The sequence below is a fragment of the Pistacia vera genome, unplaced genomic scaffold (genome assembly GCF_008641045.1).
Source record: "Pistacia vera cultivar Batoury unplaced genomic scaffold, PisVer_v2 Contig732, whole genome shotgun sequence".
NCBI lineage: Eukaryota > Viridiplantae > Streptophyta > Magnoliopsida > Sapindales > Anacardiaceae > Pistacia > Pistacia vera.
In genome coordinates, this window is record NW_022196593.1 from 13,229 (window position 1) to 141,428 (window position 128,200).

The 128,200-nt window shown below is 34.7% G+C and overlaps 6 protein-coding genes, 3 long non-coding RNA genes and 1 pseudogene across 10 annotated transcripts; 7 read left to right on the top strand and 3 right to left on the bottom strand.

Annotated features, from left to right (window-relative positions):
• Positions 1-10,407: 10,407 nt before the first annotated feature.
• LOC116115144 (probable LRR receptor-like serine/threonine-protein kinase At1g53430) lies at positions 10,408-17,575 on the top strand. The gene is made up of 22 exons (XM_031401300.1): positions 10,408-10,543; positions 12,652-12,817; positions 13,095-13,166; positions 13,382-13,453; positions 13,644-13,715; positions 13,797-13,868; positions 13,973-14,044; positions 14,128-14,199; positions 14,310-14,381; positions 14,501-14,572; positions 14,676-14,747; positions 14,913-14,984; positions 15,082-15,147; positions 15,236-15,295; positions 15,413-15,451; positions 15,573-15,622; positions 15,746-16,113; positions 16,237-16,435; positions 16,519-16,659; positions 16,803-16,921; positions 17,039-17,249; positions 17,334-17,575. Exons 1-22 carry the CDS (start codon positions 10,429-10,431, stop codon positions 17,573-17,575), a joined length of 2,496 nt encoding a protein of 831 aa, XP_031257160.1. The 5' UTR covers positions 10,408-10,428.
• Positions 17,576-17,679: 104 nt separating this feature from the next.
• Positions 17,680-18,317, top strand: LOC116115137 (probable LRR receptor-like serine/threonine-protein kinase At1g53430). Its single transcript, XM_031401290.1, has 2 exons — positions 17,680-17,823; positions 17,934-18,317. The coding sequence occupies exons 1-2, from the start codon at positions 17,680-17,682 to the stop codon at positions 18,315-18,317; spliced, it is 528 nt and encodes a 175-aa protein (XP_031257150.1).
• Positions 18,318-40,106: 21,789 nt separating this feature from the next.
• Positions 40,107-43,966, bottom strand: LOC116115130 (annotated as a pseudogene).
• Positions 43,967-46,327: 2,361 nt separating this feature from the next.
• LOC116115149 lies at positions 46,328-53,395 on the bottom strand. The gene is made up of 10 exons (XM_031401305.1): positions 53,269-53,395; positions 52,070-52,531; positions 51,684-51,800; positions 50,972-51,054; positions 50,048-50,505; positions 49,231-49,409; positions 48,555-48,640; positions 47,690-47,823; positions 46,876-47,181; positions 46,328-46,689 (listed from the first exon to the last, which is right to left on the bottom strand). The coding sequence occupies exons 2-10, from the start codon at positions 52,505-52,507 to the stop codon at positions 46,514-46,516; spliced, it is 1,977 nt and encodes a 658-aa protein (XP_031257165.1). The 5' UTR covers positions 52,508-52,531; positions 53,269-53,395; the 3' UTR covers positions 46,328-46,513.
• A 1,475-nt stretch (positions 53,396-54,870) lies between these two features.
• On the top strand, positions 54,871-58,701 carry LOC116115163. Its single transcript, XM_031401326.1, has 5 exons — positions 54,871-55,244; positions 56,067-56,978; positions 57,427-57,627; positions 58,220-58,415; positions 58,499-58,701. The coding sequence occupies exons 1-5, from the start codon at positions 55,176-55,178 to the stop codon at positions 58,699-58,701; spliced, it is 1,581 nt and encodes a 526-aa protein (XP_031257186.1). The 5' UTR covers positions 54,871-55,175.
• Positions 58,702-58,891: 190 nt separating this feature from the next.
• Positions 58,892-63,016, top strand: LOC116115142. Its single transcript, XM_031401296.1, has 5 exons — positions 58,892-59,189; positions 60,012-60,923; positions 61,372-61,572; positions 62,165-62,360; positions 62,444-63,016. The coding sequence occupies exons 1-5, from the start codon at positions 59,121-59,123 to the stop codon at positions 62,644-62,646; spliced, it is 1,581 nt and encodes a 526-aa protein (XP_031257156.1). The 5' UTR covers positions 58,892-59,120; the 3' UTR covers positions 62,647-63,016.
• A 4,034-nt stretch (positions 63,017-67,050) lies between these two features.
• On the bottom strand, positions 67,051-70,778 carry LOC116115184 (BES1/BZR1 homolog protein 4-like). Of its 2 annotated transcripts, XM_031401345.1 has the most exons (3): positions 70,108-70,778; positions 67,527-68,281; positions 67,051-67,448 (listed from the first exon to the last, which is right to left on the bottom strand). In XM_031401345.1, the coding sequence occupies exons 1-3, from the start codon at positions 70,321-70,323 to the stop codon at positions 67,445-67,447; spliced, it is 975 nt and encodes a 324-aa protein (XP_031257205.1). In that variant the 5' UTR covers positions 70,324-70,778; the 3' UTR covers positions 67,051-67,444. The 2 variants fall into 2 exon arrangements, with proteins under 2 accessions (XP_031257205.1, XP_031257204.1); XM_031401344.1 differs by having other exon boundaries at positions 67,051-68,281; positions 70,108-70,777.
• Positions 70,779-79,795: 9,017 nt separating this feature from the next.
• On the top strand, positions 79,796-80,477 carry LOC116115198. Its single transcript, XR_004125633.1, has 2 exons — positions 79,796-79,971; positions 80,111-80,477. It is a non-coding gene; the product is annotated as an uncharacterized LOC116115198 (long non-coding RNA).
• A 1,098-nt stretch (positions 80,478-81,575) lies between these two features.
• Positions 81,576-82,523, top strand: LOC116115194. The gene is made up of 2 exons (XR_004125632.1): positions 81,576-81,825; positions 82,123-82,523. It is a non-coding gene; the product is annotated as an uncharacterized LOC116115194 (long non-coding RNA).
• A 32,819-nt stretch (positions 82,524-115,342) lies between these two features.
• On the top strand, positions 115,343-115,966 carry LOC116115127. The gene is made up of 2 exons (XR_004125626.1): positions 115,343-115,504; positions 115,644-115,966. It is a non-coding gene; the product is annotated as an uncharacterized LOC116115127 (long non-coding RNA).
• The last annotated feature ends 12,234 nt before the right edge of the window (positions 115,967-128,200 follow it).

Genomic DNA, 128,200 nt, shown 5'->3' on the forward strand with positions numbered 1-128,200 from the left:
GTTTTCTAGTGGCCTTGGTCGACTATGATTGGACTAAATGGAGTGGCTCAAACTGAAGGTATGGGCTCATTTTCATGGGCCTTAGAATAGAGCTCCAGTACTTGCAAAATGAGCAACAAAGCGTTTTAGCCTTTGACAATGGATTAACAAAGTGTTTGTTCATATGTGCCCTCCTACACTTAGGTTAGCATTATTAATAAATGCATTGTTTACATTCTTAAAAGAATGAGAGTATGTTTTGTCTTGTCAATATTCATTTCGTAATCTTATTAAAATAAGGATGACCTTTGGGGTGTGTGCACTCTTTCTATTTATATTCGTAGAATGCAATATGAAAGGTATCGTTATTGAGTTGTAACCTTTAATGATATTTTTCCTAATTAGGATAGGACCGTTGCTTAGTACTTTCCACTTTCCATGCATAAATAATCATTTATGTTAATTTTTTTTTGTTTCAAATTTAATGTAAACTTATCCGAAAGAGACACTTGTCATTTCAGGGTTTAAGTTGAGAATCCCCATAACATATATAAATAAGAATTGCAGGAGACTGATAATCAAGGCACAATATGAAAGGTATCTTTATTGAGTTGTAACCTTCAATGATATTTTTCCTAATTAGGATAGGACCGTTGCTTAGTACTTTCCACTTTCCATGCATAAATAATCATTTATGTTAATTTTTTTTTTTTCAAATTTAATGTAAACTTACCCGAAAGAGACACCTGTCATTTCAGGGTTTAAGTTGAGAATCCCCATAACATATATAAATAAGAATTGCAGGAGACTGATAATCAAGGCATATATATTCGTAGAATGCAATATGAAAGGTACATATATCGTTATTGAGTTGTAACCTTCGATGATATTTTTCCTAATTAGGATAGGACCGTTGCTTAGTACTTTCCACTTTCCATGCATAAATAATCATTTATGTTAATTTTTTTTTTCAAATTTAATGTAAACTTATCCGAAAGAGATACCTGTCATTTTAGGGTTTAAGTTGAGAATCCCCATAACATATATAAATAAGAATTGCAGGAGACTGGTAATCAAGGCATAATATGAAAGGTATCTTTATTGAGTTGTAACCTTCAATGATATTTTTCCTAATTAGGATAGGACCGTTGCTTAGTACTTTCCACTTTCCATGCATAAATAATCATTTATGTTAATTTTTTTTTTTNAAAACCCCCGGGATTAAAAGATTATTGGGCAATCTGATTTTTATACCTATTTTACCCTTAATTAAATACCATTTCAGACTCAATTGCCTTAAAATGTCTACGAAATAACAATTACCCTACCCTCCTACATTTGAGAAATTAGCTAAAACACCCTAGCCATAAAAAAGTTTAAAAGTTAACAAAATACCCCCAGCCACCTAAGACCACCACAGGCCATTACTCACCACCACCAGCCGCCAGTAGGGGTGTTCGGTTCCGGGTACCCTGCACTTTTTGAAGGAACCGGAACCGACAGTTCTGATTCCTAAGTACCTAGAACCAGAACCTGTAACAACGGTTCCGGTTCCGGTTCTAGGTACTCTGTAAAATTCAAGACCCCCCAAAAGTTTTTAAAATAGCAAAAAAACCCTTAAAAACTTACAAATACCCCCCCACCTGGCGCTTGTTAACAAAAATAAAATTACAAATTATAAATTCAAAATTACAAACTCCTTTACTTTGCAAAGGTACATTCTCAAAAGTCAAACCAACTTACTTTAAATGTTATGAAATATAAATATAAATGTATTCACATTACTTTTTCTACAAAGTTTTTATTAACCCCCCTAATCTTTAATTTTATTTTATATTAGTCTCGGTTCCTGGTTCCTGGTTTGGTTCCGATTCCTAACTATAGGAACCAAAACCGGAACCGCACAGTAACGGTTCCAAAAATTTGGAACCGGAACCTACCCATTGACGACTGGTTCTGGGTAGAAACCAGAACCAAACCCAGGGTACCCGTCGATTCCAGTTCCAACCGGTTCTTTTGAACACCCCTAGCCGCCAGTGTCAGTCACCCGGTGGGATCTGACCGGTCGTGCATTAATAAAGCCAAATTCATGGCCAAAACGACCTGATTTGGTCGTTTCTATGGTTGTTTCACGGCCAAAGATCTGGTCGTGAAATGGCCACATCTTTGGCCATGAAATGTCATGGATTTGTGACCCATGGCCGGAAATGGCTTTGCCAGAGCACTTACAGTCATATACGGCCAGTCGTGCGTCATTCCATCGACTGTCAGCAGCAGTCGATAGTGGTGGCTGGTTGTCGGCAGTGGCTTAGGGTGAGTGGGCATGATTTTGCTACAAATTAAAGTTTTATATGACTGGGGTGTTTTAACAAAATTTCAAATGGGGGTTAAAAGACATTATTCAAAAAATAATAATAAAAAATAATATTATATTAATATATAAAAATGAGGGCAATTCAATAATCTATATAACATGCTCACCCATTTATTCTTTCAACCAAACATATTATTCACCAATTTATTCTAACAAATTAAACACATTTTGTAAACATTTCCAAATAATCTTCAAGGTGATCCATCTTTCCGTTAATATAACATTCCATTATAATAAAACATTGAATGATCCAAATGCCCCTATAGTAATTACGTTTGGTTATATAGGTGGTAATCTGATTACCACTATTTTCTTAGGTATTTGAGATTATTTAGTAATCTAATTTTTGTTACAATTTTACCCCTTATTAATAAAATTTTAAGACAATAATGCCTTTATTTTTATTTTAATTTACATGAACCTACCATTACAGTTTTACCCCTAATGAATTAAGTTTTGCATAGTAATGTCCTTGTATTTAAAACAAATTACAAGCCACCCAAGAGTACCACCACCCGCCAACCACCACCGTCGGCCAACGTGGTTGGAATGACGCATAACCTATTGAATCTAGCCCATCGTGCGCCAATACGGCCATAAACAACAAGATCTATTGGCCTGTTGTTGACAGCCAGAATCTGGCTATCAACGGCCAGATTCTACCATAGATCTTGCCAGATCAACGCATGACCGGCCAGATTTGGCTGATCATGCGCCGTTCCAGAGACTGTTGGCTGCCGTTTGGCAATTGTGGCAAATGGTCGACTGTCCTCTTGGATGGCTGGGGTGCTTTAGATAATTTTCAAACTTTAATTGTGAGAGTGTTTAGCTAAATTAACAAATATAGGAGGTTAAAAAATAATCTAATATGATAATAATATTAAAATAGGAGGACAATTTAATAATCTATATAACATACCTGCTAATTTATTTCTCCCAACTAAATATATAAATATAAAATACCCACCAATTTATTACAACCTAACTAAACACATTTCCCTAAACATTCCCAATAATCTTCAAGGTAATCTATTTTTCAATTAATATAACATTCCTAATAATATAATATTCCTTGAATCAAATGCGCTTAGATTTCTTATGTAGAACTAACAAAGCCAGCTAGTAACATTATTAAACTTTCATAGAGTTGAATCCAAGATGAAATAAATTCCACTGGTTTAATAATTTCATCACAATGTTGATCTTATCTATTATTACAAATTAAATTTTTTTGTACTTATTCAAAAGGATGGTGACAAATTTAAAAAACCAATCTAAAATGTAGAAGTAGAATTTTAATATATAATGTTTAAGATGATTGTGGTGATGTGGCTTATGACTTGCCATGGTGGAGTAAACTCGTTTATAAAGAGGTCAAAGAGAGTTTATGCGACACCGTTTTGTGATAAAGATCAGATTTTTTGATAAGAACCAGCTCCTCATTTCGCGTCCTTTGATCCGTGTCTTTTGAACCCACCTTATTCTCTTCGTACAACTCATAGAAGCATGGGTATGAAGAAGATTTTAGGCTGTGGTTCATCTCAAGGCTGTGGGGAAATCCATACAGGTGGAGGCTGATCTTAGAAGTAACTCTTGTGTATAAATCAACCTTGTTGGTTGTGGAGAAAAGATAAGTGTTCATAGAGGAGCCTAGGGGTTTCTATTTGGGCGACCCCCCCCCCCCCCCCCCCCCCCCCCCCCCCCCCCCCCCCCCCCCCCGGATTAAAAGATTACTGGGCAATCTGATTTTTATACCAATTTTGCCCTTAATTAAATACCATTTTGGACACAATTATCTTAAAATGTCTACCAAATAACAATTACCCTGCCCCCCTACATTTGAGAAATTAGCTAAAACACCCTAACCATAAAAAAGTTTAAAAGTTAACAAAATACCCCTAACCACCTAAGACCACCACAGGCCATTACTCACCACCACCAGCCGCTAGTGTTAGTCGTCATAATGGCACACAATGGGTGGGATCTGGCCAGTCGTGCACCGATAAAGCCAAATTCATGGCTAAAACAGTCTGATTTGGTCGTTTCTATGGTCGTTTCACAGTTAAAGATCTGGTCATGAAATGGCTACATCTTTGGCCATAAAATGGCTATAGATTTGGCCATGAAACGTCATGGATTTGTGATCCATGGCCGGAAATGGCTTTGCTAGAGCACTTCCAGCCATATACGGCCAGTCGTGCGTCATTCCATCGACTGTCAGCGGCAATCGGCAGTGGCTTAAGGTGGGTGGGCGTGATTTTGCTACGAATTAAAGTTTTATATGGCTGAGGTGTTTTAGCAAAATTTCAAATGGCGGTTAAAAGAAATTATTCAAAAAATAATAATAAAAAATAATATTATATTAATATTTAAAAAGGAGGGCAATTTAGTAATCTATATAACATACTCACTCATTTATTATTTCAACCAAACATATTATTCACCAATTTATTCTAACCAACTAAACACATTTTCTAAATATTTCAAATAATCTTTAAGGTGATCATCTTTCCGTTAATATAACATCCCCTTATAATAAAATATTGAATGATCTAAATGCCCTTATAGTAATTATGTTTGATTATATAGGTGGTAATATGATTATCACTATTTTCTTAGGTATTTTGAGATTACTTAGTAATCTAATTTTTGTTATAGTTTTACCCCTTATTAATAAAATTTTAAGACAGTAATGCCTTTATTTTGATTTTAATTTACATGAACCTACATTACAATTTTACCCCTAATGAATTAAGTTTTGCAAAGCAATGTCCTTGTATTTAAAACAAATTACAAGCCACCCAAGTGTACCACCACCCGCCAACCACCATCGTCGGCCAACGTGGCCGGAATGATGCACAACCTGCTGAATCTAGCCCATCGTGCACCAATACGACCAGAAACGACTAGATCTATCAGCCTGTTGTTAATGGCCAGAATCTGGCTATCAATGGCCAGATCCTTACCATAGATCTGGCCAGATCAACACATGACTGGCCAGATTTGGCTGATCATGCGCCGTTCCAGAGACTGTTGGCTGCCGTTTGGCAATTGTGGCAAATGGTCGACTGTCCTCTTGGATGGCTGGGGTGCTTTAGATAATTTTCAAACTTTAATTGTGAGAGTGTTTAGCTAAATTAACAAATATAGGAGGTTAAAAAATAATCTAATATGATAATAATATTAAAATAGGAGGACAATTTAATAATCTATATAACATACCTGCTAATTTATTTCTCCCAACTAAATATATAAATATAAAATACCCACCAATTTATTACAACCTAACTAAACACATTTCCCTAAACATTCCCAATAATCTTCAAGGTAATCTATTTTTCAATTAATATAACATTCCTAATAATATAATATTCCTTGAATCAAATGCGCTTAGATTTCTTATGTAGAACTAACAAAGCCAGCTAGTAACATTATTAAACTTTCATAGAGTTGAATCCAAGATGAAATAAATTCCACTGGTTTAATAATTTCATCACAATGTTGATCTTATCTATTTTTACAAATTAAAATTTTTTGTACTTATTCAAAAGGATGGTGGCAAATTTAAAAAAACCAATCTAAAATGTAGAAGTAGAATTTTAATATATAATGTTTAAGATGATTGTGGTGATGTGGCTTATAACTTGCAACGGTGGAGTAAACTCTTTTATAAAGAGGTCAAAGAGAGTTTAGGCGACACCGTTTTGTGAAAAAGATCAGATTTGTTGATAAGAACCAACTCCTCATTTCATGTCCTTTGATCCATGTCTTTTGCAACCACCTTATTCCGTACACCTCAATAGAAGCATGGGTATGAGGAAGATTCTAGGCTGTGGTTCATCTCAAGGTTGTGGGGAAATCCAATATAAGTGGAGGTTGATCTTAAAAGTGACTCTTGTGTATAAATCAATCTTGTGAGCTGTGAAGAAAAGATAGAGCGCTCATAGAGGAGCCTAAGGGTTTCTATTTGGGTATATTCTTTCCTTGTTTTCTTCTTTGTGTTGAAATTCTCTATACATCTTAGTATTGTGATTAATGATATTCTATTTTAAGCTTTGGAGAGTGGATGTAGGCTACAAAGCCGAACCACTATAAATCTGCTGTATCTCTTACCTTTTGCTTTTTCTTTTGATTTATATGCTTTGAGTGATTTGAGTTAGAGTATTCTGATTTTCAGATCTGATTTGTCATTTTGAATCTATTATTAAGTCATTTGTGATAATTCTATAAATCCTAGAATCTTAACCATGACAGTCCATTAAACCGTGTGACATTTTATACCAGACAGTAGTAAACCGTGTTTCTTTCCTTGTTTTGTTTTTATCGTACATTTGTACATTTATTCTTCCCAGCCAGCCACCGGCCAACCAGGCATGAAATCAAGAAGAACCGACTGATTATGACTTCAAGTTAGAGAAATTAATGGTTTTGATAAATCTGACTTCAATTATCAATATCATTTGTTTTTGTATGTGCTTCATATTTATTTAATATTTTTTTATAAACTAAATATTTCTAATTTCTGAATTATTGAAGGATAATAATATAATAAAAGGGGTTTAGTGAGAAAAAGACAACTTTTATTCATCTCAGTTGAAAATTAAAATTGGTCCAAGAAGATACCCATATACAAGTTTTCATCAACTAATACAATTTAATATTCACAAATTATTAAACAAATCCAAAAGTTAAATAAATATTCTTTAATATGGTAAAGCCACCCTAAATTTTCTCTTTAGAACTTTCAATATCCAACGTCGGAATTCCATGACGAAACTTTCCATTACGTAAAATGATTGTGAGCTGATTGATTCTTACTTTTTCCAACATATAAATAATTAATTAATACTTTAATTGTAGCAATTTTTCAAATAAATTGTAATTGGTCTACGGCCTTATTCCATATATTATATAATAGAAATGTAGATAATGTTAATTATTTTGACAAGTCATTATAATAATTACCGGATTAAATCAATTGTAATTTGTAAGATTGTGGTCAACTTCAAAACAATAATGCTTCTTTGAAAATAATTAATTCGGTGAGGCTATATTATATATTATTAAGTAATATATTATATAATAATAAAATTAAATGCATGCACATGGCATCGATTAAATCGGGTGACAGTGAGATTGAATGAAGAATAAAGGAAAGTCAGGAATATTTTGAGAAAATAAAGTCAGCGTTATCCCATAATACCAAGTACTAATAACTTTACAATCAGGAAATTATATTATGGGAGTTATTCATATACCTTTGGCGGATCGTTTGGTCCTACCACATCCAAAGTTTACAAAAATTATTCAAAAGCCCCTTATAATTTATTAATTAAAAATAACATTGTCTTATAGAGTTTTTAATAATTATAGGAAATTTTTAATGGTTTTATAAAATCTTGGGCGTGTTTTAGATTAAACGATCTTAAAAAGTGTGTATAAAATAAACTTAAAAATTGATATAGAAAATTGCATTGAAAAGAACTAAAATGTAAAGTTTAACAATAAAGATGTCAACCACGACTCGGTGGTTGAGTGGTTAGATAATGACTCTTATATGTATTACTCAAGAAGTCTTGAGTTCGAGTCACCATAATTCTTAATAGGAATTACTGAACTCGCCTCGGTTGCTATTAGGGATAATCACTGAAAGGTATACTAGGTCGTTAACTTCATAGTCTTGGGGGATTAGTCGAGATGGACATAAACTGGTTCGGATACCTTGATTACACAAAAAGAAAACCTGATAAATAGGCCAAATAAAATAATTTATAGGAGATGAACTTGAAATTTTAATAAGTAAAATCTTAAATTTTTTGTACGAGATAGAGAATTATCGTTCACGGGTAGTAGTTGTTCTTATTTTGAATTCAATTCACTTAACACATTTGGTGAAGGCATATGCCCTTTCTTGGAAACTCAATTATTAATACAAAATTGACCATTCGGTAAGACGAAAGGCAAAAATATCTTCTTATTATATTTTAGATACTATAGGGATAAATTACATAGACACCCTGAGAATTACAAAATAACTTTACCCCCACAATATGAAAAATAATATACAAACTTCCCCTCCACAAAGAATCTTAAGGAATTGGATGCATTGAAGATTTTATGCCCAGTTTCCTGACAGTCAAATTTGTGCCACGCATCCCTAAGGTATATCAAAGCCTAACAGCCAGGATCTTCTCACGTATCGTCCCATTAGTGCTTGCCTTTCCTCACAAGGTGATTACTATCATAAGCATATGTTTAGCTACAATTAACATGGCTCGATTTGTCACAAACATAGAAATTACTGACTCAGATTCAGGGGGGATTATGCATGCAAACAACCCCGTAACACCCACTCCTAATCAGTGTTAGACAAACAAAGTATAAAAGAGGCCTATAGCCTCCGTTTCAAAGGATGACAATTCCAGTTTATTAGTAGAGTTCAAGGAAAAATGCACATCGACATATTTTAGAGTGTTTCAAGAGAATAGCTCGTGAGAGTTGAATGCCTTCCATTTAGCTCACAATTTTTCCTTTGTAACCTCATTCAACCCTGTAAACGTCCTTAACAATAATATAATAGTGGATGTAGGCTTGGTCTTTATACGACTTAATCACTATAAAATCCCTCTTGTTCTTTACTTTATTATGTTATTTTTATTGACCTTGTTGGTTACTAGTAGCTACGGCCTACGCTACGCCTACGCATACAACTTACTTGGTCCCTTCTGATGTCAATTGGGTATCTCTGATTGGTACGATTTTTCACAGCAATACTAGGATACTTAGAAATAGAATTAATTGTATAAATTTTGAGTTATGGGAGATTGTGAAATCTCAAACGCTACCAATATAAAAACCCTTTAACCTCATAATAATAGATATTTAATAATATTTTAAATCGTTGAGACGTTTGAAATTTATTGATCTTTCAAGTCGTTAGATAAAATTAATCTTTAGAAATTAAAAAAACCTAAGATAACCTAAAAATGGATTGGGGAAGACATCATTAAGAATGATATATTACTGTTATCTCTTATTGATTAATCTAACTTTCATTTTACTTTATTTTTTCTCACGTTTATTATTATTTAAATCCAATAGCAAATTCGTGAAAGTAGTATAGTAAATATTAAATATTCTAAATATTAGAAAAATTAATAGAAATTTTCTATAATGATCACCCCAGATTTTATGTCACTAAAGATATTGTGTAATTTTATTTTAATTATCATAGATTTCAATTATGGGAAGATTATTATGGATATAAAATGTAAAAGGAATATGATTAAAGAAATATTAAATGTTTTAGATTTTTTTGTCGTATTAATTAAATTTGAAATATAATTTTTTATTATCCGGCCACCCCTTAATCACAATCCAAGTAATTAGAGAGGAGGTATAACAGTTTTGTCAAACTGGAGGGGTTTAAAATTTATTGTAAACCTTAGGGGAGGTCTATAGAATTTTACCCATGAAATAATAAATTTCCGTAAAACACTTGGCGGCTGACGTGGTAATCCATCTTGGCGGCTCAAGGCTGTCTAAATTTCGTCAATCTCAATGTGATCGTCTTGTCCAATTGCAATTCATCCCCCTCACACCTTTTCAGTGTTTTCCCACACTGTTTTGCTTTTGTTTTTCTGAAAACACTTTCAATTTTCCTGACGCTGACCCCTTCTCCCTTCCATGCAACGTATTAATTAGTATCATTATTAATAATACAGTCAAGAATCAACCCCCATCCGCCCATCTTTCTCTGTCTCAGCTTGCTTTTGAAGAGCAGTTTTCCTGTTTTTGTTTTTTGTTTTCTTATTTCTTCTTTAAATTTAATATTTGCTGACAAGTTTGAAGTTGCGGTTTGACCACATGCAAAAAACCAAAACGATAAGAGCAAAAACGAGCCTTGGTTTCCTGTTATCTTCAAATTCCTTCTTCTTTCTTTCAACCACTCCACTCTCTTTGTATTAGAAGTGTCGTTTCTGTCTCCAAATTGCTTGTCATTTTGCTGTTTGGCTTGAGGGAAATTTGGCCGAAACGAAGAAGGGAGAGGAGATAAGTTTTGTTGCAGAACGAAAATGAGGTTTGGTCTTTCAATGACCAAGGCTGTTTCTGTTTTTGTTTTTGGATTTTTGGTTCTCAACTGCTGTGTGAACTTTGGATCACACGCTCAGCTTTTGCCTGACGAAGAAGGTAAATTTCACTACAATGAACTCACTTTAACAGTTAATAGTTCTTAGTATCTGGGAAAACATTAAGTTTTGTTTTTGTTATTGTTTCTGTTTACTTGAACCTGCTTGTGAAAGAGCGTTTTCTGTTTGGTTGCCTATGATAAGAAAACAGAACTAAATTGTAGTCTTATGTTTTTATTTTGTGTATAAATTTGTAAAGGGGATTCGGAGTTACTGATTTTAGTTTCTGGGTATATCTTTTGTGAGTGTTTTTGTTCTGTTTACTTGGACATGTTTGTGGAAGAGCGTTTTCTGTTTGGTTACCGGGAATTTTAAGGGAAATTGAAGAAATTTGTAGTCTTATGTTTTTATTTGTATAAATTTGTTAATGGGATTAGAAAGTTACTGATTTTAGTTTCTGGGTATGATTTCAGTGAGTGCTTTTGTCCTGTTTTTGACATTTGTTGTGAGAATTCTTCTGTTTGGTTGGAAAGAATCTTAAGGAAGTTTATTAAAACGAAAGATTGAAGCTTTTGAATTTTTGTTATCATAGGTGGACCTAGAAATAATCTCTTTCTCTGTCAGTAATTTACTATGATTGATTGTTTGATGTTTGGTTGGCGAGAAAATGTAAGCCATTTGAGAATTTTTCTTATTCTGGGAAAACAAGTCGTGTGAGAAAACAATTTGAATATTTCTGTTCAATGTTTTCTTTCTCTTTGGTTTCTTCGTATGCTTTTTGTGATTGATTTTAGTTTCTGGGTATGTTCTTCAGTAGGTGTTTTTGTTCTGTTTTTGACAATTGCTGTGGGAATTATTCTGTTTGGCTGGCAAGAAACTAAGAAATGAAGAAAAAGAAAAAAAAAAAAAAAAATGGTTGAAGCTTTGACTTACTTTCTTTCTTTTTTCTAAATTCCACCTAGGAAAGAATCTCTTTCTCTCTCAATATTTCATTTACTAGGATTATTATTGTTCATGGTCAAATCTCTCTCCTATTTGCTTTCTATTTATTTATTTTTCTTGTTGTTTGTTTGGTTCTCGAGAAAATGTGGGGATCGGAGAATTTCACTTTTCTGGGAAAATAATTAGTGTAAGAAGCCATTTTGAATATTTTACTTAAAATTTTCTTTTCTTTCTCTATAAATAGTAACTAGTTTTTTTGTGTTTTATTTATTTATTTATTTTGAACTTTGAATCAATAATGCGGACCATCACTATAATGGTCCCTTTAAATAAATATTCCTATAAAAAAAAAAACCCACCAAATATTTTATTAAAAAGTAGATATAAAAGTAATTCCATTGTTTGAAAACTCTCTGATTGTCTCAATTATTGTTCTAAACAAAATTAATTGCTTTTCCATGTGATTGCGTGTAAAATTGTCATTTTTGTGAGCATTATTTGTATGATGATAAAAGAAGGAAAACTTAGCTATCAAAGAGATGAAATATTTAACTAATTTTGGCTTTGTTCCTTCATGAAATATTTAATTCTGTGTTGGTTCACATGGGGAAATTTGGTAACAGTGTATGTCCGAGACATTAATTTGATTCTGTGAAATGCATTAACTATCCAAGAATTTTGATTTCCCACAACACAAACAAAACTTGTTCTCTGTTTTTCTTGCCAGTTGGATTATGATTTGTTTCTGTAATTGTAAGACTGTGACATTTATTGAATTTCGACGAAGCTCTGATTAATTCCTGGAAATGTTCATGACCCATTTGAGATTACTGTTTCTGCTTTTTACTCTGATTAGCAAATTTACTGTGTCTCTCCAAGTTATGGAGCAAGTTGCCTCGCTGCCATTTCTTGACACAGTTTTTTAGTTGGCAAAAGCAGAAAAAAGTATGTAGTACCCAAACCTGGGAAAAGTTTTTTAAACATTAGAGGCTGGAATTAATTAAGCTTGATTGAGACACAAAGGGCAAGAATGATTTTGTTGATCTTCAAACTTATTTATTGACACTTTTTGACCATTTGTATTATCTTTGACGTGGTCAAATATTGAAACTGATAGCTTTAGCATTTCTGTTTTGATTTACTCTTGATTCAATTTAGTATCAATGCTGATAAACCAGTAATTTTTTTTTTTTACTAAATACCTAATCTCTGATTTGTCTGTAACAGTGAGTGCTCTCCAAGCAATTTTCTCAAAACTGCAGGTTAAAAATATTCGAGCGAACTCAACTTCTTGCACTGACCATGAATGGACTGATTACGATGGTTCAAATGGAAGCAATATCACTTGTGATTGCACCCAGAACAACAATACTGTTTGTCATGTCACTATCATGTATGACCTTGTTCCCTTTAACCATTTTCCATATATTTGAAATTTATGTTATAGCGTTTACTTAGCAAGTAATGGGAGCTGATATTATAATATCCAAATTATACCATCCATTTTGTTTGGTCACAAATATCAATTTTTTTGATCAATATGTTCTTGATTACCAAGTGTTGTGGCATATTATATGAATTCTAATGCTTTTGACGTTCACTGTTAAATTCTGACTTGTTCTGTTTGTACTTTCTACTTATATGTTTTCTTATTATTTTTGTTGTGATAGCTTTCTTAAGGGCCTAAATTTAGCTGGAGTTTTTCCAGAAGAATTTGCAAATCTCACTCTTCTGAGACAAATGTAAGTGGATGTTTCTTTTTTCTGCATTAGGATATTATTCTGTTAATGCCTCTGGGACATGATTTTAAAGAATCGATGCCTTTCTTTTTATTTCCAAAACAATATGTAGTCCTCTCAAATGGTACAACTTTAACTATCATTGTGTAATATTGACACTCTTTATGAAATGGCTCTCTAAGATTGAGCACTAAGTGATGTTGGTTTTGTCTAAACAGCGATCTTGCCCGCAACTATATCAATGGAACAATCCCTGCAAGATTGGCTCAGCTCCAAAATCTTACCATTTTGTAAGTTGCTCCAGACTCGTACCCACTTCAATTTAGTTCTCATCTGTTTTTTTTTAATCCGGGTTTCAGAAATTCCTTATATTTTCTTGCTGTGACTTTGAGGGCTTTTTTCAATTTTGTTATTCATTTAGTTATTGACAATTTAGATAACTCATTGGTGGCTGATTCATAACTCTTACGTAAATTACAGGTCTGTTCTAGGAAACCGTGTTGGCGGTTTACTTCCCCAGGAAATTGGTGATTTTTCTTCACTGGAGGAGCTGTAAGTTATTCATTAGAGTCTATTTTTAAATGAAGAAAGAATTAATTAAAACATCAATGACAATTTAGATTCATTTTCCAGGGTCTTGGAAGCTAATGAATTTGAAGGACCTATTCCTGAGAGCCTTGGAAACGTGAGGAGCTTAAGGAGAATGTAAGGCTTCTGTCCATATTTTCCAATATATTCTTTTTCTGAAGAATCAGGCAACTGCCGTTTTTGGTTCTGTTCAAATTTTAACCCATTGTTTACTTTTACAGTCTTTTTTCTTCAAACAATTTTGCGGGATCAATACCAGAATCATTTGGCAACCTGACAAACTTACAAGATTTGTAAGTGATTTAAGGAGACACAAATATATGAAATTCTAGTGGTCTGAATTCACAAATTTCTGATAAAAAAGTTGTGCTTGCAGTCGGGTAGATGGAAATAACTTGACAGGGAAGATACCTGATTTCATTGGGAATTGGACTAATATGACCAAACTGTGAGTTTTTAACTGCATTCCATAATACACCAATAGTTTTCTTCTTTAAGAAACTAAATTGCAATTGTTTAGAAGTTGTAGTTATCTCAGTTGTCTTAAATCTTTTGCAGTGAGATGCAGGGAACCTCCATGGAGGGACCTATTCCTTCCTCTATATCACGGTTGACGAAGTTAACAGAACTGTAAGCACTTGGTCCTGCATAATACTGACTACATTATTCAGATTAGCAAATTGTTGTAAATAGAGAATCCTTTAATGATTGAGCCGTTGACAATTTTCAATGCTTATATGCATTTTCAGGAGGATTTCTGATTTGAAAGGATCAAGTTCGCCTATCCCCAATTTGCAGAATATGACTGAAATGGAAAGATTGTGAGTTGACATTGACTTAATTTACTGCAATATAACATTCAATGTGGCTCATTTTTTTATTGCATTAACTTGTCAACAAATTGACTCTATTTCTATGACTCAGGGTACTGAGGAATTGCTTGCTTAATGGTACAATCCCACAATATCTTGGGGATATGACAGCTTTAAAACTTCTGTAAGTTGCTAATCTTTTTTGTGGTGATGGATCAACTTATATAAGAAACTGCACCTTCTTTTTGGGATAGGAAACAGTATATAAGAAAATGCGTTACAGTTGATAGATTTGTTTGAAGAAAATTTAACTAATTTATAATTGCATGGTCCTATTTTATTATTGTAGAGACTTGAGCTCCAACCAGTTGACTGGTGAAATTCCTGGAACACTTCAGAGTTTGGCTGCCATAGATTTTGTGTAAGTCAATAAGAACATATAGTGATCCCTTGTCTATAAGCACTTTCATATATAGTCGCTAACTTACCAGTGGTTTGCATACTTTTCTTTTTCTTAGTTTCCTCGGCAACAACTCATTGACTGGAGCAGTTCCCGGTTGGATACTAAATGGTGACAAGAAATGGTAAGTTTGCCATATTTTTTCTCGCTGATGTGAGACTTAGCTGTCAATTACATTTTGAATAATTTTTATCGATTCTGTGGCATTGCAGGGATTTATCTTATAACAATTTTTCGGAGCCATTTACAGCTAGTTGCACACAGAGCAAAGTGTAAGCAACTTTTCTATATCAGTTACTTATATGTGCAAATCTGCTTTTTTTTAGTTATTATAATTAATTCTGTAGTTTCTTCTATTGTATCTAAATCTTTCTTGTATCACTTAACAGGAATGTAATCTCCAGTCTTCCATCCTCTGTGAGCAACTCGTAAGCTTTTTCCTTATTCTTTTTTAATTTTTTTGTTATCAGTAAGGTTGTAATTTTCTTTCTTGTTTCTATTGAAACAAAAACATAAATGATTAACTCAAAATAAATTTTCAACTGGTAGAAATTCTTGGTGCTTGACGAAGGACCTTCCCTGCCCCGAAAAAGCCACACGTAAGTATAATTACATGTCAGTTTGTTCTTTCATGAATTGCAATATAACCATCTGATATAACCATCTAGACCCCCAACAGAAGCATTTCTTAACACCTTTTTCTTCTTTTGATGTACCTGCAGACTATTCCTTGTTCATTAATTGTGGAGGAAGTCTCTTGAGTTCTGGGGGCGACAGTTATGAAGAGGACCTCAGCACAGAAGGCCAATCATTCTTTTCTTCGGTAGGCAGAAAATGGGCTTATAGCAGTACTGGGGTTTTTACAGGCAATGAAAGTATTAGTTACTTGGCATCAAGCCCAAGCCGTCTGAATGTGAGTGGTGAAGAATACTACAAAACTGCACGCCTATCACCGCAATCACTTAGGTATTATGGCCTGTGCATGCGACAAGGCAGTTACAATGTGAAACTGCACTTTGCTGAAATTATGTTTACGAATGATCAGACATTCAGCAGCCTCGGAAGGCGAATATTTGATGTTTCAATTCAGGTAAAGGAAAAGCGAATATTTGACGTTTCCTACTTGTTAAAGATTTCTTCAGTTTTTGAGAAGAGGAAGAATGTCCACTTTCAGTTAAGCTTGCAAAGTTCTAATAATCACAATTTGGCATAGGGGGAGGTAGTTTTAAGTGACTTTAATATTATGGAGGAAGCTGGAGGCGCTGGTATTGGCATCACCAAGGAATATAAAAATGTCACAGTAAGAGGCAGCACTTTGGATATCCATTTATACTGGGCAGGGAAAGGAACTGCTGCCCTTCCGGCTAGAGGTGTCTATGGACCTCTTATATCTGGTATCACTGTGACACCAAGTAAGTTTTTCTCCTATATAAGGATTTCCCCCTTTTCTTTCTGCCAACTTGTCCTGTAACTTCTTTTTAATTTCTTCTTGTAGACTTCGAAGTTGACACTGGGGGTTTATCAGTCGGAGCCATTGTTGGCATCGTAATTGCTTCATGTGTAGTTCTCATACTGGTGGTGTTGGTTATACTATGGAAGATGGGTTACTTGTGGGCAAAAGACCTTGAAGACAAAGGTAATGTTGATAATTCAAAACTATGTTTGGAGTAGTAAAATATTTTTGCTTCATTCTTACATTAATATGCCTGTGCATTATGCACAGCAAAGCTACTGTTTTCTCCTATGGTTGGCTAAGTTTTATCTCTGTTCTTGTTGCAGAACTCCGTGCTCTTGATCTTCAAACTGGTTTTTTCACTCTAAGACAACTTAAATCTGCTACCCATAATTTTGACCCTGAAAATAAGATTGGTGAAGGAGGATTTGGGCCTGTTTACAAGGTAACGATGGTTCTTATATTAAAACTATCAAGTTTACTCATACTTCGTAAGACAGTGGCAAGTGCTAGGGAAATGCCATGTTTTCAGTATTCTGAAACTTTATTCTTTCGATTCTAGGGTACATTGGCGGATGGTGCTGTAATTGCTGTGAAGCAGCTCTCCTCCAAATCAAAGCAAGGAAATCGTGAATTTGTGACTGAGATAGGCATGATATCTGCTCTACAGCACCCAAACCTTGTGAAGCTTTACGGCTGTTGTATTGAAGGAAAAGAGTTATTGCTAATATACGAGTACCTGGAAAACAATAGTCTTGCTCGTGCACTTTTCGGTAATTGGACCACTGATATTTAATGGACTTATATAATTTCTAGAATTAACTGTGACTGAATTCTTGTATTTTCTCCTATTTTAGGTAAACCAGAACAACTGCTCAACTTGAACTGGGAAACAAGAATGAAGATATGCATAGGTATTGCAAGGGGATTAGCTTATCTTCACGAGGAATCAAGGTTGAAAATTGTTCACAGAGACATAAAGGCAACCAATGTGCTGCTTGACAAAGATCTAAACGCTAAGATATCTGACTTCGGTTTAGCTAAGCTTGATGAAGAAGAGAACACCCATATTAGCACACGTATAGCTGGAACAATGTAAGTCTTCTGTTTCTCTCTAAATTTAGATGCTCCTGTAAGTCTTCATTGGCCAGTGGAACGGTTTTAAGCTTATGTTTTGATCTCTGTTTCTTCTGCAGAGGGTACATGGCACCAGAATATGCAATGAGGGGTTATTTGACTGATAAAGCAGATGTGTACAGCTTTGGGGTTGTTGCTTTGGAGATTGTCAGTGGGAAGAGCAACACTAATTATAGGCCAAAGGAGGAGTTCGTTTATCTTCTCGATTGGGTAATCTATATTAACTGCATCCATCACTTCCAGACATTTTGTGAAGTTACATTTGCAGTTCTTGCTTTGACATTGTGACTGACATTTTTTCTTTTCTTTTCTTATTGCAGGCATTGGTTCTGCAAGAGCAAGGAAACCTTCTTGAACTTGTGGATCCAACTCTTGGTACAAAGTTCTCCAAAAAAGAGGCAATGACCATGCTTAACATTGCTCTTTTATGCACCAACTCATCTCCCACTCTCAGGCCACCCATGTCTTCTGTAGTTAGTATGCTAGAAGGCAAAAGTGCAGTCCAGGCACCGATTATTAAGCGCAAGACTGACAGCCAGGATGCGAGGTTCAAAGCATTTGAGATACTATCACAGGACAGCCAAACCCGCGTCACAACCTTCTCTCATGATAGTCGCGAAGGACCTTGGGCAGATTCCTCGACTTCTGTCCAAACCACGGACGTGTCTGTACAGGATTCTTCATCAAGAAAGCTTCTTGAGTAATCTTTAATGGTCATTGAAAATTTGAGACCTGATGCTTTGAAATTCTTTTATATAAAATTGTAAAGAAGGGTAAGTTGAATGCATTTATGTAGCTCGTATTATGAGTTTTATTAATTTATTGGCATGTATTCTTCGTACAAGATTGTCAGAACAGTTTTCTATTCGAATTTTGAAAATAGTAGAAGCACTATGGCTTTCTTTGTTATAAGTCATTACGATGTTTCTGTCAGAGTTTGATAATGGAGAGGCAAGAGAGACGATCTAAAAGCTTTTGTATATTTTTTGAGATCATGGTTATTAGTATCCTATAATATCTTATACGTATTATATATGATACGATTCGATACAGGTCGTCAACAATACGTATCAGAGAGTGTATCATAAACTTTTTGATACATTGATATGTATCCTACGATACGATACATATTCGTTCATATCTTTAAAAATATCAATACAAATCGATATAATTTTATTAATTTGGGCGAAAGGCCCAAAAAAATTTCTGGTTGGAACCGGGTCACCCAACCTGGTTGATTAAAACCTGTCTAAATTTACTCATTTTGCATGGAGAAAGTGAAGAGGAACATGTATTGTCCATTTTGCATGATAATAATAATATAAGTGAAGATATATATATTGACATTGATCTTGGAAATGATATGAATGATTGAGAGAAAATAACATAGATTTTTAATTTTGTGATTAATTTTGATTATGTAATATTATAATTTAAGACCAATAATACCACAAAATTCTTTAATTAATCTTGGTGATAATATTAATTTTTAGAAAATTTTGATTATTTTATTAATTTTTTTTGAAAAAATGCGTATCATATAATACGATACGATACATGATATATGATTCAAAAAATTAGATTTTTGATACATAATATGATACGCGATTTGACAATTGAGATATCTCATATATATACATGTTTAAATCCATCTATACAATAAGAAATGAACATGTAAGGAAGGAAAATATTACACAATATATATACATGTTTACATCCATCTATGCAATAAGAAATGAACATGTAAGGAAGGAAAATATTACACAATAAAGTCATAATCTCAACCATAAGGAAAAGGAATAAATTACAATATACATGTTTCATTTAGAACCAAATAATATCTCCATTGATGGTTGAATCTCTTTGTTCCATATCAACAGTTTCCTCAGATATTTGAACACTCAAAAAGTATTTATCATTATAGTTTCAAATTTATCTGCCAACATCCTCCTTGTCTTAAAGGAATTTTGCTATAATAACCCAGTATCAAGGGATGGCACACCTGATAACAAAAGATCAGGTTTTATTTAAAAAGCAGAAACCAAATCTAACATGAACACGTTTTAATCATATTATTAAATATTAGACTGTTAACTCTTGTATAATCTATAGCAATTATATATGCCCTTTAACAAAAAATAAATTGACATTTTGAGAATTAAAATTAGTAATATAACTTAAATGAATATTTATTTAAAAAAATGGACTACAAATATTGGAAGGGTAACATTGGACCTAATACTAGATTTATAGACAAACTGGGCTTGCTCCAAACTGGACTGATCCATTTATTAGTATATTTGCTTTCAGGTCCATAATGCGAGGACTTTTTATAACCCAGCAGCCAAGACCAAAATTGTGGTGCTCTACTTCGGTGTGTGTGCGCAATATATAATCAAACCACACCCTTTACATGGTTTACTTCACCGGGCTTTAGAGTTAACGACTTTTTCCCACCCAAAAAATGCCTTAATGACACTTTTCCACCCGTAAAAGTTTTAACACACCACATTCCCACGCAAAACACAAACTTTGTTGATAATTTCCTTTAAATACAGTAATATTGATCGCAAAGACAAAAATAACCCCACCAAATTTCAATCCTTAATCACCAACCACCACAAATCAAACTTTCATGCACGATTTCGGTTGACTCTGACCACCACAATCTGACCTTCTACCACCAAACGAATCACTAGTCATCCCTCTTCAATAGCCCTAACAATTTAGACCGTGATAGTTCTCCAATCGTCGACGACCGTGGTTTAGTTCTTTTGTTGAATGGTTGATGTCTGATGAACAANCGAGGTTCAAAGCATTTGAGATACTATCACAGGACAGCCAAACCCGCGTCACAACCTTCTCTCATGATAGTCGCGAAGGACCTTGGGCAGATTCCTCGACTTCTGTCCAAACCACGGACGTGTCTGTACAGGATTCTTCATCAAGAAAGCTTCTTGAGTAATCTTTAATGGTCATTGAAAATTTGAGACCTGATGCTTTGAAATTCTTTTATATAAAATTGTAAAGAAGGGTAAGTTGAATGCATTTATGTAGCTCGTATTATGAGTTTTATTAATTTATTGGCATGTATTCTTCGTACAAGATTGTCAGAACAGTTTTCTATTCGAATTTTGAAAATAGTAGAAGCACTATGGCTTTCTTTGTTATAAGTCATTACGATGTTTCTGTCAGAGTTTGATAATGGAGAGGCAAGAGAGACGATCTAAAAGCTTTTGTATATTTTTTGAGATCATGGTTATTAGTATCCTATAATATCTTATACGTATTATATATGATACGATTCGATACAGGTCGTCAACAATACGTATCAGAGAGTGTATCATAAACTTTTTGATACATTGATATGTATCCTACGATACGATACATATTCGTTCATATCTTTAAAAATATCAATACAAATCGATATAATTTTATTAATTTGGGCGAAAGGCCCAAAAAAATTTCTGGTTGGAACCGGGTCACCCAACCTGGTTGATTAAAACCTGTCTAAATTTACTCATTTTGCATGGAGAAAGTGAAGAGGAACATGTATTGTCCATTTTGCATGATAATAATAATATAAGTGAAGATATATATATTGACATTGATCTTGGAAATGATATGAATGATTGAGAGAAAATAACATAGATTTTTAATTTTGTGATTAATTTTGATTATGTAATATTATAATTTAAGACCAATAATACCACAAAATTCTTTAATTAATCTTGGTGATAATATTAATTTTTAGAAAATTTTGATTATTTTATTAATTTTTTTTGAAAAAATGCGTATCATATAATACGATACGATACATGATATATGATTCAAAAAATTAGATTTTTGATACATAATATGATACGCGATTTGACAATTGAGATATCTCATATATATACATGTTTAAATCCATCTATACAATAAGAAATGAACATGTAAGGAAGGAAAATATTACACAATATATATACATGTTTACATCCATCTATGCAATAAGAAATGAACATGTAAGGAAGGAAAATATTACACAATAAAGTCATAATCTCAACCATAAGGAAAAGGAATAAATTACAATATACATATTTCATTTAGAACCAAATCATATCTCCACTGATGGTTGAATCTCTTTGTTCCATATCAACAGTTTCCTCAGATATTTGAACACTCAAAAAGTATTTATCATTATAGTTTCAAATTTATCTGCCAACATCCTCCTTGTCTTAAAGGAATTTTGCTATAATAACCCAGTATCAAGGGATGGCACACCTGATAACAAAAGATCAGGTTTTATTTAAAAAGCAGAAACCAAATCTAACATGAACACGTTTTAATCATATTATTAAATATTAGACTGTTAACTCTTGTATAATCTATAGCAATTATATATGCCCTTTAACAAAAAATAAATTGACATTTTGAGAATTAAAATTAGTAATATAACTTAAATGAATATTTATTTAAAAAAATGGACTACAAATATTGGAAGGGTAACATTGGACCTAATACTAGATTTATAGACAAACTGGGCTTGCTCCAAACTGGACTGATCCATTTATTAGTATATTTGCTTTCAGGTCCATAATGCGAGGACTTTTTATAACCCAGCAGCCAAGACCAAAATTGTGGTGCTCTACTTCGGTGTGTGTGCGCAATATATAATCAAACCACACCCTTTACATGGTTTACTTCACCGGGCTTTAGAGTTAACGACTTTTTCCCACCCAAAAAATGCCTTAATGACACTTTTCCACCCGTAAAAGTTTTAACACACCACATTCCCACGCAAAACACAAACTTTGTTGATAATTTCCTTTAAATACAGTAATATTGATCGCAAAGACAAAAATAACCCCACCAAATTTCAATCCTTAATCACCAACCACCACAAATCAAACTTTCATGCACGATTTCGGTTGACTCTGACCACCACAATCTGACCTTCTACCACCAAACGAATCACTAGTCATCCCTCTTCAATAGCCCTAACAATTTAGACCGTGATAGTTCTCCAATCGTCGACGACCGTGGTTTAGTTCTTTTGTTGAATGGTTGACGTCCGATGAACAATGAGCAACCAAGGTCTAGGATGATGGGGCTTTTAGAGAGGTGTGGCTGATACTACAGGTGGCTTTAGGTGGAATTTTTGGCAACCAAATTGGCTGGAATCTAGCCTAGAAGCTCAACGGTCATACGAACAAAAAACCAATGGTGGCCGGCGATTGGTGTGCTTGGTGTGGTGGTAAAGTGAGGGGTTTTTGTGAGTGAAGGATGGGGGAAGCTAAGGGTGGAGTCTGCGCTGATCAACGACGTTGGAATCGTGTCGAACCGCCTGAACTGACCTAAACCGGTGGTTAGGGTTTGGGAACGTATCTGGCCAAAATGGAATATGACCCTTCTGCCTTCACTTTTAATTGCCTTTTGACCATTCTACCCTTCTTCATAATAAAAATTACTAATAGGTTTTTGTTTTGGGTGAGAAAGTGATAATTTAGAAGTTAAAGGTGAGAAAGTGTCATTAAGCTATTTTTTTTGGGCAGAAAAAGTCGTTAACTCCCAGGCTCTAGGCTCTATGTCTATGTCACAGGAACAAATGTTGAACTGCGTGTCACACTGCAGCTTATCTTGAAAAGTTGTTGCCTGGTCACATCTTAACCAATTACAACCGTTTGATAAGAAACAAAATATCTCATTGGTTAATGCCCCCAAAGTAATGATAGTAATCTGAAATTTCCAATCCTTTCGCATTCCAAGAAAAATTCAGTCCCTAAATGTCACCCATTTCCCTCCCTATAAATTTCCCAGTTACAACATTTTCTTGTAAAGTGCCACACTCTAGTCCTGACTGCATCCATTAGCCCAAGTCACATTTCTGCATTTTCTTGCCATGGATCAAGCTGAGATATGTGAGATTCATCATGTTGTCTCTGGTGAAGAAAGTTTGAATTGCAGAAATAATGTGAACTCACTTGTGCTATATGATGTGCTAAAAAGTTTTCTGCTAAAATATGCCATGGATGGAGCTGACAAGGTGTTTAAGGATCAAAAGTTAAGAAAAACTAACTCTCCTGGAAATGTCCTGGAGAAGGGATCAAATTTACCTGACAATTATCAGGCTTTCCCTGTTGAATATGCAAGGAATAGGAAAAGAAACCAAGTTAATCATAGTTTGCAGGAAAAAGAAAGAGTAGTATGCACTAACTTGGATAACAAGGTTCTTGAATCAAGAAAAGATCGATTGTATGGTACCAATTCAAGGTATAACAGTTACATCGATGAGTCAGAGATGGTAAATTCTCCTTCAGGGATTTGCATTGGATTTTCTTTGAGCATTCTTGCTTTCCTTGCAGTCTTTCTAATAAAATTTGTCGGATTTCAAGTTAATCTATTTGTTAGTTTCATCACATTTCCAATTTGCTTGTCATACTTTTCATTCATGTTCTTGTTGTTTCCATTTCAAACTATAAGGCATGTATTTTGTGCTTGAAGGTGAGAGTGGAGTTCCTGTCTGCAAATGGTAAGGTCACAGCTAGCTCAAGCAATCCATGTATGCTGCAGTTTAAAAGCCAACCTATTCATTTTTTCCAAACCATTTTGAAGAGTGCTCCTCTTATTGCCGGTTTCCAATCCGAATCCCAGATCCTGAACATAAAAATGAATGAATTCAGGGAAGGAATTGAACCTACAGCACGCTTGAAGGTGATTCTCAAACAGCGAGCAGAATACAAATCCGGTGCTGGTATACCTGAAATATATGCAGCATCACTAGCTGTAGAGTCCCGGCTCCCTCAATTGAAAAGGATCATTTGGTATTGGAGGAGAACCATTTTTGTATGGGCCAGTTTTATGATGTTTTTGGCAGAGTTGGTGATTGTTTTAGTCTTTTGCAGAACCATGATTATACCTAGAGGAAGGACTAAAATTGTCCATGATAAAAAGGGCTCTCCTTTAAGCACTATCTCATGGTACAAAAGCGGCTGAAGCGATGGCTTTTGGAAGAATTTTGCGAAGAAAAATAACAACGGCAATGAATAATGTCTAACTGCAATAATAAGCTGAATATGTACCGACTGATTTTATATTATTTATGAGGAAAATGTTGACATAAATTAGAAATGCTGCATATCTCAATGAGTTCACAATCTAATTTGCTGATCTTGCAAATCCAACTCCTCCATTTTCAAGCTCTTGTACTGTGGTCTTGTACATTTCATCTAAAATAACAAATGGAAAGAAAAAGAAAACAAGGACTCATCATATGTTGCAACGATTGTTTTTGTATATATGTTAATTTGAATTATAAAATGGATGAAAGTGTTTACTTTTAAAGCTTGATATGCCTTCCTGTTCCAATTCCTAGCTTTGTATTCCATGGCTTTCTTTATCCCCTTTTGTAGAAGGATTGATGAGGGAAAGGCTGCATGAACAATCCCAGCTGCAGCAGCAGCTTTTCCATTGTATCTTTTCCTGAGGACAATCGGTCGGTTTGAAAACATTGTTGGAGATATAAATTTGATTTTACAAGTTTTATAAAAAGCGTTTAAATTTAGAGCATGACTGCATTCATACTCCGAAAAATACCCTGTAAGTACTGCTTCTTGGAAGGTTGACACGGGCAATTTTGAATGCAGAACAGCCATATTTCCTGGTGTCAATGACATTCCCAAATCAACCTATAATAAACAAAAAAACCTGGTAATGTTCAGGTTGTGATTGATAACAAATTTCAATACATTAATGGTCAATCTGTGGAGGAATGGAATGATTTACCTCGTTCATGAAGATGTAACCATGAGCCTGTAGTCATGAGCAAGTGAAAATACATATCCTGCTCCTACTGCATGACCACTGCAACATATGCAATTGTTATATAAACTATAATCTAAAGGTTGATGTTTGCAAAAAAAGTTTCGGATATCTTCGATGATATATATAGGATTATGTTGGTGATTTTGCCTGGGAAACTTACGTTATAATTGCTAGTGTTGGGATACAAAAAGTCAATAACTTGTTGACAAGCCTTTGAAACAGTAGTAAATATTCCTGCCACGGCTCCAAAGGTATCAGCATAAATTAGCCCACCAACACGAAGACAGAATAACTACTTTAAAGGCCACACTTACAATTGTTCCTTGTCTATCACATTCTTTTAGTTAGTTGACATCCATACCTTTTGAAAAGAATTTCCACTGATTTCACAAGGCAAATCAATTCATGTTTCATATAAAACTGAGAAGTCCAAACTGTTACCTGGTTGGTAGTAATCAAAGCAAGCACACACATCTCCAGCTACCTGCATTTAAATCGAATCGAATTAGATATTACTTAAGGCTCAATATCTGATTGTTACAATCAGTAAAATATTCGAAAAACACATACACTTGGAAATAGTATTTACAGGATCAGGATCTTATGCAGTATAAATAAAGTGGAATATCAGAAGCTGGTGTTTAAATACCTGATCAAGCATTTTGTCAATCATTCGTATAGCCTCTGGAGTTAACCTACTCAAATTTTAGAATGCACCAGGCAAACCAAGAGTGTCAAAGAAAGAAAACAGTTGAAATATTAAAAAGGGTAGTAGTTTATATATGTTTTGAAGTCACCTGCGTTGAAACTCTCCAGTAAAATTGAGTACATAAACACCTCCTTCAAGCCCGCTTAGCTCACAAAAATCAGCTGGGTTTAACTGGCGGAGTGTGAGTGGTGTCTGGTTCCACATGGGGGTTTGCTCTTCCATTTTGTTTATGCAATTTGGATTACAGGATCTTAAAGAAAGGATTCTCTTGCAATTGGAATACAGTTCACTTGCATTTATATTATATATTAACCATAATATCCAATGTTGTAATGGCGTTTAGATTGTATCATGTGAGTCCATTCAAGCAATGACAAATGCAAAAACATTGTAAATTGTATAAGGGATTCTTTATATTTATTTCAAATCAAAGTACTGAAACAATAACATTTGTTCGGTGGTGATTCATGGAGAAATCAGTTAACAACCATCAATGATAGGGTTTGGGATAGGATCTGTTTATATGAGGAACAGAGACCTCCAAGAACAAGAGATAGAAATATTAGTTGACCACAATTCTTTATTCCTCCCCATAATCTAGATTTAGGTTATTATATAGTCTTACACTTGATTTTACTGACTCCCAAAATGACTCTAATTATAAAGGGATAATAAGTCCTAAAAGGACTCTAATTATAAAGAAATAATAAGATAATCATAATTCTATCATAATAAGATAATAATATAATTATAAAAGATAATAATAAAAGACTTAACACACTTATCCTAATTCTAAAATAATCCTAACATTGCCTTCCCCTTCGCCTCAACCTTGTCATCAAGGTTGCAAGGTAAGACACCATCAACAGCAGTTATCTTGGTTCATCTTCGTGCTCATCATCATCCTCCTCCATCAGCAGGAGAAAGAACTTGGTCGTGCAGCGATGCCCAGGGTGAAAGCGCTCATCGCAATTATAGCACAAACCTTTGTTGCGTCGTTCTTGCATTTGTGTTGCTGTGAGTCGCTTAACAGGCAAGGAATCCGATTTGTTTGGAGTAGGCAAAAGGGCCTGCTGCACTGAAGGAACATTAGAAGTTGATTTACTAGGATCGCAAGATACAGGGTCGACAGAATGCAAGTATAGGTGTAGATCCTGCAGCTTGTCCTCCTGTAAGCGGGCAAGACTCATGGCATAGTTGAGGGTGTGAGGCTGAAAGGACTGCAACTCCCTTCGGATTTCTGGTTTGAGCCTTAATACAAAGCAACTTAGAAGGAACGTACCTGGAAGGCCAGAAACTTGATTAGAGAGTTCCTCAAATTATGTTTGATAAGCGACTACAAAACCTATTTGAGTAAGTTTTGCCAACTGCCCTTGGTAATCTACAAATTTCGAAGGCCCAAAATGAACATCTAAATCCTGTAGGAAAGAATGCCAAGAACGGATCTGCCCATTGGAATGCATCCAACGATAACAGGAGAGAGCTGGCCCATCCATGTGAAAGGAAGAGATCGTCAATCGTTGCTCAGTAGAGATATTATGGTAATCAAAGAATTGCTCGGCTTTAAACCTCCATCCACGCGGATCCGTGCCATCAAAACGAGGGACTTCTAAACGGAAAGACTAGGGAAAAAAACTCCCAGAAGTCGATCCACCTCACCTAGTCAAATCTGAAGATGATTCACCGGAATGTTGGTTTGGTTGTTGGTTTTGCTGGCAGGTTTGATCGAACTTGTTGTTTATATTTGAAATCTGCAAAGTAACATCTTGAAAACCAACTGTCAAAACTTCCAATTTCTCTGTTAAAAAAGTGAGAGTCTCTACCTGGGTAGATTGTAGGGCCATAATTTTAGCAAGTTGCTCATCCAAAAGACGCAAGCGAGTGCCTTCAGGCATAACTAGGAAACGAGAGCATCAATGATAGGGTTTGGGATAAGATCTGTTTATATGAGGAACATAGACCTCCAAGAACAAGAGATAGAAATATTAGTTGACCAAAATTCTTTATTCCCCCCCACAATCTAGATTTAGGCTATTATATAGCCTTACACTTGACTTTACTGACTCCCAAAATGACTCTAATTATAAAGAGATAATAAGATAATCCTAATTCTATCATAATAAGATAATAATATAATTATAAAAGATAATAATAAAAGACTTAACACACTTATCCTAATTCTAAAATAATCCTAACAATCAATCGGATGCCTGTCTTTTGTATTATTATTATTTTTTAAAGAATTTTTTCCTTTTATTTTCTTGTTAAATTTACAAAGGAAATTCTACAAATGTAAAGATAATCCCGGTAGCACTGGAGCAAAAAAATTCCAAAAGATTCTATATGTATTTATTAATTTGACTTTTTATATTAATTCATCTAATAATATTTTAACACATTACTTTATATGAAAGATTATATATAGACTTTTTGTAAATGTAGTATTATTTAATATATAAAAACCACGAGATTCGATATTGTAATGGCTTTTAAATTGGATCATGTGAGTTGATTCAAGCAACGACAACTGCAAAAACATTTTTGCCGTGTAAAATAAAGTTATTCAAGAACAAATTTTTGGCAGTGAGCAGTAGGATTCTCTTGAAGAAATCAGTCAACTTATCCTTATTTATACAAATTCACGACACTAACTCAGTAACATTAAGATACTGCTTTATATTGGATATTACAAGAAGTCTGCATAAGTGCATATTTAATGCCTGCCTTATATGTTTATAATAATTTTTCCTTTTATATATTTATTTTGAATCACGGAACTGTACAAATATAAACCTAAAAAGAATCCCCGTAGCCAATGATGGAGTCAGAATTTTGTCTCAAGTAATACTTCTCTTTTGAATAGATGAAGAATTTAGTCATGAGAGAAAAAAAAAAAAAAAATTAATTTTGAAATTATAAAGTATGTGTTGTAATTAGCCATCCACCGCCTTTAAATTTGAGGTGGTGAATGGGGGAGGTGGTGTTGGCTATATAAACCCTCCCTCCCCTTCATTTTTACTATAACAATTAACGAAGAAAGTGTAGAAGTATTACAGCCTCCTCTAATTCTACTCTCTTAAGTTTCTATCATTCTTAGTCTATTATACTTGCACCTTTAAAATTACATTGCATTATCAGTACGAAGAGCTTAACAAGTGTAACATTGCACCTCTATTGAAAGCAAGTACCTCGATTTTATATGTGTTCTTTAATCTTTGTTTCTGCCTTTATGGTTGGATTCATTCTTTATTATTAAATTCCATCTCCATGGCTAAATTTATTCATTATTGTTAAATTTCACCTTTATGATTGGATCTACTTATTATTGTTAAATTCCGCCTTTATGGTCGAATCTATTTATTATTATCAAATTCTATCTTTATGGTCGAATCTACATATTATTGTTAAATTCTGCCTTTATGGTCGGATCTATTTATTATTGTTAAACTCCGTCTCTATGGTTAAACCTATTTATTATTGTGAATACCACCTTCATTGACGAATCTATTTATGCTTGTTGAATACAACTTTTATGGTTGGATCTGCTTTTATTATATTTTCCATCTTATATACGATAAATGGACTTGAAGTTCCATAAATAAATATCGTTTTAGAACTTGAAGTTCTAAATACTGATTACAAACACGAAGTTTGTGAAAGGATGACTCAATGGATACCACATTGAAACTTTAAATGAAAGGATGGAGAGTTTCTATGCATCACTACTAATATTTCAAGCCAGAAGCTTGTACTGGAGAAACTCCCTGCTTTCTTATCAAGGTTATATTACACGTTCCTGAAGAATATTGAAGTCTATGCAGTTATAAACCAGAAATTTATTGATCCTGAACTTTTTAAAATTTGGCATGATCGTCTTAGTCACCCAGGATCTACTATGATGATAGAAAACTCACATGGGCACCCATTAAAGAACTTGAAGATTATGTCACCTAATAAGAGTGCTTGTATTGCTTGCTCACAAGGGAAATAGGCACTTAAGCCATCCATCACTAAAGTTGGCCTAGAAGCTCCATCATTTTTACAGAGGATTCATGGGGACATATGTGGACCTATTCATCCACCAAGTGGACCTTTTCACTAATTTATGATACTGATTGACGCATCAACATGATGGTCACATGTTTGTCTACTATCATTATTAGATTACGGGCACACTTTACAGATTACCCAATTAAAAGCAATTCATCTAGACAATGCTGGTGAGTTTACCTCAAAGACATTTGATGATTATTGTACAACAATGGGAATTGATGTTGAACACCCAATACCACATGTACATACCTAGAATGGTATGATGGAATCATTTATAAAGCGTATCCAATTAATTGCAAGAACTTTGCTATTACGTATGCAATTACCGACTTCTGTCTAGGCTCATGTTGTTTTACATGTTGCGGCGTTAATTCACCTAAGACCCACTGCATATCATCAATACTTCTAATACAGCTTGTATTTGGACATCAACCTAATATATCCCATTTAAGAACTTTTGGTTGTGCTTGCAAGTTCCAATTACACCCCTTCAATGCACCAAAATGTTCCTGATTGGCGATCTGTTTATTGCACGTTTTGCGGATTGTCATTTTGATGAGACAACATCCTCATCTTTAGGAAAAAAGGTAAAGCCTCATGAAGTAAGGCTTGAACTTTCCTGGAAAGTGAATTCTATGTCTCATTTAGATCCTTGCACATTTCAATCTGAAATTGAAGTGCAAAGAATAACATATTTGCAAAATATTGCCAACCAAATGCCTGATGCATTTACAGATGCAGCAAAAATAATGAGATCATATATTCCTACTATCAATACACCAGCAAAGATTGATGTTACCAATGAACAATCCATGCGGGCATCAATTGATTCATCTGTTACACGCTAGAAGTGTGGTAAGACTGTTGTAGCCAAGGATATTGTTCCTAGGAAACGAAAGGCATAGAATCAAATATGTGTCGATATTGAAAATACTGAAATAATTGACAATTCCACATTTTCTAAACTAACTTTAGAAGAGTTAACAGTCCCTGAAAGGACACAAGCCCCTAAAGAGGAAGAAATCCTTGAAGGAATACAAGAACATAGAAATGAAGAAATTTCTATAAACTATGCTCACTCTAGAGAAATGTGGAATCATGAGACAACTATTATCGATAACATATTCTCATACGCAGTAGCTACTGAAATTATGAATGATGAGTTTGAGCCACGTTTTGTTGATGAATGTCGACAAAGACATGATTGACCAAAATGGGAAGAGACAATTCAAGCATAATTAACCTCCCTAACAAAACGTAATGTATTTGGACTTGTAGTCCAAGCACCTGAAAACGTGAAACCCGTAGGATACAAATGGCTATTCTCAAGGAAACGAAATGAGAAAATTGAGATTGCTAGGTATAAGGCCAGACTAGTGGCTCAAGGCTTCCTGTAGAGACTCGGAATTGACTTTGAAGTGACGTATTCACCAGTGATGGATGTCATCACATTTCGATACTTGATTAGTTTATCAATCTCAAAAGGACTTGATGCGGGCCTCATGGATGTTGTCACTACGTATTTGTATGGGACACTAGATACTGATATCTATATAAAAATCCTTGAAGGATTCAAAGTGCCAGAAGTAAATAAAAGGAACATGTATTTCAATAAAATTGCAAAGTTTGTTATATGAGTTGAAACAATCAGGAAGAATGTGGTATAATCGTCTCAGTGAATATCTGATGAAGGAATGATACATCAACGATCTTGCATGCCCGTGTGTCTTTATAAAAATGTCAAAATCAGGATTTGCAATTGTGGCAGTATATGTCGATTACATGAACTTAATAGGGACTCTAAAGAGCTCACAAAGCTGTTAAGTACTTAAAAAAAGAATTTGAAATGAAGGATCTGAAGAAAACAAAGTATTGTCTCGGTCTGCAGATCAAGCATTGTTCAAATGGAGTTTTGCTCCATCAATCAAATTATACTAAAAGGATCCCTAAACAATTTTATATGGATAAATCTCACCCTTTAAGTACCCCGATGGTAGTTCGGTCTCTTGATACTAAAAAGATCCATTCCGTCCTAAAGAAGACGATGAAAAGATATTTGGTCCTGAATTATTGTATCTAAATGCAATAGGTGCATTATTATATTTGGCACAATGTACGAGACTAGACATAGCATTTGCAGTGAGTCTATTGGCAAGATTTAGCTTTGCACCAACTCACCAACATTGGAATGAGATCAAACATATCTTTCATTACCTCAATAGAACAAAAGATTTAAGATTATTTTATCCAAGGAAATCTATTAATGATCCTAAATTAGTTGGCTATACAGATGTTGGGTACAATTTTGATCCTCAAAAAGCCCGCTCGCAGACGGGATATGTTTTTAACTCATAATGGTATTACAATATCATGGCGCTCTACAAAACAGACATTGGTTGCTACTTCCTCCAGCTACTCTGAGATTCTTGCGCTTCATGAAGCCAACCGAGAATGTGTATGGTTAAGATCTGTCATTCATCATATCGAAAGTACATGCAAATTGTCACGTACCTTAGATGCTCCCACAATTATAAATGAAAACAATGCGGCATGTATTGCCCAAGTCAGAGGAGGATATATCAAAGGAGACAGAACCAAGAATATTTCACTGAAGTTCTTTTACACTCACGAACACTAGCAAAATCGAGAGATTGATGTTAAACAAATACGCTCTAGTGATAATTTGACAGATTTATTCACTAAGGCCTTACCAACATCAACATTCGAAAAGTTTAGTGTATAACATCGGTATGCGGCGGCTCAATAAGTTACAAAATTAATTCTACCAATATGAAGGGAAGCATTGATCTGGACGAGGGCATGTTCCCCTTGCCCACAACAACCCAACCACCACCCCCTCCTGTTCATTTTTACTATGACAATTAATGGAGAAAGTGTAGAAGTATTACAGGCCCCTCTAATTCTACTCTCTTAAATATTTATCATTCTTAGTCTATTATACTTACACCTTTAAAATTACATCAGTATGGTGGTTGTTTCTTTTTATGTATTCTATATTCAATCAAAGGAGAGAAAATAAAAAGAATAAAAAAAAAGCTTAAAATATATTGGAGGTTGAAAAAAAAAATGAAAACATGAAAAAATGGGTGGCACAAAGACAGGCTTAACAACTTTTATAGAAGAAAGGGGGGTTTTGTCACAAATACAAAGTAAAGGGGATTAACAGAATTTTCTAAGGCCAGTGCTTAGTGGCTTTGTCCCTGCCCATAACCCTAGAAAAACAATCCCAAAAGATTCTACCAGTTGAAAATTCTGCCTACATGTTACTTACTTACTTTTCAAGCTGTTTTTGATTATGAGACAGTTTTGATGAGTCCAGACTCCAGAATAAATATGATTTATTATTATTATTGCCGCGGGTGAGGTAATTACAGGGTTTACCCAAAAAAAATCAATCCAGGTCATGTGTTAAGTTCCATTAGTTATCTCCATCTACCAAGTTTTATAAGCTTATAATCAAAACTTGATCCTTAGGTTGTTCAAATTTTAGCTTAATTTACATCCCTAGAAATTATTTGATTTACTTATTCTATATAGATAGAACATTAAACTTGGAATATTTATAATTTTTTTTTTCTGTAAATAAAAAAAAAAAACCCAAAAGTACTAATATACAAAATACAATTTTACTTACCCCAAAAACTGAATATAAAAAATTAAAATTAAAAAATTAAAACAAGCCATATAGATCATATATATTATGAGTCATTTATATACAAAAGAATAGTTGTAAACTATTAAACTAAGATTAATTTTTAATCTTTTTTTTTTTTGTATTTTCAATGTCCTCAAAATTAAATCTATGTTCTCATTATGAAATAATCTACTGAGAATATGTGTTGAATTAGTCTTTGTTGTTACTGTACATAGCTGGTTGTTTCTAGTTAACAGGAGTTGATTGATTAGTTTATTGTTTAGTCTTTAGTAACCTAGTCTATAGGAATGCTTACCTAGCATTTAGCTTTTACTAGGTGGTTCCTAATTTTTGGCTATTAGCCGTTGTTTTTAGCTCTATATAAAGAGCATCAATCTTGTCTTTCATAAGTAAGGAGAGAGCAATAAGAGTTCTAGTTTTTCTTAGTTTTTTGTCTTCTTCATTTCTCTATATTTAATTATTCTATCTTTTGTAACAGTGATATTAGAGTGTGTAAAAACAAAAAAGTGAAGTTGAGACTTGAGAGTGCCAATAAAAAATAGAGTCGTGACATAGAGTGATATAACATCAGTCTATTTCACCTATTTCTTTTTAGCAACAATTGTCGAAGTGAACAATGACATTTGAAACTTTTGTGTAACTAGTCATTCCATGTTTCGATGGCCATTATAACTATTGAAGCATGCTGATAGAGAACTTCTTGAGGTCCAAAGAATATTGGTAGGTGGTTGGTTCTGAAGAAGCAAAATCAGTAGACGGTATGACATTGATGGAGAGGACAAAGTTGGAAGCACTTAAGCTAAAGGATTTGAGGCAAAGAATTATCTTTTCCAAGCTATTGATCGCTCAACCTTGGAAACAATTATTTGCAAAGAAACTTCCAAGCAGATTTGGGATTCCATGAAGAATAAGTACCAAGGATTGACAAGGGCAAAGAGACATTAGCTTCAAGCACTTTGTTCAGAGTTCGAAATGCTTCGAATGAAATCTGGAAAATCTGTGATAGATTATTTTTCAAGAACGATGGCAATCGTCAATAAGATGTGAATCCATGGCGACAAGACAGAGGATGTCACCGTTGTTGAGAAGATTCTTCAATTCATGACACCAAATTTCAATTTTGTTGTCTATTCTATAGAAGAATCCAAGGATATTGAAGAGCTTTCAATTGATGAATTACAAGGTTCGTTGCAAGTTCATGAGCAAAAAATTAACCAGCAAGAGAAAGAAAAGCAAGCATTAAAGGTCTTAGTTGACAACCATTTTTCAACACCAAATAGAGGAAGAGGTAGAAGCAGAGGAAATAAGGATCGTGCAAATTTTCAACAACACCAATACCAAGATAATATATTTCATGATTCCAAAGGAGGAGGAAGAGGTAGAAGACGAGGAGGCCACCACTCAACTACTTGTAAACCAAAGTCAACAGACAAGTCCTATGTTGAGTGTTACAGATGCCCAGATATGGCCATTATAAGCCAGAATGTCGCACTAATTTTTCTAAAGGACATGGGGGGAAATCTAATTTCACAGAAACAGAAGAAGAGGTATCTTTGTTGATGGTTTGCCATGCAAATAAGGAGATAAACAAGAACTTTTGGTATTTAGACCTGGGCTACAATAACCACATGTGTGGAGACAAATCTGCATTCTCTGCTTTGGATGTATCTTTCCGAGATGATATGAAATTTGGAAACAATTCTAAAGTTTCTGTAATGGGAAAATGAAAGGTAGCGATCCAAACCAAGAGAAGTGATATTCAAACTATCTCTAATGTCTTGTTCATTCTAGATTTGAAAACAAACTTGTTGAGTATTGGTCAATTCAAGAGAAGGGATATGACATTTCTATCAAAGATGGAGTATGTCTAATTCAAGATGCAAAATTGGGCTTAATTGCTCAAGTCAATATGATGGCAAATCGGATGTTTCCGCTTTATCTCCAAAACACTATCCATTCATGCTTCTCAACAAAATTGAATGATGCAGCACGGCTATGGCACTTTCGCTATGGTCACCTAAATTTTGGTGGATTGAAGACTTACAGTAGAAAAATATGGTGACTAGTATTCCTCAAATCATAGCTCCCTCTGAAGTTTGTGAAGAATGTGTTGTTAGCAAAAAACATCACAATCAATTTCCACAAGGAAAATCATGGAGAGCGAAGAAGGCATTGGAGTTTGTTCATTCCAACATTTGTGGGCCAATAACTCCATCTTCCAATGGAGGCAAAAGATACATAATCACCTTCATTGATGATTATAGTCGGAAAAATTGGGTCTATTTTTTGCAGAAAAAATTTGAAGCATTTATAGCCTTTAAAAGTCATAAAACGCTTGTTGAGAAAGAGGTTGGCAACTTAATAAAAGTTCCTCGCATGGATCATGGTGGAGAATATAACTCACATGATTTTGCAAATTTTTGTGAGACAGATGGCATCAAGAGGCAACTTACAGCAGCTTATACGCCTCAACAAAATGGTGTTTGTGAGAGGAAGAATCGCATTATCTTGAATATGGTGCGAAGCCTTTTGACTAGAAGCAAGATTCTAAAGAATTTCTGGCCCGAAGCAGATTATTGAAGCACTCATATTTTGAATATAATCTTACTCTTGCTGTTCAAAATAACCTTATTAAGTTTGGAGTGGACCAAGACCAACAGTTGACCATTTCAGAATTTTTGGGTGTGTTGCGTATGCCCATATTCCAGACCAAAAGAGGAAAAAGCTTGATGACAAGGGAGAAAATACATTTTTCTTGATGTTAGTGATTAATCAAAAGCTTATAAGCTTTACAATCCTAGCAACAAGAAAATTTTAATAAGTTGTGATGTTGTTTTTAATGAAGATCAGACCTAGTCATTGAACGAGAACAGTGTTATACAACATATTCCAACGTACTTTGATGGTGATGAGAAAATGCATTAGTCTATGGAGAATGTGCAGCAACCAACAACCACTCAAAATGCTCTAGTTGATTCTCAAAACCCTCCAACAGGTGCGACAAACGGTTGTCAATTAGGAAAACAATCAAATACACCAACCAGCACACGTGCTCAATGTAATAGAAAAAGTCCAACATGGATGGAGGATTATGAAGTAACTGGAATTGATCAATCTACTAACCCAATTACATATTTTGCTCTATTTTCTGATTGTGATCCTACCACTTATGAAACAATTGTCAAAGAATCAAAATGCCAAAAGGCTATGAATGATGAGATTTCAACCATTGAAAGAAATAACACTTGGGATTTGACTGATCTTGCAAAAGGGCACAAGACAATTGGTGTCAAGTGGGTTTTACAAAACAAAATTGAAGGAGAATCGCCAAATTGACAAATACAAAGGGCCGTTAGTAGCTAAAGGCTATAAACAAGAGTTTGACATTAACTGCAAAGAAATATTTGCTCTAGTTGCAAGGCACGATACAATTAGATTGTTGATCGCTTTGGTAGCACATAACTCATGGACCTATCTTCTAGTTGCATGTACATGGTGATTTGGAATAACATGTATTTATCGATCAACCTTCTAGTCATGTTAAGATTGGAGGTGAGAATAAGGTGTATAAACTAAAAAAGACACTATATAGACTAAAACAAGCACCGAAAGCTTGGTATAGTCGTATAGATGCTTATTTTTCTAATGAGGGATTTAAGAAATGTCCATATAAACATACACTTTTTACAAAAAATGGTGATGGAGGAAAGATATTTGTTGTGTGCCTATATGTGGATGATCTTATTTACGCTGGAAATGATAGTTCCATGATTGAAGATTTTAAACAGTCTATGATGGTTGAATTTGAAATTACTGATCCTAGATTAATGCATTATTTTTTGGATATAGAAGTTAAACAATCTGCTACTGGAATTTTTATTTCTCAAAAGAAGTATGTGTGAGAAATTTTAGATAGGTTTCAAATGAAGAACTGCAATTTTGTTAACACACCAACTGAAGTGGGTTTGAAGCTCATCAAAGATTCGGAAGGAAGGAGGGTTGACAACTGGAATGTTCACATAGTCTTTAGTTTTTACTAAGGGGTTCCTAATTTTTAACTATTAGCCGTTGTTTTTGGCTCTATATAAAGAGCATCAATCATGTCTTTCATAAGTAAGTAGAGAGCAATAAGAGTTCTAGTTCTTCGTATAGGTTTTTTGTCTTTTTCATTCCTTTATATTTAATTATTCTATCTTTTGTAACAACATCTTTGTTTTTACAATTTCAAAATTCCATTTCCAAAATTCAGTAACAAATTAAGAGCATATTTCCTTGATGACATAATTCATACAAAACACCCTTTGTATAAAAAATGGTAAATGTTATGCTCTCCACTGTTATCTTTATAAATGACAAGGGTTATGCTTATCAAGATTTTGTATTATAACAAACATACTGGAGAAAATAAAATATTTGTTAAACTTTATTACTTTAATTATAATTAAGATATTAGTGAAAACTAAACTGATTTTCATCCAAATAAATTAGTAAGTATTAATTAAATGAGAGGGATGTAGAATAAAAGAAAATACTATGAAAATAAATTTATATTGCAATAATGTCTGCAATGTTACCGTCAAACAATAAATAACCAAATTTTTAAAGGAATAGTTATGTTTAAATTGACATCCTTTGAATAACATTAAAAACAACAAAGTAATGGATCCTTTAATTTAGTTTCAATAAAATTACATGTAAACTAGATATAGGATGTGACTAGAGTTATAGTTTTCATTCTCGTATAATTTCAATACCCACATAAATCTACGATAAGTTATTATTTATAACTTCTAGATCTCGTTGAATGTAAAATAAAGGTATTTTGTTATCACGTAGTTTATACATGTTTTGACAGAATATTGAACGATGAAATATTAATACATGTTTTAACTTTGAATTACAATACATGAACAAGGAAAGTAAAGCATGAAATAAGATTGATAAGAATTAACTCCAAATACAAATTCTTAGTTTTTTTTTTTTTTTTTTTTTTTTAATGACCTTAATTATTTTTTCAAGAACAATAGGGGTAAAACAGTATATCTATCACCTTTAGTGGCAAAATTCATTAATTTTTGTATTAGATAGAATATCTACCCTTTAATAAATTTAATTTAATTTAACATTATATCATCTAGGGGGTTCAAAAAAATGCAAAAACCGAACCGAACCGGTAACCGAACCGTAACCGAACCGAAAAACGGTTAACCGAAAAAACGGTTCGGTTACGGTTCGAAAAATTCAAAAAACCGAATTTCGGTTCGGTTAACGGTTCGGGAAAAATACAAAGCGGTTAACCGAAACGGTTTTTTGAACGGTTTTACAAAATATATATATTAAAAAAATAATTTATATATTAATAAAAAAAATATATATTTATATATATATTAAATAAAAATAAAAATAATAATATTTTTAATGTATCGTTAGTAGTAGTCAATGAATATATATGAATGTCTAATTTTTATTTGGATATGTATTATTATTTACAATTTAATTTAAGAAAAATAAAAAAAAAATAAGTTTATAAAAAAAAGGGAAAACCGGTTCGGTTTCGGTTCGGGAATTTTCCCGAACCGAAAAATCGGTTCGGTTCAAAAAAGCGGTTAACCGGTCGGTTAACCGCTTTTGAACACCCCTAATATCATCAAACTTATTATTTAGAATAAATGATCCCTAATTAAACAAAAATGATTGTTGGATAACCAATTTTCAGTTTTTCACTATACCATGCATCGGGCATCACTTATAGTTTATCACCTCATTAAAAAGTAAAACTCTGTCAATAAGCCTTCTCAGAATTATAGGTGATAAAATTTTTGAGGAAATAAAAACCATAATATGATTATTGTTAATTACCTATATCTACTTCATACAAGTATACAACTTTGTAAAGTTTATAATATTAAATGGTTTCAGTGTTTTCCAGAAATATGATGTTAGTAAATTTATTAATATGGTTTAACTTTATTTTGTTATATTCTAATCTTATAGGAAAAGCAATAATGAAATTGATAGATTGCTCAATTATCACACAGCTTCAAAAAGAAAATTTGGAGCTTAGCCAAATTCATTTAATGATCATATGAATTTAAATAAACACCGCCAAGTAAGAATACAGAGGACACATTTTATGGATTAATAAAGGTGAGGGAGGATACAGAGAACACTATGGATCATAATATTATGTGCATATTATATGTAGTAGTTGTTTGTTAATGAGCCTATGACTATTACACTTTTTATGTGGGTGACAGAAAAAAAAAAAAAAAAAAAGAATCAAAATTCGATGCCACTATTTATCTGGACGGAGCAAGAAGGTCGGCCAACACGTGAAAGAGGAGCATCACTCTCATCACTATCCCTGAGCTTCCAACATTTCCATTCCATTTAGACCTACCAATCTGCTCGAAGGAATAGATACAAGAAAATGAGTATGAATTATAATTCTAACTAGCAGAAATTCAGGTTCAGAAAAGGCATATTGTCATCATGTCTGACTTACCGAAATTGAGGCAAATGCAGAGAGTGTGTCATGCATGTGTAGCCATAGATAAGGTTCAGTTCCTCCTTCAAGGAATGAATAAGTTCTGCTCGCAACCCAGGATTGCTTCCACCAAACGTGGGGCATAAACTGTTCAGGGAATGAAATAAGTAAATAAAATGCCATCACAGAGTATCGTATAGATGGAAGAGCAAAAGGTTCAAACTGAAGAGAATGAATAAATGAATATTACTACCAATGAAGCAAAAAACCACAGACATGATATCAATGCTTAGCAAGTCATGTACAACAATGAAAATACCACAGATTTTGATAATGTGGGAAACTAAAATGACCCAGATCGATAGGTTTTGGAGCTTTTTTTTTCTTACTGATGGGAAAGAGGCAAGGTTTTGCAGCATTTTTTTTTTCCCTCCCCCTTTCAAAGAAAACAGGCAGGGTTTTGCAGCTTGAGAACAACTTGCTATTTAACCATGAAGCAAAATCATGACAAGGATGGATTGCTAATTTGTTCTACAAACATCAACTATGCAAAATTGAATAATTAATTGGAAAATCACATTTTCATCACATAACTAAAAATGCATACCTGAACTGGATAGTTGGCCGCACCATAAGACCAGACCTCTGCCAAGCCAAAGCTTGTGCAAGACCCAACGTAATCGACTTGTCAGGCCACTGGACCATTGGTGTGATACGTGTTCCCCACTTATTCTGATAGCATATTAGAAAGGTAATAGTTTAGTTTCCAAAAAGCAAGGGCACCAAAAAGTTGATAAATTTACAACTACAATTCAATTTTGAAAATCAAGGACACCTAATTAAATATTATTTTGGCCACTGTATTTCATAATTTAAAATCTAACCTTGCACGAGAAGCTAAATCTCATTTCTCCAGGAAATTGACCCTGTGCTTGGAGAAGGCCTCCACAAAGTGGTAGAAAAGCACTAGTCGTTAGACCCTCGCCGGATACATAAGTTAACTGTCCATTAGGAAACTGCAAATCCACAAACGACTGCATGGAGAGAGAAGAAAATTAGAATCTTCCCTTCAGAATACAGAAATAATAATAATAATAATAATTCCAGCAGCAATTCATCACGTTTCAAATGAACCAGTTACTTCATCTGTTCTATTATAGGATTACTAAAATGTGCAGTGCCCTTCAAATAGAGATCAATAGTCAAAACGATGAGAGCTCGTTCATTCACACAACAAATCTCAATAGCATTAAAAAGCACAAACCATTGTTGGTCCTGCAATAACAAAGCAGAAAAAGAGATATCTCCTTTTTTTAATTTCATTTTTCATTCCTCATTTTATTAAAAGGCTGGATTCGACATCAAACCCAACCTAGATGCTCCAGGACTTCTAACAATACCAAGAAGGTACTCAACTAGTCTCATCATCATTTTGCAAATAAAAGTTCTGTGTATCATCAGGAAACGAGGTTGAAGTTGCTGACACCTTATTTGGAGGATTTTCAAGTCACTTGTATGAAATCAAGCTGAGGTAAAGCAATTCAGATATTATCAAGACTAAAAAAGCACTATGAAGTAAAATACAAAAAGCACCACTGAACAAATGAAAATGAAATCTCCAAACAAAAGCATTTGCCAATTTAATAGAAATTTTGGAGGGAACAAAGGGTGTCCAAATGATTGAAACTGTTGGTGATCCTGCTTTCCTATCATGCCAATCAACTTCTGTCAATGTAGATAAGAACAACTAAACAAGCAAATGATGACCGGTTAATCATATTACTAGGGCAATCGTATTCCTATCAAGCAAGAAAAAGATTTAGTTCTTAGCAACAAAAACTCAATGTTGGTAAATTAATAGTGAACATATCAATTACAATATTTACATCAGACAGAGGACATGAACTTACACAAGCAAAAGGATTTAGACAGAACATGGACATCAACAGCCACCTTCTATGCTTTGACCACACAGCTGGACAAAGAGAATGCATTCCATTCTGAAAAGCAAAAAAAATTAAAACATAAGACAATCTAGATATAACACAGTAGAAACATCTAGGTAAAAGGCCATGGAAACCCAGTTGCATTAGCATCATAAAGTAATGAAAACAAATTGCCAGTATGACTATTAGATAAGGGAAGGAAAAAGGTAACACAACCAATTATTGTCAATGGCACTAGAAGCCAATATATTAATATTAAAGCAACTAGAAAATACTCTCATGATTTATAAAAACAAATGTATCACCATGTCCAAATTCTCAAATACAATTTTAAGGGAAAGAAAAGTTATGCATTAGAATCTCTACACAGATAACCAACATCAGAAAATAAAATCACCCTAATCACTATCCTAATTTGTTTTGCTACCAAGCAGCATTGATTTTGGTGGCTGTGTGAAATTTTTTAAATAATTTTAGGTCATTAGGACAATGAATCTAAAAGCTTTAGCATTGTCATGACTCTCACCACTAATTACAATTTTACAATGCTCTCCAAATAGATCACTAAAAAATAGCATACCTTCCTGTCATATCCATACCAAAGCAAGTGTTGCTTTGACAAATGAACAGGCAAAAGAAGCGTTGAATCACGAACAAAGAGTACTGGTCCAAGCTGAACAAGGAAAAGAGATGAATTGTCGTTCCCTGATGTGGAACTGTCATTTGATGCCTCTATTCTCCATAAATCTCCCCTTGCAACGAGAGAACTTTCCAAGCCGTGTGTTTGACTGTCATAAGTTGACGAAATATTTATGATCCCCTGTATTACAGAGAACATCTTCCTTTATTAGGTCCGCCATTTATAACAGTAAATTTCATACTTAACGCTAAACTTGTTAATGAAACACTTGTTTGTAACCAATGATTATTACACAAGAATTATGCAAGAACCACAAACAGCTGAATAAGTACAAAGCTAGCGATTTTCCTTTATGAAACCCAAGATAGTTATAATGATAGTGAAAAAGGCAATAGAGAATCTGCCCGGGAAGCGAAGAAGCTCCACAAACAAATCCATTGATTCCATTATCTAATGCAATAGCTTCTTAGTGAGGGACTCTTATCCACCCTAGACGCCTACACACTTTGCAAAAGTACTTATTCCTATTCCATAACAAACATAATGAATACCAGTATATCTAACAAGCACTGATATACAACCACGGTTCATGTAGGTCTAGCTAGTTTAGTCAGTTGGATCTCTTGGGGATATATAAGACCTTGGTGGATTTGGTTTAACAAAACGGTCTAGCAAGATGAAATAACACAAGTACATATCAAAAGCATATCAACTACATACACATAATCCAATACAATAAAAAAACTCACCCTATAAATCTCCCTAATATTACCTAAATTGGCTTCAGATAAACAACTACCTGTGGCCTACCGAGATGCGCGGCTGACCGCAAATCAAGCCCACCCATTTCTTCATCCAAATCATTACCACCATCATTCTCAACAGCCCCAACACCCCTCAATCTCTCTCTTTCTCTTTCTCTAACACCAAAACTCTCCCCAACACTCAACCCCACATCATTTCTCTTCAAACCACTATCAATCCCATTCAACTCCAGTCTAATCCCACTCTCTTCATGCTTAAAAGGCACAGGCAACTGTCTGTAAAATTGATGAACCAATCCATTCAAACAGGCCCCGAAGTCAGCCCCAGCCTGCCCAATCCTGTTACCAATATCAAAAATCGCCGAAACGCCGTTAATCTCGGGTTTGCCGACCGAAATAGCGAAATCCCTTTTGGTGGAACTCGCAATCGGGAACTCTAAATCGAAATGTTTCGATTTTGTCGGGTTTGGCCACGAAAACGACGGCGGATTCGTCATGTGAGATTGAATTAGACCAGTGAAACCTTGAGCCAACCGGTCCGCCAGGTCTTGACCGTGGCGCTGGACCTCCTCCCATGCTTCAAACGACCTCTCTACTGACATTGAACCGATAATTTTGAGATTTACAGCTCTTTCATTTGAATTTAGAAATCAGGGTTTGAAATTTTGTAAACTAACTGCAGCTGAACAATCAATAAATTGAAAATTCAATTCTGTGCGAATCAGAAAAGGGGTAGAAAAGATTTATATATAAGCGGTGAAACTAGGGTTTTTTTATTAAGAAAGTGTGAGAAAATCAGATAGAAATTTTTGAGGTAAGTAGAAAATTGGTTAGAAAAGAAGACAATTTTTTTTTACTTGAGAAAGAATGTCTGAAATGCACAGGGTGCGTACAGCGCACACAGATTCAATTAGTGCCACGTTGATGATGGCATTGCGTGTGGATGAGGATGGAGATTTTATTGACTAAAAATTATATATATATATATATATATTTTTTTTTTTTTTTTCTCTAAAAAGCAAAAAAGAGGCATTTATTAATTAATATAAAGATATTAATTTTCAGGGAATGGGTGAGTTACACGTGGTCGATAATTTTGGTCAACTTATTCAATAAAATTAATACAACATGTAAGTCCAAAACTACATGATTCCTAAAAGTTTCAAAAAAAGGTAATAAATTATTTTTAATAGTAAGACTAAAACGTGACATTCACGAACATATAAAAATAATAAAATATTTTTATGATGTTGAGTTTTGGTACTCTTAGCTCTACATGAATTGACTTTGGAACCAATTTTTGCTCATCATAAATAATTGATGAGAGAAGATAATATTAATTTTTCTTCTAATTTTATCATTTAAGTTAAATCCATATCTATATAGTGTAAAATTTTATGGGTTAGATTACAATAACTTTATTATTGATGTCAAACTCTAATATCAGTTAGAGGACGCGAGTTTTGTAGTTTATATAGTACAAAGGCAATCTCAAAAACCCAAAGGCACATTTTTATGACAAAATCGTGTGGTCTTATCAGCAGTCCAGTTTCTGGACTTAAAGTAAATAATATCTTTAAGAATCTACTCATCATGTGACTGGATACAGCATAATAACATTTATAATTTTTTTAACTTATTATTTATATCGGATTACTAATAGATGTAAGGTAAATTGATGAATTATTGTGTAATATTACTCCATTGCTACCATTGAATGTTCTTATTAAATATCGAAAAAGATGTCAAAGGGTCGCAAGAAAGGGTATTGTTACCATGTACTATAATATAACCCAAGCTTAAACTAATGAGAAATAAAGATTAAGTAATGAATTATGTTTAAAAATTAGTGAAATGTATTGAAACAAATGAGACAGCCGAATTAGATATGAAAGAGTATTATCTTGGTATTGTTTGGATCTGATTGTAAGTAATGTTGTTGAAGAAAGCAACAAAATGTTGTGGGAATAGGGAAGAAAGGGATTGATGTCAATTGTTTTACAGATAAATGGTCCCTCAGTTATATATTTTCCCATATGGGATTCTTCTAGAATTACATCCAAACAAAACCTGGGGAAGTGAACACTAGATTATGAAAACAACTTGTGAACCTAACTCCTCCTTAATAATTTTGGATGGATTTATCAAAATATTAGTAATTTACCTTATTCATTCATTTCCTTTTCTTCTCATTCCACTTCATTTTCTTTAAATTTAACGTTCAAATAAATACATAGTTCTTATTTAAGGGTTTATCTTTTTTGTCCATGTAAAATAGTTAAATCTCAAACGCTACAACGATTTTTAGAAAGTGTTAAAAACATCCCGGATCAATGAAACTGTAATGTAAAATAGTTAAATCTCAAACGCTACAACGATTTTAAAAAGTATTAAAAACATCCTGAATCAATGAAACTGTAATATTTATAAGGGGCTCCTTTTTTGATCTAATACCTTTCGAGATCGTTAAAACTAGCTATCTCTTAGGAGTGAATAAACTAACCCGTAACTGAATTATGCATTCAATAAACTTATACAATTCCAAATAATCAAAGTTGATGGGAAATCTTGTAGATGCATTAAAATTGTATGATCCTCACACGATTTGACACAATAATATTAGAGATGTTGTAATATCAATCTGATATCATGACCCAGATTAAACCAGCTCTGATTTTAACACCGATATAATAAAATTATCTCAACAATTTAGGCTCTTTTATCAAATCAATTCTCAATTTACAAGGTTTGATGGTGCCACGGTGTGTTTCAATGGAAAATTTTGTAAGGAAGCAAGGGTTAGTTAATAAAAGAGAATTGATTTATTTATAATTTGAAGTAAGGCTGATGGCATTATGGATGTGCGTTTGCAAGAACATGAACAAATCTCTATCATTTGCCTTCTCTAAATATGCGTATACCTTCACAACATAATTCAACTTTTGTCCATACATATGGCTAGCACATGAAGCTTTGTAAGTAAGCAACTGCAAATCACCTGTTGCAGAATACCAGAGAGATGATGTAAGTAAAGAACATGCTGAAAGAAGAAAAGGGGGAAAAGTTGTCAATTAAACTCAAAAGCTCAATAACTTATTAAGGTGCTGATATTAAGACTGATTTGATAATAAACACCAGGAAATTTAAGATAAATGTTGTACCGTAGTGACGTAGCAAAAGTTACCTGCAGCGATTTCTGATGTAAGCATGTTCTGGCTGAAGTGACGGCACAACCACCATTTGCAGCGGAACATCCAAGCTTTTCCTGATTTACCCTTAGTCAATATATCTGGAACCCTACTATAACGAACTGAGAAGCTTTGCTTTTTCCCCCCTTCATTCGCATCAGGACATACTGACATTCGATCCTCATCATACTGAGAAAGCTTAAGGAAGCATGAAGCAAACTCTCTCCATATATTGCTATCTGCATATGTAGCATCTAAGTGCAAAGCTATCATTTCCAAAAGTGATTCCACAGAGTAGTTCCCTGAAAAATATAAATTGAAAGGAAACATTTTACCTTTGCTGTTACATTAATTTTATGTTTGGGAATAGCACTTGCTTACTAATTATGCATAAATACGATGAAATTAAGAGAAAAAAAAAATCAGTCATGATCCAAACAGATTTGGAAAGGAAAAAACAATAATAGAAGATGAATACTTGTACACATGATTAATTTGAATGCATCGTGATGCAACTTTAAACATAATGCCAAAGAGATTTTGTTAGATTGAATGGTCATATTAGATGACATAACCTTTGTACATTGGATATTTCAATCCAAACTTGATTTTTAGTCTACCACTGCAGTTGATTGATTAGATAAAATTCAAGAGTGACAGGGTGGAAGGATATTTAGTAGCCATTGTATACCTTAAGAGCTACAACTGAAAGGCAACATAATTACTAGTAAAGAGTGTATACTTCAAACGATGAATTATGATTTGAAATCTAAACCTATGCAAGGCAAGATAAAGTCTCTAGATACCTACCAGTTTGATGCATCCTGATAAGTCTTGCCAATGAGTGACTACATGTTGGATCCTTCCTCAAGATATCCTCAAAACAGGTTGAAAGCATGATATAGTTGTTACGATCGAAACACTCCAAAATACTAGCCCTCAATCTGCACAAAGTATATGTAAGTGCATTTTTCCAGTTATAACAAGACCTTCCGCTCCCAGATACAGGAGTAAAAGAAAACATAAACTTGGAAACATTATGCAGAGACACGATTATTTAACAAATCTGGAACAAATATGTAAAAAGGAACAACAATCTTGGATAACTTGGTATCTTTCAGGTTAAAATTCCACCAATACCCCGCAAACAAATTTTTAGTTGGCATGAAAAACTGTTCACAACCATGCTGAGTCTTTTCTAAGAATGCAGTAACTCGTCTTCAGAAGAACTCAGTTTGTTCTTAGCTTTTATTAACATATGATCAATGAAAATTTGATATCCAACTTTTTCAGGAAAGCAGAAAAACACATCTTCCAAAAATAATAACATTTTGTTATAAGAAAATATCAGTCATCATCTTATTGGCGATAAAACATAAACAATGAAACTTTTGAAGAACTAAGGTCCAATTCCTGTAATATATAAGGCAACCTAACATTTTTATACAGAATGAAAGACGAACAATTGGATGTTCTAAGAACAAAGTAGAAGACAAATGACTTGATTACTAAATAACAAAGCTATTCTATGGTTGGCAAACTTGAGGGAGCCTTAATGTGGCATCCCATCAGCATGAATTTTTAATTTCCATTCATCCAATATACATACAAATTTTCTGTTTCCCCTCGTCCTTGGGGGCATGTAACAGCAAAAAAACTTAGCCATGAAATGTACCTAACAGGAAGTGCTGTCGGTGAATTACTACAGAACTTTTCAAGCTCAATCAAGGCCTCATCAACATGCCCTCCAATCAGCAACAACTGAAACAAAATAGAATTAAGTTAACACAGCATACAGTTTTGAATGCTACAGAAATAAAAGAATTCACTGAAATCAGTTGATGATAAGTTCCTGATATCATTTCATTCAGTGCGTCAAAGCATTATCTTAGAAAAAATAATCTGGATATGTTCCAAACCCTGGACATTCTTTTTGCATGAAAAGCAACAGTCGAGGCTCAAATCTCTTCTACTCTTGAGCTTGGCAGCCTGAGAGATTTACCATCACCAGATAATAACCCCCCAATAATACTACACCACAAATTATAAAGATCAAATTTAATAGAAAGAATTGCCCCTAATTAATATCATTTCTATGCTTATCTTCTTCATCTCAATTAAAAACCAAGTACTTTTGTTACCACACAATCCTAAGTCTTGAAACTCACCTTAAGGTTAAAAAAGTTAATATTTATCTTTAAAAAAATATAAGGTACCTAATTTACTTCTTAGACTCTATTTCTAAGAAATAACTGCTTTAACAGGTTTATAATCCTTTAAAATTGTACAATATAGTAAATTTATGACTTCAATTCTGCAAAGTTTAAACAGGGATTTCATGGCCAATTTACCTGTATGAGAGGAAGTAAGGCGGCTGATACTGCAGGTGTTGAGTAAAGAGCAAACCGCAGGTACTTAATTGCATTCTTGTAGTCATCATTAAGCAATTTTCTATACTTTCTGATGGCAATCTCATAATCCTCACTGGAGTTCGGTAATCGTACAGGCAATAACCATGAATCTAAACCCTCTTCAGCACAACAAACATGAGCAAAAAGCACCAGTTAGTACTTATTGGAAAGCTTATCATACTTTCTGAGGTTTAAAATGCCTTATCAACTTCAGAAGAAAAAGGAAAGCTTCTATTAATTGCATGGATGTGCCTGAAGACATAAAATGACTAAAAGATACAATGCATACAGGATGATAATCACAATATAGACTCCAATTAGATACTTGCGCATATCAAGTAACCATCATTTTGATGTTGCCAAGATTGTGAAATAATTGACAGTCTGATAATATACTAAGTCAAACGATGAGATAAAGTTTCATCAGCAAATAATCATCAAAAGAAATTATTCTGGATGATGCCTAATCATGTTTTTTGCGTATAACTTACCATGAAATGTCAATCAATACTAGTTGAAATGTTATATTATTACTCCCCTGATCCCACCAATTCTCTCTAGCTACACTACCTTAATAAGCAGGCATTATGATTACTTCAGTACCTTCAGACTCTGCCACATTATTCTAAGTAATGGCCAGAATACAACAGTGTATATGCATTATCAGTTAAACCGGAAATCTGATATGTCAAACAAAGTCAACACCAAATAGATTTGCTAGAAAATGAAAAAAACATGAAGATAGTTTGTAACTCACCAAGAGCAACAAAAACTGAAACATAGTTCACAGGAACAGCATCTTTCATCGGGGAAGAGTCTTCAGTTTCAGTAGAGTTGATAAAAAATGCTTGTGGCTGAATGGGTTGTGAGAGATTTCCTCTCTGCAAACTAACATTGTCCTCTACAGGAACCTCTCTGTGCACCTCACTATCATTCTCCAGAGACATTTTTTTACCAATCATGACAGAGGTTTCTGAATCACATCTGAAGTGAGTATCAGCCTTGTAACTATAAACTGTATCTGGAGCTCCCGAGTTTTCAACTTCGTGGTTTAATCTTGATCCTGAAAAATCAGGTTGTCCAGGGGAATGCATCTGATCAGAATCATCCCATTGCATATCTCTAGGGATACTGGAATACCAGCGTTGACAGAATGTCAATGCCATGACCATGTTTGCCATTGGTTGGCTTCCAAATTCCCGCTCTTGCATGAGGCTGAGAAAAGAAATACGAGAATGTAATTAGATATAGCCCTTCATATGCTATCATGCACACAAATAAAATGTGTCAAAATATGCACTAAAAACACAAAGAATGGGGAAAGATAATTTTCCCAACCAACATAGTGATTTTAATAACTGAAATTCTATAACATAGTTAAACAGAAGCTATGATGTATATATACAGAGGTTATGAAATCATCAAGGAAGATCACTCAAAAACCATGTACTTTAATCTTTAACACTATAAAAAATTTAAGACCTTGCTGACAAGATATCACCAAATAATAAGATTGAAACTAGGACTTTTTACTTTCAGAATATAAAGAAAACCTTGTGCAACATTCTACAACAAATGAACACATAGATAGTATAAGAATTCCCCAAGAATGGCTTGTTATATCATCCCAATTGTTTCTAGATCCTGGAATTTTCTGTCCAGAGGAAAGTTCAAACCATACCCCATAGAAGCCTGATGTGCTTCATCAACATCACCTCGTGTAAGACAGAAAAGGATGAACTCCAAATGAACCACAAATTTATCCTGTTTACCAAGTTAATATAAAATAATAAAGTAAGGTCAGTGCATATATGAATATCTCACGAACAGAACCCTCCTAGCACTTTCTAAGGTTTTAAGTCGAGAAGAAAAAAATTATACCAGCTTTGGAATTAGTTGACTATGCATATTCTCTATGTAATTAATTTGATAATGTACATTGATATAGCAAAACAATTAGTTAAAACGATGCCATGTATTCAAAGATATTACAGGGTATACATGTATGTGCAATAAGATGATAGTGTTAGTAAAAAAATCCACTTCCCTTCTCTTCATTTTTGTTAAATTAGACTTTCTTCCTTCTTTCATAATTTTTTATTTTGCAAAAGGTAACTAACATTCGAAACAAAACCAAAAAGAACAGAAGCATTAGTATGCAAGTTACTTCACAAATAGATGAAAGCTAGAGCACAGAGTGATTCCAATAAATAGACATTGCAACAAAAACAGTCCATAATTTAACTACATCTGCTATATATAAAAAAATTTAAAAGGAAAAGAAAAAAAAAAAAAATTTGAAGATGAATCACCAAACACTATAATCAGGATTAACCAACTTATGCTTCATAAACTAAATATGTCCTATTCAAGAAAATTTGTAAAAAATATACCTCCAATGGTGAATCTTTAGCGGAGGCGATTCTTTTCATCCAAATGTCATAGACATTCTTGATCCTTATTGGGTTTATGCGTTCACTTTCAACATGATTAAACAGCTCCATTGAAACCTGAAATTATATTATTACATGTATTAACAAATTTTTATATCCAGAATCCAAATATAAAGGAAAAAGTTTAACAGCCACAGAATAATGTTTTCGCAAAAAGTGGCTTAACAAAACCTCAAAGTATCAAATTATGAAGACAATCCAAAGATATATTTTGTGCAAAGTTGAATTGCATGACAAATACTAGTATGTCATGGCAAGATATAAGATAAAGAATTTTATATAGATAGAAAACATAAGGTCATGAAAAATTGGGATCAATATTATACCATATACTTGAGACGATTCGCCAGAGGACATTTTTCTTTGCTTGTCCCTTTCAACAACACACTGAGCACTCCACACGCATGAGTCCAATTGCCCAGTTTCACAAGCTTGCACAACAGATAACGCAACCTATTGCGATTTTCCCGTCGCACATTCTTTGCACCAAGGCCACACCTTAGAAGGTATGACGGCTTTTTCAAGGACAATATCATTTTTTTATAACGTTTTTCAGGATTCTGAATATGACCCTCCTCCGTAATTGTACTTAACCTCCTTTTGCGAGTCTTGGTTTCTTTTTCAGCATCATTTTCGCTATCCACAATGTAATCTTCTGAAATTTTGACTTCTTCAGTAACATCTTCAGTTTTTATTTTGCAATGTTCCGACACTTTGACTTCTACACTACCATCTTTGCATTCCGTTGAGTGATTTTCTGACATTATCACTTTGTATGGAACCAATTCCTGAATAGAAGCAAATAACAATTAAATACACATATTTGGTACAATTCAAAAATTAACCTTGTATCAGTAGACTAATCTAACCATGAAATAGTGAAAACATCAATTAGACAAAAGCAGTGTAATTGAAGTTGACAAAAACAGCTCAATGTGGTAATGCACTCCTTGAAAGCTAGTTTAAGTTATTTTTTAGCCGATTGTATCCAAATTATATCCAAAAACACTAAATTGTATCGTTTTTAGTGAAACTATTTTCTACAACGTGGGCTATCATGGTAGATTTAAGTCTTATTGCCAGAAAAGATTTTAAAACAATTAATTCTAAGTAATAAGAATCCATTTAGAATAATTAAATTTAAGCTAAAACTATAATTTATTTAATTAATTTCATAATTTGAAGTTCTTCTATTTTGGTAAAAAATGGCAAAGTCAGTGAAGATTTTGATTATCATTGTCAACGACACCTAACCCATAACAATTCAACCATTCATACATAGAATATCAGAATGAAAACGACAATGAATAGAGGAATTAATAGTCCTCAAACAGTACTAACAAGGCTGAGTGATTTTCATAGAGACATTATATCAAACACTTGGTGAGCTTTAAATTTGGGTGGACAATAAACACATCATAAAAACTAAAAACAATCCCATAACAGCTTCTTTACCTCTAGGTCAAAATATTAACCCATTGAATATTCAATGTGAAAGGACCAAAATACAAAAAAAGAATTGTACCTGAGAAGCCTTAGAAACGGAGGTTGAGAGTTTTGACAGAGTCGGCTACGAGACTGGCTAGATGGACAAATAATGAAATATAATACTGAAATACACCAAAAACCATATCCATTTGGTATGAAAATTGCCCTAATTTAACATTTGCGGTTGGAGATGGGTTTTTATATTAAGGGTTAATAACAATGACTACCCCTCAGGTTTCAGTTGCTTTCCGCATATAGAAAAAGATCACTAAGATAACATATCACCCCTTGACATGAGTCCCCGTTAGGGTATATTTAACAGAAAAATGAATATACGTTTAATATGCTATATTCAATATTGCCCTTATAATGCTTAAAGTTTCAAAAATAATTAATTTTCAATTCTCTGTTTATTAAAATAATGATTTAAGGAGAAAAAAAATTTGAGATACAAATAAGATTAAAAATTTATTTTTTCCAAACTTTAAATGTATTGGAAATTAAAAATTTCTTTTATTTTCCTCCTATCTTCCTCTTCCCGTGAGTCCTCTCACTTTCAATAAATCTGAAATGGCAAACAAACAGGGGCGGCAAAAAGTTTTCGCATGGCTGCCTCATGATGGCATTCGACCATTGTCGGCCCATGCAGGTGGCCCAAGTCAGGTCGCATTGTGCCTCACTTGGCAGTGCAACGTGCCGAGCTTTGTGACCTACACCGTCGGGTTTCACCGCACCACTAAGCACAACCATAAACACCACCACTCAGCACAGCCCTACAAACACCATAAGCCACCTTTCAGAAAATCCAAAACCTGCTAACTTGCTTTATTGATTTTTTTTTTTTATGATTCCTAGCTGTGAATTTGTGTTCACAGACACTACCAAAAGCACCTCCATAACCAGCATACCCCTCTACATCTCATAGCTCTCTTTTCTTATTAAGTTAATCTTGATATTTTACTATTGTAAAACAAATTTGGGGAATAATGAAAACAACATTGAATGTATTTCAATGGGTTTAAGTAGGGGTGTTTAAAACCGGTTAACCAATTTTGTAAACCAAACCAGACTTTCGGTTCAAGAATTTTCTGAACCGAAATCAAACCGGTTAAGGGAAAAACTGGTTTTTCGGTTAACCGAAAAACATGTTTTAATTTAATATTTAATATTTTTTTTAATAAACCAGATATTTTAATTTAATATTTTTATAATAAACCGATTACCGGTTTTCATATTTTCCCAAACCGGTAACCGAACCAAAAATTCAATTTTTTATTTTCTTTGAATAAAAACCGAACTGGTTTTTCGAATAACTGAAAATTCGGTTCAGTTCAGTTTTTATATTTTTTTGAACACCCTTAGGTTTAAGAAGTATAAACGAAAGTGAAGTAGTTAACTGAATTTGGATGAATAGTTTTTTTGCTTTCTTTTTCTTTTAAATATTTTTCCTATAAAATTACTCTAATACCCTTAATAGGTTAACTTTGCCCTAACAATCAGAAACGTTTGGGGTGTATTTGTTAACCCAATCATTTTCTTTATCCGTCAGTAAAAAGAACAACCCTCATAGAACGTGTATGATATTAACCTTATATATAGGGGTAAAAGACATAAATCTGAGGTGGGATATACTAATATATTTCTCCTTACGTTTTTCACATAAAGAAAAAGGAATTTGTTTACACAACAAGAGCGTTAACAGAATCTTAATTCAAACGAAAAATCCGAAACCACCGTCAAAATCGGACCCTAACTCACGGTGTAGTGTCGTCACTGAGAAGTCTCGTTGAGAAGTTGTTGATGATTTCTTCTCAAAACGACTTGCCGTTGTGTTCATATTCTCTCTTTACAGTTTTTTAATGATAATCATTTTGACTTTTTATTAAATAATACTATTAATTAAAAGTTCTCCTAGAAAGAAAGAAAAGCAGGAAGTTTTTATCAATGGACGGACGCGTACAGTATCCTAAAATCAAAGTCGAAGACTATCGGCTAAAACCCTTCCCTGAGCCGGTAAATTTCTCGTCGTTATCTTGTTATGTTCGGTGTTTTCTTTTTCTTTTTAAAAAAGTATTTATTTTACTGTTTGGTTACCGAGAAAACGAAGGACAAGGAAAAGAAAACATGGGTTTCAACGCGTTTCCTTTTTTGTTTGGTTTTTAGCCAATAGGGTGGGAAGGAGTAGTTGTGTTGAATCAAGAGCCAAAGAAAGGTTTAATTTGAAAGGTTAAATTGTTATATGAAAGATATGATGATAATAATACTATGAACATGTAAAAAGAAATTAAAATGATTCTTTATTTGAAAGATATATAGTGGTAGATGGGGGACTTTTGTGTATTTAGATATGGGGTTTTTGATGTAACTAGTATGGAGGTAATGCTGGTTGGTTTACAAAATGCTTGAGTTTTTAACAATTCCCGTGGTGCAAGGCCATTGTTTTGATCATTGGCTGATAAGTTGGGCACTTTTTAATGAGGGATGATACTAGGAATTAGGAGTGTATAGTATGCTTACTTGTTTAGGATGGAGCAAACGCAGGTCGAAAGTGTCAGAATAGTTAGGGATTATATAAGATGTGTGGTAGTGGTGGCTTGTCGAAATTGTGGATAAACGAACTATGTTCATCACAATTTTGTTGAAACATATTTGCACTTTAATTTTCAGGGATGGAGTTAGTTTTTTCCTTGCTGGCAGGACCATTTTGTTCATATAATTGTTTTGAGAAGTCTTGATTTTAAGTTTTTTTATTTAATATAACTTATTATTTTCCTGTATTGAAACAAGTTATGGAGCAAATTAAAAATTGTTCTGATTTTTTTGGGTGCTGGGTAGGTTTCTAGAGATGTAGAGAAAGGCAGGGAAAACAATCTTATACAAACAAATGATTTAGTGCAAGAAGAAATGATGCAGCCCCGAAATTTTGAAAGTGAAGCATCTCAAGGCATGAAGGAAGATAATAGTTATCAAAATGTTTTAGGTGTTAACACTCAGAAACAGGGTAAAGTTTTCTATTGTGATACACCGCATTCTGAAGAAACTGGACCATGGATACCTGTCTCTGTTCCTCCCATGTCAGGATATGAACAAGATGAATGGAGTAGAGGTCTTTGTGTGGATGGGGGATGCTTCCCTGATGGAGAACTGGGTTGGGATCAGTTTATTGGCGAAAATAAGGAGCTGACCATGTGGGATGTGGTCTCTGAGATGTTAGAAGTAGCTCGAGGAAAAGCAAGTGCCATTGCTAAAGGTGACATTAATAGGTGCAGAATATCCTGGCTGTCTAATCATCTTCTTGATCAAGCTTGGGCAGAAATGGCTCAAACTCTTACTGAAGCTAACTTTGGAAACACCAGGGAACTTCTAGAGGCAGAGCCTCCCAAATGGTTGCCTGACAGTGCTGCTGCTGCTTGCATGCTGTGTAATGTCCGCTTCCATCCTATCATGTGCTCTAGGCACCACTGCCGCTTTTGTGGAGGGATATTTTGCAATGAGTGCTCTAAGGGAAGGAGTTTGTTGCCAGTAAAGTTCCGCAATGGGAACCCGCAACGAGTGTGCGATGTATGCTGTGTACGGCTTGAGTCTGTCCAGTCACATTTGATGGACAAAGTAAGTCGTGCTGCTCAATTGCCTACCCATGATCTAACTGACCTCAGTACTCTGAGATCATGGCTTAATTTTCCATGGGGCCAGTCCATGGAATATGAAATTTACAAAGCAGCAAACACCATTCGGGGTTATGATAAGGTACTGATTCATTTCTTTGGGTACTTTCAGAGCTTAATAACATTTTCTTCCCTTATTTGACAACTGTCAATACATTAAAGAGATTTATACATCTATAAGAGAATTGATTTTTCAGAAACCTCTTATGATTTTGAGTTAAATTTTATGAAGCCTTTTCTCTTAGTATTTATAGCAGCTTTTGATATAAGTTATTGGATAAGGATAAAGCTGCTTCATCCTGGTGCTTGGTTGTATGTTCAAATAGTTAATTTGTACCTTGAAGGACTTGCAAATTGCAATGGTTCTGGTCTTTTGTGTTGACCATACATGTGGCTCTGGCCTTTTTAGTGTGTATATTACTAATGGTGAAAGAATGTGACAATATAAATCATGCACTGAAGATCCTAAACATTTTTAACTCTATTAAAATTTTGAATCTTTCATGGGATGATGGTTTTTTATTGGTCAGGTTGGGTCTCTGAAACCTGAGAAATCCATACCAGATGCTATTCTAAAACAAGCAAAGGGCCTTGCTGTCCTTACTGTTGCAAAGGTTGGTGTGATGGTGACCTACAACATTGGAACGGGGCTAGTTGTTACTCGTAGAGAAGATGGATCTTGGTCTCCTCCATCTGCCATCTCTTCCTTTGGTGTTGGGTGGGGAGCTCAGGTAATATAACTAAATACTATCTAAGAAGTTTTCTATTTAGTTTATAGGATGTTTCAGTGCCATTGTAGTTGTTTAAGATGCTTCCTTTTGTATTACTTCGTTCATTGTAAGTTTTGAGGGGAAAATAGAATAACCTTGTCTTTGGATCAGGGGGTTACAAAAATGCTTCTTGATTAGTTACTTGACATTGTTGAACTTACAGTCTCATTGTGCTCCAAAAATATGCTTCTCCATCCATTTTTTTGTTCATGTGTGCAGGAATGTTGGCATATGCTCGTGTTTTTGCATGCTTGAAATTGGAAATACTACTTTTTTTTTTTTTTTTTTTTTTTTTAATCTGTCTGGTTTTTTCTCCACTGTTAGATCATGAATGATATTATTGTTTTCCTATGCATTGGATGCTTGCATTACATCATTGTCAAAATGCTAACTTTTGAAACTGAAAAGTGTGGCTTGAAATTGGATATACTTCTAACTTTCTGAAACTAGATGTAATATGCTTAATCAGAAAGATTATCAGCAGCTCGTGATTTTTTTAATATATCTATGACTTGCATTTTGAAACTCATATATTCTATTCAATATCAAACAGGCTGGAGGTGAATTCACAGATTTCATAATTGTATTGAGAACTAAAAGTGCCATCAAAACTTTTAGTGGAAATGTACATTTTTCACTTGGAGCAGGTTTGAGTGCTGCTGCTGGCATTGTTGGACGGGCTGCTGAAGCTGATCTTCATGCTGGTGTAGGAGGTTATGCGGCTTGCTACACATACAGCTGCAGTAAAGGTAAAAAATTTTTTCCCCTATGAACATATTACTACTTAGATGAGTCAATATTGGTGAATCGATTTTTTTGATTAACTTTGCAGGTGCATTTGTTGGTTGCTCACTTGAAGGAAGTATTGTTGCTACCCGAGCACAAGAAAATTCTAGATTCTATGGTCAATCATCTATTAGTGGCGCAGATATTCTTCTCGGATCGATGCCTAGGCCTCCTGCTGCTGGCATTCTGTACGCTGCTCTCTCGGATTTATTTGATAAGCGTGGCACTGATCGGTACATATTGAGCTAAAAAAATTGGCACTCTGTTTTCTTGCAAGATACTTGCCGTGGAGATGGCTTGGATGCACGTGTAAATTATATCCTCCTTGTTCCCCTGTTGTTATTATATCTGCTATATTCTTGTTCTACATTTTGCAATCAAGCAATTGGTTTCCCATTGGTTGTTTAGCTTAGAAAAAATGCAGAGAAATTAAATTCAAACGAAAAATCCGAAACCACCGTCAAAATCGGACCCTAACTCACGGTGTAGTGTCGTCACTGAGAAGTCTCGTTGAGAAGTTGTTGATGATTTCTTCTCAAAACGACTTGCCGTTGTGTTCATATTCTCTCTTTACAGTTTTTTAATGATAATCATTTTGACTTTTTATTAAATAATACTATTAATTAAAAGTTCTCCTAGAAAGAAAGAAAAGCAGGAAGTTTTTATCAATGGACGGACGCGTACAGTATCCTAAAATCAAAGTCGAAGACTATCGGCTAAAACCCTTCCCTGAGCCGGTAAATTTCTCGTCGTTATCTTGTTATGTTCGGTGTTTTCTTTTTCTTTTTAAAAAAGTATTTATTTTACTGTTTGGTTACCGAGAAAACGAAGGACAAGGAAAAGAAAACATGGGTTTCAACGCGTTTCCTTTTTTGTTTGGTTTTTAGCCAATAGGGTGGGAAGGAGTAGTTGTGTTGAATCAAGAGCCAAAGAAAGGTTTAATTTGAAAGGTTAAATTGTTATATGAAAGATATGATGATAATAATACTATGAACATGTAAAAAGAAATTAAAATGATTCTTTATTTGAAAGATATATAGTGGTAGATGGGGGACTTTTGTGTATTTAGATATGGGGTTTTTGATGTAACTAGTATGGAGGTAATGCTGGTTGGTTTACAAAATGCTTGAGTTTTTAACAATTCCCGTGGTGCAAGGCCATTGTTTTGATCATTGGCTGATAAGTTGGGCACTTTTTAATGAGGGATGATACTAGGAATTAGGAGTGTATAGTATGCTTACTTGTTTAGGATGGAGCAAACGCAGGTCGAAAGTGTCAGAATAGTTAGGGATTATATAAGATGTGTGGTAGTGGTGGCTTGTCGAAATTGTGGATAAACGAACTATGTTCATCACAATTTTGTTGAAACATATTTGCACTTTAATTTTCAGGGATGGAGTTAGTTTTTTCCTTGCTGGCAGGACCATTTTGTTCATATAATTGTTTTGAGAAGTCTTGATTTTAAGTTTTTTTATTTAATATAACTTATTATTTTCCTGTATTGAAACAAGTTATGGAGCAAATTAAAAATTGTTCTGATTTTTTTGGGTGCTGGGTAGGTTTCTAGAGATGTAGAGAAAGGCAGGGAAAACAATCTTATACAAACAAATGATTTAGTGCAAGAAGAAATGATGCAGCCCCGAAATTTTGAAAGTGAAGCATCTCAAGGCATGAAGGAAGATAATAGTTATCAAAATGTTTTAGGTGTTAACACTCAGAAACAGGGTAAAGTTTTCTATTGTGATACACCGCATTCTGAAGAAACTGGACCATGGATACCTGTCTCTGTTCCTCCCATGTCAGGATATGAACAAGATGAATGGAGTAGAGGTCTTTGTGTGGATGGGGGATGCTTCCCTGATGGAGAACTGGGTTGGGATCAGTTTATTGGCGAAAATAAGGAGCTGACCATGTGGGATGTGGTCTCTGAGATGTTAGAAGTAGCTCGAGGAAAAGCAAGTGCCATTGCTAAAGGTGACATCAATAGGTGCAGAATATCCTGGCTGTCTAATCATCTTCTTGATCAAGCATGGGCAGAAATGGCTCAAACTCTTACTGAAGCTAACTTTGGAAACACCAGGGAACTTCTAGAGGCAGAGCCTCCCAGATGGTTGCCTGACAGTGCTGCTGCTGCTTGCATGCTGTGTAATGTCCGCTTCCATCCTATCATGTGCTCTAGGCACCACTGCCGCTTTTGTGGAGGGATATTTTGCAACGAGTGCTCTAAGGGAAGGAGTTTGTTGCCAGTAAAGTTCCGCAATGGGAACCCGCAACGAGTGTGCGATGTATGCTGTGTACGGCTTGAGTCTGTCCAGTCACATTTGATGGACAAAGTAAGTCGTGCTGCTCAATTGCCTACCCATGATCTAACTGACCTCAGTACTCTGAGATCATGGCTTAATTTTCCATGGGGCCAGTCCATGGAATATGAAATTTACAAAGCAGCAAACACCATTCGGGGTTATGATAAGGTACTGATTCATTTCTTTGGGTACTTTCAGAGCTTAATAACATTTTCTTCCCTTATTTGACAACTGTCAATACATTAAAGAGATTTATACATCTATAAGAGAATTGATTTTTCAGAAACCTCTTATGATTTTGAGTTAAATTTTATGAAGCCTTTTCTCTTAGTATTTATAGCAGCTTTTGATATAAGTTATTGGATAAGGATAAAGCTGCTTCATCCTGGTGCTTGGTTGTATGTTCAAATAGTTAATTTGTACCTTGAAGGACTTGCAAATTGCAATGGTTCTGGTCTTTTGTGTTGACCATACATGTGGCTCTGGCCTTTTTAGTGTGTATATTACTAATGGTGAAAGAATGTGACAATATAAATCATGCACTGAAGATCCTAAACATTTTTAACTCTATTAAAATTTTGAATCTTTCATGGGATGATGGTTTTTTATTGGTCAGGTTGGGTCTCTGAAACCTGAGAAATCCATACCAGATGCTATTCTAAAACAAGCAAAGGGCCTTGCTGTCCTTACTGTTGCAAAGGTTGGTGTGATGGTGACCTACAACATTGGAACGGGGCTAGTTGTTACTCGTAGAGAAGATGGATCTTGGTCTCCTCCATCTGCCATCTCTTCCTTTGGTGTTGGGTGGGGAGCTCAGGTAATATAACTAAATACTATCTAAGAAGTTTTCTATTTAGTTTATAGGATGTTGTAGTGCCATTGTAGTTGTTTAAGATGCTTCCTTTTGTGGTACTTCGTTCCTTGTAAGTTTTGAGGGGAAAATAGAATAACCTTGTCTTTGGATCTGGGGGTTACAAAAATGCTTTTTGATTAGTTACTTGACATTATTGAACTTACAGTCTCATTGTGCTCCAAAAATATGCTTCTCCATCCATTTTTTTGTTCATGTGTGCAGGAATGTTGGCATATGCTCGTGTTTTTGCATGCTTGAAATTGGAAATACTACTTTTTTTTTTTTTTTTTTTTTTTTTAATCTGTCTGGTTTTTTCTCCACTGTTAGATCATGAATGATATTATTGTTTTCCTATGCATTGGATGCTTGCATTACATCATTGTCAAAATGCTAACTTTTGAAACTGAAAAGTGTGGCTTGAAATTGGATATACTTCTAACTTTCTGAAACTAGATGTAATATGCTTAATCAGAAAGATTATCAGCAGCTCGTGATTTTTTTAATATATCTATGACTTGCATTTTGAAACTCATATATTCTATTCAATATCAAACAGGCTGGAGGTGAATTCACAGATTTCATAATTGTATTGAGAACTAAAAGTGCCATCAAAACTTTTAGTGGAAATGTACATTTTTCACTTGGAGCAGGTTTGAGTGCTGCTGCTGGCATTGTTGGACGGGCTGCTGAAGCTGATCTTCATGCTGGTGTGGGAGGTTATGCTGCTTGCTACACATACAGCTGCAGTAAAGGTAAAAAAAATCTTCCCCTATGAACATATTACTACTTAGATGAGTCAATATTGGTGAGTCGATTTTTTTGATTAACCTTGCAGGTGCATTTGTTGGTTGCTCACTTGAAGGAAGTATTGTTGCTACCCGAGCACAAGAAAATTCTAGATTCTATGGTCAACCATCTATTAGTGCCGCAGATATTCTTCTCGGATCGATGCCTAGGCCTCCTGCTGCTGGCATTCTGTATGCTGCTCTCTCGGATTTATTTGATAAGCGTGGCTCTGATCGGTACATATTGAGCTAAAAAAATTGTCACTCTGTTTTCTTGCAAGATACTTGCCGTGGAGATGGCTTGGATGCACGTGTAAATTATATCCTCCTTGTTCCCCTGTTGTTATTATATCTGCTATATTCTTGTTCTACATTTTGCAATCAAGCAATTGGTTTCCCATTGGTTGTTTAGCTTAGAAAAAATGCAGAGAAATTAAATTTCATATAGAACAATGTGGTTAAAGAGTAATGCTACCGTTACCGAATAATGCGCACCAAATTTATGCATATAGATTAATATTAATTCATAATTAATAGATGGTCAGGATGACATCGTGTCATTCAGTGTGCATTCTCCAGTAACTATTATTTTCTGTGGTTAAAACAGTGGAGCATTCATGTATTTTTACTGTCAAGTTACTCAAAAATTAATTGATGAAGTACATAATTTATATTAAATCATAGAGTTCTCTCCACCACACATATTTATGCACGTGTGCACTAAGTATACATAGGAGTTTCATGTTATATGTGGCTAATTACTTCGTAATTCACTATTCAGGTTCATAACGTTTCGACTGGGATTTGGATTTTCTCTTTGATTTTTGTGGGTTTATTTATTTATTTATTTTTTACAAGTATTCATGTACGACGGAAATCTTTTTCTTTTTTCTTTTTAATAATTGTTGACTATTACTGCCCCGTCTATGTTTGAGTTGTTGTATAATTAATAAGTTATGACAAAATAAAATAAAATTTAAAGATATGTTAAGATCGAGTGAGCTTATATTTGATTTGATCAGTTAGTTGAAACCTTAGTTGTTTAAGACAATGTTTTAAAACCCGGTCTGACCCTGTTTGATCGATTTAACTGGTTCAATTGGGACCCAGAAGCTTTAACGGGTCGGGTTATATTTTTTCTATTCACCCGAAATCCTAGGATTTGGGAGGATGATCGACGAACAATTGACGGTCGGGATGTTGGGGCTTTTGAAGAGAAAGTGTCGATGAATGCAATGGTGGTGACGGAGTTGATTTAAAGTGAGTAAATCAACCGAAAATCGAACAAAACTGGCAGAGGCAATTAACGAGGCTAACGAGGGTGGGGTGAGGTGGGTTTTGGTCAGGAGGAAGAGGGGAGTAATTTATGGGTGATGGAGAGGGTTGTTGATGCCAGTGTCAATGAGATCTGGCCTGGAATGCCAATGCCGACATTGGTGAGATCTGGCCGAAATTAAACCTATTTCGGCCAGATCTTGGGTATATTTTAAGGGGAATGAGCTTAAGGGATGATTGAGGTTGCATCTAGGGATGGGCACGGGCTGGGGCGGGGTCGAGGACCCCTATCTCTGACCCCAGCCTGAAAGCTCAAGGGGATTCCCCGATCTTGGCTCGAAGCCCATTCGGGGAATCCCCGAAAAAAGCTCGTTCCCAAACGGGGGATTCAGGGATTCCCCGAATTTCCCGTTTGGGGGTTTTCTGTCTTTTTGTATCCTTATTAATTTTATTATCTTTTTCTCCAAATTATATATCCAAAAAAAAAAAAATTAAATATATAATCCATTTGGGGGGTTTTCTGTCTTTTTGTATCCTTATTAGTTTTATTATCCTTTTCTCCAAATTATATATACCAACAAAAAAAAAAAAAATTAAATATATAATATACATATTAAACATAAAAACCTTTATCAAAAAAGAAATTAAATTTATAATGTACATATTAAATATAAAAACCATCATACTAAATTGATAATATATTACAATATATGACAGATTTATAATCAAAAGATTCAACACATGATAGTATCAAGATTTAAAACATGAGTTGCCAAAAAGACCCACCCCACAATTATACATATTGGTATTTTTTTGTTAAAATGCCTACCCTCAACAAGTATTAGATCTGCTCCTGATTAATGATTATAATTAATCTAAATATCAAAATGATAATTATAATACATTATATATATATATATTAAGTATTAATGTATTAAGTAATAAGTATTAATATATATAATGTCTCTTTAATATATAATGTATTATATATGGTACATTATACATATATATTATAATAAATTTCAAATAAATAACTACCATATATATTATAATAAATTCGAAATAAATAGCTATCACAATATAACAAAGACAATTAGGTAATAAAATTGAAATAATGATTCAACGAGGGACCAAAAAAAAAAAAAAAAATTATAATGATTTATTGATTCATTATAATCAATCAAAAAAACAAATAATATATTACATATATATTATATATTAACGTAAAATTATAGATAATAGCATATTTTGTATAAATTATAATGTATAACACATATATGTTATATACACACACTTATATAATATACCATATATAATAGACAATGTACAATGTATAATGTCAAATATATATACCATATATAATGTATAATATATAATGTCGAATGTATAACTTTTGTTTTATAACATTAACACACACACACACACATATATATAAAAGTATTTATAATGATTTATTATATTTAATATAGTTTTATTTATTACCTGTTTGTATATAGTTTCATAAAATATATACACAATTATAATTTGTCATTGTATAATGTATAATTGATTTTCAAATATTAAAATTATTATAAGTATATATGATTGATTTTCAAATATTAAAATATATATATAATATACGGATCAGGCGGGGCAAGACCTATCCCGACCTGTATCTTATATATGGTATATACTATATAATATATTACATATATATTATGTATTAACGTAAGATTATAAATAATAGCATATTATGTATAATATATAATGTCGAATGTATAACTTTTGTTTTATAGCATTAACATATATATATTACAAATATTTATAATGATTTATTATATTTAATCTAGTTTTATTTATTACCTGTTTGTATATAGTTTCATAAAATATTTACACAATTATAATTTGTCATTGTATAATGTATAATTGATTTTCAAATATTAAAATTATTATAGGTATATATGATTGATTTTCAAATATTAAAAATATATATATACCGGTCCCCAAATTCTCTGGGCTAATCTTAGGCTTGATCCCGGCCCAAAGCCAGAACGATTCTGGGAAAATCTGCCCAGTTCAGGCCAGGTTCGAGCGGGTCCTCGCGGGGCTGGGCTTTGTGCCCATCCCTAGTTGCATCTGGAGTGTTGCCATCGCCAAATAGTTGCTGGCTGATTTGTATTTAGGGTGTGTTTGTCAAATTTCAAACCTATAGGACTTAACGAATTTTTAAGAGTGTATTTGCTAAATTTTAGAAGTTCTTATCAAACCGGTCAACCCCGGACCCAATAACTTTGTCGTGTTTCACCCCGGGTTGGGTTTTAAAACATTGGTTTAAGATAAAATATATGAGAAATGTGAGATAATACATTGAAAAGTCCAATTTTAGCTACATTGCTCAATGAAATTAGACATTTTTGGTGTCACCCAGATGATATGTAAATGTTTTTGTCTACTTTAACTTGGTACATGATTACATAAATAATTGGATTTTATGGGTCGTCCTAATTCAAGCTAGGCATAATAAAATAGAAATAGTAGTGGTACCGATTCCTAAGAGCCCCATTTAATGAATATATCTCTAAATTGTGTTGCATGTTTAAAAATATGAAATAAGAATTTGACTCAACCTAACATGAAACTTGTAATTTTAAAACACTACAGATTTATTGTTGTATGTTATAATTCATATTTTTTATAAACCCACCATTTCGGCGGTTGAAGCTTCAAGACGAAGCACAAACAAGGGCCACAGAAATTTTCATGCTGCTAATAATTTGTAGGTTCCATCACTCACATTTCGAAACAGAAAACAGTAACATCAAGACTGACCCAAGGTTTCATAATCAATTCGACCAAACCAATTGGCATCAACAGTAAATTCCAAATCGCTACAGGGGCTTGAAATTGATGGTGGAACAACTATGATTGATAATGGATTAACATTCTATGACCAGGTTCCGAAACTATTATATGGAAAGGACAGATGGGACCCAATTTCTGATTGATTTGTTAGCAATCACATGTCATGATCATGATCATGGTGAAACCTTGACCAGACAAATAAAAAGCACACCATGATTAAAATATAAAAGACTCTCTGTGGCTTTGGTCAAAAGATGGTAAAAGAAAGGGGCGTTCAAAAGAGACATAAGACTGTAGCCAATTCTAATTTCTAGAATTTCAGAAGCAAAGGCAGTAGTGGTTTGGTCCACATTCTTTTGTCTTTGTCAACAAAGTGCTTCTTTCAATTCTATAAAATTTCTATTAGCTATATAGCAGACAACAAATATCAATCACTCATTAGAGCAGGTAATAAAAGCCAAAACATGAAGTAGATTGGATCGGATTGGGTTGGATAACAAATGTAACACATGATAATGTCAATGAATGTACAAAAAGGCAATGGTAAAAGTCCACTCTATCCAAAATTTTCACATATGATTCAGCCCTTGAGTTACAATCCCAATCTGTAGCCTCATCAAGATTAATTCAATGGCAAACCCAAATTTAAGGATGGCTACTTCATACAAGTATATCAATAAATTTTAGCTTTTAAGGGCATGACCAAATGAAAGGGTTGTGAAACCACCACCCCCAGACGGTCAAGCCTTGGACAACTAGCTAGTAATAATTTAAAAAAAAAAAAAAATACAAATTAACATAAAAATGAAAAGAATATAAAACATGATAGTGTTTGCTCAAGCTCACCTTGATCCCCTTAGTTATAGGATTCTATAGAAGTACCAGAATGGATTCAAGGTCCATATAATAAAAGTCAGTTACCCTTGTGTAGTTCTTTATCTGCAGCACAGCAAGGGTGGTTGAAGTAAAGAAACAGTTGAAATTGATATACCTCATCAAACATTGATTCCAGCTCACCTGGTCCTTGAGCTCCCAAGAGTGAGCTCTAAATCATCTGATCCACATTCTTCATGAATCCTCTCTCCTTCCCAAGCCTTCACTAGCCCCATTGCATTGCTTCCAAATGCAAACTCATCAGTTACTACTTCAGACATTGGAACATCAGCAGTATGATCAGAGCCAGCTGCAATGGCAGGAGAGCATGTCCCACTTTGCCCAGGAGTCCACATGCGGGAGCCACCACCAGCTATAGCTTCTTCCTTGAAGCCAAATGGGTTTGAGGCAACAAGGCTGAATGTAGGAGAGGTTGGCCCAGGTTGTGGAAGGCGAATCCCAGCAAACCACTCTGGATCAGGAACAATCTGGCGGCCAGGGCTTGGAGGAGTTGAAGAAGGCAAGAAAGTGTAGTTCTGCCCACTCCAGCCAGGGCGGGTAGATTGGTCCTCCCAGTCGGTTTTGATTCGAGGGGTTCGGGCTGTTGGAGAGCTCAATGGTGGGGTAACGGGAGCACTGATAGAGCCACTATGAATAAATAGATGGGGAAACTTGGAAGAGGAAGCCGACGAGGATGCAGATGAGAGGTTTTTGAGCCATGGAATGAGGGAACTCCCATCACCATTAGGATTAGCATAGGAAGAAGAAGCTGGGCTTGGAAAAGAAGAGGATCCAGGGCTTGGGTTGTAGGAAGCACAAGGACTTGGGTGGTAAGATGAGCATGGACTTGCAGCAGCAGATCCACCCACTATATCCATGCGCTCCAGAGGCTTGCATCCCTGCAGAAATTAAATGACAATTAGTCGCAAGTAACTGAGACAGAGCATCAAAGGATTCTCAAGGATGAATTAGGAATTGAACTGACTTAGAACAAGGTTATAACATAGCCTAAAATCACGGTCAATGAGAATCGAAATTGATCGCAGTTAAGAGTACCTCCATTTTTCCAACTTTACATGGGCATTGATTGCCTACTACAAAAGACATATGGCATTACTGGGCAAAAGTAAACTGCCTTTTAGTTCTTAACTAACCCTCCTACAACAATAATGTAAGAGCTCTAATGCAGAATGTCAAGATAACACAGGAAGCAAAGCAACTGCCTAGGAAGGAAGGCAAGTGGTAATTGCACTGCACTAGGGAAGTCAGAAAGCTCTCTTGCAGAATTTAACTTAATAACAGCCCCAGCTGTAGTTTCTTACTTCCTTCGCTGCCAAAATATTGAATGGTCCTCATTATGACAGAATCTGCAGGGGTTCGTGGTTTAATTATTGTCCTAGTTTCCGAAGGCATCATGGTTTTTTACAGTCCTATGAAATCCTTGTAGCCTGTAGGATTGTGACCATGAACTGCAACACAAGTGTATCGGCAACCAAGCACAAAAGATTCCAGAGAACCATCGGCCTAAAGACTGGTTTACTTTATAATAAACTGACCCCGATCGCCATTCTGCATTACATCCATATTCATAACAGGAATGGCCATGGACTCCTGACATTCTTGACCACTAAGAACAGATGACCACATATACAATTTTTTCTTTTTACGTTTTCTAGTAATTTAATTAAAAATCTATCCTAAGAAATTAACTATTAATCCTAAAATAACTAGAGGAATTTGCTGAATATTTCCATAATAATTAGGATTATATATGTCTGAAATGGGAATCAGAGTTATCTACGGAAACACTGAGAGGGAGTTTAACATAACCCTTTAAACTGAAATGTTCTCTAATTTTCACACGTCAATGACTACTAATCCAAGCCCTCAATCATGCAGCTTTCTCAAGTTTAAATTAAAATTTCGGAATGAGATAGAAAAATGCCAGTAAGTCTTTTTTCAAGTATAAAATTGAAAGAATGTTTTAAAACACACTTCAATTAATTTTCTCCAGCAGCAACCACTCATGAAGCCGGAGCTGTGCCACGTGACCAATAGCCATTGTTAATACATTAATTATAAAACCCCAATAATTGAACTGCAATCCCACAAAAGAAGAAAATTATATACACCAAAACAGTTCCCCGAAACAGAAAACCGAGCAGAACTGAAAAGCGAACTGTTTGTGTTTCATTAAAGACGAATTCATTGATAAAGAAAAGAGAAAAATTTGCCTGACCATATGGACTTTTGAGGAAGGTAATTTGAGCTTTTTGATAAGGGCATTTCTGTCTTCTCTAGATCTATGCCCTCACATTTGCATGTCCTCTCTCACTCACTCAGACAGACTACTCTGAGATAGAAAAAAGAAAAAAGAGAATCTTTTCTGCTTTCACGCGTCCAACAAAAGAGAGCCGCTGACTGTTGACCAGATCTAACTTACGCCCCCAACCAACAGAACAGCAGATCTAACTAACGCCGGTAATAAATAACGCTTACCGCTAACATGCGCCGGCGCTACTGCCCCACTAGTTACTGTTACAAACAGTATCCACCCACAGTCGGGATCGGTGCCGGCGCATCTTAGTATACAAATTCAATTTATATATTTAATTTATTTACGTGTATTTTGTTCCCGTAAACAAGAACTTATAAACAAACAAACAAAAATGAAGCAAAATAAAATTATGAAACGGAGAGGATTGAAGTGATTGATTACGGTTACCTTACGGTAGGTGGTGCCGTCGGGTTCGACGGTCCAACCGGCCTCGTTACAGAGAGCTTTCAGGACTTCGTTGTTGTCGCAGTGCTTCGGGAGCTTGTAGTTACCGTACATCCTGAGACCGGCGAATATCTTCGCCGCAATAGCTCTCCTTCTCCTCTCTCTTCTCTTGTTGTTCTCTCTCTCCTTCCATGTCGGCAATCTCGTCCCCGACGTCATCTTCCTCAAAATGCCTTCAATTCAGCTTCTGTCTACTTCATCAATTTCACAAACACCACCGAATCGTGGAAGAGAAGAATTCAGCTAAAATGAGCTCAGAAAACGAACAAATCGAAACAAATTGAAGATCAATGCACAGGTCTGGTAGTTCTGAGCTGATGAAATCTAGCTACAACGACTGCGTTTTAGGCGAAATGAAGAAATGAAAAACGGAAATGAATGACGAAAGAATAATGAAAGAATGAATTGTGGATTTAGAGTGGAGTTGTTTATCTGATCAGATCCGTGTAAATGGAGATGAGAGAACCGGTTGACGTTGAACCGGCCGAGGTTATCATAAACGGTTTTGATTTTGAGTCGAGAAAGAAAAGCAGAAGCATGAGTTTGCAAGTGCAAATGGGAGGGATTTCGGAGATGGTCACCTAAAATGTGGGCAGTTGTAATAATTGCCCCCTATTCGTCATTGATTTCCAACTTTGCCACTGCCTTTGACGTTTATAAATTGTATCAACAAAAATTTCTTTTAATTTTTTAATAAATTTTATAAAGTTTTTTGAACAGGAAAAATGAGATATTTTTTAGGAGAATTTTTCCTTTTGCTATTATGTTCAACTACATGACAAATTGGATAAGAATGTAACTGTCATTATTATAATATTTTATTTGTTTGTTTTTTTATATGAAGCAACAAACTTGAGAAAACAACATTTCAACAGAAATAAAGAAAGGGCAATTTGGGGAATTCTAGTTACTATAGTCTATAGTAAACAAGACAGACGAACACGTTAAATATTACGGAGTCAAACACTCTGACCTTGCTTGCTTGATCCCGTAACCGCTCGTCTCTCTCTTTCTGTGCTTTTTCTGTGTCTCTGACCGACCGTGACGTTTGCATGCCACGTGGCTGCTGTCCTGGCTCTCGGTTCAGTAACCGTCTCTGTCCATGACCATCCAATGAGAGAGAGGGAAAACAGCTTAAGCCTTTGAAGGTAATTTCACTCGTTTTGTCAAGTTCGGCGCACGTGTGGAAGCTCTAGTCGCCCCTATGTTTGTGTCGCGATGTGTGCGCGACCACCACACGATCATGCGGACTCGCCCCTTTCACGTGACCATGCTCCCCTAGCGTGCCTAGGTGGGCCCTCCTTCACCTGGATCCTTTTCTGACGCGCTACCTTGAAGCGTGACACATACAACTGAAATTAATTAATTTAAAAAAAAAAAAAAAAAAAAGAGAAAACCAAACGGCTATAAGTTAAAACTAAGATAGTTTTAAAACGGCTATATATTTGGGCAAAGGTATAAGGCCCAAAAATTTGAGCCCAACTATTAATTGCTCAAATCGTTTCAACGGCTCAAGCACTTGCCGTTTGTTTAATTTAAAAAATATATATTTGTAAATAAAAATAATATTAATTCTCAAATTAGAAGAGCATTTAAAATAGTATTTTTTTAAAAAGATTTATAGTTTATGTATATTGCCAAATTAACATGCATTGCGTGTATGCACTCCCTTGTTGAACGAATCAAATGTATGGTAGACTTTTTTGTATTTTATACTTTGTTTGGTATTTTGAAGCGCTATTGAAAAGCACTTGGAGAGGAGAGGCATCATGATTCATGTTTATGAAACTTAAGCATACAATAGAAGAAAGACGCCAATGATGGAAATCTTTTTTAAGTGGCCGCGCAGCTTCTTGCAAAAGTGATTTTGGAAAGCCATCAGCTTTCGTATGTATATGTAACGGCCTTCTCCAAAAGTGCTTTTGTGACAACTCATCATACCCATTCATATGTTCAACTTTCAAGAAAACTACTTTCTTACGGGTCAAAAAGATCCGGTTAAGAGTAGTTCCAAAGTCCAAACATAACCCAAATCATTTTGGGCCTGCGTATGTGGAAGAAAACCAGTGGCAAATATTGTTATGCTTAAAACTTCAAAAAAAAAAAAAAAAAAACCTTATAATACAATGATTAACAAGACAAAAAAAAAAAAAATTATAAATTTCATAAAAAATTAATTATCCTAGCATCTTAAAACCCTTTATTGTTATTTAAAAAAAAAAAAAGAGGATTTAAAATTAAGATTGAACTGTGAAATGGGCTTGGTTTAATTAGGATTTTATCGGGGTTAACAAAGTAAAGAATTGGTTAATCTTATGTAAAACGCACTCAAATCAAGCCCAAGAGCAGCTGACATGACAAAGGAGGAGACAATAAGGATAGTGCCAAATTGTGTTATAAACCATCCACGGCGACTTAGACGATGAAAAAGCAAAAGGGGATTCCATCAATTTCTCAATTTATGTTGTTTAGACACTAGAATAATTATTAGGGCTCTCACTCAACAGTTTTAAGGTCTTGAAAAATTAGTTAAAGTATGTATAAGTACGTTTAAACACCTCCGATAATTAAAAAAAAATAAAAATTAGTAAATATAACTAATAATTTTCTAAACTTTTCCATCCAAAATTCCGTGCTGAAACACAAGTACAATTTTCTGTGAATTCTGTCTAGTTAACTTTAGAAGTCAAATTAGCTCCTTGACTATGGAATCAATTAACTTAACTAAACTATGACACAAGTTAGAAACTAACGAGATTGTTAATTTGTGATTATATATATAAAATTTGCATTGGGTACCAAAACCATCTCCCATCAGAACAAATTCACAGACATTATCAACATCATCATTCTTAATAGTTTATACAATTTTATATATATTTCTTATCCATCTGTAACAGTCTTTTATGCCTTCAACGCATCTAATTTATTATACTAATTAAGCTTCATATTCAAGTTGCTTATACATCCTCTGACATCTCAAGAGCCTGTTTCCAAATCCCATATATATAAATAAATAAATAGATAGATATAAAGCTAGAACTCACTGCTATCCATCTGATGATCTCTGCATTCTCCTCATGGCTTTCTTCAGTAGGTTATTCTTCCTCATGCCAAGGTCAAGGACGACGTCCATCCTCCAACTCCCCACTTTCAACCCAAATTTAATTCGGATCATGTAAGTTTGCCCCTCCTTTCATGGAACACATTATTTTCGTTCTTTCTATATTTATTTTCACGCATTCAGTCTATGGAGGCACATATATACAGGAAAATTAAGGTGCGGACGTCTGAAATTTTTTCCAAAGATTTAGTATGAAATAGAAGTATGAACGTCTTGAAAATTGATTTTTGAACGTTTACCTTTAGTTTGCACGTAAAAAAATTTCAGAACATCCGCACTATATATTTATATATATTGGTTTAATATTTATCCGTGTTTGCTAACTGATGATTTAAGTTTGGATGGTGACAGAAGATTTTGTAAACCTGCTCCACCGCCGGTGAGGAAGGGAGATCCTCCGCAGACCAACCATGGTGGTCATGAGGAGACGATGAGTGCTGATCCCAAGAGCTCAAAGAATTATGATACTGAGAAAGAACTCAAACAAGAAAGCCAACAAGCAGCTTCTGCTAACAAATCTAAGGCTTCATATGAGTAACTATTATATATGTTGTAAGAGAATTAATAGTGATGTTTATGTAATAAAGTTGAGAAATAATAATAAAAGATCTAGTATTAATCTTATCAAGATCTGCATCTGGTTCCTCATCAAAGGTGCCCCAAAAACAAAGAACAAATTCACAAGTCTTGATCAACATCACATCTGCACCTAGAACTCTCTTCTAAAGTGTATGTTTAAGATGAAATACAAAATAATTAAACAATTATATTATAGCTGTATAATCTCTCTATAGTTATAATGTTGGGATTAACTAAATTTATTACTATGAGGAGATTATAATTTAATAGAGGTGTAGTTATAATAATTATTTTTTTATTTAATTTTTTAATTCATGTTTTAATAGTATTAGGATTTCCATTCATATTTTAATAGCATTAGGATTTCAATTCATTGTTTTAATAGCATTAGGATAGTACAAAAATGGATATCAAAGAGTTATTGCAGAATTGAGTAATCACGATGACTTCACTACACTAATCAAATAGATATTAATGTGTTTCTCAATCATCCAAATGAGTAACAAATTATGTATGCTTTAACTAAAGAAAAAATATTACTAGAATTAGACAAGAAGAGGAAGGAGATAATCCTGAGGATGATAATATGAAAATATAAAAAGTTTCGTGTCAAGAAGTTCTAAACATACTTGAGAAACTAGAAATATTTTGGTTTCAATAAAAAGATGTCAATGTTGGCGACTTATTATAAACCCGCAAGATAAAAGATATGGTAACAACTCTATAGTACAAATCATTTTTGTAATATATATATAATATATATTTTTGTAATATATATATATATATATGCGGAGGGGCAAGTTCCTTAATACGGGACTTAGAAAAATTATAACTTATTACAATATAAAATTTATTCTTATTTATAACTGACCCAAGTTAAGATCATATTTTTTTATGATTATATGAAGGTTATTCCTATATAGAATATCACTATAGAGAGGTTTTATTGTAGTTAGTTTATACCTTGTAGAGAATCAAGTCAATGTAACGGAATTAAAGGCTGAAGATATTGAAGATCAGAATATTGAGATATGCAGCAACGGTAATAACCAAAATCACAGCAGCAGGTTTGGTGAACTCTCAACAACAAATCAGGAGCCTAACAAATGAGGAAGATTCGATCCTACGTTTATGTTATAAGATTGTATAGCTGTAATCTTTTAATTTTAATTATTCATATAAATGTAGGCATCCGTTGTAAATGCTCTTTTATATATAGATGTACAGTACTACAGTTATACCATACTCTATGAAAAACAAAGGAATCAGTTCTTCCATACTCTCCTTTTCAATTCTTTTACACCTTAAAAAATTCTTGTTCCCGTATGCTAAATATATGTTGCGGAAATTTTGTATCTTTGTCCAACAATGAGAGAATAGTTGACATAAAAAAGAGGATGAAACTATAGTTCTATCACCAAGGTCATTTCGATCCAGATATATGTATATAGTAAATTAAATCTTTAATTAATCTACATCTCTAGAAGTTTGACCTGATTACAAGCCTATTATTTTATTCTGAATATATTTATATACATTATGAAAATTCAAGAGAGAGAATGGTTTTTAAATTTCAAGAGGGCTTTTTCCTAATTAAGCCAAAGAGATGTCTATAATTAGAGCAGACTTTCTATATATATATATATATATATAATTTTCATATCCATATATAAAAGAATTTGGGTAGATAAGGGGAACCCGAATCCCTTTATTTACAGCAAATCAGGTAGATTCCCAAATCCCAATTGTTCTCAGCCATGCATATAATAAATTTATTACTGGCTTCTCTTGTTCTGTTCTCCATTAACTTTTATAAACTATCCACCTTTGATGCAAGAATAGTTCTTCCTTCGTTGTCACTAGTTAATTTCATGTAATTCTTTAACAGAAGCTTTAGGAAGTGCTATCTATCTCTTCTCATTGCATCAGAACTGACACTAGCTAATTAACAATTAATTTTCATTATATATGCATTTAAGAGAGTTCATCAACAGGAAAAAGATGCAAAATCTCGGAATTATATGGGCAGTGGTCAAACTGGCTTAATATTGTGGGAGATCAAAGTAAAAAAAATTTATATAAGAAATTGCATTTAAAGGGGGATAAATTTATAACTGAACAAGTAATGGGCCCGACAGATAATAAATAGCTATTAAAGGATAAAATTATTATTTCATACATGAAATTTTAAAAAATTTATAAGGCTTGGGGTGGCCTCCACTGTAAGTGGTGAAACCGTAAAATTATGTTCAGGGAGTCAAAGTGTAAGTGACGGAACCAGAAAATTATGTTTCGGGAGTCAAAGTGTAAGTGACGGAACCGGAAAATTATGTTTAAAGAGTTAAAGTGTAATGTTTAATGGATGAGGGAGACCAAAGTTAAACAATTTATTTAAGACATTTTTTTTTCTTTTTTAATCATTGAGGTTATTCAGGTTAGCTTGTACGTATTTCAACTAATTTTTTAGGATTCTGAAACTGTCAGCTATGTAAGAACGTAAATAACTATCTCTATTAGTGATTGAAGTGACTCGAACTCATAAATTCATAAAACCTCCTTTTATTATTTTATTATCATGTTATTTAGTGGTGGTTAAAATATTAGCGTTATGCATATGCGTTGGGAGAGAGCTTTATTCTGGTGGTGAGGAAAACTCCGGTATTAGAGAGTGTTTTAAGTACCTTTTAAGTAAATAATCTATTCTAATTACGAAATTCTCTCATGCCTTACTTGCTAATTGCTATACCGCATTGTTGATAACATATGCTTTCACCACCATAAAAAAAATCGACTAATTTTCTGCTCCGGCATCTAAATCTAAAATAAGAAAGGAAGGCATTTGTTCACTGCATGTATATGTGCCGAGTGAATTAAAACTTTACAAGATGCCTCAGCTTTTTTATTCCTTCAACTTCTACTCTTCTAGTAGCCTCATAAGGTTATTGCTTTTATACCCGAAATGCTTCAACTCTTATTCGTTATTGTAATGCATGCATTTGTTTGGTTCCACCTTAATTAAAATACTTCTGATTATGGATTTCAGAAGCACTTCTTCATATAACTATATACAGTGCTTTTGGCAAAAAAATATTTTTGTTCAATTTAATTGAGTCTTGATACCATGTTGAATACAATAGCTTGTGAGAGACAAAAGTTCTCCAATGCATTAGGACCACAGTGTTGCTTATCTAAGCTTATGCTTTATATCTTTTTTTAGGTATAGAAAATTAAATACATTAATTAACCACTTTGCTCAAGGCATTCCATTATGCTTTATATCTTAAGAGAACGAAAAATATCCTATTAAAGTTTAGTAAACATTAATAAGTTATGTTTATAAAAATATTAATGGAGAAATACTAATTTTGATAGTTAACTACTAAGATTTATATAAATCATAAAAAAAAAAAAAAATACGAGTAAAAGATAAACATGAACGAACTTTTGTTGATTGTATAATTATAACATTTTTTTTTTTATCTATTCCAAGTAAAATAATCAATTCAAGACTAACCAACAAGATGTCAGGTTTTACTACCAAAGATATTAGCTTGAATTTGAATACGAATACTGAAAAACTTGATTAGCTTGAGTAGGGTGAAATTTGACAATGGTGTTTGTGAGATTATATAGAGCAATTAAAATAAGATTAGATAAACGTTTGATTAAAATTATCAAGTTAATTATCTGCTTATTAACTCTTTGTAATTATTATCTGACTCTTAATTCATCTTTTAGCATATAAGATTATATAGTTTCTTGGCATAATGTTAACTCTCGTTTTTTAATTATCATTAATTTTAAATTTTTTGGAAAATAATTTTATTTATTTATTTATATTGTAGTTATCTCTGCAAATATACCAAGTGAAAAATGATAAAAGATTACATTGCAGTAATAACAAGCTTTTACAAGATCCCTCTTTTTGATTAATTCCGTCAACTTCTAGGTAATTGTTTTATACCTGAAATGCTTATTCAACTCTTTTTCTTTATTGTAATGCATGTTGAGTTCCACTTTAATTATAATAGTTGATATCTGATGATGGATTTCAGAAGCGATTCTGATCCACTTTTGGCAAGTATTCTTAATTCCCACATGAGACCTCTCTCTTATTCGTGCAAATGTCCATTTTCATTCTCGTTGACCTGTATCCCCCCCTGCATGATCGCCACTTAGAGCTACAAAACAAAATCCAATTCCAATTATAGTACATTAAAAATTTACTTCTGATTCTCTTTAAGCCAGTACTTTTGCTACATGGCACCAGCCGTTGAGAATCGATGTAATATTCTTTAGCTTGCAACTTGATGTACAAGTGACGGAGTATATATATTACAGCTCTTAATATGCTTAATGAAGATAGAGAATTTGTTCGATGTAAAATTGTTTTTGAAAGATTTTATTATATGAAAAAAGAAGGGATCTTTTATGTTTTTATAATTTATGAATACTTTGAGAAGTAACATTACCCTTTCTCAACTCTAGATCATTATCTAAGATCCAATTTAGATGGAAAGAAGCTGGCTACATACGATTAGTGCGTAACATATCAATTCCACATTCAATATCAAAAAATTATGTTTACACTTATATATAAAGTAATGCTGCATATAGAAACTATCTATATAAACTAGTCTTTATATAAATTATTCATTCTAAACTGACAATTCTTTATGTTTGTTGTGTAATCTCTTTTAATTATTTAATTTAAAATCATCCTTAATTATTTAATTTATTTTTAGTTTAAAATTATCCAATTATCTTAAAACACATTAGTTTGCCTGAGTGGTTTATATAAAAAAACTATATATATAAGTATTATCTTTTATATATATATATCAAAACCCCAATTTACGTCTATCCAACATTGAATAGTAATACTATGCTTTATTACTAATTCTATATTTCATGTTTATGCATGACATACATTACATATGGATTAATGTTTCCACATTTCCATAACTATTTCCAAAATATCAAATATGTCATATAAGTATCATCCATAATTAAGCTTTATGAATGAATCTTAATAATTGAGGATTGCTACTATTTTCTTTTTATACGTACCCGAGGCAGTCCCATCCAGTCCTTGCTTTATTGTTTGATTTTAATCCAATATGGACGATATATGTATTTGGGAAAAAGAGAAAAAAAAAATAAAAAAAAAATTATCAGTGCTGTCCTTTTGCTTTTTGTCTATCAATTCTGACTTGGTTCAAACTTCAAGGTCTTCATATTCTTTAAATTGGGAAGTTGGTAAAAGAGGGGAAGACTTGATAAGGGCAAGCCGACTTTGACTCAAGTCAACTAATTACTCGCACTTATTAGCACTGTTTACGATAATTAATCCCAAATGACTGAATAATTCAATATAATATAGAACAATTCATGTGAGCATATCCAATAAGAGGAAAAAGGAAGAACATAAAAAGAAGAGCTTAGTTATTTTTAATCGTTTTAAGAATGAAGAAAATCCTTGTCTCAATCGAATCAGTAGGTAGTACAGGGATTAGAGTAAATAATAAGTTTATACAACAATCCTCTAGAAGCCTAAATTATAGTACAGGGTAGTATATTTTAGGTCTTAGTTCCCGATCGTCTTATTCTATATATATTTTTGTTTCTCATTTATTCAAATATAATTTATCTTTGCTGTCAAGTGTCAAGTAGTCAAGAACTTTCAAAGTGGAAAAGAGATAATAACAATAATAATAAAATAACTAACTGGGTATCTCTGCAGCTTTGGCATCGTAGCGTAGCAGTCGGATATTTATAATAATAATAATAAGTTTTTATTTATGAATGGACCACTGACCACCAGTGCGGTGGCCCCTTTCGCATTTTATAGCCCTAAAAACAGGCATAAAATGATAAAATAGATTCCACTTGCAGTAATATGAGCATCAGCTAGCAGTGAATTTTTGCCAATATAAAATCCAACCTTAGCATTTATCACTTTGAACTCACAGCTACCTTTGCAGGTCTTCTCCGTTTCCTCTTATCATGGCTCTCTCAGTCATCTCAGCTAACCTCATCATGCCAAAGGCCAACCTTCAACTCCCCATTTTCAAGCCACAAAAACATCCAAAAAACGGCATCATGTACGTCAAAAACTTTCATGGAACTTTTTATTAGTTTATCAGAAATTTTTATTTGATCGTCTCATCTTTGGTTTAATTTAAATTGTATTTGCGTATCTCATAATTTTTTTTAATTTATTTTTTTGTTCTTCTGAGGCAGAAAATGTTGTAAACCCCCTCCACCGCCGGTGAAGAAAGGCCCCCCCGGACAAACCAACAGTAAGGAGAAGAAGATGACTACTACACACAGCAGGGGAATTTCAAACACTCCTGTTGTAGAAGAAACGTACGAGAAAGGCAAACCAAAACGTGATGACGGTTCTTCAGAGAAATCTATGGCTTAAAATAGTGGCTAAGCTAATAAACGTGTGTATGCAAGTTTAGTTTTCTAACTCCAAATCTAAAAGAGTTTGGAGCTAGTTAAATTAGACGTTAATTTTCTCAGCAGTTAAATCATGTTTTGTAAGATCAGAAATAAATTAACCAGTTTTTATAAATCTATGAAGTCCTGGTTCAGTTTTACTTTACTATATAATTTATATGTTAAAGATGATAATCTCTCACAGTTGAGAATCAAGCGTCAATCCTGCCTATAGAACCACTGTAGAACATATTGTCAATTCATGAAATTTATACAAATTTGATCTTTAATAGTTTATGCATACTTGAGCTGCGATTATTATCGTTATTATTAGTAACTTGGTTAATTGGGAAATTTTAAACTGCTCATCATGTCAACTCGCCCTTGAAAATCATTATAACTTTAGTTTCTTTGAAATGACAGTAATAATATCATGGCTATACCAATAATTGAGGCTACTAATGTTTTTGTTTCTTTTTTCTTCCCCTCGTTTTCTGTGTGGTAGTCGATCGAATCCCCATCAAATTCTACCTTTATTTTTTGATGACATTAGCTACATTAATTCATATTTGGAAAAAAAAAAAGAACAAACATTGGCGATTTTCTTTACCTTTTTGGCTATGATTTCATCTGGTTTAATCTAGATCTCTCGGATAAAATTGTCTAAATTAATCCAATACTTAAAGTCTTTATTGCTTTTGGAAAGGTAATTAAGAATGACTTTGTCGATAAATGAAAACCAAATAATTTTTTTTTTTTTTGATGACCGTGGTATTTAGACCAACTTACACGCATCTCAATTAATCATTTGAGACTCTGAAACTACAAACCATGTAAGAGCTCCAATAACTACCTTTATTAGCATTTGAGGATGGATTTGAACTTAAAGATCTCTTGAATAATATACCTAAGAGCTCATATCAAACCAAATAAATTTGATGACTACATTTAATAAGTGAACATATTACTCATAGTCAAGATAACCACTGTGGCTCAATAATTCAATATCTCACATACATCATCAATGACTGCATGTTCAATAATATACCCACCTCATATGTCCACGCCAACATGTCCAATAAGAAGAAAAAGGTAAAAAAGATGAAAAGAAAGAAGTATGAAACCATGGACCAACCCTGTACAAATAGAGACTCTAATATCAATTTTATAACTTGGATGTTTTTGCACTAAAATTAATAGGAAATTAAAAATATCAGAGTCATCGACATATTTATCATCTAATAGCCCTACCAGTATCATAAAGCTAATCCCACTAGCTTATAACATTATCAACTGAGAATCTCTGCATATATAAAACTTATCCATCTTTGCTGTATATCTCTAATTTGAAGTCACAGAGAGAGCTAAGTTATAGAGCATTCAGGAAGAACTTAAAGAAAGGAATTCTCAAATTTGTTCATCATTATGGCTCTCTTATTAGGTGGCTTCATGCCTAAGACCATGCTCCAACCTCCAACTTTTAAGCCATACCAGCACTCAAAAAATGGGATCATGTATGTGGTTTTTCTTTCCCTTTGCTTATATGGAATCTTTTCTTTTAATTCTTTCATTTGTATCTTCACAAAGTCAACATATATTTTCTAGGTTTGCCAAGGTATCATATTGTACCATACATGTACACATGTACGTACGATTCTTCTTTGATTAAACAAAGGGAATTTTACTGATAGTAAGGATCTTGACAACTAGATCAGCTCATCAATATCAATCCAAACCTTGTTTGTTGAGTTGTTGAATTATCGGTACAAAATCATCTTATAATTTCTTTTTTTCTTGTGTTACCACGCCAGAAAATGTTCTCAACCATCTAAACCACGACCGAAGCCAGGGAAACCTCCGCAGACGAATGGTGAAGAGAAGATGACTTCTCCCAGCAGCTCAAAGAAAGATTCAAAACAGCTTGATCAGAAAAGCAACAAAGCCAAAAGTCAGGGCTCTGCAAACAAATCTAATTAGGCTTCATATTAAGTTGTATTACTACATATTAAACTCCTAGTTAGAAATCTCAAAGGGTTTGGGGTTTAATTATTGTTTGGTGATCGTGCATGCTGCATCTTGGTGTTTGTTTAATTACAGCATAGTTTGCAATGAGTTTGGTGTTGTAGTTGGTGTGTTTAATTTGTTAAGAAGAATAAATGTAAACATATTGCAAGAAAATAACAAAATTTGTATGTGTGAGGTTGCCTCTTTCTCTCCTTTCATACTTCGATCAAATACAGTTTGAACTAAGTAGTCTTATTTGTTCTTCGACTGAACATACTTAAACGTTCAAGAACAATCTTCCTTGATAAAATCTTCTCCAATATTCATTCTTTTATATATATATACCAAATTTTAACGGTAAAAAAAAAAAAAAAAAAAAAAAAAAAAAACATATTAATCTTTTAACCTTCGAAGTATTGTTTGTTTAAAAACAAAATTTATGAAGATAAGAATTTGCCAACAAGTCTTAGTAAATTCTTCTTGCTGGAAGACATCTCTTAAATGTAGATGTTCGTATTTTTACTAATATATTTTTAGGTATTATAATTTCAATGCATGTAAGAAGTTATTAAAAGATTTACATTAGATAAATTCTAACTTAATTGTTTGATTATCAATAAATTAAGTTTATCTCTCACTAACATTATCAATAGAGAATCTTTGCGCGTATATACGTATACGTATCATTTTCAAAGTGTATTAATTATATAAATTATATTTAATCTCAATTATCCAAAATATCTTAATCTAATAACAAAAAAATTATCACATATTTTGTATCAAAAAGTGGTATTGTCATTCCTTTGTTATCTCTGCTATATATCCTACGCACACAGTACACCAATACTTAGGTCTTGAAGCTAATACAAACAAAGATAAAATTTTATATGGTACTGTACTTATAAAGATATTCATTAAATATAACTGAGTGATGACTAGCTATATGCCAATAATTGAGGCAGCACCTTTTTCTTGTCGCCCTCTTTTTCAGAGGGAGTCTTATCAAATTCCAACTTTCTTGTCTGATTACAAGCAATTAGCCACGCTCATATTTAGAGAAAAATAATCAAAGAACAAATTAATATTGTTGATTTTCTTTTCCTTCCTGGTTCTCAATAAGATGGCCAAAAGCACCTTTGAATGTCTTTTCTGGATTTGTTTATTGGAAAGTTAAAGTTAGGATATGAAATTGAATTTGTTTATTGGTAAGTTAAAGATGGAATGAATTGATAAGTACAATCCTAATTAGACTTAAAGTCAACTGATAACAGCAAGCTCGATCGCATTCATCTTCAAGATAATCGACAAGCATCATCAATGATAAAATTTTTAAATACAGCCAATGGTGAGTTGTTTGATTCAAATAATTATTTCCATATTTAAGTTTTTATGTAAACTTTTCTTCTATCACCAGAAATTACTCGAAATATCTTCAAAGATTATAAATCTTCCAATTTCTCTCCTTTATCATTAGTTTAATTTGGGTAATATCTTTTTGGTAGCCCTACCAGTAATTATTTTGCTGCTAGCACTAAATGATCCCACTTGCATTATATATATATATTACTTGCCAAATTTTGCTTATAATGTATATTCTCACAAAGTCAACATATATATAGGTTTATTACTTAGCAGTTATCATATTTTCTACGTAATTGCAGAGGCCAAGCTACACAGACGAATAAAGAACAATTTTCACTTACCACTTAGTAATGAATGTATATGGTAATTAGTTAGTTTCAACTACGTGCAGTAAATGGCGAAAGCCACCTCCACCGCCAGTAAAGCCAGCGAAAGCTCCACAGATCAATCGTGAGGAGAAGATGAGGACTCTCACCACCTCAAACAATACGATAAAACATTCAAAATTACTTGATGAAATCGCAACACAAGAAGACATCTCTCTACAAAGAAGTATGTAGATGCTAAAGTCTACAATTACGGAAAGAGTCTGATCTTATGAAATTGAGGCCACTGGCAATTTGCTGTACTTGCACACAAAGTAAACAAGCGTGAAGTTTATATAAACACTGGTGTGGTATCTGTCGCAAGCACTCCGATGCTCAAGTCAGTAAAGTTGAATGAGACAATTTAGTAAGGGCTAAGGGAAGGAAGGGTTACTGGAAGTTTAGTTGGAGATTAGAACCACGACAGAGGTGTATAACTCTTAGGAGTAAGAGCTTGGGTGTAAATAGGTGGTATTGAGATTGAATGCTTAAATAGAGGTGTGACCCCTGCTTATATAGTAGTTGTAGAATCTTTGTATCCTAGGAGGACTTTGAGTCCATAATGGTAGAGGTTTAGTGAATAGGAGAAGATCCTGATTTACTTGCTTTAGTAGGATTAAGAGTCCTAATTCACAGAAAATACGAAATCTTGGGCGAATTAGGAATATAGAACCCAAATAGGAAGAGTCATAATTATCTTGGACCAATGGGCCTAGCCCTAGGTGTGCTAACAGTGATTGCCCAATCTGGAGAGAGGCTGAGTTTAGGTCGTGCGTGATGTAGGCCCAACCGGAATTAGACCATGATCTTGGGTCTACATGGTGGAAAATACTGACTTGGGCCTGATAAGACCTAAGACGATTTTTGGCCCATACAGTTAGCCCCCCACTCTCTAAGCTAAAGAGTATTTCGCTTGGAGAGTAGTCAGTCTAACAAGGTTAACCAGGCCAGATGATGGTATCTTAGGCTAAGTGAGCGTGCCTTCGACTGAATAAAGGTGTTTTGTCCTGAGGAATGGTGCAAAGTATCTTTACCTTTACCGTAGATGTCCCTACTTGGTTAACCGAGTTGAGTGGTAGGATGCGAGATTCAACCTTTGTAGATGTACCCATTCGGCTGACCAAGCTTAGTGATATGATGTCAGGTGCAACCTTCGTAAATGTGCCCACTTGGCTGATCGAGCCGAGTGATAGGATGCCAAGTGCAACCTTTGTAGATATCTTCATTTAGTTAAGCAATCCGAGTGGGAGGATGCAAGATATCTCTCGTGGATTTCTTCACTTGGCCGATCAAGCGAGTGCGAGTGTTGTCTACTTATGAACTCTTGAGTGGAAGATTTCCCCATTTCAAGGACTAGAGCTCGAGTCAGCTTGTCTAGGAGAGGTCAGCTTTGTCTGAGTGTGATTTGGTGGCCCCAAGAGAATGAGGCACGTGTAAAGCAGGATTTTGTAGACCTTGAGCCGGAAATGGATTGCAACTCGCAAGGTGAGCTTATCACTTGACACGTGTATAAGTGGGATTTTGTCTTTATTTTGAGCGGGAATTCAAATGGTCGCGTCCAATTGGATGTTGCTGCGTGTTGCCTCTGACAGGCTGGAGGTGTAGAAAAAGAAGAAGTTTCATCTGGGTGATTATTCATTTTCCCGTCCTTATTTCCAGAAAGAAAAATCATTTCTGTAGAAGAGTTGATCTTTTGCGATTCCAATCCTTTTTTCACAGTAAATCTCTAGTTTCTCTTCAAGTTTTTGTAGTTCCTGCACTTTTTTTAAATCTTCTTCGAGTTTTTAGAATTTTAGAGGCAATTTAGAGTGATTTTTGGGATTTTTAGTGTGTTTTAGTGGTGAATAGGTTGGGGTTTCCTAGAATACAGTTTTGGGGCTTTTTTTTTTTTGAATTTTCGGTTGATTTAGGTTATAAGTGGCATCTATTTGGTGTGTTTTTGCTAGAGAAAGAAATGGATTTTGAAAGGGGAGTGTTTTTTGAGGTGAATAGCATTGGTGTTCTGGGTTTTGGAGGAAAGAAGAAGAAGCTAAGTTACCCAGTGTCTCTATTCGGCTCGTCTCGGTGTCCTTGTCTAAGCCGAGTGAAGTGCTAGGTTGTGTGTTAAGGAGCTAGTTGAGGTTAAGGTTGACTTGGTCATTCGGTCTGTCCACCAGACCGAGTCGAGTGTAGTGAGGGAAGTTGAAGTGTGGACTGCTTCAATGTCGTCGCATACCAAGTCAAGTGAGGAGAGCCATATGGAGATGGAAATGGGAGGTGGGTATGAAAGTGCTGCTATCATGGTGGTACTATCGAAAGAAGGTAACATTCTTGTGGGAATTCCTAAGGGGTTAAACGTGGTTGTCTCCGAGTTGGGTGATGCTACTGATTCGGTAATAGTAGTTTTGAGAGGCAAATGATGAGTGGGGAAGAATTGAACGATGAATCTGATAGTTTTGGGAGTGATGCTTCAATGAGTGACAAATCGGTAGACGAGTCGAGCTGACCAGGTAGTGGGATTTTGGGCACTGACTATCCGCCTCTACTCAAGGAGCATGATGAGTGGCATATTAGGACCCAATATCACATCCCTAGCACTGTGGAGATTAGGATACCTAAGAGTTACAAAAAGGTTGACTAGGAGGCAAAAGGATGGGTGAGTGTGTATGAGTTGTGGTTTCACCATGGGTTATGTCTACTTGTACCTCGACTCGCCTATTAGGTGTTGAATCACTTCATGATTGCACCGACACAAATCATGCCAAACAGGTGAAGATTGTTACTTGCCTTGGAGGTGATGTATGTTCAGAACCGAGTGATGTTCGGTCTACACGAGTTGCTGTCCTCTTACTATCTGAAGGAGCGCGACTGAGAGAAGGGTAGATATGCCATAACTCTAAGGCATAGCCGCATCCACTTGATGACCAACCTAAGGTCGAGTGACAAGAACTGGAATGAGTGGTTCTTCTTTTTGAAGGGCGAAGCCATATTTGGCGAGAGAGGTCAGGGCGAGATACCGTACACATGGAGAGCCACGGGTGAGCGACTGATTATAGTCTATACTTGTGATTACTAAGTCTTATTCTCAATTTCTCTTACAGATCCTAACTACAACTGAGCCAGACGAAGTGGAGATAACTTGGACGTGACAACGAGAGAAGTTCTCGCCATTTCGAAGGAGTAGAAAGATTGGTGAGTGGTGTTAAAGGAATCCAACCTGAGAACAAATCATCTGTGGGTTGGAGTTGAGGCTGTTCAGAGAGGTATCTCGTTCCTCTCATCTAAGCAAGTATGGCACATGTTGTTGATTTGCTACTGCAACCATATACTCTTTCGACATTTGTTTCTTTATCCTTTAACACCTGAAGAGTTTGTCATTGCAGATAGGTTGATGAAGAATCTTAACGTGGATATACCGAGTGTGAGTGAGGTTACTGTGCAGTGTTGAGCCAAGAGAAAGAGGGAGTCGGTCCCAAAGAAGGTCCAAGTATAGCAAACAGAGATGACTACTCTAACTAGATAGTCGTCGGCTGAAGCGGGGTCATTGAAGGAGGTGCAGTTTGATGAGGATGAGAAGTTGACTATTACCTTCCCTATCACAGCCTTGGTCTACTTTGACACAACCGGGATGGGACATCTAGCTGATTCCTAGTGATGAGAACAGACTGAACTAGATGGGGATAACTGCTACAGCCGAGTGGGCAGTGACTCAACAACTCTAGGTATATCTTGATTTTGAATTCTTTTGTTAAGTTACAAAGTTTAATTGCAAGTTGTCATATAGGCTTTGAATAGGAGCCTCTATTCGAAGAAAGTCGTAGTCTCTTAGGATGTAAGAATCTAGAAGCTGACCAAGTCCAACACTGGTCTAAAAAACCGAAAGGCCCAGGCGTTGAAGAATGTGAAGGAAAGTTTTGCCAAGTAGCAGCAGGTGGGGTTGGAATTGGCCGAACTAAAGAGGGAGTTGGCTGAGAATGATGAAGAGTCGATCGCCCTCAGGGAACGGTGCAAGTCTATTGCTGAAGATGCCATGATTAAAGCTTGTGCTAAACTGATGAGGGAATACAAGGCTGGGAACACTTTTCACTAGGATCTTGATAGAGATATAGAGTTTGGGAGGAGATTAAGGCCAAGAGAGGCAAGGGGAGGCAATCGAGTGGAGGAGGACTGAGCCGAGTTTGATCCCAAAGATCAAATGGAGGAGTTTGTTAAGGACTTGGAAGACGCTCTAGCAAGTTTGACTGAAGCTGCTTAGGAAGCATCAACTGTTGAGGGGTCAGCCAGGTAAGAGGAGGTTGGGTCGACCAATGACTAGTCAGCTCAGGATGATCTGTTGGGTCCTGTGGACGCTTAGTTTATTATTTTCTTCTTTACTTTTGTAAACTCTAAGGCACGTGGTGCCCTTTTGACTTTTGCTTTCAACTCTCAATCGTTTAAAGCTTCTTAATATACTTCTTTGATACTTTTGATTTGGCCTGTCATCATGTGTCATTTTTCTTTCTGTCGACGTATGATGTTTGCTTTCTAAAAATTGGTGTGCTGAGGTCGAGTCGGTATGACCGACTGAAGGTGTAAATTTACTTAGTGCCCTAAGGCCTAGTTATTGTAACCGATTGAATGTGTAAACACATATACTAATAAAAGCTAAGTGCCGTGAGGTTAAGTCGGTGTGACTAAATGAATTTGAATCGTTAGAAATATTCACATATTGATGTCATGGGGCCGTGTTGGTATGACTGATTGACGTTAAGCCATTAACTTTCAATAATTGTAATTATTTGTAAATAATAAAACAAGTGTAGAGTAAGTCTAGTTGGTATGACTGACTGAATGTGAGGGCAAAGGCATTAAGCATTCTGAGCCAAGTCAGCATGACCGACTGGTGGTAAAAGTAAAGGCATGGACCTAGTGGCTGAGTCGGCGTGACCGACTTGTAGTTGAAAGTCAAGGTATTGGGCCTTATGGCAAAGTCAGTGTGACCGACTTGTAGTTGAAATTCAAGGCATTAGTCCTTTTAGGTCGAGTTAGTGTGATCAATTGGTTATGAAAGTAAAGGCATAAGCCTTATGGGGTGAGTCGGCGTGACCAACTTTGTAGTTGAAACTTTCAAGACGTTAGTCCTTATGTGCTGAGTCGACGTGAATTGATTGAAGGTGAACATAGTTTTCACTGAATAGTACTTTTATTTAATCGAGGCTTAGAGGTCGAATGGTAGTGAAGGAGGTGGACAGGCCCACTTATCATTTTCATCAACAAAAACAAAATGAAACTGAGATGCGGTCTATTAGAAGTGATAGCGCTTGAGGTGGATGGAATTCCAATTGTGGCTGATGTCTTTGCCTTCAGGAGATCGGAGTTTGTATGCGCCTTTGCCGACTGACTTGGTGTTCTTGTATGGTCTCTCTTAGGTAGGATCGAGTTTGCCAGCATTGATCTCCTTGATATTTTGGAATACTTTGCAGAGGATCCAGTCGCTTTCTTTAAATGTTCTCACTCAGACATTGTGGTTGTTGTGTCGAGCGACCCGCTGCTGGTAGATGGCATTTCTGATCTGGGCTTGTTCCCAAAGCTCATCAACGGTGTCCAAGTTGTAGCATAGATTCTGGTTGCTTAACTCTTCATTCATCCATTGGAGTCTACGTTATGAGACTAACACCTCAGCTGGGATGACTACTTTCGAGTCGTATGTAAGGGAGAAAGGTGTCTTACCTGTGGACGAGTGGGCGGTGGTTCTGTAAGACCATAGGACTTTTAGTAGTTGGTCCGCCCACACGCCCTTTGGTTTTTGAAGGCACTTCTTCATTATTTGCGCGATAGTCTTATTAGATGACTCGGCTTGGCCATTTGATTGAGGTTTCGAGGTGTTGAGAAGCTGAGTTTGATTCCTCACATGTCACAAAAGTCCCTAAAGCTAGAGCTGATGAACTAGGACACGTTGTCGCTGATTGTCTCTTTCTCAATCTTGAACCGACAGATAACGTTCTTCTAGATAAACCTTTTACTTCTCAGTCTCGGACTTGGGCGAATTCCTCTGCCTAAATCCACTTTGTGAAGCAGTTTGTGACTACTAGCATATACACTCACTACCCGAGTGTAGTTGGAAGCTTGCCAACGATGTCCATCCCCCATTTCATAAATGGCCACGGGGTGAGGATAGAGTTAAGTCATTCAAGAGAGAGGTGCGAGACATGAGCAAATCGTTGACAATTATCACACTTCTTGACATATGAGGCTGAGTCTAAGTGCATAGTGGGCTAATAAAATCCAAAGGTTGTCACTCGATGTGTTAGATTGCGTTCCCTAGCATGGTTCCTGTACTCGCCCTCTTGGAGTTTTGCTAATACGTACTAGGCTTCTTCCAGAGTGATGCCCTTAAGGTGGGGATTGGAGAATGACTTCTTAAGGAGCTAAATCTCGTAGATGGTGAATCTAGCTGCCTTGGCTTTCAATCGACATGCTTCATTCTCGTTGGTTGGGAACTCATCTTTTTCTAAGTATTTGAGGATGGGGGTCATCCATGGGTCGACCGACTCAATATTCATAACCTTAGAGAGTTCTTTGGGAGTCAGCTCTGTTTCAAGTTGAGGTTATTTCCAGTCAGCCAACCATTGGAGAAATAGTTGTGGGATGGATGAGTCGAAAATACCTTGAAGGGTTGAGCAGAGGTTGGGGAGTGCGTTAGCATGGGTGTTCTCAATTCTTGGGACTTGACAGATGCTGAACTCTTTGAAGGCCGATTAGAGCTCTTTGACTAGGTTCATGTTTGTTGTCATCTTCGAGTCTCGAGCTTGGTAGATGCCTTGCAGTTGATTTACTACGAGCTGGGAATTAGACTTGACTTCCAACCTTGCCACTCTTATCTTTTTCGCGAGTGAGAGACCGCCTATCAGAGCCTCATACTCGGCCTCGTTATTTGTACACTTGAAATTGCATCGGATGGCCCACTAGATGACTTCTCCATCTGGAGTAACTAGTACTATACCCAAACCACTTCCATTTACATTGCTCAACCTGTCGACCGAGAGAGTCCACTTCAAAAGTGTCACACTTTTTAGGTATAGTAGCTCTCTCTCCACTTGAGTGGAAGTGCTAAGAGTGAAGTTTGCTATGAAATCTACTAACACTTGAGACTTGATAGCGGTACGTGGTTGGAAGGAGACATCGATCTCACTTAGCTTAACTATCCACTAAGTGAGTCATCCCGAGAGCTCAAGCTTGCGAGGATTTTCTTAAGTGGGTAAGTGGTGAGGACAACAATGGAGTGACATTGAAAGTAAGGTCGGAGCTTCCTTGATTCGTGGATGAGTTTTAGTGCTATCTTTTCTAATTGACTATATTGGGTCTTATCTTCGAGGAGCGACTTGCTTACATAATAGACTGACAATTGTTTCCCATTGTCTTCTCTAATTAGAACGGCAGAAATTGTTGATTTCGAGACTACAAAGTATGTATACAATTTTTTCGTGGTTAGTGGCTTAGAAAGTATAAGGGGAAAAGTCAAGTACCTTTTGAGCTACTATAAGGCTTCTTCGCAGGTTGGGGTCCATTCAAACTACTTTGACTTTCAAAGCACTACGAAGAAGTGGTGGCATTTTTCAATTGACTGAGAGATGTATTGGCTTGGCTTCGGGCTGCCATTCTTCTAGAGAGAAGCTGGATGTCTTTGATGCATATGGGTGAGGGAATGTTCAAGACAACTCAAATCTGATCAGGGTTAGCCTTTATCTCTCACTAAGTCACCATGTATCCCAAAAACTTACCATAGGAGACCTCGAATGAGCACTTGGTTGTGTTCTCATATTGTACTTCCTGAGGATTGTGAAGGCATGACTAAGGTGGTCTAAGTGCTACTCGGCTATCAATGACTAACAAGCATGTCATCGATGTATACTTCTATAGTGTCCCTTAAGTGTTCTACAAACATCTTGTTGACGAACCGTTCATAAGTGGCCCCAACATTCTTGAGTCCGAATGGCATCACTTTGTAATAGTAAATTCCCCTCTTTGTGATGAAAGTAGTTTTCTCTTGGTCACTCTGGTGCATGACAATCTGATTGTAGCTAGAGAAGACATCCATGAAGCTGAGTAACTCATGACCGGCTGTACAATTGACCAACATGTCGATGTGCAGTAGTGGGAAGGAGTCCTTGGGGCATGCCTTGTTCAAGTTCATGAAATCTATGCAAACTTGCCACTTCCTATTCTTCTTTCAAACCACCACCATACTAGCAAGCCAATTGAGTGAACCTCCTATTAGGGCTGATCCTTTTCATATCTGCGTAGGACCACACAAAGCAATCATGATTCTGCTTCAAGAAGTGAATTAATTGTTCTTTTATTTAAAGACTTCGTCGAGATCCAATGTGAGTCTTTCGATTAAGATAGTTTGGATGGATTTAGATCTCATCCAACTCTTCCATAGAGCGTTAATCTAGCTCGGCTAGACGAGTCAAATTTGTTTGTAGTTGCTATAAGGCGTAGGACTTACCTTTGAAAGTGTTCTTGTAATAGTCTCTTAAGGCTTTAGGGTCGCCCTTGATTTCTCTTACTCCCCATCTGGTGGGGAACCTGATTGTCTGGTGGAAGGTTGATGGGACGGTTCTCATATCATGGATCCAGGATTGACCCAGGATGATGTTGTAGGGTGAAAGGCAATCTAGCAGAAGGAAAGTGGTTTGTTGGTTTACTTCGTTGGTGTAGACAGGAAGGGTTATCTCCCCGATGGTGTACTTCTACTTGGAGCTGAAACCAACTAGAATGGTAGGGCGCCTATTGATGTTTGACTCATCCAGACCCATTATTTTGACAACATCCAAGAAGAGTATATTGGTTGAGAAGCCTCCATCCACAAATATTCTTTTGACTAGGTTACTCGCTATCTGTAGGGTGATCAGTAAAGCATCATGGTGTGGGGCAGTCAGAGTGACTGGCTCATCATCTTCGAATTGGATGACCTATTTAGTTGGCTTCGGGGTGATGGCTGGCTTGGGCATGCCTCTTTGTTGAGGAGCAACTTACTTCATTGATTTCTGAACCGTCAGATATCATGTGGCAGAAACCTTCTGGCTTTGGATCCAGGGGAGGGAAGGACCAATTTTCTCATCCCTATTTTTCATGGCGTTCTTGCCCTTGTCCATTAGTGGGTTCTGAAGGTGTCCTCTTTTAAGTAAAGCTGCAACCTCTAACCTGAGAGCGATGTAGTCAGCCGTAGCATGCCCATGGTCATGGTGGAACTCAAACCACTTGATCGTGTCCCTTTTAACATCGGGTCTAAGCTTGGGTGTGTTAAGCCTTATCTATATCTTCATTCAAATCACATCTTTATCTATCTTCATTAAAATCTTAACAACTGCTTATCTCTATCTTCTTTGGGTTTCTTATCTTGTTATCTCATTCTTGTTATTCTTGTTATTATCTTGTACAGCTGCTACTTATCTTCTCATGTAAATTCTCTATATATGTTGATATTGTAATTCATGCAAGACACAAGAAATATAGAATATTTTTCCAGCCTATTCTTTCTTTTACATGGTATCGGAGTTGTGAGTATTGCACCTCAAGATCTTTAAAACTCTCATATAACTATGGCTAATCCCATTGCTTCTTCTCCAAATGCCCATCACACTTATCTGTCAAGCTTAATACAAAGAATTTTCTAGCTTGGACAACTCAGTTTATTCCTCTCCTTAACTATCAAAATCTCAATAGTTTTAGTGATGGCTCCTCACACACCCCCACCAAAAACAATTCTTTCTAGCACCACACCACCACAAGAAATTCCTAATCCTGCATATCAAACATGGTTCCAAAAGGACCAAATGCTTCTTTCTTGGTTATTGTCTTCTTTTACAGAAGAAGTGTTCCCTTAGTTCATCAATCTCTCTACCTCCTTCCAAATCTGGCAAGCCCTTTCCACCAGCTTTCCTTATGTTTCTCAAAACCGCCAATTGCAATTAAATATAAAACTTCAAGAATTGAAAAAGAATGACTTATCTATTACTGCATACCTTCAACGCACCAAATCACTTGTTGATGAATTAGCAATCGTTGGTCATCAAATTACCCCAGCAGAATTTAATGTGCTATCATTTATCGAAACATTGGGAGTGATTATCATAGTATAATCACTGCACTCAATCTTCAACCAACACTTGTCCCATTTCATGAATTACACGGACAACTTGTTGCTCATGAAATTCTTCTGAAAAGCACGCAACAACCTCCCTTGGAAAATTCCATCATGCGGTACTCTCCATCTTTATCTTCAACAATAGCTCCACTCCTCCCTACATCATCGATTTCACCAGTTAGATCTGTTAGAGTAGGTGCCCTAGAGTCAATCAATTATTGTAAAATTGACTTTATAATAATGTTTATTTATCAATAAAAGACATATTCTTCCATATTGTGTAAATCATAGTTATATGTAATGATATATGTCCTTAGGATGGTAGAATCGTGACGAGGGTATCAAGTGTTTCAAATCTTGATAGTGAGAATCATATGATCAAAAATGGTGACCATTCTAGAAATATCCGTAGCTCTAGTATTATTCTGATCAAGAACACAAATAATACGGTAAGACTATCATAGTGTTGAACGACCTTTTCAAAAGACAGTGACTGATCTCACTTGCTAAGGTTGCTTATCGGCAACCTAGTGCAACACATGGGTGCTTGATATAGGCAGGTTCACTAGATAGACCCACCAAAGGATTCCATATGGATGGTAACCCTAGTGTCTATGGAATAATTCTTCTAACGGATAGTGGTGCATGTGATCCTTAGACTTGAGATCACCAGAGCGCCTTGTACATCAATTGGTGTAGTTTGACACTAGTCCAACGTAGTTCTATTCAAAGCTATCAATACGGTAGTGATCGGGTACATTGAGAAGTGTATCGAGAATATGGTGGATCGACAAAGGATTCATCAGTTTTGGATATAGGAGAAGTTATCTCACTGGGTAATTCAGTAAATGACAATGATACTAAATCTGTGGCCACTGTGGGATTGAATTGTTGTTCAATCCAATTTAATATTCCTATCATTGGTCTAATAATTGAATACAAACAATCGAGGATATCTAAGGTTAACACTATTTATATACCTCAGCCTCGATGACATAACGGATGATGAAAGGATTTGATTGCACGATAACCATACCATTGACACGCTGTGATTTTGTTGAATCTAAATCTATCGGGTGACCATAATGCTTTGCTAAGGGCCAATCTTATTCTGTGTGTAGTGAGACGATTAATTGGAGTTAATCATGATACTACTCACTGCCAATATGATGAGGAGTCTATAGGTCATACATTTAGAAGACAATTTAAGAATTAGTCTATAAGAGGGGTATTTTCGTCTTTTGAGATGAAATGGTATTTTGGTAATCTCACAGTGCAATTAAATTTGTTGATGTTGTTGCCTATGTTTAATTGATTTTAATAATAATAATTAACTAAATTTAAAATACCAATTAGAGGGTGTTTGGTTGCAAATGTGAGTTTGTGTTGGTGCCCATGGCTATTCCTTAATGGAATAAAGTTTTAATTAGTTGCACTATATAAGTGTAACTTAAATTAAAACAGAATAGAACTTTACAAAATAAATAAATAACCCTAGCCACCCAAAAACACTCTCTCGCACGTTTCACTCTTTAGTGCAAAAAGAAAAATTCCTTTTTCTCTTGATCTTCCTTGATTTTTGAAGCCTTTGGTTATTCTAGCAAAATAATCAAGGGTTATACGGATTATCTTTGTGTGGATAATGTGAGTGCGTTTCTATGTTGAATCGAGTAACGAAATCAGATCCAGAGATATTTGGAGGAGCCTCCAAATGTGCGTAAGTGTTCTGGATCCTTGTATAGATTGTTTATTTTATGCAAATTTGTTTTTATACGTTTTAAGTTTATGCATGTAAACAATATAATCTGTGCTCGGATTTTGGGATGTGTAAGTGATCTTTTTCATTTTAAAATACGCTTTTTCGCTACGTGAAGACGATCACTTACTAACAACAGGTTTCAGAAAAACAGGCGTCCACATGGTCCATGTCAAATTTGTGGACTACGAAATTATACTGTTGATCGACGCCGTAGGCGCTATACTCCTAGCCAATCATTCAATTCTCAAGCCAACCATATTTATTCTGGTGCATCAACTGACTTTATCTCGTGGTTTCCAGACATTGTTGCCAATTATCATGTTACTTTGGATCTTGCAAATTTGAGCATGGCCCATGAATACAAGGGTAAAGATAAACTCCATGTTGGCAATAGACAAGGTTTGCACATTTCTCATACTGGTAATGCCTCTCTCCTTTCGTCAACCATCGAATCCAAAACAAGCATTCGCTAGTGAACAGCTCAGATCAGGATTGGCATATTCGTCTCAATCACCCTCACTCCCACACTGTCAATAAAATAACAAAGCAATTTGGTTTACCTTCTTCTCAAAGCAAATCAAATTATGTTTGTTCCTCGTGTTTCTTAAGAAAATTAGCTCGTCTTCCCTTAGCTTCTGTCGAGCATTCGAGTAAAGAACCATTTGACATCATTCACTTTGATGTTTGGGGACCTGCTCCAATGCTCTCTAGTTTAGGACATCGTTATGCTGTTCTTTATTGATGATTTTAGCCGATATACTTGGTTTCATTTTTTTTAAATAAAAGTGAGGTATTTTCTATTTTTCATAATTTTGAGTCTCTTGTGAAAAGACAATTTAACAAACAAATTAAAGCCTTCCATTCTAATTGGGAAGGAGAGTACCAAAAATTAAATAAATACTTTCAATCTCTTAGCATAATTCATCGTATTGCTTGTCCATAACTCTATATACACATGAACAAAATGGCATTGCTGAATGTAAAATAAGACATTTAGTGGATACTGGCTTGACATTACTCTTGCTCATAGTCATGTTCCCTTTAAATATTGGCATTATACCTTTGATGTTGCTGCTATGTCCATTAATAGAAAATAAATCTCCACATTTGGTTCTGTTTAAAGCCACCCTGACTTACTTGGCCATGAAGCCTTTTGGCTGTGCAATTTTCCCATTTTTACGACCTTACAATAACCATAAATTTTCATATAGAACAAAATTGTGTGTTTACCTTGGTAACTCTCCCTCTCATCATGCATATCACTGTTTTGATCAAGAAAATCATTATGTTTATATATCTTGCTCGTCATATTAAATTTAATGAAAAATTCTTTCCTTTTATTACACAGCCTGCTACTTCAACTTCTGTGCAACCTACAACTTCAGTATGACTTGAATTAGAACGGCATAAGGACTTTCACTTGGTTCCACCCAGACTTCCAAGTATCAATCCAACTCTTTTATCTCCTCTTTCTCTTATTAATTATAATTTCACTCAAACACTATCCCTTTCTAATTCTGCCCCACCTGACCCACCATTTGATACTATTTCACTGCCAACAAATCCTTCCACACCATCCAATCCCACACCATCATCTTCACCTACTTTATCACGTACCCATGTTATGGTTCTTAGACCTAGCACCATGTAAAGACGTACAACTCTCACCCCAACAACCCCGTCACTCAAACCTGATTTTCTTCAAACCAAACCTTTCTCTTACACTCAACCCGACCATATGCTGAATGACGAAAGGCTATGCAAGCAGAATTCAATGCTCTTTTTGCCAACAAAACATGGGATCTAGTATCTAGACCCCTCAACAAAAATATCATAGACAATAAATGGGTGTTTCAGATTAAAAGAAATTCGGATGGTACAATTGATCGTTATAAGGCACACTTGGTTGTCAAAGGATTTAAACAATAGAGTGGGCTCGACTACACTGAAACTTTTAGTCCGGTGGTAAAAACAACCACAATCCGCATAGTCTTGGCCTATCTACTTCTCTTAGTTGGAAAACACGACAACTGGACATATCAAATGTTTTTCTTCATGATTTTCTAGCTGAAGAAATATTCATGGAACAACTGACTAGATTTGTTTATCATGTCCAATCAAACCTTGTGTGCCAGTTGAATAAATCTCTTTATAGCCTGAAACAAGCCCCTCGTGCTTGATCTCATTGTCTTGCTGAATTCCTACTACAAATTGGTTTTGTGGCTTCACGTGCAAAAGCCTTATTATTTATTTTGAATATTGACAAATCAAAATTATTTGTCTTGGTCTATGTTGATGATATTCTTGTAATAGGTTCCAATCCATAACAAATTTCTTGGTTTGTTCAAAAGCTTCAAGTAGTCTTTCCCGTCTACGATTTGGGAACTCTTTATTACTTTTTGGGAATAGAAGTACACTAATTGCAAAAAGGTATACGATTATCACAACAGAAGTATGTGTTGGATCTTTTAAACCAGACATGGATGTTTGCTAGTAAACCTTATGCCACTCCTATGGCCAACAGTCCTCCACTTAGTCAATATTCCACTCCTTCAATCTCGGATGCAGTGTCCTACCGCAAAGTTATCAGAGCTCTTTAGTATATTACATTGACACAACCGGACATAACATTTTCTATTAACAAGTTATGTTGGTTTATGCATTGTCCTAATGAAGATCACTGGAAAACTCTTAAAAGGTTGTTGCGGTATCTTCACCATACTACTTCACTTGGCCTGTTCCTTTCCAAGGATTCAAATCTGCAATTACAGAGTTTTGCTGATAGCAATTTGGGGTGCTGCCCTGATGACAGACACCCTACAAATGGATACGCTGTGTATTTGGGTAATAATTTAATCTCTTGGACTGTAAAGAAATAACCCACAATTGCTAGATCATCTACTAAAAGTGAATATCTGGCTTTAGCAAATGCATCGGCTGAATTGGTTTGGCTCCACTCCTTACTAAGTAAGCTTGGTTTCCTATGTTCCTCTCTAGCAACTTTATGGTGTGATAATATTGGAGCAATTTACTTAACTTCTAATCTTATATTTAATGCTCGTACAAAGCATGTTGAATTAGACTATCATTTTATTCGTGAACTGATTGCTCATGGTAAGATTCAAGTTAAATTTTTTTCAAGTGATGACTAGCTTGCTGACAACTTCACCAAGTCGCTAGGACGTAGACTCTTTGAATGCACCGAGACAAACTGCGACTTCTGTCTGTAGAATCGACAGTTTGAAAGGGGTTGTTAAGCCTTATCTATATCTTCATTCATATCACAACATCTTTATCTATCTTCATTCAAATCGTAGCAACTGCTTATCTGTATCTTCTTTGGATTTCTTATCTTGTTATCTCATTCTTGTTATATCTTGTACAGTTGCTACTTATCTTTTCATGTAAATTCTCTCTATATGTTGATATTGTAATTCAAGCAAGACATAAGAAATACATAATATTTTTCCAGCCTATTCTTTCTTTTACAGGGTGGCCATTTGATTGTTTGACTCATCCCCTTCATTATTGCTACCACTTAGGCAAGCTCAACATTAAGATTATACTCAGGGACCACGAATGGAGTAGAGCTAGAGGGTTTGTATACGGGTCAGGCTAGTGGGCGGTAATACAATTTTTTATTGCTTTTGCTTGAACCATGAGTTGGAGGTAGGTTGTTTGTTTCATACTGTCAAGCTTTTAAGTGTTTATCGCTTCACCTCTGTCAGCAAGCATCATAGGGTATGTACCTTCTATGATTTACCTCATCCTCCTCCCACCTTATTTGAATGATTGCTTGGGCCAAAACGTCCTCCTTAGTATTATAGCCCAATTTGGTGAGATCTTTGTAAAGCTCCCCATCAAGGAGGAGTCCTTTCCTGAAGGCGTCTACTTTTATTTCAAGATTAGAAGATGGGATAGATATTTTCTCCTTATTAAACCTACTTACGTATTCTCGCAGTGGCTTTCCTCTCTTCTAATATACCCTGTACAGGTTGGCTAATAGCTTCTCAAGTTTCTTGCTGCTTGTGAACTGCTCAACTAATGTGTCAGTAAGCTAGGCGAATGAGCTTATGTAGTTTTTGGGGAGGTTCGTATACCACTGAAAAGCTGGTCTTGAGAGGTTGGAACCAAAGCTTTTGCACATGCATGTTTCCTTAGGATCCTATGGTATGGAGAAGACAAACATCCTCTATTTGTAGGAGGCAATGTGATCGTCTGGGTTAATTATACCGTCATAAGGTCTTATGTTTGGGATGGAGGATTTTTAAGGCATCTCGGCTAAGGCTATGGAGTCAACGAATGGTGAGTCGACATAGTTTGGTAGGGCAAGTCAAGTTAGTGGGTGTAGCTTGATGGTTGGTTGTTTGGGTGTTGAGGGCTCCATTCATCCCTTCAGGATGAGTAATCCCAAGTAGGACAGTTTGAGTGCTTCTGCCAATATGGATGGTTAAAGGCATGACTTGGAGACTACTTGACCCATGAGAGTGAGTCGAGCCTAGAGGTGTATGGTAGGGGTGACTGCTTGAACCATAAAGAAGAGCTGAGCTAGAAGGTACTATGGATCATTTATATTGATTGGATCGTCGATGTTGGTGATATTTTGTTGCTGCTAGCTAGGGACGGCTTGAGTGAGCTAGTCATAGGTGATTGAGGGGTCAGTTGATAAGGGTCGTGTTTGCATGGCTATGTTAGTTGTGTCTATGATGATGGGTGTTAGGCCATCTGTTATGGATGATTGGAGTTGGGAAGATTGAGGGTCTGAGGTCGAGGATCTGGCATCTGGGGTCATGAGTGGTTGCATGGTATTCACCAGGACGCGGAAGCGGTTCTCCAGTATCTGGTTGAATGGGAAATCTAGAGAATAAAATTGAGTTACCTTTTCCCGTAAGCTTTGATTCTCGGCTCGGATGTTGTTGTTTTCAGATTCCAATATTATTACCTTTGTTGGCCTATTGCTGCATTAGTGTTGAGACAACCTCGACCTTAGCTACGAGGTCTGTTGAGGCAGTGTCTATGATTTTAGCCATGACGTGATTCTCTATAGAGCAAGATGTTGAACGAGAGTTGATTGCAGAGGCCCCATAGTGGGCACCAAATTATAGATGCTAAAATTTACGGTTACAGAAAAATGTCTAATCTTGTGAGGTTAAGGCCACTGACAATCCACTGTACCTGCACACAAAGTAAATAAGTGTGAAGCTTATGTAAACACCGGTGTGGTGTCTACCATAAGCACTCCGACGCTCAAGTCAGTAAGGCTGAATGAGGCAATTTAGTGAGGGCTAAAGGAAGGAAAGGTTACTGGAAGTTTAGTCGGAGACTAGAACCACGGCGTAGGTGTATAACTCTTAGGAGTAAGAGCTTGGATGCAAATAGGTGGTATTGAGATTGAATGCCTAAATAGAGGTGTAACTTTATTTATATAGTAGTTGTAAGATCTTCATATCCTAGTAGGACTTTGAGTCCATAATAGTAGAGGTTTAGTGAATCGGAAAAGATCTTAATTTACTTGCCTCAATAGGATTAAGAGTCCTAATTCACATAAGATACAAAATTTTAGGTGAATTAGGATAGAACCCAAATCGGAAGAGTCCTAATTATCTTGGACCAATGGGCCTAGCCCTAGGTGGGCTAATGGTGATGCTCAATTTGGACAGAGGTTGAGTTTAGGCTGTGCGTTTGGCCCATGACATGAATTTTGATGTAGACCAACCAAAATTGAACTACGGCCTTGGGCCTACATGGTAGAAAATACTAGCTTGGGCCTGAAAAGGCCAAGACGATTTTTAGCCCATACAAAGTATAAGGCTTCAAATTAATGCATGGCTAAAAAATCATAATATTAATTATCTAAGCATCTTGTAATATAATGTTTTCTCAACTAAACTTCTAGAAATCTAAAAGTATTAATTTGGAGTTTAGATCTAAGAGATTATGTATGTACTGTAGTATCAATTATGATGTATGATTAATTAGAATTTACAATTAGTAAGTGTTGTGTGCTTATAGACTATGTAGCTTCAAAATAAACAAAGGGTGATCCCTTTTTCTCTTTGTTGTAATAAGAGTTCAACTTACCTCTCCCTTTGTGACTGGATGACAAGTCCTTTAGCCACCGAGGTTAGCTATATATAGAAGGTCTTATCTTCGAGTCGTGGGAGATGCAATTATCGGGTTTACCCAAAAATAAGAGTTCAATTTAATTAGTCCATCATCAATAATTAATATTCTTCAATAATTGAATTTAAAATGCATGTTAAATGCACATGTCTAGTTACATTTTGATTTCATTGAAGTATATACTACTCTTATCAAATATTTACCCCAAATTTCACATCCTAAATAAGGTGTTATCATATGGGCAATTTCATATCATTTAAACACACAATCAATTTATTTATATGTTAATGCCACATAAACACATTACTTGGTATATTAGAAATATAATGAGGTAAATCTAGAAGCATCGTTAAATATTTTGACCACCACTAGGTGACCTGATGGTAAAAGAGCAAAAAGAAATTCCATGAGCTCTTAAGTTTGAGTTCTATAGGTCCTAATAGAGGTGACCACAAAAGGGCTTACTCGGTTGTCAACTTTAGGGCCCTGGGTAGTTAGTAGAGATGCGCACAAGTTGGCTCAAACACCCTTAGTCATAAAAAACATAAAAGTATTTTGACGTTTTGTGAGTATATTTTTCTTGTTTTAGATTAGAACTATGAATCATCACAATATACCAAAATTAGAAAGAAAGGACTTTGTCAAGGGTATTGATGTGATTTCACAAAATACACTTTTTATTTAAATAAAATAACTTGACCAACATTTTTAATATATTTTGCATTTTAGTTTTGAATTTTTCAATTTACAGAATTATACATATATTATTTATTTATTTTGGATTAATGACATCACAATGCAGTATACTTGATATTTAGGGTGTGTTTGGTTGGAGGTAATAAGGGATTACTAAGATAATGTCATCTTATATTATTTGATTACTACGTTTAGTTGTCAAGTAATATAAGATTCTGGTAATTTTCTAAAACTAATAGTAATTACTGTTGGTAATATAAGAGATAATCTGATTACCTCTATTTTCGTAAGTATTTTAAGATTACTTGGTAATCTTATTTTTGTCACAATTTTGTCTCTTATTAATAAAATTTTTGGGCAAAAATACCCTTATTTTGAAATTAATTCACAAATACATTCATAGAATATTTTATCCTAGGGTTCAAATTTTTTAGTAATTAAATACCTCTGGACTTTAAAAAAATTACCCAAGGGTAATGGCCAAATCTAACCACCAACACCAACACCAGCCACCAACCACCACCATCGATAGTGGCAACGGAGTGGTGCATGACTGGTCGACCATGTTTGGGTAAGGCTGATCCATGGCTGAAAACAACCAGATCTGGCCCTGAAAAGGCTAGATGTTCGGTAGTGAAACAATGATCGTTTCATGGCCAAAGATGTGGCCGTGAAACTGAAACGACCAGATCTTTGGCCGAGAAATGGCCGTCATTTCACGGCCAAATATCTGGCCTTTTCACAGCCAAATCTCCACTGTCGTCGCCGTCAATAGTGGCTTGGGTGGGTGACGGTGTTTTTGTTGAGTTTTAAACTTTTTTTGTTGCTGGAGTGTTTTAGCTAAATTTGAAATATAAGGGGTTCAAAAAATTATTCAAAAAATAATTATAAAAATAATATTATATTAAAAATTAAAAATGAGGGCAATTTAGTAATTTGATAACATACCCACCAATTTATTTCTCTCAACTAAACATATTAATATAACATATCTACCCATTATTCCAACCAAACAAACATATTTTCCTAAATATTCTTAGTAATTTTCAAGATAATCTATTTTTCCATTAATATAACTTTCTCAATAATATAATATTCCCTGAACCAAATACACCCTTAAGTTATTTCACGAAATCAAGTTAAAGGTATCTGTCTTTTATTGTGAATTTTTGAAAAAAAAAAAAGTTTCCTCTAATAGTTGGTTTCTTAATATTAAGTAAACAACGTAATCTTATTCCATTCCATTCCCCTCTCCTTCCTATCCCCATCCTCATTCCCCTCCCTTTTCCATTCTCATTCTCATTCCTATTACCATTCCTTCCGATCCACGAAAAAAAAACCACCTTAAAGTAAACTAATCAACAATTGGAGATATATAACGGCGAGAAGGGAATGTGAGAGATGATTTCAAAGTTATGGGGGGCAATAAATGATAAAAAGGTTGGGGAGTTAAGGAATTATTCTCACCATTAACATGGACCCTATATTTGACCCGTTTACGATAAGTTAACCCGGCCCACTGACAGTATTGACTCTTGAAATAGCTTGTCAGACACTGAACTGAACTTTCGACTTTCGAATTTATATAAGTACGCGGGCGGAATTTTACAATTCGTGAAGCACTCATACCAAAACCTTTCATTTATCTCTGAGAAAACAATGGACTTGGACACAGATGAAGTTTTCAGAGACGACGAAGACGACCCAGAAAATGAATTCTTTCAGGTTTTCTTTTGTTTTTGCTTCCCATTTGATATTTTAATATTTCAAAACTTTCTTTGCTTGTTATTTGTATTTGAATAACAAAAATAAAAAATAAATTTAATTTGCTGGAACGAGAGTCAACTAAAGAATGTGTGGTGTACCTTGTTGATGCTTCACCCAAAATGTTTTCTACCTCAACTTCAGCCGTGAGTTTTCTTTATTTTTTTTAATGTCTTTATTTATTTATTTTGGCTTGAGAAATATTGTTTTCTGTATTCGTTGATACCTAAGCTTTCAGATTAACCAGTAGTTCTTATTGTGAGGGAAACAATGAGAGCTTCCGACAGTCAGGGCGAAAAATATTATGAAATTGAAATGTGTCTTTGCCATTGAAAAAGAATAACAGCTGAAGCCTGACCATAGTATTAGTTACTTTTTTATAACAGCTTTAGCCCGACAAAATTAGTGGTTACTACTCTTTTTAAGTATACTGTATTTTCTCATTTCATCACTTCAAGCATTGGAGTAGATGTTCTTTGTATTTAAATTCTTTCTTGTGGTTGTATTAAAGCCATTTCATTATAGAATTCATGCATTCTAAAGTTCTGTGGTTTTTCCCTAACATGTGCAAGCTCCATTAATTTCTTTCAAGAGACTGCTTGTTTAATTTATCAGTTATTGATGATCTTGACTTTTCCCATCTTTTGATTGGTGAGCTGTCCATTTTATAATAATTAAGTTAAGGATCCTTGGACTCATATAATGGTGAATACTGATAAGAGGAAACAAGTCCTCACTTTACGAAATCCTTACCATCTTGTTAATTATTGCAGAATAGTAATTTTTACTTACTAACACAAATTACTGCTTCTTAAATGAAATTCATGGTTATAAATATGACCATATATAATAGAAATAAGGTTCATTTGCTATATCAGATGTTTGACTAAGCGCCTTTTTGATGGAGGGGATTGAAGTGAAAATCTTGCCTGATTTTCAAACTATTTTGCATGCGTAATCATTTGCAAAAGAAATAAGGAGTCAACATGGTATTGTTTCTGGGTCTTGTGAGAATCCCATTTACAATGCCCTCCGGGTAGCACAAGGGCTGTTACGTAAAGGGTAATGCTAGCTATGATCTGGTTCTTTTTGTTGAATTTCTATTACGACTAAGTTAGGGTCCTTTTCTTTTTAATTGTTTCCTAAGTATCTTATGTACTCTTTGGTGATGTCTAATAACAAATTTATCTCAGGTCTGCAAAGACAGCTGACAAAAGGATACTGTTATTTACAAATGAAGATGACCCTTTTGGGAGTATCAAGGGTGCAGCAGAAACTGATATGACAAGAACCACATTGCAACGAGCTAAAGTATGAGTTTCAGTTGATATATGTTGCACATGCATTAGTTAAGTGGTCTTTGCAATGCCTGCAGTAATTTAAGGTTATTATAAGAAGTTGCTTGTACATTTCTTTTTTACAGGATGCCCAAGATCTTGGTATCTCAATTGAGCTTTTACCCTTACATCGGCCTGGCGAGGAATTCAATGTTTCTCTTTTTAATTCTTTATGTCCATACCTATGTTATTTAATTTCTTGAGCAATTTCTATGACTAATTAGTTTATTAAAATTTTGATACTGAACCTGAACTTTATATGTGTCAGGATTTGATTGGATTGGAAGGTGATGATCTTGCTCTATTCATGCCCTCGTTGGTAGAAAAATATGCATCTCTGATAGGATTTTTCTTTCTTTTTGTGTGTTTTTTGTATATATTTTACAGCAATTTTTATGTAGTTTTTGGTTAGTTTCTCTGTTTTGGGGAAGGGACATTAATATCTCCACTTGGTAGTTCCAGTTGAATTCTCTTGTCCTAGGTTTACCTGCAGTAGATTTATCAAATGTGATCTTAAAACTCAAAAACCTTGGGCACAAGGTTGCAGCACATCCTCTAAACCATCACATGAATATCAGGAGCTTTGAAACCCCTGGGACAATCAATTATGCAACTCTTTTCATTCTTTTGGTGCATAAAGCTATTTTTTTTTCAAGAGTTCAAGTAAACCTACATTTGCACTGTATAAGGAAATGGGTTTTTTCTGTTTTCAGATTTCCTTGACTTCAGGTTTGGGGTATTATATTATGATGTGAACCTGTAAGTATTGATAGTCATTATATGATTACCTATTGTAGATGTTCTTTATTTTCTGAAAATATTTATTTTTTATTTCAGATTGGAAGATACGAAGGATCAGCTGAGAAAGCGTATGTTCACAAAGCGCATAGTGAAAAGGATATCATTTATAATTGCCAATGGATTGTCACGTGAATTGAATTCATATGCTTTAATTTGTCCAACTGTTCCAGGTAGACATGAGTCACTATTTTTTAAGTAATGTTTAGTTTTTAAGCTTCTGCATGTTTTCTTATAATATGCTTGATAATCATTTGTCTCCATGCTTTTGGTTTGTAGGGGCGGCTACATGGCTTGACTCTGTAACCAATTGTCCTTTAAAGGTAAATCCACTCTTCACATTATGTTTTGTTCACTACATTTGTGCATACATAGGGCTGTGTTGTATATTGTAATAAGAAGCATCAAGGGTTTTTCAATTCTGTCTACTGCTTGAAAAATTACATTAAATCACTACTCTTGAGAAATTAGACAATTGTAGGGCATCGTATAAGCATAGAGCAATTTTCCGATTGAATGCCAAACGATAACAATTGGTATCAGTTAGATGTAGATGGCAACGTCTAATGTAAAAGTTTCAAACATTGTACTAATTCGTGTCTTGATTCATAATATTTAGATCTTATGTGAAAGCTGGTCATTCTTATTTACTGGAAGCATATTTGTCAACTCTTAGTAGTTCATATTGCATTTATGTTTATATTAAATATAAGTATGTGTTAGAGGTTTGCAAATATTTGATTTTGATGTGTTATACACTACTCTCGTAACTTCATGGAAGCCCTTACATCTATGCGAAGCAATTTTGTTTTTATTTTTTATTTTTTTTAATAATATAAGGTAAAGCTTTAACCAAACCTTTTGCTTGTTAAAGTAGTTAGGGTAGTTTTGGAGTTTGCATACTTCTTGAAATAATCGTATGTGACATTTTGCAGACTGAAAGATCATTCATCTGTTTGGTTCCACCTTAATTAAGATACTTAATATCTGACTAACGTAATTTTTTTATCCCTTCCCCCCCCCCCCCCCCCCCCCCCCCAAAAAAAAAAAAAAAACATTTTTGTTCAATTTAGTTGAGTCTTGGTGTGATGTTGAATACAATAGCTTGTGAGAGACAAAATGTAAAACCTCATTTTTAATCCTAATACATATATTATATAGGGGGTGTTTGTCTGAGCTTATGAAAATTAGCTTATAAGTTAATTTGAGCTTATAAGCATTTGAAATTTAAGCAACTATGTGCTTGATTAAAGTACTTATAACTGATTGATAAGTAGTTGATGCATTTGGTAAAATATGGTTTATAAATACATTTTATTATTAAAATGACTAAAAATTGTACTGTAGTAATATGACCTGTTTGAAATATAAAAATAAGGGTATATTATAGAATTTTAAAATTAAATAGGGATAAAGTGATAATATACTTGGTCAAATATAAGTAGAGTTCTTATAAGCAACAAAAAAAAAAAAAAAAATAAATAAATAAAAAAAAAGTACCTTTCCCTCAACTTATTATTATTATTATTATTTTTTTGCTTGTATGCCCAAAAAATTTATAAATAAACAGACTAGCTTAATTTTAGAGCTTATAAGCTAGTTTGACCAGCTTATAAGCTCAGACAAGCATCTCCATAATCTTTGTGATTTTTATTTTTATGCAAGGGGAATTCTGTTAGTTTTTTAAAGTTTTATTGGGAGTGAAAAGTAAAGGAATGAGAGCTTTTAGGTAAGAGTGTAACTAAGGCGAGAAATTTGGGCATTTTAACAGCAGAAAGCTGATGTGGCAGGGTCATGGTGAGAATAAGAGAATTTTGGGGCAGTTTCATAATTTCAAGAAGCTGTTTTATATATAAACTGGATTGTTTGCCTGAAATGAAGAAGAGAAAAACACAGAAAGAAGAAAGGAAGAAAAAGAAAAGTAAAAGGAAAAAGAAAAAAAAAAGAAGAGGGAAGAATGGGTTTGGCCAGAGGTACAATGAGAGTGAAAGTAAAACAAAAATGGAGGATAAATTTTGAAACAGATCACTCCCATTTGGTTTTGGGTGTGGAAGAAAAGAGTGCTTGAAGCTTCAATTATAGTTCGACTAAGCTGAATTGGTGAGTGGCAAAAACCAAAACCTTTTTTTGAATATTCTAGCTTGCATGTGTTAATTCAGATGGGCATTTGATTGGGTTTTGAAAATTGGTGCTGAAGTTAGGTGTTAATTGCTGAGTTTTGTTTTGAAAATATGAAGAATTTTACATGCATGGAGATACATTGCATCCAAATGTTTGAATCACGGACTGCATGTCATTCCTTTAAGACAATGGTTGAAATCCTTAGAATTTGCTTTTAAATTGAATAATCTGTATGTTTAGTACATGGGTGAAATCTCAATTGGTAAGTGGATTAAACCAAAATTCTTCTTTAAAAACTTAAATTCATGTCTGTATGTTAAGTAAATGTGTCATATCATGTCGTATTTCTTTGCTTGCATGTCCTCGGCTGAACATGGAATGAGCGAAATTGTCCCAGATCTGACTTTATTTAAAGTTTATTTGTGTTGCATGTCACCAGATTTTCCTATAAACATAAGGCTCATGTTTGCAGGTTAATGTTTTGTTGAGAATCTGGCTATTTTGTGAAACTGTTTAAAAATCTTTTCTCTTCATGCTTCGGCTAGGTTGTTACTAGTGTTGGTGTAAGTAAATAAATGGCGGTTGTGTTGCTGGATAATATACTTGGGTGTTTTTGGCTGGACAGTAGACTTGATGGTGTTGGAAGCATGCTTTAAATAATAAATAAATGGGTGTGTTATGATTCTTATTTGTCTTATTTATATACATATATCTCTGCTGAATTGGTTGGAATTATTACACTAGTTTTGCTCCGAAAATGTGTGACTTCATGCAGCATATTCTTTGGTATGAAAAGGGATGGTTTGGCGGAATTTTATAATGGAATATGTGCTTATAATGAGATGGAAATGGCATTATAAAGAGGAATTAAAATTTGGCTGGTTAACATGCTTGGAAATGCTGAAATTTTGCTCTAGAATAAAATAAATTACAAATGTTTTCTTGCTTGTTCTCGGCTGGAAAATGTAGCAATATGGGGAAGTTTTTAATTGTAAATGAAGAGCTGGAATTGAGGTGTTTGGCTTGGAGTAATATGGGTGATTAAAAGGCAGGTCAAGGGGAGTTATATAATGTCCAAGAAGATTTTATTTTGGTTTATTTTTTATTCTTTTCTTTGTGAAAATACCCGTGAAGGCACAAAAGAGAATTTTAAGTACTTTGTTTATTCATGTTTATTTTATTCTAGTATGAAATATTCTTATATATTATTTTTTGAGTTCTTTGGTTTAATTATAATTATAATGTGTTATATGAGTTTTGGCTTTTAAAAGTGATATTTGCTTATGATTAGTGTTGGACATTTGCTATGGTAATGTGATGTTGAAATAATTTTTAATCTGGGTTAAACTGTCAGATTTGAAACAGGTTCAATTTCACCTTTTAATGTGATTTTTTAATATTATGTTATATATGCATGATTTATAAGCACATATGTGATATGTTCTTGACTTATATGTTACTTGAGATTAACATGAGATGCATGATTAAATGAGAGTTTAGTGCTTTTGATAAATATACTAAATGAGAAACGAAAAAGGGTTGATTTGTTAGTTTTGAGACATGTTTATAAGTCTGTATTTTCACCCTTGTGGCATAAAATATCATATTTTTCAAGCAAACAATACATTTTTCATGAAGAAAAGTATTTTAGACTATGTATAAGAATAAAAGTTGTTTTCAAACCACTCTATGAAGTACCCGTCCCCCAATGATAAGGATTTGGCTCTGCTCGAGCAATGTAGTGGTCCGCTGGGTATGACAGTTTCATATTTTGGCTTTGTGTATGTGTATGACAAATTTATTAGCTCTGCCTAGGCGTTGAGCAGTCTGCTAGGTATGTGTTAGGATCCTACATTGAAAGGGAAAATGGTGGGTATGTGGGTTATAAAGGCTTGGGCACCCTCCCTTAGCAAGCCAGTTTTCCAAGGAGAGTTCTATTCAAGCCCATGAAAGACCCATGGCCTAGCCCAAATTGTTGAGTTAATGGAGTGAGTTCCTATCAATTGGTATCAGAGCATGATCCTGCGCCTATGTGGCAGCGCACACATGGTAGGTTGACCTTGGGCTTGGGTTGCTACCCCGAGAAAGGGCATAGAGGCTCGAGGGAAAGGGGATCCGCGTAGTCACCCAAGAGGTAAAGAGGCCGACTGGGGTAAAGAGGCCGACGTGGACGTCGGTTGCGGAAGTGTGGTGGAATGTTAGGATCCCACATTGAAAGGGAAAAGGGTGGGCATGTGGGTTATAAAGGCTTGGGCACCCTCCCTTGGCAAGCCGGTTTTCCAAGGAGAGTTTTACTCAAGCCCATGAAAGACCTATGGCCTAGCCCAAATTGTTGAGTTAATGAAGTGGGTTCCTATCAGTATGATAGTTTTAGAGGCTTTGCCCATGCAATGATAAATCTTGTCGGGTATAATAGATACGTCCCTTGCTCTACCAGCGTGCGGAAAGCTCACCAGGTATGACAGATTTCCCCCAAGGTACTAGTTGTGGTGAGAGTTTTCATTTATTAGTTTTAGAATGTTCAGAATCAGATTCACTTTTCAGTTTCAATTATGAGCGATAGTCTCAGTATGAGTTTTTAAAATATTAAGAGAGCTTTCAGTATTAGCCACAGTTTCAGAATAAGATATCAACTTATAGTTTTTAGTATTAGTAAAAGCTAGAGTAGTCAGTTTAAAGTTCAATTATCAGCATAAAGTTTGCAGTATTCATAAATTTGTTATCAGTGCATAGTTTCAGAAAATCAGCTTTCAGTTTTACATAATCACAATAGTTATTAATTCAATTACCAGATTCTGATTTCAGATTTTGTAGTGTAGTAAAGAGTTATTATTATCTTTTTTTTTTTGTGAATCATGAGCATTCATTGAATGATGGTTTGGATGTTTGCAACATGACTTGTAGAGTTATTATTTTGAGAATCATAAGCGTTTTGAGTGATGACATAGATGGCTGCAGCATGACTTTGTAGGAAACATTGTTTTTAGAAGCATAGGCATTTATAATCATATTTTAAGTTTCTAGAAAAGAGTTTTAAGTATTCAATGATGAGCTATAATTCAAAATTTGCTTTCAGCTTAAATGATAAGATTATAGTACTTAAAACAGTTAAAAACGAGTTATACATGCATACATGAATGATTTAGTTGCTTCCATAACATTTTTATAGAATCATGTTGTTTTTAGGATTTTATAAGAATTATTGCATGCCATAACTATTGTTTGAAGAATGAAATTTAACCGCAGTGTTTTTGAGATTATATAGAGCAATTAAATTAACATTAGATGAATGTTTGATTAAAATTATCAAGTTAATTATCTGCTTATTAACTCTTTGTAATTATTATCCGACTCTTGGTTCATCTTTTAGCATATAAGATTATATATATTTTCTTGGCATGATATTAACTCTCATTTTATTTCACTTCTTATATTTGAAAACACTGTTTTTTATTTATTTATACTGTAGTATGAATGTATATTCAATATTGTGGCCTATTATTCATACTCTTGGGGCTTGTCAATTACGCAAAAAATAAAAAATAAAAATACTATGTTAGATGATGCTATTTACCTATCCTTATAAATCAAAAACCTACTTTACATCTATCCAACATTGAATAGCAATACTTTGATTTATTACTAATTTTATGTTTCACGTTTATGCATGATATGACATACTAATTACGCACATGGATTAATATTACCACATTTTCATAACTATTTCCAAAATATCAAATATATCGGATAAGTATCATACATAATTAAGCTTTTATGAATGAATCCTAATAATTGAGGATTACTACTATTTTGTTTTTATACGTACCCTTCATTTTTTGAGGTAGTCCCATGGAGTTCTTGCTTTATTGTTTGATTTTAATTCAATGTAGACAGTATTTTTTTCTTTTTTTTTGATAAGTAGTATTATTAGAAGAGAGAAAGAATATGCACAGATACCATAAAAAAATTGGTCATTCTATCTTAGGACATTGTTTTAAAAACCAGACCGTTTGTTGATCCAGTCAAAGAGTCGGTTTGCTGGTTGACCAATCCAATCGATTGGATCGATCGGTCTGATCGGTATGTAACAGTATCATCTTTAAACAATTCCATTAATTGTTATAAATTGAAAAATCAGCAAATACATCCCTAAAAGTTACTATAAACCCCTGTGAGTTTAAAATAAAGTAAATACACCCTCAAGTTTTATTATTAATTATTTTTTCACTCTCCCCATCACTTCCATCTTTCACTTTTCTCTCTCTTCCCATCACGCCATCACTCTCCATCAATTTCTTTCTTTTTCCTTTTTTCTCTCTCTCCCCCATCACTCCCCATCACTTTCTTCTTCCTCTTTCTTCCTCGTCACTTTCTTCTTCCTCGTCACATTCTTCTCTTTCTCTCTTTCTTCTTCCTCTACTGTAATTTTTCTTCACTTTCTTCTTCCTTCTCTTTCTCTTTATCTCCTCTTTTCTTTTTTCTAATCTTCTTCCTTACTCTTTCTCGTGTCTCCTCTTCTCTTTCTTCTTCCTTCCCTTCCCTTCCCCTCCCCTTACTTCTTCTTTACAGTTGAAGATAAAAATGAAAGATAATGAAACGGTGCTGAAATTAGTTTAGGAATATGAATTTTTTTGAATTAGACGAACCGTTTTAAGCCCCGGGTCAGTCGGTTTGACGGTTTTGTACTGTTTCGTCGGTCCATTATCGGTCCAAAACGGGTTTATTGACATTTTCGGTTTTATATGTAAACTTAGACCGAAGTAAAAGACGGCTCACGGTCGAATCAGTCAGACCGACTAGTTCGGTCTAGCTTTTAAAACAGAGCTTTAGGACAAATTCTAAGATAGGAACAAAAACACAAGTATAATAGACTTAGTACCTAATCTCTTTTTATTTATCTATTTTAAGCACGTATATAAAAGAAGACAAGAGAAGATAAGCAAATAAAGGAATATAAAGACAAAGACATCTTATTACAGGCATGCCTTGGGATATGATAAAAACAAAAAACCCTAAACAAGATTAAGAATAACTATATACAACATCATTCAGAGAAGTCTTGGGTTAAAGAAAACCCATATTCGTTACATGTTGGTTTTGAAAATGACGATATTGTATTTGGAAAAAGAGACAAAAATAGAAATCCAATATGGATTCAAAGTCTTCGTTGTGGAAAGTTGATAAAAGAGAGAGGGGAAGACTTGATAAAGGCAAGCAGAGTTTGACTCGAGTCAACTAATTGCTCGCATTATTTAACTCTATTACATAACTTAAGATAATTAAACCCAATGAGTCAATAATTCAATATAATATGGGGCCATCCATGTGAGGATTTCCAATAAGAGGAAAAAGTAAAAACATAAAAAGAAGAGCTAGTTATTTTTAATCATTTTAAGAATGAAGAAAATCCGTGTCTTCATTGAATCAGTAGGTACTATAGTAAATAATAGGTTTATACAATAATCCTCTAGAAGCCACTCTTCCTAAATCTTTACCCACAAGAATTTCTTGGTGATGTAGGTTTTATTTTGATTTAAATTTAAAGACTGATGCTATTAAATTCCTATTTATCTAACAAAATTCCGTTTTTAAATAAATCTTATAAGAATATTAAACATATTATTATTAAATTTTATTTTTTAAATTTTTTCTAGTGGTTTTTGAACACGTACTGCTCGCATTTCAAAACTACATAATTTGAATTATTTGATTGTATATTTATTTAAACTGTATTATATAAAACTAGAAACTGATTGTTAATAATGAATAGTATAATTTAGGTCTTAGTTCCCCATCGTCTTATTCTATATATATTTTTTTGTTTCTCATTTATTCAAATATAATTTATTCAAGAATTTTCAAGTGAAAAAGAAATGATAATAATAAAATAACTAACTGGGTATCTCTGCAGCTTCGGCAAGTTGGATATTTTTAATTGAGTAGACGACGTTTTCCCATCCAAGGTTTGCCTTAAATGATACTTTTCCACCTAAACAGTTTCAAACTAATACTTTCTCATTCAAAATATATATTTTGTTAATACCCAAAATAAATTTTACTTTCTCAATCGATATTCGGTGAGTTACTAAAAACTAGGATAAGAGGAGTTTTATAGAGTGGATGTTGGTGAATTGAATAGTTGTGACTGATTAAATATTCGTTATTGGTATTAGCCATAAATAAGTTAAAAACAAAAAACCTTAGATTTGCGGTGACCGATAATTAACGAGAAATTAGGTGTCAGACTAGGAGGGGTTTGGTATTGAGAAGATCGAAAGTTTAAATAGTGATGATAGAGAGAATTTTCACTGTCAGAATTAACTTTGGATAATAATAAAATATTAACTTTAGGTAAAAAAATAGTATTTTGAAACTTTTTTCTTTTAGAGGAAAGTGTCATTAACGCAAACCTTCGGTGGGAAAAAGTTTCGTTTACTCGTTTTAATCGAGTTTTTTATTTTTGAATGGACCACCGGTGTAGTGTCCCCTTTCGCATTTTATAGCCCTACAAACACGCATAAAATAGATCCCACTTGCAGTATTACAATTACATCAGCATCAGCTAGCAGTGAATCTTTGCCATTATAAAATACCTACCTTAGCATTATCACTTTGAACTCACAGCTACCTTTACAGGTCTTCTCCGTTTCCTCTTATCATGGCTCTCTCAGTCATCCCAGCTACCCTCATCATGCCAAAGGCCAACCTTCAACTCCCCATTTTCAAGCCACAAAAACATCCAAAAAACGGCATCATGTACGTCAAAAACTTTCATGGAACTTTTTATTAGTTTATCAGAAATTTTTATTTGATCGTCTCATCTTTGGTTTAATTTAAATTGTATTTGCATATCTCATAATTTTTTTTAATTTATTTTTTTGTTCTTCTGAGGCAGAAAATGTTGTAAACCCCCTCCACCGCCGGTGAAGAAAGGCCCCCCCGGACAAACCAACAGTAAGGAGAAGAAGATGACTGCTCCAAACACTCCTGTTGTAAAAGAAACGCACGACAAAGGAAAACCAAAACGTGGTGACGGTTCTTCAGAGAAATCTATGGCTTAAAATAGTGGCTAAGCTAATAAACGTGTGTATGCAAGTTTAATTTTCTAACTCCAAATCTAAAAGAGTTTGGAGCTAGTTAAATTAGACGTTAATTTTCTCAGCAGTTAAATCATGTTTTGTAAGATCAGAAATAAATTAACCAATTTTTATAAATCTATGAAGTCCTGGTTCAGTTTTACTTTACTGTATAATTTATATGTTAAAGATGATAATCTCTCACAGTTGAGAATTAAGCGTCAATCGTGCCTACAAAACTACTGTAGAACATATTGTCGGTTTATCAAATTTTTACAAATTTGATCGTTTAATAGTTTATGCATTCTTGAGTTGCGATTACTATTAATTATAATTGACATATTACGTTTATTAATAACTTGGTTACTTGGGAAATTTAAGGCTCCGTTTGGTTCACAATTTTGTGTTTTTGGGAAAAGTTTTTTGAAAAAAGTTAAAAAAAAAGTTGAATTGGGTGGGTATTACGATGTAGGATTTACAAATTGATAAAATCCCCCTATGTTTTTTTTTTACAAAACACCCCTTATAATAAAACATTAAAAGTTAACAAAAATACCCCCAATCCACCCTCAAATACGGATAGTCGGCCACCACCGTCGGAGGGTGGCCGGAGTCGCCGTAACAAAAACATTAGAAATATTTAGGGGTATTTAATTGAATTAACAAATTTAGGAGGTTTAAAAAATGTTGAATAAAGTTGAATAATATTGTGAGTTTTTGGGTTTTTACTGTTTAACTTTTTTGAGAATACTAAAAGTAGTATTCCCAAAATCCAACCAAACGAAGCCTAAATTATTCATCATGTCAACTCACCCTTCAAAATCATTACAACTTTAGTTTCTTTGAAATGATAGAAATAATATAAGTTCAACAGTGATTTTTATCCATGATATATATACTATTGTTTTTTTTACACACTGTTAGTCTGTTGCTATACCCTTTTTTTTTTTTTTTTTTTTTTCATATGAACTTGTTGAATTGATATATATTAATAGAAAAATCTATCTACAGATAATAAGGTTGTACTTATCAAATTATCTCTAGGTAGTTAAACAGTTCGATAGGGACTCTTGGATGTATTATTCAAGAGGTCCTGAGTTTGAGTTCTTCTTCAGGTGCTAATAGAGATAGCCATTGGAGTTCTTATCCGACCTATAGTTCTAGGATTTTAGGGAATTAGTTGAGGTAAATATAAACTGGCCTAAAAAGTCAAAATCCCTGATGTAAAAAAAAAAAAAAAAAAGGTTGTGCTTATCAATAAAAAAAAAAAAAAAAAAAAAGGTTGTGCTTATCAATAATTGAGGCTGCCAATGTTTATATATCTTTTTTCTTCCCCTCGTTTTCTGTGTGGTAGTCGATCGATCCCCATCAAATTCTAACTTTATATTTTTTTGATGAAAATAGCTACATTAATTCATATTTGGGAAAAAGAGGGACTAACATTGGCGATTTTCTTTTCTTTTTGGCTATCATTTCATCTAGTTTAATCTAGATCTCGCGGATAAAATTGTCTAAATTAATGCAGTACTTAAAGTTTTTATTGCTCTTGGAAAGGTAATTAAAAATGACTTTATTGGTAAATGAAAACCAAATAATTAATCCATTACTGCTATATTCTTGAACCTGAGAATTCTACACCTTTGCTATGGTCCTAACCTCTGACAAGACTCCTGATAATCATTCTTTCCCTAAATTCTTATTAAATAATATCTTTTAACCTTGTTGACTTGAACGTCGGAGTGCTTACAGCAAACACCACCCAAGTGTTTTTAGTAAGCTTTACTCTTGTCTCTTCGTGTATGCAAGTCAACGGATTGTCAATAGCCTAAACCTTACGGGATCAGACCCTACTTCTGTAACTTAGATTTTTTACATCTATAATTCGACGCCCACCGTGGGGCCCTAGCAATCACCAACAACAACTTGCAACATAAGAAGAGACACATAACTCCCTCCAACGAACATCGTTAATTAGAAATTTTCATCACGATAAGAAATTTTTTTCTTTACTTTCCTTCATTTGTGTTATCTATTCATGTGTCGTATCATACTATTGAGCACACCATAATTTACTTTATGTGCATTATATCTATTCAGCATATAATATGATAAGCATCAAAACACATCTCCCATCTCATATATAATTTGTTTTACGCATTAGTTGGAATACTACCCACTTTTTGTTATGTTCAATTTCTTTTTTGGAGGGTAACTCAAACTTAACCAATGTTAATCCCAGTCCCAGTTCAACTTCACAGAAATTTGCCACCATTTTGAAACTCAAAACCTATCCACCTGTTCTCCTGAAATTGTCCGAATAGCTTCTCCAACCACACAACTTTAATCCTAAAACACAGTAGAACCTTCTCAAAACACCAAAAGTTATCTGCGAAACAGAAAGAGAAACCTTACCATAGAAACGCGAAGAACCCACAAAACTTGTTCAACCTCCTATCGACATTGCAGACCAACTTTCCTTTCTATTTCTCTTCTTCTTCTTCAAAAACTAGCCAATCAAATCCTTACCAAGTCCATCACCAACATCTTTCCTCTCTGCCTCTCTTTCATTGTTGTCTATCGCCACCTTTTCCATCTCCCTCACCTAACCCCAAGCCTCAATCGCCCAATCTAGAGCTTGCATTGCCGCCATCTCCATTACCAAATCCTGAATCTACAGTGCCCCCGTGTCCATGCCTAACACCGCCTTCACCATCTCCCAAGCGAATACCAACACCTGCTCCTCCTACTTCCACTCTACTCCAACTCCCCTCTGACAAGTCTTCACTCAATCAAAGAGCCATAATCTCATCTTTCCCATTTAGGATATGGCAGTTCCATTGAACCTTCAACACCATCACTCGGTCACACTCCCAAGCGAACACCAACACCTGCTCCTCCTACTTCCACTCCACTCCAACTCCCCTTTGACAAGTCTTCACTCAATCAAAGAGCCATAACCTCATCTTTCCCATTTAGAAGATGGCAATTCTATTGAACCTTCAACACCATCACTCAGTCACACTTGATCCAAAGCCACACTATTGTAGCCGAGAATAAATACAATTCAACCCATCATGGCCCCTTTTTCACACTCTACTCGCAGTTAGATTCTCACTTAGCTCACTCCCTTGCAAGAAAAACTCGCTAAACATCTAACTTCAAGATCTCATTCAACTCTTTAACACTACGTTCCGCTTGCCTAACATGAAGGGCCACATTGACACCTTCAACAATGCCCACCATTAACACTTGTCTTTCATCTCCGTTTTCATCTTCTTCCCTGTTTTTAATCAAACTACTGAGAGAAGCTCAAACCAAATGCTCTTTCAGTTAGAAAAAAATGACCAAAGTCTGTGCCTGAAGCTCTTGATTTGCCTTCCTTTGGGTTCTGTTGTCAAAGATGTTTGGTGGAGTTTCTGGTGATTTCTTGGGAGTTTAGAGTCAAAGGAGTTGTCATTTTTCTTTTCAGTTTAGCTTTTTTCCCTCCAGGATCTTTTGGATCCTTCATCTTCACCATCACCTCTAGTATATGGTTATCTATCAACTCTACCACCGTCACCTCCTTCTCCTCTTACTCATCTTAAAACTTCTCCTGCTTGTCCACCTAAAACAAAGCCTCCTGTTTATCCTCCATCTTCTCGACCTACCTCTCCACCTCCACGTTACCATCCTCAATTTCCTCCACCAACCTGTCCACTGGCTTTTATAAAACTGAACCTGTAAAACTCCATTCAACCCATCCTCGTCAGCCCCCCACGTCATGGGAGCATCCTTAGATTCAGTATCCTAAAAATTCTATAATAGTTCTTTCGCTGAAGATCACTCCTCTCTATCAGACTTTGACCCATTCGGCTACCAAAGCGGGCCATGAGTGGAGTGTCATTATACCTTCACCCAACTCGGTCCTGCTTGAAGGCATTCACTCCAGTAGGATGAGTGAAGATGCTAGCAATCCCTTACAAATATTTCCTAATCGGTATGAAACCCCCCACACACCACACACCCCCCCAAAAAAAAAAAAAAAACTTGGCAAGGGAGGCTGAATCGAATCATCTGAGTTGAGTGTCCTAAGATGAGTGGTCCTCTGTATTTTCTCACTTCTTACTCAGCTCTACCAGATCAGTCCATAAACCAATGCCCATGGTTATCACTTGGCCAATTTTGTTCTCATTCAGTCAGCATGAAAGACGACTGAATGATACATGACATTCACCAACTCCATAGAATCCTCATGCTGCTTGACTCGTTGGCAAGAAAAAAGACATTGCCATTCATGGGGCACACCCCACTCAACCAAACATCTCCATTCAGGATAGTGATCCTAGTCGAGTGGTATTAGGAGACGCTTCTTGCATAAACGCACTTAAAATTGTCTAGAGATCATTCAACTTGGCTCGATATGGATGTATGAACAACATCAACACATAAACTTTGCTGCGTGAGCCAGCCGAGTGGGCCTGGTCACTTTCACCCCCATATAACTCTTGCTGGAAAACTATTGATTTGATTTGTGTCGACTAAAGCATTACAAAGAGCCATTCAGCCATGGGCTCGTGGGTACTTTCGTATCACCTTATCGAATGATTAAGAAGTCAAATATTTCACTTGGTCTAGCAAGTACGAGTGGCAGCACTTGAAGGGAAAAAGTTTGTTACTTAAAACATGCATGCGATGTATACTACTTTTCCTTTTAGCTTACTCAAACTCTTTGCTCACCATGTGTTCCTTAATCATCAAAAGGATTTTTTGTTAGTCTATCTCTCCATTTTGCTCTTCCAACTCTTTTCCAATTGTTCATGCCTGAGATATTTCAGCGACTAATTTTAAATTCAGGAATAGTGTTGCCTTTAGATGATCTTGGTGATGAAACGGGTAACAGCCTTACATATTCAGTCAAATGGTTAGATCAACGCTAGCAATAGGAGAACTGTCAAGTCAAAAAACAAATACTCCACTTGGTTCAACAAGTGTGGGTGGTAGCACTTGAAGGGGAAAGCTCACTCTTCATTCAGTCCATAACACATGCATACTACTTCCCTATTCGACTTGTTGCTTAAAACATGCATGCCATGCATGTCACTTCTCCAGGTAAGATTATTCTTCCCTTGGTTTTGCATCACTTCTCCATATGGTTTGTTACTTGATACATGCACGACATTTTCCATTTAAGTTTTATCTTTCATTTGGTCTCACACATGAACACCATTACTTCTCTTACTCAATTTATTATTGATAACTGCACACCATGCATGATACCATATGAAGTTGTTTTAAGTTGTCTACTGTGATCACCTTGAATCAATTTACATCGACTCGGACGCGAGGCTTGAATTACATCGACAGTCAGTCAACTGACAGGGCCTTTATCCTTAGCATCTGCAAATTTTTTCAACTATAATTGATATACATTGACTCAGATGCGAGGCCCAAATTACATCAACAGTTGGTCACACTAATACGGCCTCGGTACTTAGTATCTACAAATCTTTCAACTACAAGTGATTTACATCAACTTGGACGTGAGGCCCGAATTACATCGACAGTCAGTCACACCAACAGGGCCTTAGTACTTAGCATCTACAATTTTTTCAATTATAATTGGTTTACATCGACTCAGCCACAAGGTCTAATTCCTTGATTTTTCAACTACAAGTCGGTCACACCAACTCAACTATAAGACCTAATACATCGATTTTTAACTATAAAGTCAGACACGCTAACTTAACTACAAGGCTCGACTCCTCAAATTTCAACAACAAGTCGGTCACACCGACTTGGCCACGAGGCTTGACGTCTTGAGTTTAACTATAAGTCAGTCATGCCAACTCGATCATATGACCTAAACACCTAGGTTTTATATTACAAGTCAATAACTTCTCCCAACCTAGGTTGGCTAAGCAAGTCTTCATATTTCTCCTAACCTCGGTTGGTCAAGCATTCACCTCCTAACTCAGGTTGGTCGACCAAACTTCTCTTAACTTAGGGAGTCAAGCAAAATCCTCACAACTTAAGTTGGCCGAGGAAACTTTCTCCAAACAATGATCCATCTAACCTAACAAGCTGCTAGCACTAATCCGCTCAGTCTATACTCATTCGATTAAATCTACTCTCTAACTCCTTTAACTTAGAAAGTGGGGGGCTAACTGTATGGGCAAAAAATTATCTTGTGCCTGATGAGGCCCAATAACAAAATGAACATGTCACAGCCCAACGCCTTAGCCTAATTCCGGTTGGGCCTACGCTTAAAGTCACCTTGTGAACTGCCCACTCTATGAGTTGAGCTATCCTACAAGTTAAACTGAATTGAGTTCTGGCCCATTAGCCTACAACAGTCTATAAATAGGAATATTTTATTTCCTCTTCTGCTGAGATTTTAAATCTTACTCAAACTAGTGAACTTAATTAGATAAAGATAAGAAATTTTATTTCTTTCCTGATAGGGATTATCTCTCAAAATAGGACTTAGTGTCCTACTAGGATTGTAACCCCTTGGATTCACTACCAAAATAGAGGCCTACCCTTTCATTATTCATTGAATCTCAAATATTTAATTTCCATTACACAAAACCACCTACTTACTCCTAAATTCTTGCTCTTGAGAATTCTATACCTTCGCCGTGGTCTTGGCCTCCAACAAGACTCCTGATAATCCTTCTATCCCTAAATTTTTATTAAATAATCTCTTTCAGCCTTGCGGACTTGAGCTTTGGAGTGCCTACGGTAAACACCACCCGGTGTTTTCCGTAAGCTTCACGATTGTCTCTTTGTGTGTGCAAGTCCAGTGGATTGTCAGTGGCCTCAACCTCACTAGATCGGACCCTATTTCCATAACCGTAGATTTTTTGCATCTATAGCTACATATCACTCATTTGAAGTCACAGAGAGAGCTAAGTTATAGAGCATTCAGGGAAGAAATTACATACAGGAATTCTTAATAATTTGCCCTTCATCATGGCTCTCTTATTAGGTGGCTTCATAAGACCATGCTCCAACCTCCCACTTCAAGTCATACTAGCACCCAAAAAATGGGATCATGTATGTGATTTCTTTCCATTTGCTTATATAGAATCTTTTGTTTTAATTCTTTCCTTTGCATCTTCACAAAGTCCACATATATATTTTCTAGATTTACCAAGGTATCATATCGTATCGTACATGTACTGATGTACGTAAGATTCTTCTTTGATCTGAGTTTTTATCTTTATATATATATAATCTTCACGGGTAATTAAACAAAGGGAATCTTCCCTTTATTGATAGTAAGGATCTTGACAACTAGATCATCTCATCAATATCAATCCAAACCTTATTTGTTGAGTTATTGAATTATTGGTACAGTAACATCTGAAAATTTCTTTTCTTCTTGTGTTTCCACGCCAGAAAATGTTCTAAACCGCAACCAAACCATGACCGGAGTCAGGGAAACCTCCACAAACAAATGGTGAAGAGAAGATGACTTCTCTCAGTAGCTCAAAGAGCGATTCAAAACAGCTTGATCAGAAAAGCAACAAAGCCAAAAGTCAGGGCTCTGCAAACAAATCTAATTAGGCTTCATATTAAGTTGTATTACTACATATTAAACTCCTAGCTAGAAATCTCAAAGTGTTTGGTGTTTAATTAGAATTTGATGATCATGCATGCTGCATCTTGATGTTTGTTTAATTACGGCATAGTGTGCAATGAGTTTGGTGTTGTAGTTGGTGTGTTTAATTTGTTAAGAAGAATAAAAGTGAACATATTGCAAGAAAATAACGAAAATTTGTATGTGTGAGGTGACCTCTTTCTCTCCTTTCATAGTTCGATCAAATACAGTTTGGACTAAGTAGTATTATTTGTTCTTCGACCGAACATACAGCAAAAGATTTACATCAGATAAATTCTAACTTAATTGTTTGATTATCACTAAATTATGTTTATCTCTCACTAACATTATCAGTAGAGAATCTTCGCACGTGTATAAGGTCAGGTTAGGTTTGAGATTGCATATACATATCATTTTCAAAGCGTATTAATTATATAAATTATATTTAATCTATATTATCCAAAATATCTTAATTTAATAACGAAAGAATTAAAACATATTTTGTATCAAAAAGTGGTATCTTCGAACCTTTGTTATTTCTGCTATATATCCTACGTACACGGCTAATACAAACAAAGATAAAATTTTATATGGTACATACAAAGATATTCATTAAATATAACTGAGTAATGACTAGCTATATGCCTATAATTGAGGCAGTTACCTTTTTCTTGTTGCCCTCTTTTTCAGAGGGAGTCTCATCAAATTCCAACTTTCTTGTCTGATTGCAAGCAATTAATGACGCTCATATTTAGAGAAAAATAATCAAAGAACAAACTATTGTTGATTTTCTTTTCCTTCCAGCAGGCTATCATTTAATTGGTTCAAGCTCTCAATAAGATGGCCAAAAGCAACCTTTGAATGTCTTTTCTGGATTTGTTTATTGGAAAGTTAATTTAGAATATGAAATTGAATTTGTTTATTTGTAAGTTAAAGATGGAATGAATTGATAATTACAAACCTAATTTGACTTAAAGTCAACTGATAACAGCAAGCTCGATGCATTCATCTTTAAGACAATCAAATTTATATTGCTCAATAATTCAATCGACAAGCATCATCAATGACTCTTGATTAATAACTTCGGTCACATATCTGGTCATTCGATTAACCCCTCGTGAATTGTTTGATTCAAATAATTACTTCCATATTTAAGTTTTTATGTAAAATTTTCTTCTATCACTAGAAATTACTCAAAATATCTTCAAAGATTATAAATCTTCCAATTTCTCTCCTTTATCATTAGTTTAATTTGGACAATATCTTTTTGGTAGCCCTACCAGTAATTATTATGTTGCTAGCAGTACTAAATGATCCCACTTGCGCATTGTATATCAACCACGTGAATCTTGTATGTATAAATTAATCCTAATATTGGGATTACTTTCATACTTTGAACTCGATCACATCTAGTTAACTTAGTTATATTTATATGTAGAGCAGTTTGTGAAGAAATTAAAGAAAAAAAAAAAAAGGTATTATTTGCTCTCTTTTTATTTGGTCGCGTCATGTTGAACTCCGTGCTCCATAGCAGCAAGCAACAAAGGTGATCAGTACGTTAAATTGTCATGTAATTTTTTCGATATATATATTGCAGGTTTTTACTTAGCGGTTATCATATTTTCGAGGTAATTGCAGAGGCCAAGCTACACAGACAAATAAAGAACAATTTTCACTTACCACTTAGTAATGAATGTATATGGTAATTAGTTAGTTTCAATTACATGCAGTGAATGGCGTAAGCCACCTCCACCGCCAGTAAAGTCAGGGAAAGCTCCACAGATCAATCGTGAGGAGAAGATGAGGACTCTCAAGTCTCACCACCTCAAACAATACGATAAAACATTCAAAATTACTTGACGAAATCGCAGCACAAGAAGGCGGCTCTCTGCAAAGAAGTATAAGGCTTCAAATTAGTGCATGGCAAAGAAAATGTAATATTAATAATCCAAGCTTCTTGTAATGTAATGTTTAGATCTAAGTGATTATGTATGCAGTATCAATTATGATGTATGATTAATTAGAGTTTACAATTAGTAAGTGTTGTGTGCTTATAGAGTATGTAGCTTCAAAAAAAATAAAGGGTGATCCCTTTTTCTCTTTGTTGCATGCAATCAGAGTTCAGCTTAATTAACAATCAAGGGTTGTGTTTGTTTCTCTATTTTTGCCCTATCTTATTCCTATCATTTCCAAAATACACATTTATTTCTTTATTATGAAAATACTATTATATTTTATTCAATTATTTTTAAATCCCCTAAGTTTGTTAATTTAATTAAACACCTTAAAAAAGTTTAAAAATTGACAAAAACACCCCCATCCACCCCCATTTGCCAAATTCCGACCATCATGGCATGAATGTGGACAAAATCTAGTATAAGGGTGTACTATCGATTGGATCTGGCCTGTAATACACCAATATAACCTTTTCCGGCCAGATCCATCATGGATTTGGTTGGAAAAGGCCAGATCTATAGCCAAAGATCTGGTCGTTGAAGGCTAGAGACCAGATCTTTGGCCATAGCTAGTTGTCAACGACAACCATATCTTTGGCCATCATACATAGCTAGATCTGACCTTTTCTGACCAGATCCACGGTGGATCTGGCTGGAAAAGGCCATCTCGACCCATGACCAGCTAGATCCAGTAGGTCATGAGTCAATACAACGAATCCGGCCACCCTTTGGTGGTGGTGGCCGGTTACTGATATTTAATGGGTGGGTGGGTGTGTTTTTGTAATTTTTATTGTTTTTATTACAAGTGTGTTTGGTAAATTAACAAACCTATAGGGTGTTTTTTTTGTTAATTTTCAAATCTTACCTTGTTATTACCATCCAACTCTTACTTTTTCAAAAATACTATCCAAAATACTAAAACAAAAGCACCCAAGAGGTGGCTGAATGGTTAATTATGATTTTTAGGTGTATTATTCAAGAGGTCTGAGTTCGATTTATCTTGACCCCTAATAGGGATGAGTTGGTTACTAGAAGCTTACCCAATTATTAACCTTAGGGCATTAATTGAGGTATATACATATTGGCGCTCGGACGAGAAAAAAAAAAAAAAAAGTTCAGCTTAATCAAACCATCATCAATAATTAATATTCTTCAGTAATCGAATTTCAAATGCCTGTTAAATGCTCATGTCTAATAATTTAAATTTTGATTTCATTGAAATATATAACTACTAATATCAAATATTTATCCCAAATTTCACATCCTAAATAAGGCATTATCACGTGGGCAATTCCATATCATTTAAATGCTTAATCAATTTTTTTATATATTAATGCCACATTAACACATTACTTGGGATATTGGAAATATAATGAGGTAAATTTAGAAGCATCATTAAGTATTTTGACGTTTTGTGAGTATATTTTTCTTATTCGAGATTAAACCTATGATTATTTTAGATTAAACCTATGAATCATCACAATATACCAAAATTAGAAAGAAAGGACTTTGTTAAGGGTATTAATTTAATTTTATAAAATACACCTTTCATTTAAATAAATTAAGTTGACCAATATTTTTAGGATATTTTACATTTTAGTTTTGAATTTTTCAACTTATATAATATAATTATACATATATTATTTATTTATTTTGGAATAATGACATCACAATGCAGTATACATGGTATTTAGGGGGCGTTTGGTTGTGGGTTATATGGGATTATTGGGGTTAAGTCATCTTATATTACTTGATTACCATGTTTGGTTTGTCAAGTAATATAAGATTCTGGTAATCTTCAAATACCAATAGTGGCTACTGTTGGTAATATAGGAGGTAATTTAATTACCTCTATTTTCTTAGGTATTATAATATTACTTGGCTAATCTTTTTTTTTTTTTTTTTTCAATTTTATCTCTTGTTAATAAAATTTTAGGACAATAATACCTTTATTTTAAATTTATTTACATGAATCTTGCTTTTACCATTTCACCCCATTTAATTATTTTTTTGGACAAAATTACCCTTGAAATTAAAACAAATTTTAGCTTACCCAAGCCACCACCCCCACCCACCTACTACCGCCAGCCAAACCACCATGGGCTACCGAGGGAAGTTGCCAAAAGTCACCTGAAGTCACCATGAGCAGCCCACAGTAACCGGGAGGCCACAATATGGAAATTTCTAGCTATATTAAGGGCCAAAAAGGGCATATCGAGAGTAGATTTGTCCAAAAAATGGCCATATCAAGAGCAAACTGGATGAGATTTGCCCGATAATGGCCAAGGATCTGGCCGGGAATGGCCAGAATAGATTTGGCCATTTTCGGCCATCAATATGATCAGAAACGGCCATATCGGAGCCTCGTGGTCACGATGAGCAACTCACGGTGACTTTCAGAGACTTTCGGCAGTGGTTTGGGTGGCAGTAGGCGGTGGGGGTGATTTTGTCATAAATTAAAGTTTTATATAAGCGGGGATGACTTAGCTAAATCTGAAATAGTGGGGGTTAAAAGAAACTATTCAAAAATTAATAATAAAAATAATATTATATCAGTATTTAAAAATAGGGCAATTTAGTAATTTAAATAACATACCACCAATTTATTCCTCCTAACCAAACATATTAATATAATATACGTACCAACTAGTCAAACACATTTTTCTAAAGATTTCTAGTAATCTTCAAGGTAATATAAGATTTAAGTGATCCAACATTCCTCGTAATCCAAAGTTCTCTGAACCAAACGCTCTCTTAAGTTATTTCACGAAATCATGTTTAAAGGTAATTGTCTTTCCTTAAAGTAAACCTCTCCTTCCTATTCTCATCCTCATTCCCC

Coding starts and splice junctions, on each gene's coding strand:
- LOC116115137 (XM_031401290.1), top strand. CDS start 17,680: ATGGCACCAGAATATGCAATGAGGGGTTATTTGACTGATAAAGCAGAT. Junction 17,824..17,933: donor TCGTTTATCTTCTCGATTGG/GTAATCTATATT, acceptor TTCTTATTGCAG/GCATTGGTTCTGCAAGAGCA.
- LOC116115142 (XM_031401296.1), top strand. CDS start 59,121: ATGGACGGACGCGTACAGTATCCTAAAATCAAAGTCGAAGACTATCGG. Junction 59,190..60,011: donor TAAAACCCTTCCCTGAGCCG/GTAAATTTCTCG, acceptor GGTGCTGGGTAG/GTTTCTAGAGATGTAGAGAA. Junction 62,361..62,443: donor CACATACAGCTGCAGTAAAG/GTAAAAAAAATC, acceptor TTAACCTTGCAG/GTGCATTTGTTGGTTGCTCA.
- LOC116115144 (XM_031401300.1), top strand. CDS start 10,429: ATGAGGTTTGGTCTTTCAATGACCAAGGCTGTTTCTGTTTTTGTTTTT. Junction 15,148..15,235: donor CTAAATGGTGACAAGAAATG/GTAAGTTTGCCA, acceptor GTGGCATTGCAG/GGATTTATCTTATAACAATT. Junction 15,623..15,745: donor CTGCCCCGAAAAAGCCACAC/GTAAGTATAATT, acceptor ATGTACCTGCAG/ACTATTCCTTGTTCATTAAT.
- LOC116115149 (XM_031401305.1), bottom strand. CDS start 52,507: ATGTCAGAAAATCACTCAACGGAATGCAAAGATGGTAGTGTAGAAGTC. Junction 49,410..50,047: donor TTCAGTTTTTGTTGCTCTTG/GTGAGTTACAAA, acceptor GTTGTGCTGAAG/AGGGTTTAGATTCATGGTTA. Junction 46,690..46,875: donor TACATCAGAAATCGCTGCAG/GTAACTTTTGCT, acceptor ATTCTGCAACAG/GTGATTTGCAGTTGCTTACT.
- LOC116115184 (XM_031401345.1), bottom strand. CDS start 70,323: ATGACGTCGGGGACGAGATTGCCGACATGGAAGGAGAGAGAGAACAAC. Junction 68,282..70,107: donor ACGGCACCACCTACCGTAAG/GTAACCGTAATC, acceptor TAATTTCTGCAG/GGATGCAAGCCTCTGGAGCG.
- LOC116115163 (XM_031401326.1), top strand. CDS start 55,176: ATGGACGGACGCGTACAGTATCCTAAAATCAAAGTCGAAGACTATCGG. Junction 56,979..57,426: donor CCATTCGGGGTTATGATAAG/GTACTGATTCAT, acceptor TTTATTGGTCAG/GTTGGGTCTCTGAAACCTGA. Junction 58,416..58,498: donor CACATACAGCTGCAGTAAAG/GTAAAAAATTTT, acceptor TTAACTTTGCAG/GTGCATTTGTTGGTTGCTCA.